Here is a 144179-nt window from a genome sequence, read left to right on the forward strand (position 1 = left end):
CAAATTTGGACAGTGTTAGTTAGTCCACTGAGTGGTCTTTTCAAACTCCCTGTTGTCCCTCACTGGACCTCAAGGATTTCAACTTCTTAGTGAATGCTGCATACAAACCAGCAACAGAGGTAGAGATTTAGGAAGGAATTATAACTTAACCTTTTACCAACAAAATAATTGTCAATAATATTATTATGATTGTCAGATTGATGAAAAGACACTAATTGGTTCAGCATAAGAAGTGATAGAAAAACTTTGACTTTGCTGTTCTAGATATATGAGCAGGCTATAAATATTGTTCAAGAACAGCTGCTCTTGTTAGAACAAAAATACAACAATTTATACCAATTTCATTGGTGCTCTAGGCATAGAAGGTCTATCTGACTCTGTTTTCTTGCTATATAATAATGAATACTGTAATGAGATTCCAACTAAATGTTACCTGGTTTCTGCTGCTAAAATATCATGGCACGTGCCTTGAATCAATCATCCAAAGTGCTTAGGAATGTGTGAGACTTTGCTGCACTCGCAAAAGTAAGTTGTGTGACAATTTTTGCCTGTTTTCTGGTACAGAATTCATTTAGAGACTTGTTTTCATCTTGTAGCCCCACCTGGTAGAGAGATTGTGGGACAGTAGAATTAGAGCTCTCACATCTAATTTCCAAAGTGTGTGTATATCTACCAAAAGAGCCTAATGCAATTGGCTGAATCGACTTAGTTTAGTTGACAGAAGCTGAGTGTTATGAAAGAAAGATGACTAGCTGACTGTCTTAATTGGCTGGCTGGCTGGCAATGTACCTCCCAATATAAAGAATACCTCATTGACTTAACCATTTTCCCAAATTTGACTGGAAGCTTCTAAAAGTAGAAACATTTCTTTCTCTCTTTCTTTTTAGCAATTAAAATTGTAAGGAATTCTCAAGGAAATATCATAACACCCAATTTTACACAGAATGGTTTATGACAGAATTATGATCTGGTATTTTTCAATCAGAAAATCAACTGTCCAGTGCATCAAATGTTTAAATAATTGGATCATTATATTCTGTCCTTAGAGGAAATCTTCATGGGAAGAAAAATTACAATCAGAAGTTGAAAATAGAAATGGAGCAACAGGAATAAATGGGCTAAGCCAATACAGGTTAAGAGTCATATCACAATCCACATATGGACCAAAGCATTAATATCTTCAGTCCAAGTTTGCCTGTGTTTTGAAAATGTGTTTTTTCCATAAGACTATGCAATGAACTACTTGCATAGTATTTCCCTAAACAGGGTCAATATCAATGATCAGATTTTGGGTGATAAATTATAATCCCTTTCAAGTACAGAATCTCAGATTACAGTTCCATGAAGCCTGATTGGTGCTTCAAGTATTTATAAATGCCCAAGGAATACACTTTTGTTAAAGGCATACAATTCCCACTGGTTGCTACAATTGTACAATTGGTTGTACAATTCCCACTATTTGCTAATAATAACTGTGTGAATAAACAAATTTGACCAATTTAAGTCTAAGAAACTATTTTAGTACAATTGTTTTTTACATTTTCAGAGGACACCACGTTGGTCTACCGTTCTACACAGCTAATAACAATGTTTTGTAACACATAAGTAAAGGATTAATTTCTATTCTTCAATCCTTATATATGATTCAGTTTCCTCATTCTCAGTTTTAAATATTTTCCTATTCATTTTCTTTTCTTCTTCTTATGGTTTCTCCAGAAGCTGTTTGAAGGTGAAACATCATAAGAATGCACTAATTGACATGAAAAATTACATAATGCATAGGATACAAAAGAGGAAGGAAACACACATTGTTATTATTTCCCTTCTGTGATTCCTCCTGAAAGAATGAACTACAGTTGAAGTAGGTGTTATAATTTTCATCTGGAACTTATTTTAAGTAAATTTACCATCTTGCCCATTACTAGATACATATTTTCACAAATCAGTTGCACAAGAATTTGACCACGTCTGAAGCTACAAAATCATTTGAGTGCTCTCATTTTGATTTTCTCAGAATGCCACAGACAGCTCAGTGTTTACCATTGGCTCTCTTTTAGTCTTCATGCTGCCAAGGATGTTTTTGATGTTTTACTAAAGTGTAGGATTCTTCTTATTGTTAAATCTTCATTAAGTTAGAGTCTGAGACCAAATTTCCTGACGAGCCTTCTAGGAATATGTCACAAATGACGGCAGACACAGTAATGTTCAGAGCAATATGGCAGCTGCCAGAGGGAAGCAAATAATAAGCTCTAAAAATGCCAATTTTTAGCTTAAAAATAAATATATAATTCTCACAAAGGAACTTTGCCTCACTATGAAATTTTCGGAAAATGCTGAAGAGTATGGATTCTTATGCCCTTGAAACCAACTCTGAGTAAGTCTGCTTTAGAAACAAAGATAATTTAGAAGCCTCTTTTTGTTTTTTTTTTCCTGGCCTCTCAGCTCTAATCAGACAGAAAGTTGCATATTTTGGAGAGGTAGCTTTGCTTTTGAATTAATTACCAATATCAATTCTGTAGGGAACTGACCTTTGCAAAGAAATTTTCAAACAACTCATAAAGGTGTCTCATGGTAATCCCTTGCCAGACAGAACCTTAGTAAAGTACAGGATGTTTGGAATTTTCATGTCTCACATAAAAGAATATCATAATACTATTGATGGCTCTGTCAACTGGGACTCATTAATTCTGATCACACTGTATTTTAAAATCCTTAAAGCCCAAAGTGACTACAAAAAATGTAACCAGCTTCATAGACATATCTCCCATGTTGCATAAAGTATTAAGTATTTTACCCAACTGTTTCAAATTATACACTTTTCTTATGGCCTATCATTTTAATAAATGTTTCATTTTTTGTTTTCCCAAAAACTATGCAAAATCATTTTTGTAATATGTATGTATGTGCATTTTCTTTAGACATTGTTCCTAGATCTAATTAGATTTGCTACTGGGTCTGTGACAGTCAAAAGTTAATAAACACTGCAGGACAATATTACTTATGTGCTTAGATATTATTGCTGTTTCTGCTGTTCAATTGTGTATTAGGGTTCTCCAGAGGCAGCCAATGGGATATATAGATATAGATAGATGTAGATACAGATATATCTATAGATATAGATATAGTACACAAGAGGATATTTTTTAGGTGAATTGGCTCTTTTGATTACAGAGGCTGAGAAGTCCCATGATATGTCATCTGTGAGCTGGAGACCCTGAGATGCTAGTACTATGGCTCAATCTAAGTCTAAAAAGCTCAGAACCACAGAAGTCGATGGCCATTAACTCTAGAGATTTGAAGTCCAAGGGCAGCAGAAGGAGGTCCCAAATCCAAGAGATAGAAAGAGGAAGAATTCTTGTTTCCTCTGCCTTTTTATTCTATCCAGGCCCCCAGCAGATTGGACTGTACTCGCCCACATTGACCGCAGATCTTCCCCCCTCAATCCACTGACTCACACTCATCTCCTCTGGAAACACTATCACAGACACACCCAGAAATAATGCTTTTCCCACTTTCTAGGAATTCCTTAGTCAGGTCAAATAGACACCTAAAATTAACCATCACAATATCTAATTAGATCTATTTCTCTTTTTTTGGCTTTATTTTTAGATAATAGTATAATGCAATTCCTTAAGAATGTAGTACCTGGGGTTTGATTCTCTGGCTTTGAACACTGTTTCTTAACTTACCTACTGTGCAGTTTTCAAAAGGTTACTCACATTTTTAGAACCACAGTTTTTTCACCTCTAAGTTTAGAGTATGTCTTCTCATGTGGTTATTGTAAGGATTAAATGAATTTATGTATGTAAATCGCTCAACTCAATGCCTGGCACATAGTAGAAGCTCATTTGTTGAAGGATCTAGAGATGAAATTCTTATCAATACTGAAATATATGCTAGAAATCTAAAATGGAGAACAATTAGATTGATCATAATTCTATAATGTCATTTTTCATAGGATCAGACTGCATAAAGTTATCTTTACCATTAAAGTACATTTGCTACCTACCCCACATCACCACCTTAGACATTGCCAATAGCCAGCCTTGTGCTGTTTCAGTAGTAATAAATTCAGCTGCTTCATTCTGACATCAACTTAACTTCTTTCTAGCCATCTCCCTCATGTATTCCACTGTGACTATTTTTCAGACTCACAACAAAACCAGCTTCTTGAATCTTTCTGTACTTTTATTTTTAGCTTTTTGACAGCCAATTTTGTTTCTCTTATGTTGTCCATGTGTGTATAAATCATAAGCTTACGTTGGACTTTCTAAATGCTAATACAGAAAAAAAGTATGCATATATGTATTTGCAAATGGACCCGCAAAGTTAATAAAAACTGCAATCAAGGAATATTTCACTTAAGTAATTTTTTTTTAATAGTGGACAATTCAGACAACTTCATTCATTCTTTGTTTCTGTTCTTTAAATACGATATCATCCTTTAACTTATTTTTTTACTTTTTCTCCAGTCTTATTTTGTAATGATTATTGAGTGAATGGAAATATTAATGCATGTATGAATGCGTTTCGGACATGGCATTGTCATTTGGACCTAAAAATTGATCAAGTTTTGCAGAAACCTGGTATTTCTCACGTTAAGTCATGTTCAAGAAAATATCCAAAAATATCTTAGTTTTAATACTTAAAATATACTTTGTTGAAGATTTAAATATATATAATATATTCTACTTTGAAGTATATTTAGTGTTGTACTTATAACATTGTCTTGGATTGACTCAATACAATTTTGATATAGGTAAAATGAAATCTCTCCCAACATTCTTATTGAATGAAGGGCCAAAAACTCAGATATTTTGTGAATTTCAGTAAATATGTTATCTGTCTCATGATTATTTGCTTTGATAATCTCATAACAATGTGTCATTATGTAATTTGTCAAAACTTTGAAGTATTAAAAGGGGAAGGGATTCACCAGAAACCTTATAACATTCCAATATAGTATATTGATATAAAATGGGCTGTGGAATTAATATAACTGACTGAAACATAAACAAGTTGGAAAACCATTCTGTTAAAGTGTCCACCTGAAAATGTACCTAACCTCCAGGTTGTTTAGAGGTATACATAGAAGTACCGTGTTGCGACTTCCTTGGCATTGCTGGGATGAAGAGGTGCTTGCATTACACTTCAAATACTTTTGTCTCATCTGTCCACTCCTAGAAATATGTCCTCTCTTTGCGCAAACTCTTTAAAGTCAGTTAGTATTTTGCACTTATCCTTAATCACTAATTATTGAATGCAAACTTTAACTGTATTCATGTCTGAGATTTATAGAATTATTGGAATTTTATTTTGATTGTAAAAAGCTATGAGTACATGTCTTCCTTAGTAACAATAAAGACTTTTTGAACAACTCATGTCTTTGAGTCAATTATTTGTAATGTTCTCTTAATGTTTAAATGAATAATGACATTATCTAAATATAGTAATATTTAATCATTAGGGTTATGATTTATTAGAATTTATTAGATAATATTTTAATATTAAAGATCCCTTTTTTAAAAGCTTAGTGCAAAAATACAAAGCAAAGGTATATGCAAGTATCATTATAAGTCACATATGTCATGTAAATAAAAAATTTTAAAGATCAAACCGATTATATACACTTCAAATGTCTCCTTGCATATTTCTTCACAGCCATATCATTCTCCCATGTCTTCCTACCCAGTTATGATAATGAAATGCATTAATTTTCAAATTTCTATTTAAACAACCAAAATAAAGCTTTCATGAAGTGCAAATTTTTCCTGTAAAAAGAAAGGAATATTGTGCAGCTGTAAACCTTGCATGTTGTCTTCAGTTTCCGTGTTTGTTTTTTACCATATCCTTTATAATAAATGAATGCACATATCTCTGGAGTACCTTTCAGGAACTTCAGTATTCTTTTTTGAAATTTTGGATTTGCTATCCATTTTGCTAGATAAAATGGACAAATAATAGGCTTTCATCAGTTAGAAAACAATGGAGTAAAGCTGCGAGGACATTGACATGTTGATATTGTGCCCAAATTGAGTTCAACTCAAAAATCTTACTGTACTAATTCTGAATGACTCGTGACTCTGTTTTTCATACTAGTAAAAAACAAATAAGATAGTATATTGTCTTCTACTCTAATTGGACATAGAATGGTTACTTAATTTTTCAAGTTCTGTAAGTTAAAGTAAATAAAAAACAAAACGAGTAATAGTACCTTATATTGACTCTGATATAAATATGACGTGTCTTCATGCTGACCAACCATATCTACCTTCTTACAAGACTAATCTATACATAACTTGTTATTGTTACTGCTCAATTTTTAAATTCCTAATCAAATTTAAAAAATTGTCTTGTGCAGTATGCATTTGATTTTTTTTTTCTGGAATTCAGTACTTTTTTAATTATCCAGAAGCCAATTTAATGTTAAGATATTTCCTATGAAATTGGTAATTTTTTTGGAAAATGTGTCTGAGATGGGTAAAGAGAAAAGCAGAAAAGTATTTTTATGAAGCAAAATTTTGAAGGAGTTTAAATATACGGTTCAAAGGCAAACCGTAGAGTAAAAGGTAGACAGCAATCATAATAGTGCTACTAATTTAACCAATTTTTCCTACCATTGCCACTGAAACTTAGACACATCTTATCTATTACTTTTAACCCCTCACTTGTTCTGTCCTGAGAAGAATGGTGACATTGTACTTCCTGAACAAATGAAACTCATGCAAAGCTCTTAGCCTTTGTCTTTCTGAGTTCTCCCTTCCCTACCTGGAACATTGTTCTATTTTTAAACTAATCTGGAAGTTTTTTGGTTTTAAGCAACACAATGTTAATTTGAACCAGCTAAGAAAAATGGAAGTTCAAAAAAAATGAAAGTTGAAGGATTGAACTAGATTTCAGGAATTAACAAATAATCTTGAAAAAAAAAATCTGTTTTCTCTTTCCATTGCATATCAACTTCCCCTTCTATGTCTTCTTATGTCCTTTCCATTATTTTTGACTGACATTGTCCCTGGATTTTGAAATAAGGCTCTCGGCAGTTTTTTGATGAATGTTTGTGAGCTTTGCTTTTGACATAGATTCAGTATTATCTTCAATATCAAATTTAAGATTCCTGTTAAAAAGACTCACATTAAGTTATGTTTCCACCGTGGAACCAACCATTTGTGACCTAAGAATGTGCTACAATGTTGGATCACAACTCCATCAATAGATAAACCAGTATGGCCAGGAAAGTACAATTATAAATAAATGAATAAAGCATTGGAACTCCCATGTGCGCTATATTGGTATATTGTTGGAATGAGCCCATTAAGTAGAAAGGAGAAAAGAGTGCTGAGCACTAAATCCTTTAAGATCCAGCACAGAAATCGCTTTGTTCATCAGACTTTGCAGATGGTGTTTCAAGACTGCACTAATTACTGCTTGTTTCATGTTCCCAATATAATTTTTTAATACTCATTTTATGCTATTACAGAAATTGTCATATAGCATTATATGATCTTACATACCTGTCTCCTCACAACCTGAGCTACTTTGGTTTGTATCATGTTTTATTTATCCAGAAATTACAGTAGATCTTGAATGTTTGAGCTGCTCAATATGTACTTTTGAATAAATGTATGAACAATTCTACATATTGTTTGGAATAAGTACAATGTATACACCTTCCTTTTCTTTCTTTTTTCTTCCTTCTTTCTTTTCATTATATTATCATAGGAAATGCTTTAAGCTGACTCTTTTTCGCTACCAAATGACTACAAATGCCCTCTATTATATTACTCTGCATTATTTTCTTTAAGGCACTATTCACTCCCTTAAGTTGTGTTTATTCACCTACTCATTTAATAACTGTTTCTCCCACTAAAGGAATGAATATTTTACTTGTCTTATTCATCTCTATATTCTTAAAACCCAGAGCAGTATTAGCTATGTAGCGGATGTTCTTTTTTTTTTTAAACCATTACTTAAAATTTTATTTTATTTTATTTTTTTAATTAATTTATTATTATTATACTTTAAGTTGTAGGGTACATGTGCATAACGTGCAGGTTTGTTACATATGTATACTTGTGCCATGTTGGTGTGCTGCACCCATCAACTTGTCATTTACATCAAGTATAACTCCCAATGCAATCCCTCCCCTCTCCCCCCTCCCCATGATAGGCCCCGGTGTGTGATGTTCCCCTTCCTGAGTCCAAGAGATCTCATTGTTCAGTTCCCATCTATGAGTGAGAACATGCGGTGTTTGGTTTTCTGTTCTTGTGATAGTTTGCTAAGAATGATGGTTTCCAGCTGCATCCATGTCCCTACAAAGGACACAAACTCATCCTTTTTGATGGCTGCATAGTATTCCATGGTGTATATGTGCCACATTTTCTTAATCCAATCTGTCACTGATGGACATTTGGGTTGATTCCAAGTCTTTGCTATTGTGAATAGTGCTGCAATAAACATACGTGTGCATGTGTCTTTATAGCAGCATAATTTATAATCCTTTGGGTATATACCCAGTAATGGGATGGCTGGGTCATATGGTACATCTAGTTCTAGATCCTTGAGGAATCGCCATACTGTTTTCCATAATGGTTGAACTAGTTTACAATCCCATCAACAGTGTAAAAGCGTTCCTATTTCTCCACATCCTCTCCAGCACCTGTTGTTTCCTGACTTTTTAATCATCGCCATTCTAACTGGTGTGAGATGGTATCTCATTGTGGTTTTGATTTGCATTTCTCTGATGGCCAGTGATGATGAGCATTTTTTCATGTGTCTGTTGGCTGTATGAATGTCTTCTTTTGAGCAATGTTTGATCATATCCTTTGCCCACTTTTTGATGGGGTTGCAAGAACAGAAATTATAACAAACTGTCTCTCAGACCACAGTGCAATCAAACTAGAACTCAGGACTAAGAAACTCAATCAAAACCGCTCAACTACATGGAAACTGAACAACCTGCTCCTGAATGACTACTGGGTACATAACGAAATGAAAGCAGAAATAAAGATGTTCTTTGAAACCAATGAGAACAAAGATACAACATACCAGAATCTCTGGGACACATTTAAAGCAGTGTGTAGAGGGAAATTTATAGCACTAAACGCCCACAAGAGAAAGCAGGAAAGATCTAAAATTGACACTCTAACATCGCAATTAAAAGAACTAGAGAAGCAAGAGCAAACACATTCGAAAGCTAGCAGAAGGCAAGAAATAACCAAGATCAGAGCAGAACTGAAGGAGATAGAAACACAAAAAAGCCCTCCAAAAAATCAATGAATCCAGGAGTTGGTTTTTTGAAAAGATCAACATAATTGACAGACCACTAGCAAGACTAATAAAGAAGAAAAGAGAGAAGAATCAAATCGATGCAATTAAAAATGATAAAGGGGATATCACCACCGACCCCACAGAAATACAAACTACCGTCAGAGAATACTATAAACACCTCTACGCAAATAAACAGGAAAATCTAGAAGAAATGGATAATTACCTGGAGACTTACACTCTTCCAAGACTAAACCAGGAAGAAGTTGAATCCCTGAATAGACCAATAGCAGGCTCTGAAATTGAGGCAATAATTAATAGCCTACCAACCAAAAAAAGTCCGGGACCAGATGGATTCACAGCTGAATTCTACCAGAGGCAAAAGGAGGAGTTGGTAACATTCCTTCTGAAATTATTCCAATCAATAGAAAAAGAGGGAATCCTCCCTAACTCATTTTATGAGGCCAACATTATCCTGATACCAAAGCCTGGCAGAGACACACAACAAAAAAAAGAGAATTTTAGACCAATATCCCTGATGAACATCGATGCAAAAATCCTCAATAAAATACTGGCAAACCGGATTCAGCAACACATCAAAAAGCTTATCCACCATGATCAAGTGGGCTTCATCCCTGGGATGCAAGGCTAGTTCAACATTCACAAATCAATAAACATAGTCCAGCATATAAACAGAACCAAAGACAAGAACCACATGATTATCTCAATCGATGCAGAAAAGGCTTTTGACAAAATCCAACAGCCCTTCATGCTAAAAACGCTCAATAAATTCGGTATTGATGGAACGTACCTCAAAATAATAAGAGCTATTTATGACAAACCCACAGCCAATATCATACTGAATGGGCAAAAACTGGAAACATTCCCTTTGAAAACTGGCACAAGACAGGGATGCCCTCTCTCACCACTCCTATTCAACATATTGTTGGAAATTCTGGCTAGGACAATTAGGCAAGAGAAAGAAATCAAGGGTATTCAGTTAGGAAAAGAAGAAGTCAAATTGTCCCTGTTTGCAGATGACATGATTGTATATTTAGAAAACCCCATTGTCTCAGCCCAAAATCTCCTTAAGCTGATAAGCAACTTCAGCAAAGTCTCAGGATACAAAATTAATGTGCAAAAATCACAAGCATTCTTATACACCAGTAACAGACAAACAGAGAGCCAAATCAGGAATGAACTTCCATTCACAATTGCTTCAAAGAGAATAAAATACCTAGGAATCCAACTTACAAGGGATGTAAAGGACCTCTTCAAGGAGAACTACAAACCACTGCTCAGTGAAATCAAAGAGGACACAAACAAATGGAAGAACATACCATGCTCATGGATAGGAAGAATCAATATCGTGAAAATGGCCATACTGCCCAAGGTAATTTATAGATTCAATGCCATCCCCATCAAGCTACCAATGAGTTTCTTCACAGAATTGGAAAAAACGGCTTTAAAGTTCATATGGAACCAGAAAAGAGCCCGCATCTCCAAGACAATCCTAAGTCAAAAGAACAAAGCTGGAGGCATCACGCTACCTGACTTCAAACTATACTACAAGGCTACAGTAACCAAAACAGCATGGTACTGGTACCAAAACAGAGATGTAGACCAATGGAACAGAACCGAGTCCTCAGAAATAATACCACACATCTACAGCCATCTGATCTTTGACAAACCTGAGAGAAACAAGAAATGGGGAAAGGATTCCCTATTTAATAAATGGTGCTGGGAAAATTGGCTAGCCATAAGTAGAAAGCTGAAACTGGATCCTTTCCTTACTCCTTATACGAAAATTAATTCAAGATGGATTAGAGACTTAAATGTCAGACCTAATACCATAAAAAAACCCTAGAGGAAAACCTAGGCAGTACCATTCAGGAGATAAGCATGGGCAAAGACTTCATGTCTAAAACACCAAAAGCAACAGCAGCAAAAGCCAAAATTGACAAATGGGATCTCATTAAACTAAAGAGCTTCTGCACAGCAAAAGAAACTACCATCAGAGTGAACAGGCAACCTACAGAATGGGAGAAAATTTTTGCAATCTACTCATCTGACAAAGAGCTAATATCCAGAACCTACAAAGAACTCAAACAAATTTACGGATGTTCTTTTTATAAACAACTTGATAATATATGGACAATCTATTACAAATCCTAGCCTTTAGAGATTATTGTTTTATACTGGATAAAATGACTAGTAATTAGGCACACAAAAATTACTATGAGTACTCACATCATTTTTTTAGTGGTGTAACGTGAAAAACTTTCTGCCATAGTTGACATTTGAATGAGCCTGGGAAGACGGATTGAATTTGTCTTGGTGTAACTAACAGTAAAAGGAAATCCTGATACAAACATCAACGCAAATATAGGGTCAAAGTTTGGCAGGCAAGCACAAGTATTGAAATGGTTTGACAGAGAAATAAGATGCTAGAAAGTAAGCACTAAAAAATGAAGTTAGAAATAATTGGAGGCAAGACCTTGATAAATTTAAAATTACAATCAAGGAAACTGGATTTATTTCTTAAATGCTGAAGGAGCATTGGTGATTTCTGACCGAAGAGTTCACCAGTGTTGATTTTCCTGAAGAAAGTATATGCTAACAATACATAGGGTAGTAATTAAGCTTGCTTGCTAGATGAAAGGTAATGAAAAGATGAAAGGTAAGGAAAATGTCAACTAGGAGAGCGAAAAACGGGATAAACAATGAGTATATGTATGAAAACATTGTTGAGAAAAGATACATGCAATTGGCAAGAAATTACAGAGTCAAACAAGAAGAAAGGCACTAAGGTTTTGAGCTCAGGTGATTGGACAAATGAAGGTTAATACGTGCAGTAAGAAAAAATAGAAGAGAAAATTTGAGATGGGAGATGCCCCATAGTTTGAAGCAATCCTAAGATATTTGGAGATATTAAGAAGCAGGGGCTGGAAATTCAGAATAGGAAAAAAGTAGAGGCTAAAAACAGATATGGCAGTCACACACCCAGATGTGAAAATTAAATTCTGATCTGGTGAGATGATTGAGATAGAATAGATATAGAAAGATGATAAAGCAGCCTAGAACAGATCCATGGCAAATTTCTATTTATTTAATATTCCTTATAGAGTAATAACAAGATGAATAAATATTTTTGCAAGAAATAATGTATTACAATTAGAAAATGCTTGTGTTATAGAAATAATTCAATATAACATGGTTGTAGATGTCGGACTTCACTTTTATTCCTTCTTCCAAGGCAATTTGCCTTTCTGAAAAGTTGGCAAAAAATTCTTTATTGCTGCTGATCATTTATTCAGCAGTGAAAAACAGATGGCTCTTTTGTGGCTTCTCTGCACTGGGTTTGACAATTGTTTGTCTTCCCTATGATTAAAATAACTTGCTGAGCTTATTGCTAGCCTTCCAAAGGAAGATGCTAAAAATGGATATTAGAATGTAATGCAATCCACACTTTGGGTTTTTCTTAATTTGCTATAACAACATTCATTTAATTTGTTCATTTTGCAAACAAGTAATGATTACCTATTGTGTGCTTTTCTCATTGATTGTAGTTTATTTGTTTACCAGACTAGACTCTTACCACGTGGAAGAACTATAGAGTTTATGTTGAGGGACTGAAATATTTTCGTGGAAAATGAACACTTTCTTAAATAAATAGCTGACTTTAGTTTGGGGATAATTTTTAAAATTGTTCCGAGGGGACTACAGCTGAATAATTTAGCATAAAATCATGACACTGTTGTAATATGAAAAAAGTTCGAAGAAGCTTTAGAGGAAGAAATTTATATTTCCTTCCTTATTCAAAATATCTCTACCAAAAATGTGAAAATGAGTGAACCATTACAGAAATCAATATCAAAATGTTTATGGCAGAGCATAGAGATAATACTCATCTTCATTCTTATAAAATTTTTAAAAATTTCAAAACAATTTATGCCTGTTCTTTACCATTTTCCTCCATCCTGTCTCCTGACAATGGCAAGCTTTTAATTTCTGATTTTAAGGCTTTTATTTTAAATGTGCATGTTATTGCAATAGGTTGCTTTCAGCATAATGCAGTTCATCATTATATTGTATAGAGCATTTTGAACTGTATTGTCTTAAAATGCATTCAACTAGTAAAAAAATAAAGTAAATAATATGTACAAGATACTAAGTCCACAATGAAAATAGCAATACTTGACTTCAGCCTCCACAGTCCCTACTCTCTCACAAGAGGGCAACCATATTCAAATATTTAGCTGTTATTAGTGGTATTAATCTTTATATTCATAAACAGTATGCTATGTTAGTAATTTCGTATGACAACATTTTACATTTTATGTCAGATTTCTGTATGGCAGGTAAAATTTGATTATACCAGTATTCCTTTAACTTCAACTCTCTACATATTGCCATATATGGCTATATCAGCATTTTCTTTCAATCAAAAGCTGTACTTTTTAATGCAAATTATATATTTAAACTATTTATCTCTGCATCAATATTCAAGTATATTTAGTTTTCTTTGTTATAAAACTTACTGGTTTTTCTGAAATTAATGATTGTCTCATGTTTTTAACTTGTCTGCTTTATTTTTGTATCTAATTTAATTGCTTCCCGATGCTTCATTTGACCTGATATATATCTATCAATGTCACTTTAAAGACATCTAAACATATTAGATAATAATTAAGGTCACTTTTCATGCCCCCAGAGGCCTCCTTCTTTCTGCTACACTAAGTGCTGCCTGGCTATTCTAGCCTACTACCTGCTGTCATTGTAATACTTTGCTTGCGGAACCCTCACAGTCCATCGCCTCTTTATGGTGTTAGATTTCCTGTTTCCTGGATCATACATTCCATAGCAGCTTTACGTCAAAAGAACAATGGGAAGTAAATATTGAGAATGCTTGCATTAATGTAAATGTCTTCTTTTCTATCCTTCTGCTTGACTAGTATTTGAGTGAGTATATAATTTTAAACTGGAAATTCTTTCTCATCAGAAATTTTAATCATATTGCTAATGAGAAATCTGATGTAATTTAAAATTTCTGTTCCATCATTTGTAACATAACTTTCATTCTGGTATTGTCTTTATTTCTCATGTTCTAAGACTTCATGATCAGCTGCCTTAGATTATGTTTTTTGCATCATTTCATGCATTTTGTTGGGTACACAGTAGGGTATGCCTTTCCATATGGAGACATTTTTAATGGTAAACACGTTTTGAAGTATTAAAATTAATATTTATATATTAACATTATCTTTTAAAATATTATTTTAAAACAATTCATGTGTTAACTTATGCATTATTTGTTGTTTGTTGAAATTTTTGTCATGTATTGGAATTACTGAATTTATTCTTTAATTTTTTTAGCTCTTTCTTTCCTTTATTTGATTTTTGTTTTATATTGTTATTTCTTTATACATGCTTATACATATCCTCTTATGTAATTATTGAATAATATTTTATGCAATTAAAGTTTTTGTTCCCAAGATCTCATTTGGATTAGTTGGGTTGAGTCTCTTCTCCCCTGCCACCAAACCCCACCCCAACTTTTTGATGACCGTGTTTCATGTTGTAGACTTTCTTTTCATGGCTGGTATTTGTTGGTTGTTCATTCAACATTAAGAGTAATTATGACTAATTACGATCTGAGAACTCTGCTTGTCTGAATAGGGAAAACTGACATGTGGACTACACTGTAAGAAGATGGTCACTCAATCCCTTCACTGTATTTTTTGAAGATTTTAATGAGACTCTTAATTTCCTTCAGCAAAGAGTTCTCCAATGCCCTGCCTAACAGAAACAGGCTTGGCAATGGACATTTTGAAGCAAGGAAAGGGAACGGGACAGAAATTGATCTTACTCTAGAGTGTAGACTTTCACCCTGCCCTCTGTTTTTTTAGTATGGCTCTTATCTCTCTCCCTACTCTAAGTAGATACTACTTATTTGGAGACTGTCTTAAACCTACCTGCAGATGGGCTGAAGAGCTGAGGTCAATCACTTGGGTGAGAAGCATAGGAGATAGAAATTGCAGATTCCCACTGTTCCGTATATATAGCAAGTTCTCAAGTTAGTGCCTTTATAATTCATGAGAAACTCCTCCTTCAGATATCCACATGGTTTGTTCACTCACCCCTTTCAACTACTTGTTCAAATGACAGTTTCTCAATGAGAACTTCATTTAAACTTCACATTGAAAATTGACTCTGCCTCAGGCATGACCTTCCCTATGTATAGTGTCCAACTCATTTTTCTACAGAATTACTTGTAATTTCTTGATAAATTGTTTATTGCCTCTGCCTTTATCTTTAGGAAATAATCTTGGGGCTGGACGCGATGGCTCACGCCTGTAATCCCAGCACTTTGGGAGTCGCAGGCAGGTGGATCACGAGGTCAGGATATCAAGACCTTCCTAGCTAACACGGTGAAATCCCTTCTCTACTAAAAATACAAAAAAAAAAAAAAGTTTAGCCTGGCGTGGTGACAGATGCCTATAGTCCCCGTTACTGGGGAGACTGAGGCAGGAGAATGGCGTGAACCTGGGAGGTGGTGCTTACAGTGAGCTGAGATCATGCCACTGCACTCAAGCCTGGGTGACAGAGTGAGACTCCGTCAAATCATCATCATCATCATCATCATCATCATCATCATCATCTTCATGAGCATAAGGACTGTTAAAGCCCCGGTGAACAGTGTTTCAAATATAGAAAGCAATTCACAAATAACTGTTGGATAGAAAAAGTTTGCTTTCTAAAAATAATCTTTGGAGAGTTCTACATAGATAATCACTTTGTCTGTATTGTAATAGAAATATAAATGTAATCGACTACAAAACTATACAAATTCACCAATTCAGATAGTCAAAAATATTTACTTACTGTCGGATATGTACCAAGTACTAAGTAATACAGTAGATTCACACTAATGAATAAAATATACATTTAAAAATGTAGTCTTCTACTCCTCGAGAAGAACAACTCCAAGACACATAATTGTCAGATTCACCAAAGTTGAAATGAAGGAACTGTTAAGGGCACCCAGAGAGAAAGGTTGGGTTACCCACAAAGGGAAGCCCATCAGATTAAGAGCAGATCTCTCGGCAGAAACTCTACAAGCCAGAAGAGAGTGCGGGCCAATATTCAACATTCTTAAAGAAAAGAATTTTCAACCCAAAATTTCATATCCAGTCAAACTAAGTTTCATAAGTGAAGGAGAAATAAAATCCTTTGTAGACAAGCAAATGTTTAGAGATTTTGTCACCACCAGGCCTGCCGTACAAGAGATCCTGAAGGAAGCACTAAACATGGAAAGGAACAACAGGTACCAGCCATTGCAAAAACATGTCAAAATGTAAAGTCCGTCAATGCTAGGAAAAAACTGCATCAACTAGAGAGCAAAATAACCAGCTAATATCATAATGACAGGATCAAGTTCACACATAACAATATTAACCTTAAATGTAAATGGACTAAATGAGCCAATTAGAAGACACAGACTGGCAAATTGGATAAAGAGTCAAGACCCATCATTCTGCTGTATTCAGGAGACCCATCTCACATGCAGAGATATACATAGGCTCAAAATAAAGGGATGGAGAAAGATCTACCAAGCAAACAGAAAACAAACAAACAAAAAAATCAGGGGTTGCAAACCTGATGAAACAGACTTTAAACCATCAAAGATCAAAAGACACAAAGAAGGCCATTACATAATCATAAAGAGATCAATTCTTCAGGAAGAACTAACTATCCTAAATATATATGCACCCAATACAGGAGCACCCACATTCACAAAGCAAGTCCTGAGAGACTTACAAAGAGACTTAAACTCTCATACAATAATAATGGGAGACTTCAACACCCCACTGTCAACATTAGACAGATCAATGAGACAGAAAGTTAGAAAGGATATCCAGGAATTGAATTCAACTCTGCACCAAGCTGACCTAATAGACATCTACAGAATTCTCCACCCCAAATCAACAGAATATACATTCTTCTCAGCACCACGTCACACTTATTCCAAAATTGACCACACACGTGGAAGTAAAGCACTCCTCAGCAAATGTAAAAGAACAGAAATTATAACAAACTGTCTCTCAGACCACAGTGCAATCAAACTAGAACTCAGGACTAAGAAACTCAATCAAAACCGCTCAACTACATGGAAACTGAACAACCTGCTCCTGAATGACTACTGGGTACATAATGAAATGAAGGTAGACATAAAGATGTTTTTTGAAATCAATGAGAACAAAGATACAACATACCAGAATCTCTGGGACACATTTAAAGCTGTGTGTAGAGGGAAATTTATAGCACTAAATGCACACAAGAGAAAGCAGGAAAGATCTAAAATTGACACCCTAACATCACAATTAAAAGAACTAGAGAAGCAAGAGCAAACACATTCAAAATCTAGCAGGAGGCAAGAAATAACTAAGATCAGAACAGAACTGAAGGAGATTGAGACACAAAAACCCTCCAAAAAATCAATGAATCCAGGAGTTGGTTTTTTGAAAAGATCAACAAAATTGATAGACCGCTAGCAAGATTAACACAGAACACAGAAGAAAAAAGAGAAGAATCAAATAGATGCAATAAAAAATGATAAAGGGGATATCACCACCAACCCCACAGAAATACAAACCACCATCAGAGAATACTATAAACAACTCTACACAAATAAACTAGAAAACCTAGAAGAAATGGATAATTTCCTGGACACTTACACTCTCCGAAGACTAAACCAGGAAGAATTTGAATCCCTGAATAGACCAATAGCAGGCTCTGAAATTGAGGCAATAATTAATAGCCTACTGACCAAAAAAAGTCCAGGACCAGATGGATTCACAGCTGAATTCTACCAGAATTACAAGGAGAAGTTGGTACCGTTTTTTCTGACACTATTCCAATTAATAGAAAAAGAGGAAATCCTCCCTAACTCATTTTATGAGGCCAACATCATCCTGATACCAAAGCCTGCCTGACAGAGATACAACAAAAACAGAGAATTTTAGACCAATATCCTTGATGAACATCAATGCAAAAATTCTCAATAAAATACTGGCAAACCAAATCCAGCAGCACATCAAAAAGCTTATCCACCATGATCAAGTGGGCTTCATCCCTGGGATGCAACACTGGTTCAACATACACAAATCAATAAACTTAATCCAGCATATAAACAGAACCAAAGACATAATTATTTGACAAAATTCAAAAGCCCTTCATGCTAAAAACTCTCAATAAATTCCATATTGATACAACATATCTCAAAATAATAAGAGCTATTTACTACAAACCCACAGCCAATATCATACTGAATGGGCAAAAACTGGAAGCAATCCCTTTGAAAACTGGCACAAGACAAGGATGCCCTCTCTCACCACTCCTATTCAACATAGGGTTGGAAGATCTGGGTAGGGCAATCAAGCAAGACAAAGAAATAAAGGGTAGTCAATTAGGAAAAGAAGAAGTCAAATTGTCCCTGTTTGCAGATGATATGATTGTATATTTAGAAAACTCCATTGTCTCAACCCAAAATCTCCTTAAGCTGATAAGCAACTCGAGCAAAGTCTCAGGATACAAAATCAGTGTGAAAAATCACAAGCATTCTTATATACCAGTAAAAGACAAACAGAGAGCCAAATCATGAATGAACTCCCATTCACTATAGCTTCAAAGAGAATAAAATACCTAGGAATCCAACTTACAAGGGATGTAAAGGACCTCTTCAAGGAGAACTGCAAACCACTGCTCAGTGAAATAAAAGAGGACACAAACAAAAGGAAGAACATACCATGCTCATGGATAGGAAGAATCAATATTGTGAAAATCGCCATCTGCCCAAGGTAATTTATAGATTCCAATGCCATCCCCATTAAGCTACCAATGACTTTCTTCACAAAATTGGAAAAAAAACTGCTTTAAGGTTCATATGGAACCAAGAAAGACCCCGTGTTGCCAAGACAATCCTAAGTCAAAAGAACGAAACTGGAGGTATCACGCTACCTGACTTCAAACTATACTACAAGGCTACAGTACTAAAGGAGCATGGTACTGATACCAAAACAGAAATATAGACCAATGGAACAGAACAGAGCCCTCAGAAATAATACCACACATTTACAGCCATCTGATCTTTGACAAACCTGACAAAAACAAGAAATGGGGAAAAGATTCCCTATTTAATAAATGATGCTGGGAAAATTGGCTAGCCATAAGTAGAAAGCTGAGACCGGATCCTTTCCTTACTCCTTATACGAAAATTAATTCAAGATGGATTAGAGACTTAAATGTAAGACCTAAAACCATAAAAACCCTAAAAGAAAACCTAGGTAATACTATTCAGGACATAGGCATTGGCAAGGACTTCATTTCTAAAACACCAAAAGCAATGGCAACTAAAGCCAAAATTGACAAATGGGATCTAATTAAACTAAAGAGCTTCTGCACAGCAAAAGAAACTACCATCAGAGTGAACAGGCAACCTACAGAATGGGAGAAACGTTTTGCAACCTACTCATCTGACAAAAGGCTAATATCCATAACCTACAAAGAACTCAATCAAATTTACAAGAAAAAAACACACAACCCCATCAAAAAGTGGGTAAAAGATATGAACAGACACTTCTCAAAGGAAGACATTCATACAGCCAACAGACACATGAAAAAATGCTCATCATCACTGGCCATCAGAGAAATGCAAATCAAAACCACATTGAGATACCATCTCACACCAGTTAGAATGGCAATCATTAAAAAATCAGGAAACAACAGGTGCTGGAGAGGATGTGGAGAAATAGGAACACTTTCACACTGTTGGTGGACTGTAAACTAGTTCAATCTTTGTGGAATACAGTGTGGCACTTCCTCAAGGATCTAGAACTAGAAATACCATTTGACCCAGCCATCCCATTACTGGGGATATACCCAAAGGATTATAAATTATGCTGCTATAAAGTCACATGCACACGTATGTTTATTGTGGCACTATTCAGAATAGCAAAGACTTGGAATCAACCCAAATGTCCATCATTGACAGACTGGATTAAGAAAATGTGGCACATATACACCATGGAATACTATGCAGCCATAAAACAGGATGAGTTTGTGTCCTTTGTAGGGACATGGATGCAGCTGGAAACCATCATTCTCAGCAAACTTTCGCAAGAACAGAAAACCAAACACTGCATGTTCTCACGCATAGGTGGGAACTGAACAATGAGATCACTTGCACACAGGAGGGAGAGCATCACACACCGGGTCCTATTTTGGGGAGGGGGTAGAGGGGAGGGATACCATTAGGAGATATACCTAATGTAAATGATGAATTAATGGGTGCAGCACACCAACATGGCACAAGTATACATATGTAACAAACCTGCACGTTGTGCACATGTACCCTAGAAATTAAAGTACAATAAAAAAGTTGTCTTCATTATTTTTGAATAATTAGCAAATAAAATATATCAAAATGTGCTACATAATTTAGATAAAAATAACAAAATGGTAAAAGTCATCAAGAAAAAGCAAAACAAAGACACTTTGTACTTGCGTTTAGGGAAGTTCTCTCTGAAAAAGAAACGCCTTCACTGTGTATTTAATGACGTTCAAAAAAATAACATACCAGGTAGAAGAAATAAAATGTGCATAGTGTTTTCGAGGATGTGGAAAAAGGTCATTGTAGCTGAAACTGAGAGAGTAATAAGGGTAGTGTCAGAATTTGAGGCTGCAGGTATGGGCAGGTAGGGCATATCCTTGAGATTCTGAAGGCTATGGTGGAAAAAGTACAGGCTTTTGTCCACATAAAATGTGAAGCTGTCTTCCCAATTCAGTAAATAGTAATTCTATTCTTTTCAGTTGCAAAGATTTTTGTGTTTTATTCACTTGTATATTCCCAGTGACAACAGGAATATACATGATATCCAATAAATGTCTGTAGCTCAAATACATGAATTTAACTTTTGTATAGCAAATTGTATTCAGATCTATTCATGTATATCTTTCTTTGAATTGGCATTATGTTTCTTCTCTTTATTCAAAGAATTTTGACAACTATCCAGTTGCTACTATTTGTTTTAACTAGCCTATTCTTTTGGAGGTGGAGGTGGGTACTGAATATAGCACTTTGGTTAAAATAGTTAAATTCACAGGCTGCTACATACAGATTTGAATTTGAAATTTATCATGTAACTTTGGACAATTTGCTTAACATTTCTGGCCTTGATTTCTTTTACCATAAAATAGAAAATTACCTTTATCATATAATTTTAGTAATAAATTCATAAAAAAGTGAAAGTTATTAACACCAAGAAAATATTCAGTAAATGGTATGCTTTTTAATTTTTATTGACAGTAGCATTATCATTATTTTTGTAATATAATTTCCTTATGATGATCAACATTAAGTTAAAACTGTATTTTTCCCAAATAATTTTCTAAATGTTAGCCATACAATTCATTTCTCTTATTTAAAAATATTTTAGAATTCTCAATAATATCTTAAATCAAGTTTACATGGAGGTTATTGCAAAAATTATAAAGAATGCACCTGGAAGCATTTAGGAATGCTCTTAAAAACCAGAGGTTATGACTGAAAAAACAAACAAAAACCTAATGTAAGACATAAAACTATTTTCATATTTGTATTTGTTTGGCTAAATAATTACAGGTAAATAATATAAATAAACATTTTTTTGTGGATATTTTCTTTTTCTTTTTGCTCTGCGGGAATATTTTCTCAAAATAACTTGATCTAAATTAATGAGGAAATTACATCGTAGCTCATCTATATCTGTTCGCCAAATTCATCCCCTTCCCTTCGTTGTCTTTTACTTTACATTACTATCAAACTTTTGTCTAAGTACAATTCAAATTGAGAAATTTAAACGTTTGTTGTGTTTGATTTCAGTCTTAACTAGCAATTGTGAATTTCATTGACACAGGCATTTTATTTGACTATAAGCTGATTGAGCTTACTTGATTATTTATAAAACCTCAAGAAACTCTCTAATCTAAACACTTATTTCATTGATAAACAGTTTTCAGAGTCCGGTTTGATTAAATATAACCTGTTTGCAGGGAATAATTTATTCACTATTTCTTACACTGGCAGAAGAGTCTTGCTAGGAGTTAAAGATACCTGTGTTGTCAACACGCTCAAAAAAATCAGATTGCACAAATGTGAATGAGAAGATTTAAAAACTTTCAAAAGAGATAGGTCTGAGTTAAAAAATTGGGGCAATTACATTTCAAAGAAACATATAGATCAAGTGTTAAAATTGCAAACTCTATTTGATAGATGTGGACTATCAATTTTTTCTTGACCTTCGATTAAGACTGAAAAGTTTATAAATATAACCGTTTTTTTGACCTAGCTGAGGGAAGTTAAGTTACCCTTGCTCCATTTCAGTTTTATTATTTATATTATGCTTTTTCCACCCACAGAGCTAATTGTGGGTTGTGATTTTTGGGTGTAGCTGTTTTCTGTTATATTGTACTCTTTGAAAGGATTGCAGTATCAGTATTTGTGGTTTGTAATAGCATTACTTCAGAAACTACTGAGAGTCCTTTAATCTCCTTTGTTTTTTTGCCATTTCTTATCCCTCACTTCTCCTCTTCCCCTTCTCATGCAGTCTCATCTCAGACTTCTCATGAGCACATCACCACTAATCCTTGGCAATTTTTCTTATCCTTTTACCCCCTTCCTCCATGGAAGAGTAGAATTTTTAATTTGTATTTTTTGTTACTTTGGAAAGCAAATATTTAATCAAGATCTATTGGTCAGAGGGCAGAAAGACTCACAAAGACTATCCTAAAACCTCTTCACAGAAGAGATAAATTTAGCAAATCAACACATTAGCCAAATGGGTTGAATTGCTCTAAAGACCACAGGGCAAAGCGGCTCGAAACCAAGAAAAACAGTAAAGACATTAATGGCAAGTAATACTTATATCAGAATTTTAAGATATATTAAATGTGTATCTTAAATTTTATTTCAAATAATATATTGAACATTAATGTCATTATTTTTGCTATTAAATTTGAGCTTTTAAAATAAAATATTGACATTTATAGCAAATTTTCTTTTGAGACAAGCTCTCACTTTGTCACCCAGGCTGGAGTACAGTGGTGCTATGCAGTGGTGTTCACTGCAGCCTTGACCTCCTGGATTCAAGCAATCCTTCGGCCTCAGCCTCAAAAGTAACTGGGACTACAGGTGCACCCACTCTGCTCGGCTAATTTTTATATTTTTAGTAAAGATGGCATTTTGCCATGTTGCCCAGACTAGTCTTGAATTCTTGAGCTGAAACAATCTGCCTGGTTTGGTTTTCCAAAGTGCACCGTGCCTGGCCCTATAACAACTTCTAAAATCTTACATATAATATATATCAATACATCAGAATTGTCATTTGCTTACACAAATACAGTCTTATTATTAGACTTAAGTATTTGTCTTACTGGTTAACAAATTATGAAGTCCTGAATAGATTTGATATTTACTTTCTGGTCAGTAACCTCACTTCAGGTATCTCCCATGAATGCAAATGTATAGATTAATTCAGGCTAAAGTGTTAAAAAATGTTTCTTTTAGAAATACTTGAATTTTTTTTTTTTTTTTTTTTTTTTTTGAGATGAAGTCTCGCTCTTGTCCCCCAGGCTGGAGCGCAATGTCGCGATCTCGGATCACTGCAACCTCCGCCTCCCAGGTTCAAGCAATTCTCTTGCCTCAGCCTCCCGAGTAGCTGCCCCCCATGCCTGGCTAATTTTTGTAATTATAGTAGAGATAGGGTTTCACCATGTTGGCCAGGCTGGTCTCGAACTTCTGACCTCAGGTGATTCATCCGCCTTGGCCTCTCAAAGTGCTGGGATTACAGGTGTAAGCCATCATGCTGGGCCAATATTTGAACTTTAATTAAGGTTATTTCTAAAGATCAAGGAGAATTGTCTGTACTAGTGTGACATTTATAAATTATATTATGTATGAATGGTCAAGAATTTTTAATAAATGAATACAACCCATTTAAAGTTGTTTCTATTAAGTTTTATTTTACAGAGATAGATGCTATTGTGCTTATACTTAAAGTTTATCTTCTGTCTTATTCACTAAGATAGATGACATTTTATCAAACGTTATTATTGCTGCTACACAAAATTATTATAATTAACGTAATTTTATTAAACACATCTTTATTCTTTTTGTAGTAACTCTCTCATAACATACCCGTAAAGTAAGAAAGCACAAGATCTTGTGATTCACTGAGTGCTAGTCAAACCAAAGATCCTCATCCTAAAAGGATAGCTTCCAAATTTGGAGCATGCATTCTTGTTTTAGTTTGCAAGTAGCTAAAATACTGCCTCTCCCACTCCTTCCAATCCATCATCCCATCAGATGATATTCCTAAATTTAAGTAAAGCTACTTCCCATTAAAGAGGCCAATGGTCTTGAACTCTTAACTTCAAGCAATCCTCCAGCTTAGGCCCTCCAAAGCACTGGGATTACAGGCATGAGCCACCACACCTACTAGCTAGACTAAGCAAGAAAAGGAGAGGGAAGATCCAAATAAACACAATCAGAAATGAAAAAGAATACATTACAATTTATGCCACAGAAATACAAAAGATCTGCAGAGACTATTATGAACAATACATGCTCACAAACTAGAAAACCTAGGGAAATAAATAAAATCCTAGAAACACAACTTCATCAGAATTAACCAGGAAGAAACAGAACTCATGAAAGATCAATAATGAGTAGTGAGACTGAATCTTCCAAAGAATTAAACTCAGGACCAGATGAATTCACAGTCAAGTTCTATCAAACATAGAAAGAATAACTAATACCATTCTCCCTTAAACTATTCCTAAAAACTAAGGAGGAGGGAATTCTTCCTAATTCATTGTATGACACTAAAAGCAGACAAGGAGACAACAGAAAAAGAAAACTACAGACAAATATCCCTGATGAACATAGGTGTAAGAATCCTCAACAAAATACTAGCAAATTGAATCCAACAACACGTCAAGAAGATAATATATTATGATCAGGTGGGATTTATCTCAGAGATGCAATGATGGTTCAATATACAGAAATCAATAAATATGATATATCACATGAAGATAATTAAAAACAAAATATATGTGATTATCTTGTTAGATACAGAATAAGCATTCAACAAAATTTACCATCCCTCAGATTGAAAATCCTCAAAAATACAGGCATAGAGTCTTTAGTTCTGTTTATGTGATGAATCACATTTATTGATTAGCTTATGTTGAATGAACCTTTTATTCCAAACAACCTTGGTGATGAAGGATTAGCTTTTTGATGTACTGCTGGATTCAATTTGCTAGTATTTTGATGAGGATTTTCATATAGATGTTCATCAAGTACGTTAGTCTTAAGTTTTCCTTTTTTGTTGTGTCTCTGCCAGATTTTGCTATCAGAATAATACTGGCCTTGTAGAATAAGTTACATAGGAGTCCCTCCTCCTGAATTCCATGGAATAGTTCAGTAGAAATGGTACTAACTCTTCTTTGTACATCTGATATAATTCAGCTCTGAATCTGTCTGTTCCCAGGTGGTTTTTTTTTTTTTTCATTAGTAGGACATTTTTTACTGATTAAATTACAGAGTTCATTACTGTTCTACTCAGGGATTCAATTTCTTCCTGCCTCAGTCCTGGGAAGGTGTATATGTTCAGGAATTTATCAACTTCTTCTAGATTTCCTACTTCATGTGCATAGAGGTGTTCATAGTTTTTTTTTTTTAATGATTATTTGCATTTCTGTAAGGTCAGTGGTAATAGCCTCTTGTTTCTAATCAAGTTTATTTAAATCTTTGAATCTTTTATAATAGTCTAGCTACTGGTTTATTTTTTATTTTTATTTATTTATTTATTTTTTTGAGATGGAGTCTCGCTCTGTCACCCAGCCTGGAGTGCAGTGGCCGGATCTCGGCTCACTGCAAGCTCCGCCTCCCGGGTTTACGCCATTCTCCTGCCTCAGCCTCCTGAGTAGCTGGGACTACAGACACTCGCCACCTCGCCTGGCTATTTTTTTTGTATTTTTTTACTAGAGACGGGGTTTCACCGGGTTAGCCAGGATGGTCTCGATCTCCTGACCTCATGATCTGCCCGTCTCGGCCTCCCAAAGTGCTGGTATTACAGGCTTGAGCCACCGCGCCCGGCCACTACTGGTTTATTTTATTTTAACAAAGCTCCTTAATTCATTGATCTTTTGAATTTTTTGTGTGTGTCTCAATCTCCTTCAGTTTAGCTCTAATTTTGGTTATTTTTTTTTATTTTTTATTTTTTGCTAGCTTTGGGTTTGTTTGCTCTTGGTTCTCTAGTTCTTTTAGTTGTTAAATTAAGATCTTTCTAACTTTTTGAGATGGTCATTTAGTGCTATAAATTTCGCTTTCAACATTGTCTTAGCTGTGTCCCACAGATTCTGGTATGTTTGTTCTCATTAGTTTCAAAGAACTTCTTGATTTCTTCCCTTAATTTCATTATTGACCCAAAATTCATCAAAGATCAGCTTATTTAATTTCCATGTAATTGTATGGTTTTGAGTGATTTTCTTAGTCTTCATTTCAAATTCGATTGTGCTGTGATCTAAGAAACTGTTATAATTTTAGTTACTTTGCATTTGCTGAAGAGTGTTTTGTATCCAATATGTGGTTGATTTTGGAGTATGTTTCATGTGTGATGAGAAGAATTTCTATTCTGTTGCATTTGTGTAGAGAGTTCTGCAGATTTTTATCAGGTCCATTTAATCTAGTGCTGAGTTCAGGTCACAAATAATTTTGTTAATTTTCTGTCTTGATGATCTGTCTGATACTGTAAGTGGGGTGTTGAAGTCACCCACTATTATTGTGTGGGAGTCAAAGTATCTGTAAACATCTCCACGAACTTGCTTTATGAATCTGGGTGCTCCTTTGTTGAGTGCATATATTTAGGATAGTTAGGTCTTCTTGTTGAATTGAACCCTTTGCCGTTATATAAAGCCCTTCCTTGTCTTTTTAAAAAATCTTTGTGAGTTTAAAGTCTATTTTTTTCTGAAATTAGGATTATAACCCCTGCTTCTTTCAGTTTTCCTTTTGCTTGGTAGATTTTTCTTCATCTCTTTATTTTAAGCCTATTGGTGTCACTGAATGTAAGATGGGTCTCTTGAAGACAGCATACCAATGGATCTTGTTCTTTATCCAGCTTTCTGCTCTGTGCCTTTTAATTGGGACATTCAGACCATTTATATTTAAGGTTAGTATTGATATGTGTGGATTTGATCCTGCCGTCATAATGTGAGCTGGTTATTCTTCAGTTATGGTTGTTTTATAGTGTCACCAGTCTGTTTTTGTAGTGGCTGGTAACAATCTTTTCTATTCATATTTATAGCATCCTCAGAAGCTCTTGCAAGGCATGTCTGGTGGCGATCAATTTCCTCAGCATTTGATTCCCTGGAAAGAATTTTATCTCTCCTTTGCTTGGTTTGACCTGATATTAAATTCTTGGTTGGAATTTATCTTCTTTAAGAATGTTGAATATTGGCCCCCAATCTCTTCTAGCTTATAGGGTTTCTGCTGAGAGGTCTACTGTTAGTCTGATGGGCTTCCCTTTAGTCTGATGGGCTTCCCTTTGTAGGTGACCTGACCTTTCTCTTGAGCTGCCTTTAGCATTTTTTCTTTCATTTGGCCTTTGAGAATCTGATGATTATATGTCTCGGGGATGACCTTCTTGTGAAGTATTTTACTGGAGTTCTCTGCATTCCCTGATTTTTAATGTTGCTCTTTCTAGCTAGATTGGGGAATTTCTCATGGATGATATTCTAAAATATGTTTTCTACATTGCTTACACTTTCCCCATCTCTTACAGGGACAGGAATTGATAACAGATTTTGCTTCTTTACATAATCCTATATTTCTCAAATGTTTTGTTCATTTATTTTTATTCTTTGTCTTAATTCTTCTATGACTGTCTTATTTCATAAAGTCAGTCTTCAAACTCTGAGATTCTTCCCTCAGCCTGGTCTACTCTGCTCTTAATAGTTGTGATTACATTATAAAATTCTTGCAATGCTTTTTCAAGTCTATCAGGTTGGCTATGTACTTTTTATACTGGCTACTTTGTCTGTCAGCTCCTGTACCATTGTATTGTGATTCTTAGCTTCCTCAGATTGGGTTGCAGCATTCTCCTGAAGCTTGATGATTGTCATTCCTGTCCCTATTGTGAATTCTATTTCTGTCATTTCAGGCGTCTCAGCCCAGTTCAGAACCCTTGCTGGAGAGGGAGTGTGGTTGTTTGGAGGAAAGAAAGCACTCTGGCTTTTTACATTGTTAAATTCCTTGCATTGTTTTTTTCTCATCTTTGTAGGCTAATGTTTCTTCCATCTAAAGTTGCTTATCTTTTTTTTTGTTTGTTTTATCCTACTTGAAAACCTTGAGGAATTGATTGTTGTATAAGATGGATTCAGCCAACTAGCTTTGTTTTTGTAAGTTGTTGGGAAGGCAATATTCAGCTCTTAACTCCTGGACTATGTGCTCTGATGCCAAGGGACTTGTATCAGGCCCCAACTTTGTTTTCTAGCACCTTGTGGTTAGGAGTCCACTGCTCTGTAGGGAGGTCAAGGTGATCCTGAAGCATCATTGTTTACATATGCCAGCAGCAGTGGCAGTGTGGTAGGGTACACACTCATCAACTGGAGCAGGGTGCTAGTAGGTGCTGGGGCTCCTGCCTTTGTGTAGGCATTCACAGTAGTGGCAGAGGCAGCATGGCCTGGGGGAATAGGGGACCCCTCCTGGAAACTAGGCATGCAGTTGTACTAGTGGTGGTGTTAGCACAAGGGCAGGGCAATCGTGAATACTGGTCTGCATGCATTCTCTGTGTACTTCAGGCAGGGGTGGTCACTTAGGGCAAAAGAGGATCTGCTGTTCATGGCAGTGCTGGCAGAAGGGCAGGGTGTTGGTGGGGATGGGCCTGACTAACTCTGTGCCTGCCAAGGCTCCAACTGCAATGGCAGTCTGGTGTGGGTAAGCGGGAATGGACTACATTCCCCCCACAGGAGTGGCAGGACAGGGTGAAAACAAGCAGCTGTACTGCTGGGACAGGCAAGGCAAAGTCACCCATACACATGTTCATAAAGGCAGACATGGCCAGGCTGGGACCCTGGAAGTGACCAGCAGACCAAGGGGTACTCAGGTTGGAAAAGTCCCATCTGATGGGTAAAGCTGTCCTGCAGAGTTCAGGTCCAACAATTTCCCTGTAACTAAAGATTCCTATGAGAGAAAGTCAAGTCTAAAATGGACTTCCCTTGCTATGCTCCACTGCAGACACTGCCATACCAAACCCTGTAGACTCTGCTTCCATTGGTGTTCTGCACCTACCACTTCTCTAAGCAACTCTTTCCACCAACTCAAGTGTCCATGGTGGTTGAGGGGTCTTATCCTTCTGGGATTCCAAAGACCCATGGCGAGAGTGGGTTGCTCCTTGTGTATTCAACCCACCCATTCCTCTGGAGTCACTGGGGGCCAGGAATGAGTCCTGGTATATGATAATCCCTGCAGGGTTACCAGCTTCATCTTCTTTCAGCCCAGCTTCTGTGTCTTCCCTCTGTCCTATGTCTGTGCCTACCCTCTGAGATCTGTTTAACAGTGTGCCAGTCATCTTGATCCCTCAGTGGGAGCTGTTTCACCTACCCGTGTCTAGTTGACCATCTTGTTCTCTCAGACATTTTTCAAAAAAAGACGTAAAAGCAGCCAAGAAACATGTGAAAAAAATGTTCAACATCACTGGTCATCAGAGAAATGCAAATTAAAACCACAATGTGATATCATCTTACACCAGTGAGAATAACTAGCCTAAAAACAGATGTTCGAAAGGATATGGAGAGAAGGGAATGCTATACACTGTAGGAATGTGAATTAGTACAGTCTTTATGGAAAACAGTATGAAGATTTTGCAAAGAACTAGAAATGGAACTGCCATTCAATCCAGAAATATCACTACTGGGTATGTAACTGAAGGGAATTAAGTTCATTTTATAAAAAAAGGACTTGTACTCATATGTTTATAACAGCACTATTCAAAATAGCAAAGATTTGGAATCAACCAAGGTGTCCATCAATGGAGGATTAGATAAAGAAAATGTGGTGTATTTTCTTTATATTGAATACACACACACACACACACACACACACACACACACCATGGAATGTTACTCAGCTGTGAAAAGAGAATGAAATTATGCCTTTTGCAGCAACATAGATGGAACTGAATGCCATTATCCTAAATGAAGTAATTAAGAACTAGAAAGTCAAATACCACATCTTCCCACTTACAAGCAAGACCTAAACAATGGGTATACATTGACATACAGAGTGGAATAACAGACACTGAAGACTACAAATATGGAGGGGTGGGAGGGGGTAAAGATTAAATATTACCTATTAGATATAGTGTTCACTATTTGGGTGATTATTAAACCAAAAGCCTAAATTTCACCACTGCACAATACAAGCATGTAAGAAGCCTGAACTTGTACTCCCTAAATATATAGAAATAGATTACAAAATAAAATTACAAACAAAATAAAATCAAAGGAGGCTAATGGAAAGATCCAGATTGACTTTACAACTTGTGTTTATCAATGCTGTGGAATGAAAGAATGCAACTGCTTTTTGAAAATGAACTTAAAACCTGCAGAGTTTTAGAAACAGATAGTTGTCAAATAGGCATCAGGAAAAAGGACTCTGAAAATGTTTTTAGTAATTTTTTTTCCAGAATAGTTACTTAGATGTTTACTTTGACCAGAGGTGCAGCTGGTCATAACAAAGGCAATTGCAGCCAAGCCTCCCAGGTTTCCTTCCTCTGTCGTCACAATTTGCACCCTGTGGAATGAAATGTCAACCCACTGAACCATGTCAGGGCAATGAGCATAATGATAGGAACTCAGTGGTATAAATGAGGTTAATAACTGGTGAGAAAGCAGAGCTTTGTTCTTAGATCCTCTGCATTTTCTTCTCTGCGCAGTGTAGCTCTTTAGAAATATTGCCTGTCCGTGGAGAGCTAATGGCTCTCGTCATAAAGCTAATACACTGTGCTTCAGTAGTCTTAGAACTCATTTCTGAAGTCACACTAATCTGCCTCTCCTCTGCTATGTTTTGTTTTTACTCCTAAAAGGTTTTCTTATTTCCCAAGACTTCAAGCTGAGTGTAAAGCTTTTCTCCTGCTTCTTATGCCATTTCTAATCAGGGGTGACACTGGTTTTCAGGGACATTTTTCTAATTTCAATTTTTAATACATAGAAAAGCATCTTGTGAAAGAAATAAAGAATATATTGAAATGTCTCAGACTAGCTTTAATACTGCTGCTTTGTGAGCCACGTTCACCCTTCCTTTTCTTTCTTCACCATTCCCTAACTCTCAGCATTGTAGGAGGAATTTTGCTGTCTGCTGCTGGTACTCCTTGCATTCTGTCTCTCTTACATGCTGTTTTGAGGACATGGAGTCTCATAATAGACTAAGAGAACCATATATATTTTTTGAGTTGCCAGGGATTACCTAAAGGCAACTGGATCCATTTGATCACACACGGCATTAATGTATCCTTTGCAATCTGTTTATGTGATTTCTTTTGTTCATATGCCCATTCTTTGAACTTTTTACTCCTGCTCCTACATCCTGAAGGTCTGCAAGCTTTTAAGGAATGAACCTAAATAAGCAATCTTGAATGGATATCAAATCACAAAGGAAAAACGTGTTAGAAAAAAAAGACACCTTCATTTCTCACATTTATCCCCTTGCCTGAAACAGTATCCTCCACGAACAGAATCCTTTGAGTTCATCTTTGATCACCCTTCCCTTTTCATGTATCTTTTCCTTTTGTGTTTTAGCTTCTTAAAATACTTGTAGTAATATTTCTTTGGTAGTTAAAGGTTATCTAGTCCAGGCACTGCTTTTACATAAAATAACTCACGTGAGGTATATAGTATCATTAGCTTTCTTTTACAAAGGAAACCGTCAAGTAATCTGCTTTAACAATTTGCACAGAGAAATAAGGTGATTTGCTCAAAGTCGCACAGCCAATAAGTGGCAGACCTTCAATGTGAATCAAGAGAATTTAGTTCTAGAAATAATATATCCCACAACAACAGCATACAGTGTGCAACGGGCTCACGTATAGCTTAAGAGAATCAGTGTATAGTCTGCTAGGTATGCTTTGAAGCATAATTCTCCCTCTTTTAATAAGATTTATGATAGTGGACATACTACTTTGCTTCTTGAGCTTCAGCATTGTTGTTGGTAAAACAAACTAATAACCTTGTTCTAATTGTGATTTTTTATGGATTAAATATTTTTAAAAATGTATAAATACTACCTGTATAATACTAACTTTCGGATGAGAAAAACAAGCCATGGAGAGATTAAAAGACAGGTATGGCCATTTATTTAAATTTATGTAAATATACATATTCATAACTATCTATATATAATATTTTACAACATATTATTGAATAATATTTTTTCTTATGGTTATAACTTCCATGACCTGGACATATGAAATTATCTTCTCCAGCTAACCCCATTTCCTACTCCTCCAACAAGATCAGCTCTTCTCCATTGATTTGAGTATCCTATCAATGGATAGGATCCATTGATTTGAGTATCCTATCACTCACAGTGTTATTTAAATTTTTGATGTATCTCATTTTATATTCCACCAACATTGTAGGAAATTTATAAATTCTTCACATTCATATAAACATTTGCCATGTTCTGCGTTTTGTTACTAGCCAGCCTAGCAATGACAATGAGGTTTTATCTCATTGTTGTCTTTATTTGCATTCTTCCAATGATCAGTGATTTTGAGTACCTTTTCATATACTTATTGGTCATTTTTATGTCTTCTTTGGATAACTATTTATTTCAGTCCTTTTCCCATTTTAAAATCATGTTATTTTTGTTTTTAAGCTGTAGGAGTCACATATATTTTGAATATTAATCCCTTATCAGATATGTAGTTTGTGAATGTTTTCTGCCATTGTGTAGTTTACCTTTTCATTCTTATTTCATTTGAAAAACAGAGGATTTTTAGTTTGATGTAGTCTCATTTGTCTAATTGTTGCTTTTTTGCTCATACCTTTGGTGTCATAGCTAAGAAATTATTGCTGAAACCAATCTTATAGAACTTTTCCTCTGTTTTCTTCTAGGAGTTTTACTATTTTAGGTTTTGTTTAAGTTTTTAATCCAACTTGAATTGATTTTTGTGTATGGTGCAATATAAGGGTCCATTTTCACCCTTTTACATGTACATATCAAGTTTTCCCAACTTGATTTTTTGAAGGGATGATCGATCTACCATTGTGTATTATTTGCCCTCTTTTCAAAATCAATTGTCTATATATGCAAAGGCTTATCTCTGGGCAGGCACCCTATGCTGTTCCATTGATCTGTACATCTGTTTTTCATGCCAGCACCATATTGTTTTAATTTCTGTAGCTTTGTAATATATTCTGAAATCCTAAAGTGTGATGCCTCTAGCTTGGTTTTTTCCTGTCAGGTTTGCTTTGCGTATTCAGAGTCTTTGGTGGATCCATATGAATTTTAACATTTTTTTCTATTTCTGTAAAAATGCCATTGGGATTTTGATAGAGATCACATTATATCTGTAGATCTCTTTGTGTAGCATGAATATTTTAACAAACCAAGTCTTCCAATCCATGAACATAGAATATTTTTCGATTTATTTTCATTTTCTTTAATTTCTTACATCAATGTTTTATAGATTTCAGTGTACATGTTTTTCACCTCCTTAATTCAGTTGAATCCTAAGCATTTTATTCTTTTTGATGCTATTGTAAATGAGATTGTTTTCTTAATTTTTTGATGGGTGGGGATGGTTTGTTGTTAATATGTAGAAATATAGAATCCTGGTAAGTAAGCGAGAACAAGGAAGTGGCCTCAGATGCAGTAGAGTAATTATTCTGAGAAATGTCTAACTACAAACGACTCATGGCACAATATCCTGTTCCCAAATACTTCAATTTGCTCATAGCCCCAGCAGCATGACCTTATCTGCGCATAGTCCCTCCAGCACCACCCTTTAAATTTTCACTCCAGTCCTTCCCTCTTGGCAGAGAGCACCTTCTCTGCTGTGCTGCCCATTGCTTCCTTGTAACGTACTGTCTCTCTAATAAACTTTCTTTCTTTAACTCATTGCTGTTTTGGTCAATTATTTTACCACTCACAACATTAGTGACAATCTGTTGCAACAAGTGACAGGAAAAATAGTTGATTTTTGTTATGTTGATTTGTATCCTTCAGCTTTACTCATTGTATTTATTAGCTCTGACAGGGTTTTATTTGCTTTTCTTGTTGTAGTTGTAGTCTATAGGGCTTTCTACATGTAAGAACATTTCATTTGGGAATAGCGTTGATTTTACCTCTTTCTTTCTGAGTTGGATGTTACTTACTTATTTATAGTCTAATTGCTCTGCCTAGGCCTTATAGTACTATGCTGAATAGAAATAGAAAGAGTGGACAGCCTTGCTTTTTTCTTCATTTTAGAGCAAAAGTATCCAGTCTTTCACCACTGAGTATGATGTTAGCTGTGAGCTTGTCATATGTGGCCTGCAAAGCATAAAAGAGGTAGATACCTTCTATGCCTCATTTATTTTGTAGAGAATTTTTATCATAAAAGAGCATTTAATTATGTTTGATGCTTTTTGTCCCTCAAAAAACAAAACAAACAAAATACAAACAATAAAAGAAAAAAAAAGAGAATTATTAAATGATCCAACAACCCCACTGTGGACATATATCCAGAAGAACTGAAATCTGGATCTCAAAGAATTATCTGACTCCCACGTTCATTATTACAAACTGTATTTACAATAGCCAAACTGTGAAAACAACTTACATTTCCATTGACAGATGAATGGAAAAGAAAATTTAGCATATGCAAAGAATGGGGTATTACTCAGCCTTAGAAAGAGAGAAATACTGCCATAGTTGACAACATAGATGAACCTGGGGATATTATTCTAAGTGAATTAAGCCAGTCACAGAATGAAAAATATCACATGATTCCACTTATATGAGGTATCAAAAATAGTCTAACTAATAGAAACACAGAGTATAATGGTGGTTACCTGGTGCTGCGAGAGGGAGGGTGAAATGGTAAGTTGCTGTTCAAGGAGTATAAAGTTTGAGTTATTCAAGATGAGTAAGTTCTAGAGATCTGCTGTAGAGCATTATGCCTACAGTCAGCAATACTGTATTTTGTAATTAAAACCTTAACAAGGGGGCCAGGAGCGGTGGCTCAGGCCTATAATCCCAGCACTTTGGGAGGCCGAGGTGGGCGGATCACGAGGTCTGGAGATCAAGACCATACTGGCTCACAGGGTGAAACCCCATCTTTACTAAAAATACAAAAAAATTAGCTGGGTGTGATGATGAGCACCTGTTGTCCCAGCTACTCGGGAGGCTGAGGCAGGAGAATGGTATGAACCTGGGAGGTAGAGCTTGCCGTGAGCCGAGATCGTGCCACTGCACTCCAGCCTGGGTGACAGAGCGAGACTCCTTCTCAAAACAAACAATCAAACAAAACCTTAACATGGATATCTCATGCTAAGTGTACTTACCACAATGAAAAAAATAATAATAAAAAATAAACTAATAAAGAATCTTGCTACTGTATGTGTCTATTCCCCTAAGGATGAGCTTCCTTTCTTTCAAGCGCAAATTTCTCAAGTTAATCTAAGCATTCAAGATTTGCTAAATATGAGAACTGTAAAGAGGTGAAGGATTTCCTAGATGATTATAAAATTTGAATAGCATTTAATGACAATGCCATTGATATCTGGTCCTGTATTGTATCATTAAAACTTCTGTCCTGGAGATGAAGACACATAGGAACCCAAAGAGAACATGGAGAAAATATCTCACTGCACTTTTCACTGTATACTGTATTGTTTCTTCCAAAGCAAAGTGTCCAGAACTGATTTCCAAGAATGCTTTGATAACAAGTTCTACGGAAATAGATTGTTTAATATGTGGTGCACTTTTCTCAAATAACTTTGAGAGATTTCTAGATATATAAACCCATTGACCAAGTTTTGAGGAAGTAACTAGTATTTTATATTCTCCTGATTGAAGAGTCACTTTATTGTTCTTTTTAAGTTTTATAATTCAACATCATCAATATGTTTCACATTGCTCGCTACTGTGCCCCGTGCACATTACATACAGAAATTAAAAAATAAAAATGTCTGTGTTCTGGATCTACTTGCTAGTTATCAGACCAATTACATATGTTCTTGCTTCTTGCTATTCTAAAGAGAATCCTTGTGTAAATACAGTCTATTTCTATTACACTTTGTGATTTACTTTCAAGGAAAATGTTTCCCTACACACAGACTTATTTTATCCTTTTCTGTGTTCCACTTGCATTTTAATCCCTAAATTACATAGTATTTGTTATATCACAATGTTACCTTGTTTTCTAGTAATCTAATTTTTAGTAACCCAGTTGATAGTATATGACAAAAGAATGGTTAGTAAGAACTCACTTGGCACTCAGCACATTATTCAGTTTTGTGGGCAATATACAGTCTGAAATAGCTCAAATGCCAACAAGGCTTACAGCCTAGCTGGGAGAGGGGCACGATGAAAATATATAAGAACATGCTAAATGTATGTTTGTATATCGAGTCAATAATTTCTGTGGGAACTTCTCCATCATTGCAGACATTATGAAGAGCAATACAATGTTGTATGGGTGTGAAAACGTTGGGATATTTAAAAACTTTTTCTTCATAAGGTGCCCATACAGTAATGGATCACCTGGAAAGAAATAAGTCAAGATCCATCATTTGATGACATTCATTATCAAACAAGAATGACAGACTGACAAACAGAAAACACTTTCTCCTGGTAAGTGAATGATAAATACAAACACAGTGCACTCTGAGAACAGAGATGATGGGAATTCAAATTCAGCCTTCCCTGCGTTAGTTGGTCAGGAAGAATATCCCTGTGAAGATAATTGCAACCCAAATGCAGAGAGGAGCTTGAGCAAAGACATGAAGTTTCAACTGCAAGAAAATTCCCATCACTGGAGTATAAAAATCAAGACTAGGCTCATAGGACATAGGCTTTGTATGTAGAACGGAGCAAGCTCTGTAATTTGGCGACACTGAATAAATGTGACGTTACTCACACAGTCTATCAGCCAGACCTTGCCCATAAGAGCAGGTCAATATGGAGACTCTTTAAATCACTGACACTCATAGACATGAATATTCCAGGTAATTTGTTTTGTGATCACTCTTACAGTCTATAGAAATAGCCCATATTTATACAACATGATATATCAGAAAATGATGTGTCTTTGCCTCCCAAGTGCATTAAAATGTGCACCTTCCTTCTTATTGCCCCTGTTGAGCATGGGAAGAATGAAAGCATATGAAGGGAATGGAAGCATGCAAGTATCTGGACCTTTTCCCTTGTGCTTTCAACAACCTGATGTACTTTCTTTTAGTGTCGAGACTGACTTTGGTGAATAAAAGAGTCTTAGAAGGAATCTCTTACATCAGAACTATAAATTAGAATAATGCTGCGGCTTCAGTCAAAGTTTAAACATTTGTTTATTGTAACAGAATTTTGAATAGATTATCTGAAACATCTTTTTTTAATATTCTGTGTTAATAATTACTAATTTGGGTAATTGCAATTTTGGAAAAGCAAAATTGCAATTTTGTGTTCAAAGTATTTTCATTTGTACTTTTCATATTTCAAATTTCTATGATTCAGTTATATTTGTAAATTATTGTCTTAATGTTGGTTGCTAAATACATATTGTTTCTCATACAAGTTTCATAATATGCATTACAATGTTATTATTACAATGTTTTTGGTGATACACATAAAGAAACAATCGTAAAATATATCAGTTTTATATGGTCAGCAGATGGCACTGTTTCTGAGCTGGTGAGTACAGCTTCCTGTTAACCTATCAAATTTGATGTTTTTGGGATTGAAATATAGCTTTTTTTTTATTTTTAGAATTCTAATACTACACCTTTCTATCGGAAAATATGTTAATGTTTTTGGAAAGTTTAAGCACAATAAATATGGGAAGTACTTTTCTCATGATTTAATGATTCTTTGTTTCTTTCAGTCTTCTTTCTCTTTCCCCCGTCTTGCAAACTTCCTTTCTTCCTTTTCCCTACTTTCCTTTATTCTTTCTCCATGTTTCATTTCTTGACTCTTCTTATATTTTTTATGCCATTCTTTTTTATTGCTATTTAAAACTATTCTAAAGAAAAAAAAAACCCTTCATTTGGAAAGTTAAAATTTAATATAAAATTCAAAGTGTTTATTGTAAAGATTAGTCTTGCAAAAGAAAGGAGTTTTGTAGAAGCTGTCAGTGAGTCTATGTATGAAAAACACTTTTATGCAGAATAATGCTTTTAAAGTTAGAATAATTGACAGATTATTGTTTGCTGATCAATTTAAATAACCCAAATTATCTAATTTTTACTGTGTAAAAAAATTGTTTTAGGCCAGATGTGGTGGCTCACGCCTGTAATCACAGCACTTTGGGAGACTGAGGTGGGTGGATCAGGAGTTCAAGACCAGCCTGGCCAACATGTTGAAACTCCGTCTGTACTACTACTACTACTACTACTACTACTACTACTAATAATAATAATAATAATAATAAATAGTCAGGTGTGGTAGCAGGCGCCTGTAATCCCAGCTATTTGGGAGGCTAAGGCAGGAGAATTGCTTGAACCTGGGAGGCGGAGGTTGCAGTGAACAGAGATCATGCCATTACACTCCAATCTGGGTGAGAGAGTGAGATTCTGTCACACACACATAAAAAGTGTGTGTGTGTGTATATCATATAAAAGTATATATATGTAGATACTTTATATATAGTACAAATGTATATATATGTAACTATATATATTATATACAGTTTTATTTTGAAATTCACATGGCAATTTTCACTGTTTCAAAATAGAAAATGCCATCCTAATGCTTTCAAGATGCTTAGACATCCCCGTATTTTCACAAGCCGTGAAGTGTATTTACAGAGTTAGTTTTGAGCTGTTTGGGAGGTATTCCTTTTTCTTGGTGTCAAATTATTTTTTTTGTATTTTTTTGTTTTACTTAAGATCCTTCAGGACTTGCTTTAAAGTAAAAACTTATTGTCCTATTGGACAATTGAGTTTTGTCATGGATATTTCATAGCTGATGACGGTATATTGGATATTGTTTGAAGCAAGAAAAATGAAGAACTATTTAATGAATAAAGGCTCTATTTGTTTTTATTCTAAAAGCTTACTGTTCTGTGTAGGGAAAGGGTCATATTTTAATTAAGGTAATTAGTAGCTATTGATTAACTTTCATTGGGATTTTGAGAGTCTGTTTAACTTTTTGTATTTGTGTGCTTCTTATTAAGAAGCTAAACTCAATGAACATGTTTTTATTTAGAATATAGCAAGTTATAAACCCTCCATCTGCTATCCATACAAACACTGTGGTCAGAGGTTCGAATCTTCCATCACTTTCAATTAAGGCATTAGTTACTGTTTGATGGAAAGAAGCAACCTGACCAATCCAAATCTTTGCTTATTGTATATTTAACATTCCTATGTGTACACCTTCTCTGAAGTGCCAAAGAGGACCCTGAGAAACATCCCTGGATATAGTTCAGGGTTGTAGGGAATCTTGTTTCTAGCATTTACAGCAATATTGAGCAAATTGCCAATACTTGGGCAGAAGAACATAGAGAAGTCCTATACAATTTAAAATATAAACTTTAAGTCAAAGCTTATTATTATTGTTTTTACTCAAATTATAAAATACAATACTTTTCTATTTTACATGTATATAATAAAGATACCTAACACTTTTTGAACAACTGTATCAAGAATCCTAAGTATGTCTGTATTCTCATTATCGTCATCCTATAGCTGAGCAAATTGAGGCTTAGGAAGATAAGACAGCTGGATATTGGTTTACTCTTTAGGGAATGAAGACACATAGAAAGTCTTTAAAAAACAACTAACCAACCAACCAACCAACCAGTAAACAAATACATCAGAGGATAGCATGATTAGAGCTAATATAGAGAGATGCCTCTGAGGGCATTGTGTAAGAATCTTGTTTGAAAGAAAGCACAGAGACTCTTGGGCAGCCCAAACAGTAGGAGGTAATTCAGATCTGTCTAGTGGCAATAGTACAGAAAACTGAGAAGAAAGTGTAGATACAAAGGACATCAAAGCTGAGCTTGACATAATTGATTTCCTTTGTGTTGAGAGCAAAAGAGGATGGAATCTACTTAACTTTAGAGTAAACTCTTTGAAGTTTTTTCCTGTTTACTCTGACGTCTACTCAAAGGGTCAGGGAACTCAATAAATATAAATATATTGAAGTGCAGCTGCTTTTAACACCTTGAAAATTTAATGTGACTTTTCCCCTTAGACAGATCTATAATTAACAAATGTGAGTTGATTAAATATGAAATGGATAACATTATTTGTTTCCTTTGTGCCTCCTGAGCGGCACAAAATCAAAATTCATGAAGGCAGGCATTAGAGAATTAAGGCACACACCTTTTTTTTTTTTTTTTTTTCTTTCTGGCTTTGAAAAATATTAGCATTTGGGATAAACAGGTAATTCATACTGTAGTACTCAAAAATTAAAATGATTTTTAAAAATAATAATACCATGAATAAAACAGAGAAAAAAAAAGAGAGAAAGCATAACATAGACGCAAACTATACATTAGTCCTAAAAATAAACCCCCCAAAATTGCATGTTATTCTCATTAACAGTGTAAACAGAGTATTGAATTGAAAATATCTTTACTATGGTCTATTACTGGTGCAAGCTCATCATTCCTTTCAGCTAGTTAGATGCTTTTGAATAATCTTCATCAGATATATCAAAAAGTTCATTCAACTGGGAAAGTATGGACAAGAAATTTGGGGAGAGAAAAAGATTTCTTCCATTGTAAGAAGTCACTTATTAAAAAAATAGATTTTTATTAGAAGATAGAATATTATTCTTATTGAAACATGTATCTTCCATAACTCCCTATAATTCTGCACATGTAAAAGAGGAGTTGTATGCAGGCTAGACAAAAGATCGTATACTGAATTCTCACTAGGTACAAAATACTTTTCTCTTCTCGGTGACCTTATTATTATCCTCACTTTACAGATGAGAAAATTGAGGCAGAAATAAATTAAATAACATGCATGAGACTTCAAATAATCTGCCTTTAGATTACTTATAATTACTTAACTGCAATTTGAATATTTCACTTGTAGTAAATACTAAATTAAAATATTAATATTTAATGTTTAATGTTTGGAATGTTTTCGGAGGAAAATATTTTTCTTATTTAAAAATTTATAATGTTTTGAAAAAATCCATATATGTTTGTACATGTAAGAGGGATTGTGGAAGAAAAAAATTGCATTATAGAAGACAATGTATTCTCTACCTACATCTGTTTTCTTGTGTATAATTTTGTTTCTTAATGATGTTGCCTGTCTATGAAAAATTAAAGTGCCAATAAATTCCCAGATGGTCACTGATATAAGTCTCTAGATATTCATTATGCTTTAAATGGTGGTAAGACAATTAGTTTTGAAAATATGAATGGCAAGTTGAAATTATATTACTACATATATTATAGATCAAGTGAGAATAACTGTCCACTGCTTTATGACTCATCTAGCTCTACTTTGGTGGATATATAAGGCTTCCATATATGCAGAGTAAATGATAATTCAAGATTTAAATTAATTTTCAAGGACTTTTCTGTGGTTGAAATATAAGAGTTTTGTTTTCTTACTTTTAAGTCAATGGAAATGAATTCTTGTACAATTATATTTTGGAATAATTTCAAATTTACACAGAGATAGCAGAAATGTTATACTTACAGAAATGTTGTATTGAAACTTCATACAACCTTTACTCAGATTCCCACTGATGATATTTTACCACATTTGCTGAATCACCTCTTTCTGGCTTACTGCACATAAATGTCAAGAACTGTGAATGGTCTGATATTTTATCCTGCTTACAAGCTAGCACGTTAGCTTGTCATAGTTGCATAGGTGCTGGCAGAATTCAAGAGACTTAGGGTCAGAGACAAATACTTTATTACTCATGACATAGCAGGCAGCATTATGGTAATGCTCCCATTGGTTTCTCTTGGTCCCAGTGATGGGGATGTTGAAAAGGCAGGTCCAGGTAGACAATTTACATCAAATGGGTCTATATCATAACTAAATAATCACAAATTTAGAAAAGCATCTAACTTATACAGATATTACAACCAAACCCATCCAACATTTATCCAAGAGGAGAAATTAAGTTTCTTATCTTAGTCATAAAACAAATCTCCTTTCTGCTGACTAAACGTTAATACTATCTCTGTATTCCAAGGCTATTTGCTATACAAAAATCCCTCCAAGAGAGTATAAGATAATGTATTTTTCAAGACATGCAGAAATGTAAAGATACATGGAGAATTGTCTCCTAACAATAAATATAAACTATCATTCTTCCCTTTTTCTAATCACTGAAAATGGCTCCAGACATCAGGTTCAATTAGTCCTTAATTAATACAACAATGCATATTTTACAAAAACAAAAATATTCTACATTACCATAGCACAACCATGAAAATCTGGAAATAAATATTAATACAGTATTCCTATGCAATGCACAAATTTCATTTACAATTCACTAACATCCAACAGTATCTCTTTCTTTCTTGTTCAAGATCAAATCCAGAATCATACATGTATGATCATATCTCTTTATTCTTCTTCGATCTAGAACATTTCTCCAGTCTTACATTGTCTGTCATGACTCTGACTCTTTGAAAGAATGTAGAACTTTCCACCTGAAGATTTTTTCTCAATCCTGTTCTGTCGAATAATTTCCTCATGTGCAAAGTCAGCTCATTACTTTTGGGGAAGAATGTTATCCAGTGATATTGAGACCTTCAGTGTGTCACATAATGGGAACAGGACATTTTCCCCTTCTCCCACTGGGTCTGTAACTCTAGTACCCTAGTTAAGTTGCAAAATTGTCTGCAAATTTTCTTTACTGAAAATGCGTAGTTTTTATTTGTGTAATTTTTAAATACCTAAAGAACAATTACTGTGAATAGGCTTCAGTACTCTTTTATCACCACGTTTTTGGCCACCAGTTTTAATAACCTTGATGCCCCCTGCTGAGTTGAAGCCCACTATAACGGTCCGTTGTTGTTGTTTTTTTTTTTTTTTTTAATTATACTTTAAATTCTAGGGTACATGTGCATAACGTGCAGGTTTGTCACATATGTATACTTGTGCCATGTTGCTGTGCTGCACCCATCAACTCGTCAGCACCCAACTACTCGTCATTTACATCAGGTATAATTCCCAATGCAATCCCTCCCCCCTCCCCCCTCCCCATAATAGGCCCCAGTGTGTGATGTTCCCCTTCCCGAGTCCAAGTGATCTCATTGTTCAGTTCCCACCTATGAGTGAGAACATGCGGTGTTTGGTTTTCTGTTCTTGTGATAGTTTGCTGAGAATGATGGTTTCCAGCTGCATCCATGTCCCTACAAAGGACACAAACTCATCCTTTTTTATGGCTGCATAGTATTCCATGGTGTATATGTGGCACATTTTCTTAATCCAGTCTGTCACTGATGGACATTTGGGTTGATTCCAAGTCTTTGCTATTGTGAATAGTGCCGCAATGAACATACGTGTGCATGTGTCTTTATAGCAGCATGATTTATAACCCTTTGGGTTTATAAATCATACTTCAAAAAGCAGGTAAGTATAGATACTATACCCAAAGGATATATCCCCAGTAATGGGATGGCTGGGTCATATGGTACATCTAGTTCTAGATCCTTGAGGAATCGCCATACTGTTTTCCATAATGGTTGAACTAGTTTACAATCCCACCAACAGTGTAAAAGTGTTCCTATTTCTCCACATCCTCTCCAGCACCTGTTGTTTCCTGACTTTTGAATGATCGCCATTCTAACTGGTGTGAGATGGTATCTCATTGTGGTTTTGATTTGCATTTCTCTGATGGCCAGTGATGATGAGCATTTTTTCATGTGTCTGTTGGCTGTATGAATGTCTTCTTTTGAGAAATGTCTGTTCATATCCTTTGCCCACTTTTTGATGAGGTTGTTTGTTTTTTTCTTGTAAATTTGTTTGAGTTCTTTGTAGGTTCTGGATATTAGCCCTTTGTCAGATGAGTTGATTGCAAAAATTTTCTCCCATTGTGTAGGTTGCCTGTTCACTCTGATGGTAGTTTCTTTTGCTGTGCAGAAGCTTTTTAGTTTAATTAGATCCCATTTGTCAATTTTGGTTTTTGCTGCCATTGCTTTTGGTGTTTTAGACATGAAGTCTTTGCCCATGCCTATGTCCTGAATGGTACTACCTAGGTTTTCCTATAGGGTTTTTATGGTATTAAGTCTAACATTTAAGTCTCTAATCTAATGGTCCGTTTTCTATGTTTCTTATTCTTCCTACTTATATTGATATTCTAACATGAAGATGATATTTTCCTTTATCCTCATACATTTATTAACCTGTTAATTTATTTATATCTGTATGGAATTGTGGATTACTATTTTATTCAATATTACATAAGCCATTACTACTGATGTATTTCTTGATGCTCAAAATCCTCTAGATTTAGCAAATAGGAGCCCCTTCAAGCTGACTTCTGTCTCTTCTTGACATGTCTTGTTACTTCTTTGAGAACTTTTAAAATTTTTGTAACAAAAATGTGTTGCAGACTCATCTTCTATTTTTTCTGCTCCAGTCTTGAAGCTAGTCATTCACTGATTTCCTGAAGGACTCTCATTTCCTTTTAATGGGTGATGGGTTTTGAGATCAAAATCTATGTGCTTGGCATCCTCATTGATACAGAGGTATCATAGAATCTGGGTCCTCTAGATAATAGAGCTAAGAAATATCTCTATCTCTATCGAATATTACTTAAATATACATGCATACCTATATTTATTTGTATGTATAAATATGTAGAGTTCTATTCAGAATATCACCATGTCCAATCTAATACCATCTCTCTCTATATATTTGTAAATTATTTCTCTAATTGTGAGAGTCCTGACTCCAATAATATAAATGTATTTATTTAGTTGCCCAATCACCGTAGGTGAACTCAATCTCCTGGTGATGCCAGCCACTTCTCTGACTGCTGGTAACACTGCCATCTCCTTGGCTCCACTCCTCCTCAGCCTCCCATCCCATCATCTATTCCTGGGCACTCACCATCTACTTGGCGTTATTGACACCTCCTCATCTATACTGCCTATTTGGTCCCTTTAAGGGAAGAGAAGTGGAAGAAAAAGCTGAAACTTTTTATTGTTTTTTTTTTAAAGTAAGCATTATTTGTTTAATATTTGACCAGATAAAGTTCTGCAGCTGGACAAATGACATTTACAGGATAGCCCAGAATCAATAACATTTTGTGGAGACGTTATTCTGCTCTACATTGCCTAGAACTGTCTCAATATGATTATATATAGATTTCAGTATTAAAGCATCAGTTTTTGAACTGTTACTGATACCCAACTCTTTTTCCCTCCCAGTTTTGTTACATTAGAGATGACATTCCAGTAAATCAATGAAATTCTGTTCAGTATTGTTTCAGTGATATGGAGTTTCTGAGAAAAAGGAGAAACCAGTTACTTATGAGAAATAGTATCTTTGAACCATGACAGGCCGTGATATACCTTCAGCAGAACTGGGACAGGGGGGTCCCAAGAGTTGCAGATAGAACTCTGAGTAATTTAGGTATTTTATACACACACATAAACACACACAAACACACATACACACACACACACACACACGTTGGAAGTATCTTAATATCTCTTCAGGAAACAAATATGACTTTCTAAATGTATGTATGCTAAAAAGAAAGATTGCATCACTTCTGAAATAAGTGTGAATCTTTTATCAAATCCAATTCAACATAAATTGAAGCTTCAAAAAGCAGGTAAGTATAGATACTATTTTTTAAAACTGTTAATAGAGCACTAGTGTAATACTTTGTGTTTTGAATAATCATTCAATGAATCTAGGAATGCTCATGTAATATTTTGAGTAAAAATATGTCAAAGTAAAATTTAAAGGCAAAAATGAAATCAAGGGAAATCGTGTTATTGGAATTACTGCCCTCAGAAAAGCTTTTGAAATAATTGTAATTAGTGAATGCAGCTGGAATGAAGTTCTGAACGTGTGTGTACAGAATATTTCTAAACCAATAAATGCTGAAGAGCATATATTGATCTTAGAGTAAGATGGCATTGACAAATATTAAGTTCTCAAAAATGTTAGCTATTACTATTTCTTGATGTGGAAATTTGGAATGTGATTTTGAGAGAAAAGGGGTTCATTTTATTTATTACTTACCAGATCTGGGCTATGCACAAATCTGACCAAGTGAATAAGAATAATCAGTCAAAACTATGTTGGAAACCAAGACCCTGGCATATACATCAAACAAAATTTTATGTGAAAAAAAATTTAGCAATCTATTACTTTAAAAAGTGAATTGGCATGCTTCTTTGAGTCTTTATTTATTTTTAATCCAAGAATGAATAGTGGTGAGGAATGATTGATAGGAGCTGAGATCTGTTATAACCAACACGTCACAGGTAGGCAGGGCCAATGCCCATGTAAAGTGACTTTCTCCACTTGCAGAAAATAAAGCTGAGACATCGTTTGGCAGGAGTCAGAAGCATGACATACAGTGGTAGCTTCACCATCAGAAACATATAGTTCTTTACTGTGTGCTTAGTCATTGAGGGTGGATATACTTTAATGTGAGAAATGATTTAGGTGACAATTTTATCAGCACCTTAAATCTCATCAGGCCATTACCGCAGGCATTTACATGAGTGATGCAAATGATCTGACTTTGTGTTGTATCCCTAAAGAGGGGTTATCTTTAATCTGCTAGTCTCTAGTCTTCTAAGTAGCAGACAAGGTGGTGTGGACATTGTCAACAGCTCAATTGTCAACTAAGCAGAGCAACCATGTACGCTTTTGGTTTTGCACAGCTGGGTGGATATCACTGGGTTTCGGCTTAGTAGAAGCATCAGTGACCCAGGCCAATGCAATTAGGGGAATCTGTGTCAGTCAAGGGATCCATTGAGTCCGCAGGTTCATTTTACATGGTAGAGTAGGGTTGGTTGTTACTTTTAAAATCATTTTGTAGATATCTTATTTTTTCTATTATTTAAGTGAACTGCCATTTAAACGGAAATAAAAAATATAAATTAAATTATATAATCATCTTAGATATTAACCCTGGAAAGCACTAAAAATAGCATAATTTATCTTACAGATCACATAATTATATGCATTTACCCTGTTTCCTAGATAAGAGGGGCATCAACATGTGAATCTGGGACTTCTCATAACTCTTTCATAAAAAATGATAATGATCTTGAAGTTTGTTATTTTCTCTTTTCTTTTCTTCTCTGAATGTTTTTGTCATGTGGCTCATTCCCACCCCCATACACTTTTTTTTTATCAGCTTTATCTGCTTTAACATTGTCCTTTTTTAAATTTATCTCATGTATACCCAAAGAAGTTCTTTTCTGTCAAGTGATTTACTTGAGAAAACGTTCCATTACCCTTATACACATGACTTAGTCCTTCTCTTATTCATGTGTGTTTTGCTTTGTTTGTGTTTCTGTTTCTTTACTTCTGGTATATGTCGCTTTTTATCAAACAGCAGGATTCAGTCTTGACAAGTAACAACCCTTCATTGATTTATTGGAATAAAGTAGAACCAAAAATTGTATCAACATCTATAGTTGATATATTTTTATTACATAAAAAAGAAAGGGTTGATAAACAAAAAAGTCTTTTGATAAAATACTGAAGAAGATTAATGCATAATAATAATTAGCTTGTCTCCCCGTATCTTTCGGTTGTGGATTAATTCCTGTATAGACAAGTATTCCAGAACATAAGAGTAAAATATGTGAGAATGTCAGTAAATATAGGTAATGTTCCCAGATAAAATATAAAATTACATTCTGAATTTTTAAAGCACAAGACCAACATTCTGCTGAATAGAAACTCGAGAATCATTGAGGCAAAGCAAGAACTAAGTTCTATCTCTAGATTCAGCAGTAATATAAAAATTCATCTGGCAGAATTGGGCTAGAATGCCAAAAAGTTCCTTCAGTCATACAGCCACCAGTGGTATCGAATCTAGTGGGGTTACTGGAGTCCAGTTGACTGTGTGACAATATGTACTGGGCAGAAACAAACTGTACTAAACTTGACTTTTTGGCCATACACTGGAATCATTGTTTTCATCAGTATCACTGTAACTTTTTATTGCTTTCCTGACAAAAACAGAGTTTCTACTTTTGTGTTGTTTGGAAAACTTGGTCTCCTAACAACACAGAATGTGGGATAAAGCAACCTAATAGTGGTTAATAAATAATAAAAAAGACTCTCATTTCACATTAATTAATTCTGTTATTTTATTATAACTCAGACGTAAGTGATAGGTTAAAATGGAGTTGAGAAATTGCTATTTGCTTATGAAGAAAATTAGTGGTCATATAAATATTAAAAAATAAGCTTTCTGATATGAACATATGCCTCCACCATAAAGCTTCTCCATTCTTTGCCTGAATATACTTGTACAAGGATTTCTATAAAATTTTCTGAGTTAAGAAAATATTTCAAATATTTCATTGGATTTTTTAATTCCAATAAATTAATGTATTTCTCAAGTGTAATTAAGCTTAGTTGTATGGTTATAATTATTCTCGTGATAGATTAGTATTTCTGTACACACATTTGTTCCCAAGTCCCGAAAGACAATAAATTGGTTTGGTTTGGAGCACTGGAAAGATTTAAAATAACATCTTTGTAATCATATAGGTTGGGTTTGTACCTTCCCTCTCTTGCTTGATAGACATCAAAAGGCTAATTATTTAACCTAATTGTCCAAATACTTTAGCATGTTTTTTATTTTATTTTTGAGACGGAGTCTCGCTCTGTCGCCCAGGCTTGAGCACAGTGGCGCGATCTCGGCTCCCTGCAAGCTCCACCTCCCGGGTTCACACCATTCTGCCTCAGCCTCTCGAGTAGCTGGGACTACAGGCACCCGCCACCATGCCCGGCTAATTTTTGGTGTTTTTAGTAGAGATGGGGTTTCACCGTGTTAGTCAGGATGATCTCGATCTCTTGACCTCGTGATCCACCCACCGGGGCCTCCCAAAGTGCTCGGATTACAGGCGTGAGCCACTGGGCCCGGCTACTTTAGCGTTTTTGAATCCCAGTTTTGCTCTTTGTTAAATTTTACAAGATTAAATGACTTAAAGTCTGTTGTATATTATGCACATCTAACATGATCAATAACTGGGAATTCTTGTAAATGTCATTACCATCGCCAGTGCTATCATAATCATCGTATATAAATATCCTTCCTAAACATTTCCTGAGAGGTTTTTGATATCTCAGTTTTAAAAAATGGTTTACAAACCTATTTCTGCTGGAATAAGTTAAATTCTAATGTTAGCACATTGTATGAATCTAAATCCATTTTGCATTGTCAAATATGTATGCAATTGATCTTCATTTCCTGACCTAAGACGCTCTGGAGTAACCACATTCATCAATAAAAAGCTCTTATGCAAGACACGAATGGTGGGTGGAAAGTCTCAAAATAGTTTGTATATTATGTTTGCATCCATCAAGATAAAAGCAGAAAACTGCAAAACACATTTTATTACCTGACAAGCACCATGAAATGTCTACCACTCCTGTATATAAAAATCATATTTTATTAACATAGGTTAACAGAAGGGAGCAAAATTTGTGGTGTAGCATGAATTTGTAAAGCATGTGGTCCCTCTTTGTGCATATGCCCATAAACTCAATTTAGGACTCATAGAGATTATGAAAAATCTATTGTATTGGCTTGTAAATGGTTTAAAGGCATTCATTAGTGCAGCAAACACTTTTGAGAATCAACTATGTATCAAGCAAATAATTAGATCACGGGTATCCATAAGAAATTATACATGTTCCGGAAAAAAAAAAAAAGAAAGAAAGAAAGAAAGAAAGAAATTATACATGTTCCATGATTTCAAAAAGTTCACAAGCTAAGAAGAAAGATGAAAATCAAAATAATACCTTGGCAGTAACTAGATCACATCCATTCCTATTTATTGCAATTTTACTCATGGGCCGAAAAAAGTGTTACATCTGTTTGTGTCTATATGTTTCTGTTGCAGGGTTGGTGGTAGAGATTAGGAGGAAGAAAAAAGAAAAACTACACAAAGTAGGGGTCACTGTAAACAATATATTCATAAATATGTATGAATAGGTGTATTTTAGAAAGAGCATTTTTTTTTTTTTTTTTTTGAGACGGAAGTCTTGCTCTGTTGCCCAGGCTGGAGTGCAGTGGCCGGATCTCAGCTCACTGCAAGCTCCGCCTCCCGGGTTTATGCCATTCTCCTGCCTCAGCCTCCCTAGTAGCTGGGACTACAGGAGCCCGCCACCTTCCCCGGCTAGTTTTTTGGTATTTTTTAGTAAAGACGGAGTTTCACCATGTTAGCCAGGATGGTCTCGATCTCCTGACCTCGTGATCCGCCCGTCTCGGCCTCCCAAAGTGCTGGGATTACAGGCTTGAGCCACCGCGCCCGGCCCACAAGAGCATTTATTTTTATATAATTCTGTAGAGGTTGAACATAGAAAATATATTAATGAATTAAAGTAAAAAAATATTCAATGCTAGCCCCAGTAAACAAACAGAGATTTATCTTTTAGTTGTGTGAAGTGATACAAGTATTTCAGAAAATTCATTCATTCAGTAATAGTTATTATGTCAAAACCATTTACTCAATACTTAATAATTTCCAGCATTGTCTAAATGCTGGAAATACAATGCTAAGCGAATATTCACACATTTGTTGATCTTGCACAGTTTACAGTCCAATGGAGGAGTCAGCTATGAATAAAATAATCTCATAAAAGCATACATATTGATGTATAATTTGAAAAGAAGTACTTTGAAGGAAGGAAGAAAGTGATATGATAGCATGTATCAGAGGAAATAAGCGGTGGGAGAAGTCAAGGAAGGTTTTTTTTTTTTTTTTTTTTTTTTGAAGAAGTGAGCATTAAATTTAGATTTTGAAAAATATAAGATTTCCCCCCGAAAAAATAATAAAGGTGGGATGAAAACATTATGTTATGGAAAATGATGTGTTTTCAAATTTAGGTGGAACATAATAGGATAATAGGTTTGAGAACTGGTACAAAGTCCAGTGTGGCTAGAGCACAGGCCATGAAAAAAAGAGACAGTTTGGCACACAAATATTAAGGTCTCATATAATACATATAATGCCAAGTGTATGTTTTTGTTTTTGTTTTTGTTTTTGTTTTGAGATGGAGTCTCGCTATGTCGCCCAGGCTGGAGTGCAGTGGCGCCATCTGGGCTCACTGCAAGCTCCGCCTCCTGGGTTCACACCATTCTCCTGCCTCAGCCTCCAGACTAGCTGGGCCTGCAGGCGAGCCCCACCACGCCTGGCTAATTTTTTTTTTTTGTATTTTTAGTACAGACAGGGTTTCACCGTGTTAGCCAGGATGGTCTGTATCTACTGACCTCGTGATCCGCCTGCCTTGGCCTCCCAAAGTGCTGGGATTATAGGCGTGAGTCACCGCACCCGGCCCAAATATATGTATTTTTAAGAGCTGTTAATAGCAAAGAACTTAATAAAGCAAATGACTTAATAAAGAAGTATATGTGCAATACAGGAGAGAATTATGACCTAGGTTATCCTGTAGTTCCTGGGGTAAATATTTCATAGTGCCATAATTCCCCGAGAAATGGAATAGTAACAACCAGACTTGGAAGGAAAGGGAGTGGTATTTTAGAATGATACTTCTGATAATAATGTAGACTGGACATGCGGAACTAGATGGGTGTGAAGGAAGGATGATACTCCCAATGATGAGACTCTGTTAGTTTTCTTTTATGTGTAACAAATCATTCCCAAATTCATTTATATTTTTCACAATTATATGTTTTAGGAATTTGGACACAGCAAGGGTAGCTCAGATCTGTTTAACAGAGTCTGGAACCTCAGATGAAATAACCTAGCCTCTCTCTTTCTCACTCTCTCTCTTTCTCTACGAACCCTCCCGCCTTCCCTCTCTGTTTTGTTCTTTCTTTTCCCCTCTCTCTCTATCCTCATAACCCTTCCTCATGTCTATGTTGGTGATCTTCTCGATAACCTCAGCTACTGGTATTTCTTACATGAATACTCAGTGCTCCAAGAGGAAGGAAGAAGAAACTGTTGGTCTTCTGAAAGACTCGAGCATATTACACTTACTCTTTTGGTCAAAGCAGTGACAGACCCACCAGAATTCAAGAATATTTGAAGTCTAGGTTGTGCCTCTGGTTTCTCACCAATCACTGAATTCTGGGATGATGAATTTGGAAAAATAAATTGGTTATAATTGTTAAATTGTAAAGTCAGTGAAGTCAGTAATCTGCGATCACCTTCAGCACAAACACAAAGTAGCTAAACTTAGTTTTACTGCATCCTGTCATTTACCCTTTGATGACTGTTCCTTTGTATTTTAAGAATCCCATAAATGAGGTAGCATCAACCAATGTCCAAGTCATTCCTCACATCTCGTTGCATAATTCACTCTCTATTGAAGCAGATTAACCTCAGCATGTAAAAAATCCCAACATCTTTTTGACACTTCAACATTTTACAAAGTATTAGTAAGCAATTTTTAAAAAATCGTATATGATATCCGAATTGTACTTGTTAAATGGCATTCTTTTCAGGAGGATCCAGGAGAAATACATAATTCCGGGTTTTGCACATTAATAAATAGATCAGTCACAAATATCTTCCTTTGCCAATACAAATAATTGTTCCCTCCAAAATAATGGAAATATACCAGACAAAACTTCCTTGATGGATTTCTCTCTATCAACATTTGGGATAATTTTAAAATTAAAAAGAGTAATGATAGTACTGGGTTGTAACACATTGAATTGAAAAATACTTTATAAGTCTAAGAGCTATAAGAATGTGGGAGGGTGGAGAGAAAACTCTTCTCAGCTTGTAAATGAAGATTATAAAAGTAAAGAGAATAATAATTTTTTTTAAATAATCATTTTGCATTTACTAGCCTAGAAATTGATTCAGACAAAAGCCCTCAGTGGATTAGAAAACTATCAATTAAATGTGTGTGTGGTACAGAATATTAATATGTTCTATAATATCATCTCATAGACCCCCTACTAGTTTCAAAAGGTAAAGAGTATTTTCACAATGAAGAAATCTAGTGCATCTCACTTTAATCAAGTGTTCAAATAGCATCACATGCTTTCAGTTTCAGCTCAAAGAGGTAAAGACCTAGAGAAAATGTTGCTTCTACCAGTAATACAATATGAAAAATAACTTGGCAAACAGCAAATTAATGACTTCTTCTGCTCTCCTCAGAGAATTGAATCCACAGGGCAAACAGCTAATCTGAATCTTAAGAGAAACAGTCACCCACAGGGAGAGACAGGACCCAGGCATTGGTCTGAAATAGAAGAACACAGTGCCTTATAGATTTGAATGAATTCTTTGAGGCCAAGTGTGGGCAAGGAAGCATGAAACCGATTATCAGTTAAATTATGTCTACTCAACATTTACATGTTGAAGTTTCAACCCACAGTACCTCAGAATGTGACCTTATTTGGAGATAGTATCTTTAAATAAGTAATCAAGCTATAATGAGGCCATTAGTGTGCCCTCATCCAATAACACTGGTGTCCTTACAAAAAGTAAAAATGTCGACACAGAGACACTGAAGAAGGGAAGATGAAAAGAAGAAACAAAGGGAGAAGGTGGCCATCCACATGCCGAGAGTAGAGAACTGGAACAAGTCTTTCCCCTCACAGTCCTCAGAAGGAACCATCCCTCTATGCACCTTGCTTTTTGACCTCTAGCCTCCAGGATGTGAGATAATACATTTCTGTTGTTTGAGCCACTCGGTCTGTGTTACTTTTTATAGTGTCCTAATATAAAGCCACTGAGGGATTAGTCACAGTGGTGTTTTCTCCATCGCACAGACTTTTCCTCAAGGAACTCCACCAGATACCCACAGGGAAAGTCAGAGAGCATCCTGAGAAAGCCCAGTGGTGGAGGTGGCTTAAGGAAGGAAATGGCAGTCACTGCCAGAATCTATCTACGCCCTTCTCCCCTGTGTCCCTTTTGAAACAAAAGACTTAATTTTTATGAGCAAGAACATCCAAACATGCAGCATCAGAGTTCTATGAGAAGTCTATTGACACTGGGGAAATGAATCAAAGCTCAACACCCAAACTCCTCACACACGCGTCTTGCTTATCATTCCTGAGTAGCAAAAACATTGATTTGTGGCTTGGAGGGAACTCACCCTCCCACGTCGCTCCAGTGAGCAAAACTCAAATAAAAATAACAGTAACATAGAGCTGGATGAATTATAAGAGCCAGGATCCCTCTGGGAGCAACACAAAAGCATGACCCAGAACCAATCAGAGAAACAAAAATCAGGCATGACTAAGTATCACTAGGGGAAATGGAGTCTCCAGTGCACCAGCCATACCATGGTAACAACAAACTTCAAACCTAACCAACTGCTGACTAGATTAACCCAAACACCCACATTAACGTTAACATTCATTAACGTAAAAAAGAAAAAGCCATGTTCTACAGCAAACTTAAAAATACATTGACATCAGTATCTATTATCTTATCCAGCATATTTTGCTTTCAACAAAAAAAAGTCAAGGCATACAAAAAAGCAAGATAAACACATCAGAAGATAAAATAATCATAAAAGACAGATTTAGAAATATACGGTTGTTAGAAATATCAGTCAGGTAATTTAAAACAACTAAAATTAATGCTAAAACTTTTAATAAATCAGGTAGATAACGTGCAAAATCAGATAAAAATGCCATCAGAGAGATGTAAATAAGAAAAAATAAGTGAAAATTCTATAAATTAAAAATATAGTCACAGAAGTAAAGAATATTTTTAAAAGGCATATCTTTGTACTTTATAGTAGAAAAAAAATGAATTTGACTTTACATCAATAGAAATTTTCCAACCTAACATTTAAACACTGAATAAGCAAAAAGAAGAACAGATCATTCAGAAACAGTGACTCAATATCAAACATCCTGAAACATATGTAATTTTGAATCCCAAAAGGAGAAGACAGAATGGGAAAAAAAAATACTTGAAAAAAATGAATGAGAATTTGTCAAAATGATTGGGACACCAAACCCCCGACTCAGAACTCTCAGAGAACATGAAGTAGGATAAGGATCAAATAACCCACAGCAAGGCATATAATATTCACACTATTGAAGCCAAAGAGAAAAAAAAATTGAAGCCAGCAGAGGGGATGATATTACCTACATCTGTTGTTAGAAACCTGAAAGCAAGAAAAAGCTACTAACATATTTAAAGTAGGAACAACAACAACAAAAAACCTGTAAACTCAGAATTCTATAGTGTACATAGCAAAATATCCTTCAAAATTGAAGGACAAATAAAGACTTTTTTCAGGCAAATAAAGACTTTTTAAGACAATTAAAACAAGGAATTTATTGTTAGCAGACATACTCAAGAAATGTTAAAGAAATTCTTCAGGGAGAAGTAATATGCTGTCGATCAAGGTTTATATACACAAAAGAACGTACAGTGTTGAAAATTGACTAAATGGAGTTAAAATATAATTAGTTATTATGTTTAATTGCTCTGAAAAGAACTGATGGCTTAGAGTAATAAAAGTAAAACTGTATTGTGTGTTCACAGCATATGTCAAAGTGAAGTATTTGACAATTATGGCACAAGAGATGAAGGGAGAAATTGGATAGATACTGTTCTAAAGTTCTTAGACCATTTTAGAAACAGTACAATATTTGAAGATGGATTCAGGCTATTTGAAGTATATACAGAAAATCTATGAAAAACATTTAGAAAGCTAATAAAATAAAGATACTGTTACAACAAGTCAAAAGAAAACATGAAATGAAATCATAAAAAATGTTAACCCAAATAAGGCAAAAAAAAAGTTTAAAAAGAAACAAAGAATAAATGATTGACATAGGTTGAATTGTATTATCAATACTTTAATAGTAAAGGAGCCACTACAGAAAAAAGTTTGACAGTTCCTCAAATAACTATCATATGATGCACAATTTTACTCCCAGGTATATACACCAGCATTTCCCAGGAAATAATTTTAGACTGAAACAAATGTGCCTGACTGTACTACAAATGTTTGATACAACCTCAATATGGGGCACAGAGGGAAAGGAACTGAGTGTAATAAAATCTGAATCCATTGTTGATGTTTGACTGTTGGCAGTTTTCAAGTCTCATCATTCTGTGTTCTTCTCTTGTCCTATCTCTCGGCTACCTGATAAGAAAGGCCACACTATTCTATCCTTGATGCCAAAGGGGAGTTAAAATCATGCAAGATCCAAACTGCAAGAATACAGAATACTCATTTTAGCCTGATCCCTCAACCACACACACACACACACACACACACACACACACACGCAAAGGCACAATTAGTTGCTGCTCCTCAATTAGCTGCTGCTCCCTTCTTTCTCAGGCAATTTTTGAACCTGTTTAAATGTCTTCTCTGCACTCTGCCGAAAGCCTCACTATGTGAATAGTAAATATCTTCAGATCCGTTTGGTGCCTGTATGGTGTCATCAGTGTCCACGTCTTGGGATGAAAAAGAGTGTGCATGCACCTTCAAAGTGTGCCTATAGTACCACCGATATATGTAGGTTTGAAAATGGTATTTTCACTGGGTTCTATAAGGATACAGACACAATAAAATGTACATAAACACTGTATTGTGAAGCATAAGCTCCCCTATTCACCACAGAGTTAGTGACTCTGAAACTAAATGTGTGGCAGGTTCAAACTAACTATACTTTAACCAAGTTTCTCAATCTCAGAGTAACAATTTACTAACAAGACTAACAAGCAGGTAAAATTTTACAAATAAACAAGTGAGCAAGTTAGAAGAAACTCTTTTGTGTAATTAGAATTGCAAATATTGGTATGTACTTATTTCAATGTGTATGTGTGTTTTTTAACAGATAGATGGTGAACTACGTATAGATACATGTATAGAGTGCATTCAATGTCTACATACTGGTTTCCTCACATTATATTTCTTAATAAAAAAACAGCATTTCTTAGAGAAGTAGCTGATCTTAGAATTTCAGCAGAGAAAATACGAGATTAGCCTGGAGCACCTTACAGTGCCAGAAACTAAAGAGGTGTTCAAAAACAAAAGAAGAGGGCAATGGCAAAGAGACACAGGAAGCAACGTGAAGGAGCTCATAATAATCAAAGCTGGAATAATCTGAGTAACAAAATCATAACAACAAAAATAATAATAGTAATAATTATAACCCAAGTATTAAAATTAATAAGTATCCACACATCCATATTGACACAAATAAATGACTGGAAAAAATAGTCAAAAGTGAGGGAAAAAGAATAATTCATTTTTACAAGACTTTTACATTATAGTGTGTGTGTGTGTGTGTGTGTGTGTGTGTGTGTGTGTGTGTACAGAGAGATAGAGAAAGACAGGACTCCTTTTGTAGGAGGTGGAACTTAACCCTCCCCTTAAGAATGGATTGGACTTAGTGACTCTCTCAAATAATAGAACACGGAGTGAGAAAAATGGTAACTTTAAAGTGGAGACAACTGGCAGGCACCACCTTAACCAAACAATGAGGATTAATATCACCAGTAATAAGTCATGATGATATCTATCATATATCCTTCACATTTACGATATTATTTCCAAAAATCAATAAACCCAGTGTGATAATGAGACAATATCAGACAAACGCCAGTTGAATGGCTTTCTAGAAGAATGTTTGATCATATTCCTTCAGAAGTGTCAAGGTCATGAAAAATAAGAAAAAGGTATAAAACTGTCATAGACAGACAGAATAAGGAGACATAATGGCTAAATGCAACATTGTATCCTGGATTGGATCTTTGAATAGAGGAAAAGGGCCTTAATGAGAAAACTGGTAAAATCAGAATAAATCAGTAATTTACTTAATAGCATTGTACTAATACTAATATATACTTTTGGCAAATATTCTATAATCATGTAAGATGTTAACAGTAAAATCAAGTTGTAACTTTTGTAATAACTCTCTGTATTCTTTTCAACTTTCTATAAATCCAAATTATTAATGCTTCAGGGCTTACCACGAAAGTTACTTCCAGAAAAACTCGTTATCAAGTTGAAAAATCGTAAGTCAAATCATTAGTTGGGTACTGTCTGTTTTCCAAAATAAAAGTGTGTTTTAAAAAGCACAAAAATGGTATAATAAGATTATATTACATTCCTGTGATTATGATATAATAACACATAGCACAACCTATACTATATTGTTACCAAAAAAAGTCTCATCTCAAATATGAGATAATAACAATAATTATCTCTAGTTATGGGGGAATAACAAAACAAATATAGACGAGATATTCCATTAAACAACTGGTGTGGGTTTAAGGGAAAAAAAGGCAATACTTTGAAATACTGAAAAATAGAGAAGGTTGGAGTGTGCATTAGTTCCCTAGTACTGTCCTATAAAATCACACATTTATTGGCTTAAAACAAAATAATTTCTCATTTCCTAGCTCTGGAGAGAGGAAGTCCAAAATCAAGATGTCATCAGATCAGTGCTCCCTTTGTACACTCCAGAGGGAAGTTCTTCCTTGCCTCCTCCATGTTCTGTTGGCACTTGGTGTTCCTTTGCTTGTGGCTGCACCCCCCTCTTTGCCTCCGTCTTCAGATGAGCTTTCACTCTGTATGTTATCTCTTCTGTCTCTCATAAGGACATTTGTCATTAGATTTAAGACCCAGCCAGATAATTCAGGATGATTTTATCTCAAATCCTTAACGTAATTACATCTGAAAAGACACATTTTTTCCTTGTTTTTTTTTTGTTGTTGTTGCTGTTTGTTTGTTTTTATTTTTTATTTATTTATTATTTTTTAAATTTATTTATTATTATTATACTTTAAGTTCTAGGGTACATGTGCATAACGTGCAGGTTTGTTACATATGTATACTTGTGCCATGTTGCTGTGCTGCACCCATCAACTCGTTATTTACATCAGGTATAACTCCCAATGCAATCCCTCCCCCCTCCCCCCTCCCCATGATAGGCCCCGGTGTGTGATGTTCCCCTTCCCGAGTCCAAGTGATCTCATTGTTCAGTTCCCACCTATGAGCGAGAACATGCGGTGTTTGGTTTTGTGTTCTTGTGATAGTTTGCTAAGAATGATGGTTTCCAGCTGCATCCATGTCCCTACAAAGGACACAAACTCATCCTTTTTGATGGCTGCATAGTATTCCATGGTGTATATGTGCCACATTAAAAAAAGTAGGGTTACATTCACGTGTTCTGGGGCATGAATATGTCTTTTCTGGGCCACTATGTAAGCCACCATAGGAGAAAACAAAGGTTACTAGATGGTAAGGAGACATGAAAGTTACATGCAGTGAGCTATGCTTGGCTGGATATGGATGGGAGAATGCTTAGGGAAATGTTAATGAAGCAGTCGTGACATCATAAAATAAAATATATTTATTATGTATTATTTATTATATCAATATTATGTTTCTTAAATATAATAATGATATTTTTATTATACAGAGAAGAGAACACTGGTTCTTAGGGGTGAAATGTAGATATAATTGAATTTGAAATAATGCCTAGAGCTTATTCTCAAATAGTAAAAATGTATTATGTGTGTATAGGTGCACAAGCATGCATGTATAAATAGAGGGATATGTAATGAGACAGAGAAAGAGAAATGAAAGAATGTGGCAAAGTATTAACAATCTAGCAAGTCTAATTTTAGACAAGTTTTTACTGCATTCTTTATATTTGATATTGATTAATCTTTCCTTAACATTATTTAGGAAAACAAAATAATGCATTAGTAATTTTCTATCTGTTTTTATATTAAAGAAAAGAGCTGTGACTCAAGATTTAGAGATAAAATATAGTTGACCTTTAACCAATGCAGTGATTAGAGGCACTGACTCCCTGCCCAGTCAAAAATCCTCATGTAACATTTTACTCCCCCTAAACTTAACTACTAATAGCTGACTGTTAACTGGAAGCACATTAATTATATATACTGTTGATTAACACATTTTTAATGTTATATGTATTATATGCTGTGTTCTTACAATCAAGTAAGCTAGAGCACTGAAATGTTATTAGGAAAATCACGAGGAAGAAAATGTGTTTATTGTTCATTAAGTGGAAATGGACCATCATAAGGATACTCATCTGCCTGGTCTTCACATTGAACAGGCTGAGGAGGAGGAGGAAGAGAAAATATTGTTCTTGCTGTCTCAGAGGTGGCAGATATGGAAGAGGTGGAAGAAGTGTAAAGGGAGTCATGAGAGGCAGGCACACTTGGTGTAACTTTGTGTAAATACTTCAGAATTTCTGTTTGACTTTTTTGCTTTTTCATTTCTCTAAAAATCTTTCTATATGGTACAAATACTCCTTTCATTGTTTGCTTTAGTTTTGGTGCCCATATCATAGAAAGGTCCATTCACTAAAGAAGTTGAAAGTGATCTTGAATAATTGAAGTCCTTCTGCCTGATTATCTCATGTTAACTTGTTTTTCACACTGCTTCTTTTGAGTCTTCTTCCTCATCGTCTATCACTTAGTGGAATTCACAGCCATTAAGTCATCTGTTAATTCCTCTGATGTGATATTTATACAGTCTTGAATTTCCTCATTATCCATACCTAAGACCCTTCGTTTCTCACCCTCTATTTTTACCATATCCACAATATATTTTATGATTGCCTTCATTGGCTTTGTCATAAATACTGTGAATAGTGCTCAACATCTGAATACAGTTTTCTCCAGTAGAAATATATTGTTTCAGACTTGATGGCTTTCTCTATAAGAATAGTGATATTTTCAATGATGTAATCCTGCTAGACTTTGATGATCTCTCCAGCAGGTTCTCTTCCATGGAGGTGACAATCTTTTCCATAGAGTACCATGTATAATAAATCTTAAAGTTCTTTATAACCCTCCAATCTAGAGGCTGAATTAGAGGTTGTGTTTGGAGGAAGGTAGACCACTTCAATGCATTCAGTGTTGAACTCATGGGGCTCTGGGTGTCTAGAGGCATTGTCCAATATCGAAAGAACATTAAAAGACACTTCCTCTGAGTTCCTGATGAGGTACTTCCTGACCTCAAGGACAAAGCATCTTTGGAATCAATCCAGAAAAATGATTTTGACTGTCCAGGCAGCTGGGGTGTATCTTTCCCTTCAGGGTTTGGGACTTAGTAGCTTTATAAATCAGGACAATCCTAGTTATAAACCTAAGTGAATTGCCACAAAACAGTACAGTTGACTCTTGAACAATATGAATATGAGGTGAGCTACATAGGTCCACCTATTCATGGATTTATTTTTCAACTAAAATATTGAAGTTATAGTATTTGTGAGATGCAAAATCTGCATGTATAGAGGACTGACTTTTCCTATACACAAGTTTTACTTGTGAGACTTGAGTATGCATGAAATTTGGTATATGCTGAGGGTTCTAGTTCCAATCCCCCACATTTCCTGAAGCACAACTGTAGAGCTAGCTATCCAGTCCTGCCTTAGATCCTGGTGCTCATTTTCATTCTTACTAATAAATTTCCATTATTACATTTTTTCTTCTAAAACAGGGTACTTTTGTCTTCAATAAAAACCTGTTCAGGCAGATATCCTTTCTCCTCAATGATTTTCATAATGATATCAGGGAACTTGTCTGCTGCCTCTTCATCAGAAGAAGCTGGTTCTCCTAATATTGTGAAATTTTCTTAAGCCAAATCTCTTTCTAAAATTATTAAACTATCCTTTGCTGGCATTAAACTCACAAGCCTTAGATCCTTCACCTTCCTTTTGCTTTAAATTGTCATGTAACTATTTCATGTCTTCTCAAATCATTTTAAATTTCATAGGTATGTATTTCTTGTAGAACTTCACTCACATAAAAGCTATATTTTCAATAGGATATTAAAAGCTATTTCACAACAAGTGGAAGGTTGTTGAATCTGCTGGTATAGCTGCAGCACGGGCTTCATAAATTGTTTTTATTTATTTACAATGGCTCTTATGCTAAATTTCTTTATCTTGAAATGATAAGTAAAAACAACTGCAGAGCTCAGCCTATGGTACATATCCAGCAATCCAGCTTACTCTTTTAATGTAATGACTTTTCTCTGCTTCTTGGGAACACTTCCAGCATCGCTAGTGTCACTTCATATAGATGTCGTGGTGTTATTCAAGGTTTGTAATATTGCTCTAAACACAATTAATGATACATAAAAATCAAGAGAAATCACTTTGTACTGCAATGTGTAATTGTCTTGACAGATGAACTGCTTACGAGAAGATGATTAGTGCCACACAGTGTTTTAAGTGGATACTCAAACCACTTGAGCTCAACACAATAGGAACAGGAGGTGGCTACAAAATTATTATAGTGATACAGTATGCACTACAGTTAATTTTATGCAGCTGTTATTTAATACTACATTTTTGTGCTTGTTTACATTTGTCTGTACTGTAGATGGCATCATGTGAGTTCTGACAATATTTGAGTGCATAAGTTTTGAAACATTTAAACTTTTTATAACAGGTTCATATTTATAGTTTATTATATAAATGATAGAATAGAACATTATCTACATATATTTTATGCATTCAAGACATATCTAAACTTTTTTTGATATTTCTAAGCTATATGGTTCATCTATGAGTTTTTTCAAATTGTTGCACATCTCCAAAAATTTTTCAATAAGAAAAAAATCTGCAAATAAGTGGACCTGCATAGTTCAATTCTGAGTTGCTCAAGGGTCAACTATACATTTCCCCCCCACCACTAAAATTTATGTAGTTAACAATCTTAGGAATTAGTCAAACTGTAAAGGCTGAAACTTTTATCCACAGAAATTAATAGTTCTTAAAATTTAATGCAAAAGATAGCATATTCACTTATTAAACAAATAATATTTGGATAATACCTATATAATTATATGAGAAGATTTACATATATAACAAACAACAGGATTTTAAAAGCAAAATGTTAAGTTTTAGGGAAAACACACAATGTTGAATATGTCAATAAATGCTTATATCATTTACTTGTGAAAATATATCAAACATTCATATATAATAATATTTTAGGATCCAACTAATTAAAAATATTTCATTTCCTAGAACAGAAAAAAATAGCTGCAGAAAACCCTGTATAGATAGTTCAATTTCATCCATTCTCTGGCACTTACAGCTGTTGTCTGCTCCGTTGAACACGAATCTACGTACATAGTGAACAGTGAGAGCATTGTCATTTATATTACTTAATTGTGTCAATTTTTCACATTCCAGGCATTTGCTGAATATTACTTCAATTAACGACTGCAGATACCCTTACATGGAAATATAAGGCAGTTATCGCCAAATAAAGTGCTGTATGGTGTGTGTGTTAAAAATGGGTATGCTTTAGAATTTCCGAACAGCTCATTTTTTATTTATGAAGGTCACCAGTGAATATAATCGATCAAAATGTGACTTGTTTTCAATAAGGGTCTTGATTGAGCAGTCAATAGCCAAGTGCATTTCAGACTGCAATTCCAAAGGTCCTTGGAAGCACTCTGTTTGGTGGTTTGAGTCAGAAGAATACAACCCTAACCACATACATTTTTTTTTAAAAGTATGCCAAGGCCTACTTTCCAAAAGAGTACATAAAATTATGAGTTTTTTTTCTTTTATTTCAAAAAGCCACTGACTATAAATAATGCCATTTTTTTCTATTAAAAAGTTTACGGTTATCCTTTTTGGTTTTCTGTAGCTTTCCATTTAGTTAAATAAAAATAAATTAATTGGAAATATTTGAGTTTATCTTACTTAACAAACATAAGTTTATCTTACTTTGGAATATGTACCAAAATTATTGTTATCTATGACTCTATGGGATCTATGTATGCATTTCAGTCATTTATGTATTCCTCTTTTGCTTATATCATTTTAATGAAACAGAGATGCACAACTAGATCCCCATTAGGGAAAGATTTTGTGCCAGCATTGCTGCGCGGGCCATCTGCTGACTTTTTGTTTGAATCTACCATCTTTTTGCGAATGGCCACAGCTGCTGTTCCACCATTTCAGTCTAAAGCAGGACAACTATGACAGATTACTTTAGTCTCAAGCTCTCAGAAGTGTTGGCTAAGAATACAATGAGGCTTCCTTTGCAGCATACCTTTTGCCTTTGCCCAGTCTAGCCCTGCCAAGCCCTCTAACTCTAAACCACATACATGTGGTGATTCCAAGAGCACTCTCAATAATCATCTTACACACTACACTGTGCTCCAGACTCTGCTTGTTAAAGAACTCAACATGCAACAAAAAGGTTAAAAAGAAAAAAAAAAAAAAAAACTAAAGTGACTGAGTCTTCATACTCATAAATCCAATTCCTACATTATATGTTTGTTTTTAAAAAAAATTAATTTGAAAATTGCCTTAACCCTTAAGTTATATTGTTTTAAACTGCTTCTTCGGTGGAGACATTTTATCCTTTCTGAATATTAAGTTCAGTGCTTCCAGATTCAGTGTAACTTTATAGTATTGTCTCAACATATCTGCGAACTAAGGACTGCTGCACAAAACCAAGGTGGAGTGATATGATCTGTACTTACCCTCCCACCTAAAAGAACCACAAAACAAAACAAGTAAAATTGGAATCAATGGTTCTCATTCACTAGACATCAAGCAGAAGCACAGTGACTTTTGAGAGATGAAAAGCAACAGAGGTTAGCCTTACCATTGCTCAAATTTACTGCTTGAGAGAGTTTTCAGGCTTTTGTGCAGGGAGAAAGAACCCATGTGGAACTAAACAGAAATGAAAAAAAAAAAAAAAAAAAGAAAGAAAGAAAGAAAAGAAAACCCCAAATCCATATGAACATCTCAGTAGATGCAGAAGCATCATTTCACAAAACCCAACATAATTTTTTAAAAAAGTTTGCAGCTAATTAGGAATACAAGATATTTTTTTTCAACCTGGTAAGATGTATCTGTTAAATATCCTTAGGTAGTACTTAATGGTGAAATTCATCATACTTAAATAAATCACACTTAATGGTGAAATTCTGAATTCCTACACAAAAACTCCCTCACAAAATCAGGAAAAATACAAAGATGTCAGCTCTGGTCACTTCTATTCAACATTATTTTGAAGGTTCTATTCAATAAAATGAAAAGAAAAAAGAATAAAACACACATAGACTGGAAAGAAGAAGTAAAACTATTATTATTTATAAGACCACATGGGCAATTGTATAGCAAGTCCACTAAGATCTATAAAAAGTTACACAAAATCATAAGTAAATTTGGCAAAGTTGGTAGAAAGTTACATCACTGTTTTGAAAATTGTGCTTCTATCTACTATCAATGAAAAAATCAGAAACTAAAACTTTAAAAATACTATTTTTAATATTATCAAGAAATATAAAAGCTGTGGGGAAAAATTTGACAAAATATGTCAGAGACCTTTATATTGAAAACTCTAAAACACTGTTAAGAGAATTTAAAGGAGACCTAAAAATATGAAAAATATAATGTGCCCCAGTGTCAGAACACTCAATAATAAAGATTTAAATTATCTCTAATTTTTTTATTCTGTGGAATCAACACAATTCCAATAAAAACTCCATTATCATTTGTACAAAGTGGCAAACTAATTCACAAGTTCATAGGACCTTTCAAAGAAACTAGAATACCCAAAACAAGTGTGAAAAAGGAAAAATAAATTTATTTATAGTCTCTGACTTTAAGACTTATTATAAACCTACTCTATTTAAGACAACATAGTATGGTATAAAAATAAGCAAATATGTAAATGGGACTGAATATCAAGCCAAAATACATGCACACTGATATGAATAACAATTTTAACACAGGTGTCTGAAATAACTGGATATACATATGCAAAAAAAAAATAATTTTTTAAAATAAAGTAATTCTAGACCATATCTCACACTATATATAAAAGCTTTACAATTTCTAGAAATAAAGTAACCTTTTTCATCTTGGAGTAATCAAATATTTCTTAGATACAACACTGGAAGTACAATTCATAAAAGAACATATTGATATACTGAACCTCATTAAAATTAAGAATTGCTCTTCCAATGTTTCTGATAAAAGAATGAAAACACAAACTACATAGTGGATTACAAAATTGCAAACTATACATTTGATAAAGATTTTTTATCTAGAATATATAAAGAACTACCAAAACCCAATAATAAGAAAGTGAAAAACACACAGTAAGAAATGGGCAGAACATTTGAACGAACACTCTAAATAGATCACCTAAGACAGAAATCTATATTCAATAAAAAAGTGACAGGAAACACTTCAGGCAAAGAAGGACAGGGAAGCAAGGACATCTGCTTGGCCAAGATCATCTGGGAGCCTAGAGAAGTTTCACAATGTGGGGAATGTGTAAGTGAGTGATCCCAAGAAGTCCACATTTCGACCATGGACTTACACAATCCTAGCCATGGAAGAGGCCTTTGATATACATGGGCTCTGAGACTAACATAAGGAGCTCCCTGGATATTGCATAACTGCATTCCTCCAGAGAGGGACCTCACACTGGGTCTCACACATCCCCCAGCATCAGGAAGCTGTAGAAAGGTGCCCTTATGAGGCCATAGACCCCATCAGACTGCATCCTGCCGTTGGGCTCAACAGCCTAGATCTATACATCGTTGGACCCCCATTGACATTCCTTACTCACAACTGGGTGCTACTGCTAGCTGCTACTGCCAGGGCCAAGGTACAAGCCACTGGCAATGATCTTGCCACCGGCAGTAGGGCCACTGTGCATTTAAAAGTGCCATGAAGAAAGGGTACCTTCTTATAGGCACCAACTGGAAGCTCCTGTTTACTGCTGCTGCCACTTACAGCTACTCCACCTTCCCCAGCATCAGGAACACAGTGTAGACACTGCCCCCCTCAAACATTCTGCTGGAGCCTGGGAATTACCCTGTTCTTGCACACAATAGCTAGAACTGAGTGGCATGCAACATGAGGGTGCCTGGGCAAAGTTCTCCCTGGCTTGACTCTACCTTCCCTGCACCTGAGTTAACTGTCCAGTGGACCAGAGACCAGCCTCACCCATTCAATTGACACATGAGCACTTCTCCTCCACCAAACTGCTGCTACTACCATACCACAGCAGGCACCACACATCCACGCATGCCACCTCTGAGCCTGGGGACTGGCCCACCCAGTTCATCACAGTCCCTGCTAGTACCAGAATGTAATGCCTAGGAGCCAGATGACTGTCCCATCACAGCTACTGCCATTGCCAACATCATGCCAGCTTCCCAGTATCCTGAGGAACTGCCTACCAACTTAGCACACTGCTGCCACTGGTAGCACCCGAACAAGGTGCCTGGGGGCCCACAATCTTATCTACCTAGACCAGCTACCATTGAAGCCAGCATATACCATCCTGGTGCCTAAGGATGGGCATGATTGACCTACTGCTGTCCCCACTGAAGCATCAGGACTGGTTCACCTGATGTGCCCATCCCTAGCGAAACTGTACCACAGCTTACACTAACGACCACACCTGAGCCCTGTGAAGAAATAACAAACATTACTGACACATTTTACAGATGAATAAATCATACAGAGTCTACACTACTGCACAAACACAGAATCAAAATGCCCTACCCAACCAATGGCATAGATACATATTTAGGAAAAATCCTTCCCCTGTGAAAACAAGTTAAAAAAAAATTGGAAGGAGTGACCCTTATGTCAGATGCACAGATAAAAACATAAGGACACAATATACATGATAGAGCAAGGCAATAGAACAGCTCTAATGGAACACAGTAATTCTTAAGTAACAGATTTGAATAAATAAATTTATATGCATTCCAGCCTGGGTGACAGAGCAAGATTCTGTGTCAAAACAAAACAAAACAAAGCAAAAAAACCCAGAAAATTTCTAAAATCCTGGAAAAAATAATTCAAAATAATAGTATTAAAGAAATTGTGTGATACACAAGAGAACTTGGAAAAAAAGCAATAGAAAGAAATTTTTAAAATCAGTGTATGAATGAGCAGTTTATCAAAAAGATTGATATCATTAAAGAACAAAATAGAGATTATAGAATTAAAATATTCATTGAATGAAAGCTTCAAATATAGACTATATCAAGCAGAATAGAAAAATGTAGAAATTAAAGACAGGTCTTTTAAAATAACTTGATTAGACAAAAATAATTTAAAAGAATAAACAAAGCCTATGTGACACATAGAACACCATAATGTGACCAAATATTATAATTGTTAGTGTGTAAGAAGGCAAAAAAAGTGAAAAGGAAAAAATATTTAACAAAATAACAGCTGAAAACTTCCCAAGCCTTACAAGAGATTAAGACATCCAGATACAGAAAACTCATCAATCCTCAAACAGATATAGTTTCAAAATGTGTTCTCCATGGCATATTATAATCAAATTGTCAAAAGTCAAAGACAAAGAGGCAGTTCTAAAAATAGTAAGAGAAAAGCATCCAGTCACTTATAAGAGAAACCCCATCAGACTAATAGCAGATTGTCAGCAGAAACCATACAGATAGGGAATGGAATGGTATATGCGAAGATCTGAGAGATAAAAAAAATCACCACCAAAGATACTAGACTCAGTGAAGTTTTTCTTCATAAATGAAGAAGAAATAAAGTCTTTCCCACACAAAAAAGAAGCTGAGGAAATTCATCACCACTAGATGAGACATGTAAGAAACTCTTAAATCCTATAACTGGAAGTAAAAAGACAATATTTATCATCATTAAATTACATGAAGGTATAAAGTCCACCTGTAGAGCAAATACCTAAATGAAGAAAAGAAAAGATAAAATGTTACCACTACAGACAACCATGAAACCCAATGATAAAGAATATGAGAGAAAGGAAGGAAATTACACAAAACAATTAGAAATCAATTTGTAAAATTACCGGAATAAGTTCTCATACATTAATAATAATGTTGAATCTTAATGTATTAAACTTTTCACTTATAAGATATACACTGGATATATGGATAAAAAATAAGTATAGCTATACTAATGTTAGATAAAAGAAACTTTAAGGTAAAAACAGTTCAAGTAAGACAAAGGAGGTAATTATATAATAATGAAGTAAGTAAATAAATTTCAGAAAAAACAGAAAGAGGATTTAACAAGTCACCCAAAACCAGAGCACCCAAAACCAGAGCACCCAGATACATAAAGAAAATATTATTAGACCTAAAGAGATAGCGAGAAAAACTTCAACAGTTGGAGAGTTCAGCCTCCTTCTTCTGCATTAGAAAGTTTATTTACACAGGAAACAAAGAAATATTAGAATTTAGCTGCACACTAGACTTCTACAGAAAATTTTATTCAGCAGCTAGAAAACATATCCTCCTCATCACTACATGGAACATTTTTTATGATGACCATATGCTAGGACAAAAAAGAAAACAATGTTTAGAAAATGAAAATCACATCGAATTTATTCTCAGATATAATAACATTAATATTCAATAACAAGAGAAACTTCAGAAACTGCATGAATACATAGAAATTATACAATATGCTTCTGAATGACCACGGAGTCAGGGAAGAAATTAAGGAAAAAAAAATTTAAGCTGAAACAAATGAAAATCAAAACACAACTTACCAAAATCTATAGGATACTGCAAAAGTGTGATAAAAAGGAAGTTTATAGCAATATACACATATTGAATAATAGAAGATTCTAAATAAACTATCTAAAATGTATCTCAAGGAACTAGAAATAAAATAAAAGAAACAATAAAGAACAGAGCAGAACTAAATAAAATTGAGACCAAAAATACAGAAGAGCAAAAAACTAAAAACTTGGTTTTATGAAAAGGTACACAAAATTGGAAAATTTTTAGCTAGACTAAAAGTAAGAGAGAAGACCCAAATAAATATAATTAGAATTAAAAGGAAACAGTACAACTGATACCCCCAGAAATACAAAATATCATCAGAGATTAATATAAACGACAATGTACTAACTAGTTAAAAAACATATAGGAAATTGATAAATTCCCTAACACATACAACCTACCAAGGTTGAATCAAGAAGAAATAGAAAACTGTAACTAAAGAAGAATTACTAATGCAACTAAATTAGTAATAAAAGTCTTAGAAGTCCAGGACAGAATGGCTTCACTACTAAGTTCTTCCAAACTTACATAGAAGAACTAAAACCAATTATCCCCAAAGTATTCCAAAAAAATGAAAAGAAAAGAATTTTCCCTAGTTCATTCTATGAGACCAGCACTACCCTTATACCAAAATCAGGCAAGAATGCAACTAAGATACAAAACTACAGGTCAATGTTTCTCATGAACATAAGACACAAAAGTTCTCAGCAAAACACTGGCAAGCTGAGTTCAGTAGTACATCAAAAAAATAATACCATGATTAAGTGTAATTTATCCCAGAGATACAAGAATTGTCCAATACACACAAATGTGACGTATCACATCTTCAGAATGAAGAACAAAAACTATCTAATCACCTCAGTAGATGGAGAAAGAAAACATTTGATAAAATTCAACACACCTTCATGATAAAAACTCTCAATAAAGAGGCATGAAGAGAATATAACTCAACTTAACAAGGCCCATATATGATAAATGTGCAGCTAACATTATAGTGAAAGGCAGAAAGCTTAATATTTTTTTTCTTTTAAGAATGGAAACAAGATAAGGGTGTCCATATTTACCATCTCTTATTCAGCATAGTATTGGAAGTCTAAGCCAGAGCAATTAGGCAAGAGAAAGAAATAAATGTCATGTAAAATATAAAAGAAAAAGTCAAGTTGTTCCCCATTGTAGAACATATAACTTTATGTCCACAAAAAACTAGACTCCACCAAAATCTCAGATCTGATAAAAAAAAAAAAGTAAAATTGCAGGATAGAAAATCAGCATACAAGAATCACTAGTGTTTCTGTACACCAATAATTAGCTACATGAAAAAGAAATTAAGACTCCAAACCCAGTTATAGCAGCTACAAAAGAAGAAAATACCTAAAAATAAATTTAACCAAGAACATGAAAGGCCTCTACAAGGAAAACCACAAAATTCTGATAAAAACAAATTAAAGAACACAAGCAAGGAGAAAAACATTCCATACTCATGGATTGAAAAAAATTCACATCATCAAAGTGACCCTACTACCCAAAGCAATCTATGGAGTAAGTGTAATCCCTATTAAAATAATAATGGCAAGTATTACAGAAATGGAAAAAAAAATCCTAAAATTCATATGAAACAGAAACAGAGCCCAAATAGCCAAAGCAATTCTGAGTTAAAAGAAGACAGGTGGAGGCATTATACTACCTGACTTCAAAATACCTTCCAAGGCTATAACAATCAAAACACCATGACGTTGAAATAAAACAGAGACACAGACGAATAGAACAGAATATGGAATTAAGAAATAAATCCACATATTTATAGCCTATTTAGTTTCAACAGTGGTGTCAAGAACATGCATTGTGAATAGAATTCCTTCTTTAATAAATGGTGTTGTGAAAATTGGATATTCACATGCAGAAAATGAAACTAGATCCCTGACTCTTGTACAAAAATTAACTCAAGATGTATTAAAGACTTAACTCCTGGAACTATAAAGCTTCTAGAAGAAAACATAGAGGAAACACCTCTGAATATTGATAGAAGTGAAGATTTTATGGCTAAGACCTCAACATCACAGGCAACGAAAGCAACAATAGACAAATAGGACTATGTTAAATTAAAAAGTTCCTTCACAGCAAAGGAAATAGTCAATAAAGTGAAACAATAACCTGTTCAATGGGAGAAAATAGTTGCCAACTATTCATCTGACAAGCAACTAATATTCAAAATATACTAGGAACTCAGATGGCTCAAGAGAAAAAAGAAAAAAAAAAAAGATCCCATTAAAAAACTGGGCAAAAGACATGAATAGACACGTTTTAAAAGAAGACATACAAATGGCCAACAGCTATATGAAAATATTATCACCATCATTAATCATTAGGACAATGCATATCAAAACCACAATGAAATATTATTTTATTCCACTTATGATGACTATGATTAAAAAGACTACAATATTAAATGCTAGCAGGGATGAAGACAAAACGGAACTCTTACACATTGTTTATGGTTATGTTAATTAGCACAGCTACTATGGAAAACAGTATGGAGATTTATCAAAAAAAAATTGGTAAAGAAATACTTCAGGGGTTTAACTGGATCACAGTTCTGCAGGCTGTAGAGGAATTACTGAAGCATCTGATTCTGGGGAGGCCTCAGGAACCTTCCAATCATGGAAGAGGGCAAAGGGGGAGCTATCACATCATGTGGTAAAAACGGGAGAACGCTAAAGAGAGAGTGGAGGGGGAGGTTCCACACACTTTTGAATGACCAGATCTCATGAGAACTCACTGTTACAAAGACACACCAAGTCGTGAGGGATCCACCCCCATGATCCAAACACCTCCAACCAGGCCCTAACTCCAGCATTGGGGATTACAATTCAACATGAGATTTGGGCAGGGACAAATAGCCAAACTATATTACTATGTTAGTTAAAATAACTCAGGCACAGAAAGACAAATAGTGTATGCTCTCACTCACACATAAAAGGTATAAACATTAATCTCACGAAGGTAAGGAGTAGAATGATAGATACCCTAGATGGGAAGGGCATGTATTGGGGTGTGGGGGAAGTAAAGAGAGATTGGTTAATGGATACAAACATTCAGTTAGAATAATTAATTTGTGATGTTGATAGCAGAGTAGGGTGTCTATAGTTAACAACAACTTATTGCATACTGTAAAATAGCTTGAAGAAAGAACTTGAAATGTTCCCAACATAGAGAAATGGTAAATACTTGAAGTAATGGTTATCCTAAATGCCCTGACTTGATGATTACACTTCCTATCATGTAACAAAATATTGCATGCACTTCATAAATAAGTACAAATATTGTGTATTATCAATACAAAAATTTTAAAAAGATTTGAAACACACTTCACCAAAGAAGACATATTTATGACGCATAAGCACATAAAAATACATTTAATATTATTTATTAGGGAATTGTAAGATAAAAATCACAATCAGATACCACCACACACCTATGAGAATGGCTGAAACCTAAAAATCTGATCATATCAGGTGGCGATGGGGATGTGGAAGAATAAGCACTCTCGTACGTAGCTAGTAGAAATATTAGAAATATAAAACATACCACCAGGTTAGAAAATAATTTATCAGTTTCTTAAAACGTTTAAGCGTATCTGTACTATACGATCCAGCCATTCTATTTTAAGCCCTTACCCAAGAAAAATAAAAGAATATTTTCATACAAAGATTTTACATAAACTTACATATAAAGTGTATTTATCATAAGCAAAATCTGAAACATATTTCATTGTCTATCAAAAGGTAGATGAATATAATGTGGTGCATTCATACAGTTGGTAAAGAAAGGAGCACAAGTGATTTGGGATACGTGATGGTTTCTTAAGAACTGTTAGAAAATGGAAACTCAAGTAGATCAGGAAGATAGTTAAAAATAATGGAACAATGCAGAAGAGACATCAGCTCACAAATTTCAACTCTACATTTCTGAGGTCTGATGTTACAATGTGTAAAATGGTTCAATTAATCAATATTATTTGTTTTTCTGTTTATTCATTCATTCATCCTTCTTTCACCCAACCATTGACTCAGTTCATTTTTTAAATAGTTTATGCTTGTATTAGTCAGAGATCTCCAGAGAACAGAAGAAACAGGATATATTATATGCTATTACATGTATTACTTCATATATTATATTACATGTACATTATATATGCATATATATTTATATACGATTATATATAAAGAGATTTATTATAAGAAATTAACTCACACGATTATGGAAGTTGAAAAGTTGCAAGATTTGCAGGGTGACGTGGCAAGCTGCAGATCCAGGCAGTAAATGATTTAGTTCCAGTCCAAGTCTGAGTGCATGAAAACCAGAAAAGCCAATTGTAGTTGATGATGTATTTCGAGTTCAAAGTTGGCAGGCTTCAGACCCAGGAAAAGCTGATGTTTCAGGTAGTCTGAAGGAAGGAAAAAAAAAAAAAATGATGTCTCAGTTCAAAGATGTCAGGGAGGAAGAATTCTCTCTTACTCAGGGCAGGGTTAGCCTTTTTGTTTTATTCTGTCCTTTACCTAGTTGAAATAAGCCTACCTACCTCCATTAGGAAGAACAAATTGTTTTACTCAGTTTATTGATTTAAATGTTAACCTCACCCAAAACCACACTCACAGACACAATCAGAATAATATTTGCCCAAATATCTAGGCACTCTGTGACCCAGTTAACTTGACAAAAGTAACAATCACAAATCCAACCCTTGTCAACTGTATGTCAGCTGTGTATGATACTCATACACATGTCTTTAAGCCATGCTTAATCTCCAGATGATGACAATAACGAGGTCTTAATTCTGACTAGCGTGTACAACTAGCCTGTGCACAACTGAAAATGTAAATTCTTTCAAGAAGAAGAGATGCTGTCCTTGAATGATGTTTTCTTTTCTTCTTGATATGTTGTACCTTAAACACTATAATATAAAAATTAACAATACTTAAACACCAATGATATATAGTTAATACATCTTGCTCTACATGATAAAGTGATGAGAGGGAATCTTATACACATACATATACACATATATGTAATATATGTTTACATCTCTCTCTGTGTGTATATATATATACACACATATGTGTAAATATATTCATAACAAAATTAGGAGAAAACACTCATGACAATTACTGGCTTCATTCTGAAACTGGCGATGTGTTTGTAACTGGTATTTATCACTACTTTCCTTCACTGTGCATTTTGTGTTCCCTTTCCTTTCAGCAAGCACTTTATCTGGTTGCAGTCTCAAACTTGATGAGGTGACCGAAACCTTCACTCTTGAAGGATCTGAGACATTAATAAACCTGCTTGAATTTGGTTGTAATTTCATGGACCTTAATCATAGGTCATAGAGGCACGAGGAGTCCCAAATGACTGGGTAGCAGTCATGATTTCCAACTTAATGGAATCATTGTTGCGTCTTCCAATGGAAGCATTTCTCCCTTTGGAACTAAGACCTCTAGGATGGCAGGGCATAAGGTCTTCAAACAGAAAGCTCAAATTTTGCTACTGTGTGATTAGAAGTAACCATAAATGGTGTCACTCCCATTTCCACCACTTGATTTCCTGGACCTGTGATTCCTAGCACCATATATTAGATGTTGATTTAGAGCATATGCAGCCTTCTGGAGAATGTTGCCTTAGCCTATTAGGCATTGCCACCTAGCTGGTGCTGTAATTGAGTCTTCAAAGGCTATTCCACCATTCTATCAAGGAAACTGCTTTAGAATGGTGGAAAACATAGTAAGAACAGTGAATGTCATGAGCATGGGACCATTGTCATCCTTCTTTTGCTGTAAAGTGAGTTCATTAATGAGAAGGGATGCTATATGGAATAACATAATGATAAATAAGGCGTTCTATGAGTCCAGAGATGGTAGTTCTGATAAAAGCATTGTGTACAGGAAAGGCACACACATATTCAGAGTAAGTATCTATTCCAGTAAAGACAAAACATTGTCCTTTCCATAATAGAAGTGGTCCAATGTCATCAACCTGCCACCAGGTAGCTGATTGATCACCCAGGGGAAAGGTGCCATGTTATGGGCTCAGTTTTGGGCTTTGCTACTGGCAGATTGGTCACTTAGCAGTGGCTGTAGCCATGTTGACCTTGGTGAGTGGAAGTCAATGTTCCTGAGACCGTGTATAACCTACAACTCTGCCACTTTGGCTGTTTTCATATGAGCCCATTGGGCAATGGCAGGGGTAGCTGCAGGAGCAGGCTGACTAGTATTCACAAAGTAGGTCACCCTATATACTGGATTATTAAAATCCTCTTCTGCTGAGGTCACCACTGTAAGCTTTAACATAAGATATACACATTTTCATGACTTTTGCCCACTCAGGAATATCTATTCATATAGGTCTTCCCCAAATTTCCTTGTGGCCAATTTTCCAATAACATACCTTGCAAGTCCCTGACTGTCCTGCAAAATCATTGGCTAGAGCCCATTAATTGGTATATAATTGCATGTCTGACTATTTCTGCACTGAAGCAAGGTGCACTCAGGTGCACTGCCTGAAGTTCTGTCTACAAGGAAGCATTTCTTTTCATTAATGTCCTTCAGGGATGCTCCAGAAAGGGGCTGTAGTGTTGCAGCTATCCCCTTTTTAATGATGCCTGTATATCATTGCAGAGTCATCTGTAAACCGGGTCTCAGTCTTATTTTTCTCAGGGAACTGATCCAGGGACTTCCCATGTAACTGTAGGTATAGCCTGAGAGAGAGAAGGCAGTGCAGCAGAAGTGGGGATCATGGACATTTGGGTCATTTCTTTATATGTTTTACTTGTGTTCTTTAGGGTTTGCTCTGGCCTGATTATATACATACCTCTTCCATTTGATGATGGAATATTGTTATGCATAGCCAGCTTTATGACTTGGAGAGTCAGATAATAACTATGAGGTTGGTTTGGCCAAAACCACAATTCCTTTTGTATTAATCTAATAGTGAATGGCAGCTCAGGTCTCATGGTAGCCTAGTGGCCCATACTTAAGGATTCAATCTCTGCTGATGCCTGGTAGCAGGCAAAGAGGTTTTTCTCAAAAAGAGAATATTCGCAGAGATGGCAGGGTTTTGCTCCAAAATCCTAAGGGCTTATACTGCAATTCACTTATAGGAGACTCCCAGAGGTTCTTTGAATTCTTCTAACATTTGAGAATTAATACAATAATATAAAATACAGAAAGAAGAAAGCAAACAATAACCCAAACACTAGTCAATGTTTCTGTATCTCTTCCAGCATTTAATCATGCATATTTTGAATTCATTACATTGCTAAATCATAGTAACGATGAATTAATGTATATTCCTTTTCATTTTTAAAAAATTATTAATGTTTAAAGTTTTAAGATTTTTTTTTTTTTTTTTTTGAGACAGGGTCTTGTTCTATCGCCCAGGCTGGAGTTTAGTGGCATGGTCATGGGTCACTGAAGCCTTGACATTCGGCGCTGAATCTCTTCTCCCACCTCAGTCTCCTCAGTAGCTGGAAATACAGGTGCACATCACCATGCCCAGAGGATTTTTGTATTTCTTGTAGAATCAGGATTCACCATGTTGCCCAGGCTGGTCTTGATTTCCTTGGCCTCTGAAAGTACTGGGATCCACCCACCTTGGCCTCCAAAAGTACTGGTATTATAGGCATAAGCCACCATGCCCAGCCAAGTTTTAATAAATATTTTAATTGTAGCATAGTTTTGCTTTTATAAATCAATTTAATATACTTATATTCATTTTTACAATCTGTGTGCTGTTGCTTTTTATTTTTTAATTGCATCACTATTAAAAAATTCAAAAATGATGATGTCACAATATCAGCAACATTTTACCTAAAAATTCATATTACCTTGTCTTATGAGTTATGTAAAAATAAAAAGCAAAGAAAGCAAACTAAAAGTCCTGAATTTCAATGATTTGGGTAAATCATGACCTCTCCAGAATTTCATAGACCTAACATTTCCTTATTGAGTTACACTTAGTTATAAGTTTTGACTTTATTATGACATGCTCCCAGTTCCTGACCTGACTTCTTTGGCTTTTGAGATGCTTGAAAGACAAGTGAGAGAATAAATAAATAAATAAATAAATAAATAAATAAATAAAGCTCAGCAAAAAAAAAAAAAAAAAAAAAAAAAACATTTAAAACCACCTCTAATGAGGAAAGTACCTGAAAGATATGAGAGTGAGTCATTGGTGAAAAGAAAGTTGAATTGTGCATTAGATGCTTATTTTAATTGCAAGAAGTTATTCAAGGGAGGCTTTTGCTGCAGATTGATTTCCATGTACCCTAAGAACAGAAGAAACATTGGTTAAGCTTAAAAATAAAATAGGGTTAGGTTAGAAGCAAAAATGTGTGATGTGACAATACCAAAACCTGTTACTGAGAATCTCCTTAGGATCAAGAATGGAAATTCTTAAGTAAGGCAGTTTAGAATTTTCTTTTGAAAAGAAATAATTAAGTGTTTTATAAATAAAGATCATGGTTGTAAACCTCTTAATACTGAGAATATTAAAAGACAAATTGGAACATTTTTTAAAAGAGTAATGTGTACACGCTTTCAAAATATTTCTCCAATGCTCGAATAGAGTTGTTCGTATCCTTATAACATGTAATCCACTGTACAGCAAGTACGCTTCAGACTATAAAGTATTAGTTTAATGTGATAAACATCTGTTTTTAAAATTTAAGTAGCCAAGGGAATATAATTCTGTGATTAATTGAAAAAAAATTTTAAAAAATGAAATCTAACTTACGGAACTTCAAAAGATCCTTTCAAATTCCCATTTCCTATCTGACTCCTGCAAATTATTTCCATATAGAACTCCCACTGACTGGAACAGGAATCCTTAGTCAAAAGAGAAATACTAGTGATAAACAGACAACTACTAGGCCCATTTATGTACCCTGAAGGAAAGTATGGTCACTTACCTTAACTTACATATATGTATAAATATTTATTCATATCTAAGTCAATACACACCAAATCTTAGATATGCATTTTTGTATATGTTTCCCCATTGCTACACCATTAGTCTGAGAAGGAAAATCACAATTAAACCAATGTGATCACATAAAGGAGTCAAAGTACAAGAAATAATATATAGGTCAAACACTAAGATTTCAAAAAGGTTTTACACTTAATTTATGAATCACAGCTTCTCAGAGGCATAGAAGCCATCAGTCTAATGGAATGCAATACACCTTCCCCCCTTAGTTTATTATATAGCAATTTAGGGGCCAATTACTTGTTGAGTGTTTCATTCTTCTGCATCATCACAAGACCCTCCCTGGGTCAAGAATATACTTTTTAAACTAATTATCCTCTTTAATTGCTAACTGACGTATTCTAAGTATTGTATTTCACTTTCCCATGAAGAAGTAACTGGTGATTACGTTGAAACACGTTCTGCTGTTGATTTTTTCTGGGGCTATTAGCTGTTTGGCAGCTTTCTCCGAATCATCACAGTAAAAGTCATCTTTCAGCTCATCTAGGGTGACGCTATGTTATTCAATGTGTCTTCCACTTCCATATGTATTCATTTCAAGGATTTTTGAAGGTTTAGTCTAACATCTCTTTTTAACTTCACTTAGACATTATGCTAGAGACCAGAGGTAACATGCATAGTGATATGTTAATTATTTGTTGTCAAAATTACATCGGCATAAAAATATTAGCTGAGTAAAAGTCTTATAATTTTGGCATGCAGCATCATACAAATATATATTCTATGCTCATAATCCTTTAAATCAAAATTTTATTTTTGAATTTTTAATAAAGCTAAAATAAATTGATATATTATTTGATGTGATGTTATTTAGCTTTCTTTTTTTTAAACTTGCATTTCAATCAGTTGCTTAAAAGGTCATGTTTAATGTCACATTAGCACTTTTGCAGAAAGATTTATTTTTGTTTAGGCTTAGTATAAAAGGATAAAAGCTTTCTGGGTGTTCATTCCAAACAGTACTTTCCAGAAGTTCCAGCCACAGTTTCAGCATGGCTCCCTTAAGGTGCCCATCTTCAGCCAAAGACACCTAACCACTATAAAACTGTATAACAAAAAGTGCAAAGTAGTATTTCTTCATTGTGTCTTTCTATTTTGCCTCTTTAAAACTTCTTACACAAGTAGGTAAAAATTAGATGTCAATGTAGATATAGGTGTCATATTTACATAGTAATTCTAAGCACAAAATGTTATTCAGATAATGTTCTCTTAAACTACATTCATGTTAGAATATTATATGAATCAATGTGCCTTTCATTTTTTTGAACATCAAAGTAACTCTAATTCCTTGCCTCATTTTTTTTCTCCCACTGGTGAATAGCTTCTCCAAGGATAATTTAAAAAAGAAAACCAAAAAAACATAATTTTCTGATGTTTTCTGATGGCTTTACTGAACCTCACTCAAACTGACTATATTGTTGGTGCAAAAGTAATTGACGTTTTTGCCATTACTGATTATATTAGGTTGGTGCAAAAGTGATTGCAGTTTTGCCATTACTTTCATATCTCTTCTGTGTTGTGCAACTGAAATCATCCACAATTTCAGTGAATCAGGCAAGCAAATGGCATGGCAAAAAATGCTATTTTTGACATCCTGGCATCACTTCTTTATCATTTATAGTACTCTAGTTTAGTGCTGGTGTGCTGCTTAACACACACTAAGTAATCTATGTAATTTAAACCCTGAAAAATAACAAACTGGCATTAGAGAATCTGTACTTCTCATTTCCTAGGCCATTGTAGTTAAGGATATATGAGGCCTAAGGAGGATTTGATACTGGTTTCAGAGAGAAAAAAGTTTCCTGTTCATTTATAAGAATTATCAGGATAAATAATCTCGCTTCCTGATTCACATTAAACCTGGAAACACATAGATCCCAAAGACACTGGTATACCTGTTGATTCCTCAAGAAGTCTTAGCTTTCTGTTTAAATAAATACAATGGAAGACATAAAGTTAAGAAAAAGTTTCATTCTTCATTCAGTGATGAGGTTCTGGATGCTCCTAGATGAATAATAAGAGCCAAAAACATCCCTTTATTTCTTAGGCCAAAAACTCTTTACCTCTATCCCAACAATGCATGAATGAAAAACTTCCATTTCTCCCAATTAAAGTATAATTCAAACATTTTATGTTTTTTTCTTGTATTTTTTACTAGTTTTTCAAGTTCGACATCTGCTATGTCTAGTTTGGTCTTATAGAGTATGTTTGTATATACTTATTTTATGAACTGATCATATACTGTTTACAAATTATTTGACACCAAATAACAAACCACATGATATTCACATTTAATATTTCACATAAATATATTAAATATAAGGAACAGGTTTTACTTATCTTTTATATCCTCTATAATACATAGAAGAGTGCTATATGTCTTGACAGGAAAAGAAAAATTGCTGAATGTCTAAGTTGATGACTGTCACTACATTTTTCATATATTAAGAGCATATTAATGAGGGATAATACATGCTGCTTTATAGTAAAAATGATGGAACCGTTAAACTAAATTGTACTTTAATTTATCATTTAATATAGGCAGAGAAAACTGTGGTGAGACGGAAGGAATTGCTGAACCTCATATACATCCTTCATCATTCAAAATATATTAATTCCTGTCATTTTAAAGGTAAAAAAAATCAATTTTAAAAACAATGAGAATTTAGAGACATAAAGGTATATTTTCTAAGTATTTTAGACGGGTACAATTGATTCTAAACTGTGAAATACAGGTTAATAGCATTTACAGATCATGTACTGCCATCCATCTCTTTCATCGTGATATTGGGCAAAATATTATTGTTACTTAGTATTCTTTCCTTGAACCAAAGTTTCATCCCAGTCCTTTCACAGCTTCTACTCCCACATTTTTATTTTGATCCATATATTCCACCTCACTGCTTTTGCCTTTGTTTTCCTAAGGAAAGCTCACATTAGAAATTATTGTTTGTATTTTCACTTAAATGATATCATAGATGGATATAATAATCATGAACTATGCTTAATTTTTCTTATGTTTGAATTTTGCCTTGATAAACTCTGAGGCTTATTTTGTCAATTATAATTGTTTTTTTTCTACTTATATCCCTAAAAATCTTGTAGTAATATTTGAAATTTATTTTCTAAGTGGGGTGTGTCTGTGTCTCTACCATCACATTGCAGAATTTCTTATCATGATGTGTTCATTAAATTTGAGGACCTTCCTCATTCATGTTCATCTGAAGCACTATCTTCAAACTTCTTTCTTCCTATATATTTCTCTCTATATATTTATCTATCTCAGTTTTCTAGCTTTCATCGCATCATTTTATTTTGGTCTCTGAAAATCTATCATCTACTTTCTTCAGAAGTGATTTGCAAATTACTTCTAAAACTGTCCTTGTTTATTTGTTGTGGTGGAGTTTCTTTTTTGTTGTTGTTTGTTTGTTTGTTTCTTTAAACTCAATTCTGTCTGTTTACTTAGGATAGTATGTCTTGGAGCTCTTTTAAGTGATATAATTTTTCTAACATTCTGGACTTTTTGTGGCTTGGAAGAGAGCTAGGTGTCCTGCTTGTTCCTCATTGTCATTTCCAATTTTTCTCTCCTCCTTCCTTCGACATCCCCACATCCTTGAAGTTTGTGTCATCAGGCTTACACCACTGACTTTACTACTTTATTACTACCTGGTATAACATTCCAGATTATCTCTCTTTTTTATTTTTTGAACACTTCAGCTTCACCGTGTCACTCTGTGTTAGTCCATTTTCACAGTGCTGTAAACAAATACCTAAGACTGGGTAATTTATAAAGAAAAGAGGTTTAATTGACTCATAGTTCTGCATGTCTGGGGAGGCCTCAGAAAACTTACAATCATGGTGGGTAGCAAAGGAGAAGCAAGCTTGGACCTTCTCACATAGTGGCAGGAGAGTATGTGCAAGAATGAGGGAGTGCCACACTTTAAAACCATCAGCTCTCTTGATAACTCACTATCACAAGAACAGTATGGGGGAAACCACCCCCATGATACAATCACCTCTCACCTGGTTCTTCCCCATCAACACGTGGGGATTACGATTCAAGATGAGATTTGGGTGAGGACACAAAGCCTAACCATATCACACACTATCCCTCTGCTCTTTTATTCCTTTCACTCTTCTTGCTGACATTTGAAATCAAATGAGAACCCTTTGTCTCCTAATTTCTTGCCCTCCTAAAGTTCTAGCATCCTTTTAGCAACAAATTTCAGCCACTTACTTTCTAGCAGGACTTTTTATCCCAAGTCCAAAATCCTCAGTTCAGTCATTTGATCCTATTAGGAGCTTATATTCGCTACTCTTATCAGTTTTAACCCATTCATCACTTCATCCATGTCCTATTTTCTTCCTCCATTTTCTTTAGATTCCTTGTCTTATAAATTTATTCAATCCTTGCTCAGACCCTTAATTTTATTATCTTTCTCTCTATCAGCAAAAACCTCAAACCTGGTTAATCTTCAACCTAAGGACACTTTATAGAGCCTGCACATGTTCAAATGTAAGTCACAGGAGAAAAATCACACAACTTTGTTGTCATGATTTATTGAAATCTTTTTTTTTTTCCACTAGACTGCAAATGGATTTACTTTTTACCTATTGGCTATATTATTGTGTTCCCAGACAAATATGCTTTCTCACTCTCCAAGGCAAGCGCTACACACTCCTTCTGTCCACAAACCTCCTATATCCCCTTGCTTACAAATTATGTCTTTGGGTCATACTTGGGAAAATGAAAGGAATAAGTTGGGGAAAACCTGATTATTCTACCACAAAACCCACCCGCCAACTTGTTTTTCTACTTACGTGCTATTCTCTCTTCTGGTGGAAAAATACTCTGGTGTCTCTCTCATATCAAGTTCTTGATGCTATCCTGGCATCTGACATTTGTTGCCTTCTAGAGCTGCTGCATCAACATTTCATCCTGCTCCTGCCTCCTGAATGTACCCCTTTTATTACTATTATTTATATTTACATTTAGACATGTCTAAATATTTTCTTATTAAAATCAATGGTCTGCTCCTGTGTCCGTTTCCTGATGGTACTCCACTTTTCACTAAGAGCAAGACCAGGCCAGGCGCGGTGGCTCACGTCTGTAATCCCAGTACTTTGGGAGGCCGAGACGGCGGAGCACGAGGTCAGCAGATCGAGACCATCCTGGCTAACATGGTGAAACCCCGTCTCTACTAAAAATAAAAAAAAAAAAAAAAAAAAAAAATTAGCCAGGCGTGGTGGTGGGCCCCTGTGGTTCCAGCTACTCGGGAGGCTGAGGCAGGAGAATCACGTGAACCCCTGTGGTGGAGGTTGCAGTGAGCTGAGATTGTGACACTGCACTCCAGCCTGGGCGACAGAGTAAGACCCCATCTCAAAAAAAAAAAAAAAAAAAAAAAAAGAGCAAGACCTTGTCCGAGTTGGCTGTTGGTGAATACCCCTGGACCTGAAATGCCTGCAACAGAATCATACTCCATTTATGTCTTTGAAAGAATAATTGCATGAATAAATGAATTGATGAATTTATGTGTAGTACCTCATATAAATACACATACAGTATTCCCAGAGAATCCCTTCAGAAAAGTTCACAAATGTCAAAAAATTATTAAATTTTATCCAAAAAAATGTATAGACAGTACAAACATATTAATTGTAATATTTTCTGTAATATAACAGCAAGGAGAGAAAGAGAAAGAAATTAAAGTGTATTTATTTAGCGCCATGAACTAAGTTCGCTCATTAATTAACAACTAGTGAAATGATTGATACTGTTTACATACCTGTGATGAGGTGGGCTCAGGTAGGTTAAGTCACTTGCCTAAAAATTCCTGAGCTTATTAATTTCTGAACTTGCTTGCAAACCCAAGTCTGGGTCATTCCGTTTGCACCACCACGTAGAAATTTATAGCTGAAACTGAGTGGTTTCTTGACGGTTGTAAGAGGAAAGAGAAAGGAAAATTTGTTCTTCTTCCTCACCTATTTATTTTATTATCTCATCTATTTTTGTTATTTCTTAGGCTTAACTTCCCAATCTTTCTTTATTTCCTTTATACTTGTGAAGATGAATACATTGTTACATCTCACTGTAATCTCTGCTAACATCTGTATTTCCTTTATAACTTAGTTGGCTTGTTTCTTTTCTCTGCTTTAGATTATAGCCACCTCCATTGCCTGAACCTTTAAAATACAAATTACAGCTTACTAAGTATGTTTCTTTTCTCTTTTAATACTCTTGTTTAAAATAGACACATTTCAGTTTACTTTTTGTATTCTTGGAGTGCCTATTTTTAAATTAAGGGGCCATCTTTTTGAAGATGAGATGGTAACTGTTCAAATAATTAATAGGAGAATGATCATTTAATATTGAGCTAATTATTAACATCACTTCACTTTAATATTCAAAATACAATTATCTTTAATGTCATTGACTATGTCAACCTCTGGAAAAATATTAAAATACCAGGAGAAAATAGAACATGTCACGGAAAATATATGATGATTAGAGTCCACCTCAAAAGGATGTTACATTTCTGTAACATTCCTGAGGTTCTCAAACACTAAGGAAATTTTTAAAAATTAAATCAATCACCATTTACTAAAGAATAACATAGAGGAATGTAGGGGTGTGTTAGAAACAATAACATGCTGAAAGTGTTAGTTTTTGAGATATGTTTTTCGGTAGATTATTGAATATCTTTTTCAATATTTTTTATACACATCTCAACTAAAAAGGGAAGTATGACTTTCTCATGTTTTCAGATATAGTTAGTACTTAAATGAAATTCCCAAGTAATTGGCTAATTTTTTTATTTTTCCACCAGATGGTTTGTGTCATGTAGATGCAAACATAAAGATTAAATATCCTATAAAACCCATGACATTCATTTAAAGTATTAAATAGTGTTTACTAGATTTTGGCAACATTTTCCTGGCTACATATTTTGTAACTGATAATTGTAAAACAAGGCAGGTATCCTGTCTTATGTTTAAACCAGGAAACCAAATAAGTGAATTTTCATCCTAAGCTACAACCTTTGTGTAAACATATAAAACCATTGTTAGAACATGAGTTCAGTGATGCATCAAGACATATAAATGGTTGTGTGTGGTGGCCCATGCCTATAATCCCAGAATTTTGGGAGGCCAAGGTGGACAGATCCCCTGAGGTCAGGTGTTTGAGACCAGCCTAGCCAAAATGGTGAAACCCCGTCTCTAGTAAAAATAAAATATTAACCGGCTGTTGTGCCACTACTTGCAGGCTGAGGCAGGAAAATCACATGAACTCAGAAGGCAGAATTTGCAGTGATCTGAGATTGTGACGCTGCACTCCAGCCTGGGTGACAGAGTGAGATTAAAAAAGAGAAAAAAAAAGCCATAATTATATTTCAATATAGACAATTAAAATAAATAAAAACTAAAATATTTCTGAAGACACAGTTCACTTTCTAGCATATATATGGCATGCATATTATATTTCTAAATCTTTTCATTTTAAATTGGACATAAATTTACTCAAGAGAAAGAATGTGGCAGACTAGTAAGTAGTATAATTTTGATGAGTACTTAAGATTATGGCCCAGTCTTGGGACACACTAAATTCATAATTTTACCTTGGGTGTAAAAGGTCATTATTTAATTTAGTATCTGGGGATGAAATTAACCAATATATTTTAATGATAATATCATTTTGTTTTGGAAATCCTAACAGCATAATATATTAATGTTTTAAATTATTCTTTGCCTTTAAAATAATGACAAGTATCATTAAATGCATAATGTATATATAATGCAGACTTAGAATTATGTAACTTAATTTTGGAGTTAAAGAGGGAACTAGAACATAATGTAGGGATATTTTACAAGATGCTCTTATTTATTATTATTATTTGCTGAAAATTAAAAGCAAAAATTTTCCCTGATATTCACAATAATTCACATAATTAGGGTTTAGCAACTTACATTTTTGATGAAAAAATCATATTATAAATAAATGATAACTATGTTTATCAAAATTTTCCCGGTTTAGAAATATTTTAGTTTGAAGTACATATCTCAGTGAAAAATCAACTAATTGAGCGAATAGTAGTCAGAGAACTCCTTCTTCTCCCCTGCTTCATCTCATACTCCTAGAATGAATTAGAATAATGAGAAATAAGATGGAACTGGGAAGGTGGGAGTGCACAAAATGTTAGTGTTTCTGTTATAGGATATTCTTACTATGACTGCCCTATAGCCATTCTATTTAGTAAGACCCTGATACTCTAAACTTTTCAGTTCCTTTTTGAGCAAGAACTTTTAGAGATGATTTTCCCTAAAGTAAAAGTAATCAACATGGTATCCTACCAAAAGCCATAAACACCCAAAGAGAGAATGTGACCAAGCCCATGGTAGTCTTCTATCCTGCGGCAAGAGCTACAAAGTCAGGAAGAGGTGATGTGGGGGAATTTATGCCATTGCCATCTTCTTTTTGTTCATGCGCTTATAACATAAAGTTTTATTTTTATGTTATTTAATTTATTGGTGATGTAGTGCTTAATTCAGTTAATTCAGTTAGTACTTAAATGAAATTCACAAGTAATTGGCTAATTTTTTGTTTTGTCAACCAGATGGTTTGTGTCATGTAGAAGCAAACGTAAAGATTAAATATCCTATAAAACCCATCAAATTCATTTAAGTATTAAATAGTGTTTACTAGATTTTGGCAACATTTTCCTGGCTACATATTTTGTGTATGTAGCTGAGGGGTGACATTGGCAAAAGGCAGATAATCACTCATTCTCCCATTGATACACTGTAAAAACAACCAGAAGCTGTCTGAACGAATACTGTAGAAACTCTAGACAACAATCAAAAGTTTGTAGTGAATAAAAAAGTAATCAATAAAAAATGACCTTCAAAACAGTTGGAAAGTTTTCTGGAGTTTTTACTCACATTTATCCTCCCCTCCTACCTTTGGGGAGCAATATTCTTGGTCTTAAAGGGTAGCAATCACTTCCGAATTTCCCTCTCTAAACCAGAAAGAGTAGAGCAGAAGTGATTTACAAATTATTATGTATGTCTCCTCTAACCTGCCTGGAGGACTTACTCATCTCTACCTTGCATAAGTAGGGATACAAATGTAAAAAGAGGCAAGCACTATTGGAGACCATTCACATGTCATTAACAGATGAATGAATAAAACAAGTGTAGTATATACATACTATGGACTGTTACTCAGCCTTAGAAAAGAAGGAAATTCTGATACTCGCTACAATGAATCTTGAAAACTCTACGCTAAGTGAAATAAGCCAGACAAGAACAGACAAAGTATTGTATGATTCCACTTATATGAAGCACCTAGAGTGGGTAAATTCATAGAGACAGAAAGCGGGAGGAAATGTCTGGAGTTGGGGGAATGGAAAATAGAAAGGTATTGTTGAATAGGCATAGAACTTTTCTTGGAATGATAAAAAGGCTTTCAAAATGGCTATCAATGATGGTTGCACAACATTACAAATACACATAATGACACTGAATTGCAAACTTAAAAATGATTAAAATTATAAATTCTGTGGTATGAATATTTTACACAATAAAGAGTAAATGAAAGAAAAATATGAGTGTGCTAGTGAAAAATAATAGTCTATCAGAAAATTGCAAAAGTTAGCTAAGAAATCACATTTCAATGATAAAGCTCCATGCTGGTCTAGAGCAAAATATTTAGTAATAACTTATTTCTTCTTAAACTTTTATAAAAGTATACTTTAAGTTCTAGGGTACATGTGCACAATGTACAGGTTTGCTACATAGGTATACATGTCCCATGTTGGTTTGCTGCACCCATCAACTCATTTACATTAGGTATTTCTCCCAATGCTATACTTCCCCCAGCCCCCACCCCCTGAAAGACCCTGGTGTGTGCTGTTCCCCACCCTATGCCCAAATGTTCTCATTGTTCAGTTCCCACCTATGAGTGAAAATGTGCAGTGTTTGGTTTTCTGCCCTTGAGATAGTTTGCTGAGAATGATGGTTTCCAGCTTCATCCATATCCCTGCAAAGGACATAAACTCATCCTATTTTATGGCTGCATAGTATTCCATGGTGTATATGTGCCACATTTTCTTAACAAGTCTATCACTGATGGACATGTGAGTTGGTTCCAAGTCTTTGCTATTGTGAATAGTGCCGCAATAAACATATGCAAGCATGTGTCTTCAGAGCAGCATGATATATAATCCTTTGGGCATACAACCAGTAATGGAATCACTGGGTCAAGGTATTTCTAGTTCTAGATCCTTGAACAATTGCCACATTGTCTTCCACAATGGTGGAACTAATTTACACTCCCACCAACAGTGTAAAAGTGTTCCTATTTCTCTACATCCTCTCCAGCATCTGTTGTTTCCTGACATTTTAATGATCGCCATTCTAACTGGTGTGAAATGGTATCCCATTGTGGTTTTGATTTGAATTTCTCTGATGACCATTGATGATGAGCATTTTTTCATGTGTCCGTTGGCTGCATAAATGTCTTCTTTTTGAGAAGTGTCTGTTCATGTCCTTTTCCCACTTTTTGATGGGGTTGTTTGTTTTTTCTTGTAAATTTGTTTAAGTTCTTTGTAGATTCTGGATATTAGCCCTTTGTCAGATGGGTATATTGCAAAAATTTTCTCCCATTCTGTAGGTTGCCTGTTCACTCTGATGGTAGTTTTTTGTTTTGTTTTGTTTTGTTTTGTTTTGTTTTTGCCATGCAGAAGCTCTTTAGTTTAATTAGATCCCATTTTTCTATGTTGGCTTTTGTTGCCATTGCTTTTGCTGTTCTAGACATGAAGTCCTTGCCCATGCTTATGTCCTGAATGGTATTGCCTAGGTTTTCTTCTAGAGTTTTTATAGTTTTTGTTCTAACATTTAAGTCTTTAATCCATCTTGAATTAATTTTTGTATAAGGTGTAAGGAAGGGATCCCGTTTCAGCTTTCTACATATGGCTAGCCAGTTTTTCCAGCACCATTTATTACATAGGGAATCCTTTCCCCACTTTTTTTTTTTTTTTTTTTTTTTTTTTTTTTTGGTCAGGTTTGTCAAAGATCAGATGGCCAGAGAGGTGTTCCCCTTACACATTTTAAACAAATTTCCCATATATTATATAAATGAATTTTGAAAGAAAACTCAGTGACACTTCTTGCATAAATGACATGTTCACTATTTCCCACTAAACTCTGAGACTGGGGGTTGTACAGCATTCAATAATAATACTAAGACAAATGCTCATTAAGAATATGTGTTTCAAATTATATCACACATTCCACATACATACAAATGAACACATATTGACAATACTTATAAAGGAATGGTTAGTCTTATTTCAAATTTAAAGATGAGTCACTAGGTCTAAAAGTTTTAAGTAGGATTTCCACATGTATTTCAACTTTATAAAATGTGCTAGGGTGTTAGCTTTGACACTAATGTGGAGATACTTAAATGTCTTCTGCGTTTATATGAACAATGTAATAGCTACAGATATCTCTTGTTGGTTACCACATAATCAAAGGTATTTTGTTATTATATATTTGACATTGTTTCATTTTTCTACAAAATGTCCCTAAACCTAAATTGATATGTTCAATACAGCAAGACAGATATATTAACATGCTTGCTGTTAAAGTCCTTGTGATTGATGACTATTTTATTAAAAGTAAAGTTTAGTCTCTATTTTAAGCATGTTTTTCTTTGCTATTGCCAACATGGTCTATTCTTCCAAAGCATATGATCTTAATGTCTTTTTTTTTTCCCACATAGATCACAAGTAATTTATAATGTATACATAATATATTTATACTACATAAACATATATGTTATATAATATGCATTTATGTAACACATTATATGTATATGATAAGTATGGTGCTATTCTAATCATAGCAATAAAATACTACTTAGGCATGAGACAAAATTTATGGAGTACTTGAAAGAGAAGTCATAAAAATTCATACAGGAAAAGAGATATGTATGTACAAAAATGAGAAAAGACCATGGAAAATAAAGTTTAAAATCCAAAGACTGCAAAATCATTGGCATACAAAGAAACAAGTGTAAATAAATCTATTGAAAAGCATCTTAAACTTAGTAAGTTTACAATAAATTATTCAGGGTTATAGTATAGCAATCTTTGTGTATGTGTGTATATATAATACACATATTAACAATTTTAAATATATCTACATATATAACTATGACAGATATATCTGAATGCATGTGTGCCTTATTTCAAAGTTACTACCATCTAGTTTGCAAGGCAGAAAGACAAATATATTTGTAGATAATTATAATAATTATAGTATCCTCTCAATAAATATGTGCTCAGAATTTATGCACAAACAAACAAAAAAATAAAACACCCAACTTCCATCAGAAAGTGTTAAAGAAAATTTCAAGGAAGGGTTAATGTTTAGGCTAAGAGTAAAGGGATGATTTTGCGATATTCAGGAAATTTAAGTAAATTATAAATGAGAGAAAGGCAAGTTAAACATTTTTAACAATGTCATGAATTAGAAAAACTACATGGCATATTCAAGAAACTAATGATAAACTCATATTACCACAGCATCAGATGCCAGGAAGTAAATATACAATTTTACTGAGGATCAAGGATGTCCTGATCTGTCATATTAAAGAAGTAAGACTTAAAATTATGGGAGCTACTGAGGGATTTAAAGAAGGTCACATTTTGGTTGTAAAGAAATAATTCTCAATTGAATAACTTCACTGGTAGCATGGCAGCATGAACAGCTTCACAGATTTGTTCCCTAGCTAAAAAGTAAAAATTACTGAAAAAAAAATTCTAACATTCACCAAAATGTTACTAAGTGCATACAGTAGATGAAGAAACATTTATTCAACAGATCTACTAAAAGCTTTATTAGAAAAATGAGTGTGAGGCCACTCTCAATTTCTCCCCATGCTACCTTCACCCTCCACCCTAGCTCAGAATTATGAAAATGCCACTCTAAATGAGAGCAGCCACTTCTTCGCCCAGCTCCCAATTGGTGTGTTATACTATCTTTCCAGGAGGGGAAAACACATAAACAAACACAACAAAACAAACAAAGCAAATAGCATATTTCATCCTGCCTTGGCTACCTGTAGCAGAGGCTAGGTTTCAGGGTGGGTGCAGCTTAGAGGTGAGTAAAAATGCTGAAAGCCAAAGACAGGGAGAAATTTTGAAGGCAGCAAGAGAAAAATGATTTTCTACTTACAAGCAAACCTAATAAGATTAACACCTGACTTCTCATCCATAATAATTGAGTTCACAAGGTAGTGGAATACAAAATTAAAAGTGCTGAAAGAAAAAAACATATATAATTATACAGGAATTCTATATTCAATAAAGTCATCTGTCAAAAATGAAGGTAAAATAAAGATATTTCCTGATAAATAATAACTGGAACAATTTGTTGCCATCAGACCCAAGTTATAGAAAACATTAAAGAAATTTCTTCAGGGTAAAAGCAAGTGAAAGCAGACAGTAATTTTAATACACTGAAAAAAGCAAGTAGCACTGCTTAAGGTAATTATCCAATTATAAAATATAGTATAATTCATTCTTTCATTTTAAATTATCTTAAAATCCATTCTACAATTACATAGATTGTTATAAGTACAATTACATGCATTGTTCAGCCTATGACTTATTGAATAAAATGTACTTGCCAGTAACAGGAAAGGAGGTGGGTGAAAGGCTGTTCTGGGGATCAGAAATTTATACAATATGATAACTTAAATGACAGAGACAAAAAATAGAAACAATTCATTAAAAAGTAAGTTAATATGATAAGAGGGAGTAAAAAATATAATAAGAGCTAGAGAGACACACTTGCTTTTATTTTTCCCCAAGCTTCATTAAAAGCATAAAATTTTATAAAGTAATAATTATAGCAATATATTATTGGGTTTGTAACATATAGGGACATAATATATATAACAATATTACCACACAAAGAGGGGAAAGAGAATAGAGTTATATAGGATTAACATTTATATATCTCACTGGAAATAGTATAAATATGAAGCAGCTTCTGAAAGGTTAAAGTGACCACTAAGAAAATAACTGAAAATACATATCATGAAAAGTCATTAAAGTTATATTTTTTAATATATAAAAAGGGGCTGGGTGTGGTGGCTCACACCAGTAATCCCAGCACTTTTGGAGGCCGAGGTGGGTGAGTCACCTGAGGTCAGGAGTTTGAGGCCAGCCTGGCCAACGTGGTGAAACCCCTCTCTACTAAAAATACAAAAATTGGCTGGGCATAGTGGTGGAAGCCTGTAATCCCAGCTACTCCAGAGGCTGAGCAGGAGGATAGCTTGAACCACGGAGGCGGAGGTTGCAGTGAGTCGAGATTGTGCCACTGCACTCCAGCCTGGGCAACAATGTATATATAGAATGAAATTCTGTCATTTGCAGCAACAGCAACTGAATGGAATTTGATGTAATGATGTTAAGTGAGAAAGGTCAGGCACAGAAAAAGAAACACCACAGGTTCTCACTCATAATTGGAAGATAACAAAATGAATTTCATAGAGGTAGAGAGTAGAATGGTGGTTACCAGAGGCTAAAAATGAAAGGGAAGAGGAAGAAGAGAAGTTGGCTAGTGGGTACAAAACTACCATTAGATAGAGAAATTATGTTCTATTACTTGATGGTACAGTAAGGGAATTATAGTTGATAATTTATTGTATATTTCAAAATAGCTGGAGAAGAAATATAATGTTTCCAACACACAGAAAAGTGTTTGAAATGATGGATATCTAAATGAGTCTAATTTGATAATTACACATTTCATACATATATTGAAATATCATATATGCCCCCAAAACATGTACAACTAAATAGATCAGTAAAAAATATAAAATACATATTTAACTCAAATAGAGCAATAACCATAAACATTAGAACTAAGACACTTACAAGAAAATGAGTTTTGTTGACCTCAGATTTAGCAATGGACTTTAGATATGACACCATAAGCATAAGCAAAAAAAGAAAACTAAATAAATAAAACTTCAAAACAGTTTAGCAGTTTATTGCTTCAACAGACACCACAAAGAAAATGAATAATTTGCAGAATTGGAGAAAACATTTGCAAATAAAATATATAAGATACTTGCATCTAAGTATATAAAAATATCTTGCAACCAAATAGTAAACGTTATATAATCCAATTAAAAATTAGCACAAAAATCTGAATAGACATTTCTTCAAAGAAGATACACAAATAGCCATCAAATACATAAAAAAAGATGCTCAATATCGTTAGTCATCAGAAAATCAAAAAACAACTATGAGAAACCATCTCGTATCCACTAGGATGAGTATAATCAAAAACAAATAATAACTAGTCTTGACAAGAATAGGGTGAAAATGGAACCCACCTACACTGCTGGTAGAAATGTAAATTTGCACAGCTACTTTGGAAAACACACTGGAAGTTTCTTAAATGTAGAGTTACTATTTGACCCACCATTTCCACTCCTAGGAATATACCCAAAATAAATAAACATATGTTCATACATAACCCTTACACAAATGCTTGTAGCAGCGTTATTCAGAAAAGCCAAAATGCAGAACCAACCCAAGTGGCCACCAACTGATAAACAGATAAACAAAACTGGCATGTCCATAAAATGGAATATTATTCCACCATAAAAATGAATAAAATACTCATACATACCCTATGGACGAACCTTGAAAATACTGTGCTAAGTTAAAGAAACCAGACGCAAAGGTCATTAATCATATAATTCCATTTATATAAAATGTCCATGCTAAACAAATCCTTAGAGACAAAAGGCACAAAATTGATTTCCTTATGCCAGGGAGTATGGCAGTGTTTGGAGATGATAGCCAAATACTAAAGATTTTCTCTTTGGATTAATGAAGATGTCCTAAAATTGATCGCTATGACTGTCATAGAACTCTGAAAATATACTTAAAACCATTAAACTGTACACCTAAAATGGGTGAATTTTGTGGTGTATAAATTATATCTCAAGAAAACTTTCACTAAAATATTAAATGAATAAAAATGAAAATAAAGAAATAAATCCGGATACCATTTGAGGCCTGATGAAACAGTAGTTCTAAATATAAAACATATATAAAAGTTCAAAGAATAGCAGTAAATAAATAAGATTTATGAACAATGAATGATAGATCATTGATGACCAAGTTAAATTCTATTATAGTTATGAATCCGTGTCATAATATATTTCCTAAAGAATCATTAGTCATCTATCTTGAACATCTCTAGTTGTAGGAAATTACAATACTAGTGTCAGCATTCACTTTTGAAAATAATGATTTTATAAAAGCCTCCATTTATGCTACATTGGTTTCATCAAAATTAAATTGGCTTCTGGTTTCATTGAAATTAAATTTGTAAAGCAGTTTTTTCCAATTCTGTGAAGAAACTCATTGGTAGCTTGATGGGGATGGCATTGAATCTATAAATAACCTTGGGCAGTATGGCCATTTTCACGATATTGATTCTTCCTATCCATGAGCATGGTATGTTCTTCCATTAGTTTGTGTCCTCTTTTATTTCACTGAGCAGTGGTTTGTAGTTCTCCTTGAAGAGGTCCTTTACATCCCTTGTAAGTGGGATTCCTAGGTATTTTATTCTCTTTGAAGCAATTGTGAATGGAAGTTCATTCATGATTTGGCTCTCTGTTTGTCTGTTACTGGTGTATAAGAATGCTTGTGATTTTTGCACATTAATTTTGTATCCTGAGACTTTGCTGAAGTTGCTTATCAGCTTAAGGAGATTTTGGGCTGAGACAATGGGGTTTTCTAAATATACAATCATGTCATCTGCAAAGAGGGACAATTTGACTTATATGGAACCAAAAAAGACCCCGCATCTCCAAGACAATCCTAAGTCAAAAGAACAAAGCTGGAGGCATCACGCTACCTGACTTCAAACTATACTACAAGGCTACAGTAACCAAAACAGCATGGCACTGGTACCAAAACAGAGATATAGACCAATGGAACAGAACAGAGTCCTCAGAAATAATACCACACATCTACAGCCATCTGATCTTTGACAAACCTGAGAGAAACAAGAAATGGGGAAAGGATTCCCTATGTAATAAATGGTGCTGGGAAAATTGGCTAGCCATAAGTAGAAAGCTGAAACTGGATCCTTTCCTTACTCCTTATACGAAAATTAATTCAAGATGGATTAGAGACTTAAATGTTAGACCTAATACCATAAAAATCCTAGAGGAAAACCTAGGTAGTACCATTCAGGACATAGGCATGGGCAAAGACTTCATGTCTAAAACACCAAAAGCAATGGCAACAAAAGCCAAAATTGACAAATGGGATCTCATTAAACTAAAGAGCTTCTGCACAGCAAAAGAAACTACCATCAGAGTGAACAGGCAACCTACAGAATGGGAGAAAATTTTTGCAATCTACTCATCTGACAAAGGGCTAATATCCAGAACCTACAAAGAACTCAAACAAATTGACAAGAAAAAACAAACAACCCCATCAAAAACTGGGCAAAGGATATGAACAGACATTTCTCAAAAGAAGACATTCATACAGCCAACAGACACATGAAAAAATGCTCGTCATCACTGGCCATCAGAGAAATGCAAATCAAAACCACAATGAGATACCATCTCACACCAGTTAGAATGCCAATCATTAAAAAGTCAGGAAACAACAGGTGCTGGAGAGGATGTGGAGAAACAGGAACACTTTTACACTGTTGGTGGGATTGTAAACTAGTTCAACCATTATGGAAAACAGTATGGCGATTCCTCAAGGATCTAGAACTAGATGTACCATATGACCCAGCCATCCCATTACTGGGGATATACCCAAAGGATTATAAATCATTCTGCTATAAAGACACATGCACACGTATGTTTATTGCAGCACTATTCACAATAGCAAAGACTTGGAATCAACCCAAATGTCCATCAGTGACAGACTGGATTAAGAAAATGTGGCACATATACACCATGGAATACCATGCAGCCATAAAAAAGGATGGGTTTGTGTCCTTTGTAGGGACATGGATGCAGCTGGAAACCATCATTCTTAGCAAACTATCACAAGAACAAAAAACCAAACACCGCATGTTCTCGCTCATAGGTGGGAACTGAACAATGAGATCACTTGGACTCGGGAAGGGGAACATCACACACAGGGGCCTATCATGGGGGGGGGGGGGGGGGGGGGGAGGGGGGAGGGATTGCATTGAGAGTTATACCTGATGTAAATGACGAGTTGATGTGTGCTGACGAGTTGATGGGTGCAGCACACCAACATGGCACAAGTATACATATGTAACAAACCTGCACATTATGCACATGTACTCTAGAACTCAAAGTATAATAATAATAAAAAAAGAAATTACATTTGTAGATCACTACTAATATTCTTCTATGCCATAACAATGCTTCTTTCTTCTGTTTTCATGCAATGCTTCTCATCCTCTGACCTTATTATTTTTTTACATGTACTTCTTATATGTCTCACATAAGTGCATAGCACCCCCATTGTGTTCCAACTGTCAATCAAATACTGTATCTTTTTCTTAATTTTTGAGCTCTTTTTCTACTACATAACCAAAGTCTATAATGGGATGTACATCTATAATATTTATTGATTAGTTCTCTTCTACAATCTTCAGTTTGTAATTTGAGACAAATAACTTAAAATTCTCATATAAAAATGAAACATTATTTACCCCTCTATTGTCTATTCAAGTTTTCTGAATAACTAAATTATAATTAATTAAGACAGGAAGTCCTTCTTGGCCGGGCGCGGTGGCTCAAGCCTGTAATCCCAGCACTTTGGGAGGCCGAGACGGGCGGATCACAAGGTCAGGAGATCGAGACCATCCTGGCTAACACAGCGAAACCCCGTCTCTACTAAAAACACAAAAAATTAGCCAGGGCGAGGTGGCGGCGCCTGTGGTCCCAGCTACTCGGGAGGCTGAGGCAGGAGAATGGCGGGAACCCGGGAGGCGGAGCTTGCAGTGAGCTGAGATCTGGCCACTGCACTCCAGAGCGAGACTCCGTCTCAAAAAAAAAAAAAAAAAAAAAAAAAAAAAAGGAAGTCCTTCTTAAGTTACAGTAGATACATCTGTAATATCACCTTCTTTTTTTTTCACTTTGATTTTCTCAAACCACTATTTGTTTTAGTATTGTTCTGAATTGAACTATTTCACTTTTCTGAATATTTTCCACAAACCCAATCATTTGTGAAGTTTATATAGTTGATACTCTTCTTTTTTCTTTTTTATTTTTTTAATTATACTTTATGTTCTAAGGTACATGTGCACAACATGCAGGTTTGTTACATATGTATACATTTGCCATGTTGGTGTGATGCACCCATTAACTTGTCATGCACATTAGGTATATCTCCTAATGCTATCCCTCCCTCCTCCAACCACCCCACAACAGGCCCTGGTGTGTGATGTTCCCCTTCCTTTGTCCAAGTGATCTCATTGTTCAATTCCTACCTACGAGTGGGAACATGTGGCGTTTGGTTTTCTGTTCTTGCGATTGTTTGCTGAGAATGATGGTTTCCAGCTTCATGCATGTCCCTACAAAGGACATGAACTCATCCTTTTTTATGACTGCATAGTATTTCATGGTGTATATGTGCCACATTTTCTTAATCCAGTCTGTCACTGATGGATATTTGGGTTGGTTCCAAGTCTTTGCTATTGTGAATAGTGCCACTATAAATATATGTGTTCATGTGTCTTTATAGCAGCATGATTTATAATCCTTTGGTTATATACTCAGTAATAGGATGGCTGGGTCAACGGGTATTTCTAGTTCTAGATCCTTGAGGAGTTGATACTCTTCTTGAAGTCTCATGGCATACTTTCATACTTGCTTTTCTTTATATGACTCTCCTTCAACTTGTTACTGTCCCTACAAAATATAAGCTTATTTGAGAGCTTTATTAATAGTTGCCTTGATCTCTTGAGACATATCCATTTAATCATCACTGTGGAAAATCTATCATTTGATTATTTATCTTGAAATTAATGAACCCAGAGGTTGTACATTATTTCTAAAAAATCTTTCTTTTCAAATACATGTGACACAAATGGTACTAATCACCCTACTCCACGGCCAATGTTAGATATGGAAACAACGATTACATGTTTCTTATGGCACTATCATGTTTTTCTTTTACATGCAGCCCAGCTTCGTACATTAAGGAATCATGCTTAGGCCCATAGGATATACTTGATGTCAATCCATATAACGGGTGTCCTTTCCAAATTGGGTGTAAAGTTTCTTAGTCCATTCCTACTAAACTTCATTCTTTCTCTCTCTCTCTTTTTGTCTGCTGGTTTCACATCCTCTAAATTTTTCTACTATTCTCATTCTTCCATCATGTTGACTATTTCTAAGTAATATCAGTTTTCCATGACTGTGATTGATAAGGGTTATTTTAATTATAACACTGAATTTATTGATCTTATGTATCAGATATTAAATGATTCACATAATTACTTGTTTTATAATATGATTGTTAAATGCATTTGTCATTATACTCCCAGGTTTATCAGGACCTGAAGACCTTCCACCAATAAAATCTTTTTGCAATTCTATCTCACTTAGAAATAAATTTTAGTGTGGGCAGAACCATGACATTACCAATCAAGACATTATTGTCATTGATAATCAGACTCAGAAAAGGGAGCAGCTGTCTTGTCACCTTTGATTCCCCAAGAGACAGTATTAGTCTTATAGAATTCATTTTTCATATACTTACAGCAACTTTTTACCAAATATTTTGAAATAGTCTTATGTGTAAAATAAAGTTAACCAAATATAAAAACTACCCTTTTTTTGTTATTTAAAACTTGATGATGACAGGTGTTATATTATCATTGCTTTATTTCCTCAAATGAGCCCAATAAAGAAGGTTTAAGTGTAATATTATAAAAATAGATTTTCCATTGTCTTACAATAAGTAAAGAAGCATACAGTGAGGCCATGTATTTTGCTAGAGCCCATAGTTCTTCTACTTAGATGTCAGTAAAGGAATTAACATTTCACCCAGTTCTATCTGCTGTTTACAAATAAAAGTTTTATGCCTTTCTAGATAGTGGAGGACAGTCTCTAGGTTGTTCAAATTCCTTCAGTTTCAAGGGTGAATGAACAGAAGTAATTCTGTACATAATATGATTAAACCTTATCCACATTTTTTCTTACATTGTATATAAGTCAAAATTTTATTTTTCAAATATGTTTACGAACCCAAGAAATGTTAAGACATTTTGCTGTTCTTCTTTTTATTCTTTTTTTTTTTTTTTTTTTTTTTTTTTGAGACGGAGTCTCAGGCTGTTGCCCAGGCTGGAGTGCAGTGGCGCGATCTCGGCTCACTGCAAGCTCCGCCTCCCGGGTTCCCGCCTTTCTCCTGCCTCAGCCTCCTGAGTAGCTGGGACTACAGGCGCCCGCCACCGCGCCCGGCTAATTTTTTGTATTTTTTTAGTAGAGACGGGGTTTCACTGTGGTCTCGATCTCCTGACCTTGTGATCCGCCCGCCTCGGCCTCCCAAAGTGCTGGGATTACAGGCTTGAGCCACCGCGCCCGGCCTCTTCTCTTTATTCTTATTAGAATTGACTAATAATTATATTCCTAATTGTCTGGCCTTTAAAAATATACTTTGCCACTCCAAGTCTTAGTGTCCTTCCTTGTCTTCAAAATGGAAATAATAATAATAATTTTTTTAAGCAGCTGTGAGGACACAATGACATAACAAATGCAAATTATTTAATAAATCTTTCATTCTAATATAAATTACCCAAAATCTATTCTAACTTTTCATTATTTATTTATTGTTCCAAAATATAAACTAATGAATTACTTCCAATAGAATATTTCTTTAGAGTTATAAATAAAAATATTAGAGAAGCAGCACAAGATCTATTTAAATCTTTAGATTATTATAAGAGGCCAGTTCCAAAATATTAGTTATTATTATATTACTGGAAAGAGCTGTATTTCCAAAACAGAGGACCCTACTTAGTAAATACAGAAATTCCAATTTCCTTTGCACTGAAGATAACAAAACAACGTGCTGCAAGGAAGCCCTAATATTTTTTTCTTTGCCCATTGAGATGATAATAAACGTTTGAATTGCTCACCTAGAAAGATTTTCTTTGAGGGGAAAGTGCTGGGGTCATTTAAAAAGTCACTTGATACTATGCTAGAGAGAGAATAGCTTTTCTCTTGGGTTGGCTATCAATAGATGAAATAGCTTTTTTCTCTTTCCTTGCCTCATCTTCACCCCCATCACTCATGCCCTTTATAATGTTAGACAAAGGCATTGCTCAACTGCATCTTGTCTGACAGTGAAGGTACATAAAATGCCCATTTTGTTTAAATGAATGGCAGTCACCTTTTTGCTATACTAACTACTACTGCACCACAGGAAACAGCATGGGCTCTCCTTGTATCTCCTCTCGTTCAGTTCATGGTGTCTTACAGGTACATAAATCACAATCCCCTTTAATCTGATGATCGTTCAACATTAAGTCTCTGTGTTGCATTCAGGTAAGTTCTTAACTTGTTTGAGACACCTGATGTTTTTAAAGTTGTATACTCCCTAGCATTGATAAACAATATGTTTTCTTAAAGAAACAAAATGGCCACTAACATAATCTGACATTCTGCAATGCCATCTTCTTTGGAAACAGTCTCAATGACTACCTAATCTGTAACCTTAAGTCATTCATTCACATAAGAATTAAAATACGTATTAATTTTTATTAAGTACTAGTCTCATGTTAAGTGCTAGTCATTGAGTAGTAAGCAAGAAACATATAACTGTGTCTTCATTGATCTATCACTGTAGTTATTCATTTTCTCTACACAATAAAATGACTTATTCATATATTTTATGTATTTTATTACATATATATTTTACATGTATTTATTATTTCTGAACCAATAGAAAAATCATCCGTTCATGTAAGTCTTTCTTCCCAGAAATTTCACACTACTACTTTATTGCTAAATGACTTATACACTCAATATGTACAAAGTGCCCCGGACTAACATTTAATATCCAAACTGATAATACAGAAACTATGTAAGAGCATAGTTAGAATGAATTAACCAATTTATTCCCTCAAGGATCGTATTGGAAACGGTGTAACTAGCAAAATCTTAAAATCGCTGACTTAAATTATTTTCCATTTGAGATTTACCAAGCAGCATGCCCTGAGATGAACATTATACTGCAAATTATTTATTTGGGAGGGAATTCGAGGAAATACCTGTAGGGGAATGTGGAAATGAGACAGGAAGAAGGCAGAAAATAAAACGTTCACTGTCCAGCAAGTTGCCACCATGAAAAAACAAACAAACAAACAACAACAACAACAACAACAACAACAAACCTTTTTCTTGCTGAGGAACTCTGGCATTCAATGTGGAACATCTGACTCAGAGTTATCACACCTAAAGGGCGAGGGAACTGAGACTATAAAGACTTCCATTTGTCCTTGGTTGAGAGCTGCTCGCCAGGGTTGCTAACTCCCTGGTACTTCTGGCTTGCTGCAATAGTTGATAGAGAGGGCTACAGAGCCTAGAGGAATTCAGGCAAATAAATATAGGTGCTACCAATTGGGTATCTGCCCAACATACACTGAAGTGGTAAGGTCATGAAACATAGATAAGATAGTTACAATGTCTAATACCAAGATGTAATGAAATCATCAGCCAGATACATAAAATGGTGGAAATGACAGCAACAAAAACTAATAAAGCTACTAATATGCATGACACATAAGTGGACTATCCTGCAAATATTCAGAAGTTATCATTATTCCTACCTTCCCTTAGTCCCCTAGACATACCAAGTATTTATTCTGTGATTCTCTGAACTCCCACAACAGTTTATTCTCCTCAACCACCATTGACCAAATTCAATTTTATTGTATTCATTTTAACTTCATATAATTGTCCACATTCTTCTGTAGAAAATAAACTCCACAAGTAAAGGGAAAGAATGAATCTTGCTTAAGGCCCTATCCAAATAATTTACAGTGCCTGCCATGTAGTAGGTTCCTTGTAAATATATGGTGAATGAATGGGTCAATAAGTGCTAAATGTATTTTGCAATGCCATTCTGAAAGACACAAAGAAAGGTCAGTGTTTTTAAAATGAAATATAATGAAATATATATTAAGAGCCTACATTAAAAATGTCTTTAAGTAATATTCATATGTTACATTAATGCAACAGAAATAGCATCGGTTTCACTGTTTCACTTGTGTATGTATGTGTGTGTGTATACACACACACACACACACACACACACACACTGTACCCACTCAGTGGAAATTATTTTGATGAAAGAATAAACTCTCAGAAAAAGCAAAGGAAATTGGCAGAGCCATTAATTAGCACTTAGCCAGACCTTGATAAAGAATGTTTAATGGTTTGGCCATCCACTGAACCAAGACAAATGACTTTAAAACATGTGGGTCAAAAAGAGTAGCATATGGAGAAAAATAAGCAGGATATTTTTAGATTTTCTTTATCTTCTCATGTCTTCCCACATCATTCTTAACATCACCACATCATCTTAAAAAGTCTAATATTATTGTTTTATGTAAATTTATATTTACATATAAGTACAGTACTAATCAAATTCCTTACACCTTAAATAAAAATATACTACTATGATAGTTCAGAATTGAGAAATTGTACTATATGGAATTACCATAGCACAAGGTCAACTTCTCAGTCTTTTGAAATCATTGACTAAAATGTAACTTTGCTAGACATTGAATGAATGACAGGTTAAATTCCTTTTGGCTCCCTCATTGGAGATGTCATCACTCACTTTTGTAGCTGCCATATATCATCGATTAGGAAGAATTAAACTCATTGCTAATTCTGGAATAACAACATCAAGAGATTAATAAAATTCTGCAAACCCACAAAGATGGTCAGAAAACCAATGATTTTCCTGAACTATTAGGGATAGACTAACTTTGAATGAATTAAATTGATGAGTATAGAGAGAAGAAGTAGGATGTTGTTCAACATCTTTAGGGTGGTTTTTCTAAAGCCTCAAGAAGAATTAACTCCTCTGTATTAAAACTAGACATTTTAGATTCTACATTTCTAAGTTAGCTGACTCATGAGCATTCTGACTTATCATGTATCAGTTATTTCAATAGCCACTCAATCAGTGCTGACAATTACAGCAGAATGAATCCTATAATTATGGATTAGTGTAGTACACTATTGCTTCAAGAGGGAAATTAAAACTTAAACTTTGCTGTAAGAAAAGATACAAAGAATAATTAAATGCTTCTCATATAACCTCTAAAAAGTTTTGCTTTCATTTGTGATTAAATGTTAGAAAATGAATGAATGGATAAAATTTAGTCTAGAGCCAGCACCACTACTATTCAAAAAGGTATGTTTATAACATATTAATACATATATTCTATTTCTGTAAATCTAATTCCATAAATTGACTAATAGTTTACAATGTTATTTTAATAGAAAATATTTATGAATAAATATGAATTTTCACATATATAAACACAAATATTTAGGAGAAAATCATGTCTGCATATGGATTCATTGGTTATGTTTTTGTTTGTTTTGTTTTGATATATGGATGTAACTTAGTATTGGTAGTGTTGATAATTCTCCATAAAAGAAAAATCTTAGTTTATTTTCCCATAGTACCAAAAAATAACTCATTTTTCCTTGAATTATAACTCATTATTTTACTTTAGAAATTGAGTATTTTCTTTACATATTGTATTCCAATTTGCTTATTTTCTAAAGTTATTAGATATTCTTGTCTCAGAGACCACTTTTTACTCCCTGATAAGAAACCAAAGATCAAGCATAATTTCAACTGGCAAGTGACACTTTCGTACTACATTCTTGCATTTTCTTCCATATGCTACTTTCCTCCAAGATTCTTGTAAAGAAATCCTAATGGAAAATAGACGAGAAATGTCAAATGGAACATCTTGATCTCATCTGGCTTTGGTGAACTTTAAAACAGCATAGGTCAAAGTATGTTTCGCTCCCACTTTAGCTTTATGCTTGATCATTTTATTCCATGTGCATATAACCTTTTACCTAACAAATGCTTGCTTAGACCCATAGGCAGCTTTTTTTGATAACAATGCATATGCTTAGTTTTTAGAAGAATTTAAATGGATAATGAGGTTACAGATTTAAGAATACTCTAATTTTAACATTTAAATAAATTGTTCATCATATGAGGAAGAATGAAAGTATAAATAGTCATTTTTGAGATACGTTTTCACAAAGTAACAGAAATTTATCAGAACTATAAAGGTATCAAAAATCATAACCATGGAAAGTTTTGATATTCTTTACCCATTCATTCATCACATTGTTATGGGACACTTACTATTTGTCACACATTATTCTAGGCTTGGGAGGTACAATGGTGAACAAGACTTTTCCTGGTAGAGTTTACAGTATTGTTGATATAAAAAAGAAGTGAGTATAATACAGTTTTAGAAAGGCCAAACATTTTATTGAACCACTGTTGAGACAGTACATGACACAAGTTAAAGCAATTGGATCTCTTTCCTGTAATATTTCTAATCGGACTTTCTTTGAGGGAAATTAGTTTTTGCTTCTTTGGTCATATAGTTTAAATATTTTCTCCAGATCTGTCAGTGGCTGTGTTCCTCACAAGAATGAATGAAAACGTCCAGAGAGACAGTTCACAAGTTTCCCAGAGTGTCTGTGATTCTTCTCTTTTTGATTTGGAAAACTTGAAATAAATCGTTCTTCACCATCAAACTTATTTATGGTTTGGGGTCAATATCTGCTAAGAATCCTGTCTACATAGTTACTCTTACAGCAGTGTCAATATTATACAATTGTATTATTTTCTTATAGAAGTGCTTATATAGACATTTTGATGGCAAACATTTGAATTGACCTATACTGGAATTTTGGCAGGTGGAGATGAGAGTAAAGGAATGTCATGAAATTGAGCTAGAGGAATTAGCAAAGGAATAAAGGACTACAGTGGATCACATATTTTCCAGTAATTCCTCTGTAGTAATTTATACATCTCCTGCTTCCATATCTCCTAAATTTTATTATTCAGCTATGGAGCATTTCTACAGTAGTATTAACAAACTACCTTGTTTCCCCTTCAAGCATGTTCTTAATGTTTTCTCCACCTCCTTGGCCCAACAACAATCTGGTCCTGCCTTGGGGATACAGTGTCCTGTAAAGCCCTTTCACTGGTATGTTAATCATTCTCTAAAGAGAAATGTAGGGAGAGACACCCTATATGATATGTACCACCATAAATCAATCAAAGTTACCATGACCAGAATACCAAGGTAATTTTAAAGGAATACTTACTTCATTTGTGCTAGGCACTGCTCTATAGTCATTTCATATATATCTCACTTAATGCTAAAGGCAGTCTTTGAGATAGACTCTAGTTTCATTTGTATTTTATAAATGATAAAAAGTGACACAGCTGGAACTACTTTTTCAAGCTATTGGCTTCTACATCAGAATCCCTGTGAATATAATTTGAAATGCTGATTTATTAGTGCTCCTCCCTGACTTGCTGTCCGAGACTTGAGGTTGTGGGATGCAAGAGTCTGAATTTTCTGCAAATTCTCCAGGTAATACTAATGCATCCTAAAGTTTGAGAACCAGTCAACCAATAAGTTCAAGAGATAGAATTTCAGCTCAGATTTTTTTTCAGGAAATCTGAAATCTGGCATTCTTAAAATTTATAATAATACAAAATAATATATTTTAACATGAATACCATGGTGTTTGGGTGATTAATGCTCAAGTAACTTACTTTAGGGAATTTGTGATTTTTTTTGATCTTTTATATGTTAAAAATAATTTAATTGCCCGAAAACATGCCTAATGAGGTATGCAATGTTTTAGAAACCTATTTTAGCTACAGAATTATTGTTAGGTTCTTTTCTATTCCATGTGTATTCTTTCTTCAGAATATTTAATAGCAAACTTTGCTAAACACAATTATTCTAATAATTAATTAAAATATTTAAAAATATTGGTTTGTGTTGAACATATTTGTTTCATGTACAGGAATCGTGTACTATTAGAATACCTACATTGTTGTATATTTTCAAGGATACTCTCAAAAATGTCTCACTTGTTTAAATAACAAATGGATTATGAATGTTCATAAGGTTACAGTGACTGTTTAATGTTCAGAAGTTGATCCAAGCTTTTGCAGTCAGATATGGTTGATGTAAAGTAATACAAATTGTATTTGCGTATATTTAATTTTTGCCCCAAAATTAATTTTTCATACATTTTCCATTTAAAAATGAGCTTATATTTAAGCATACTATCTCCCTTTTAAAAATATGTTGATAATATTTTTAAATGAACTTTTTTCTTCCTTTATGATTCATGGTCATTTTGATAATTCACCAATTACACTGGTGTCAATAATGTGACACAGCAATTTCCTGGAGTCTTTGAAGCGAACAGGACAACCTCAATGCCCCATATAATCTGTTTCTTTTACACTTTTACAAATAGAGAAATCAAAACCAATTTCTTTGTAACCGTATCTAAAATAACAGTTTAAAAGCTTAGAGCAAGGACTTCTGCAAATTACATTAATGAATCCAGCCTATAAAATTGCTTAGGTACTCTAATTTTTCCTAGCTTTTAACAATTATTATTCAATCCTTTTCTATATTTAGTTGATCAGTAGATAAAGAAGTGAAATATAAGAATAATAGGAATACATTAGCAACCTTAAAAAAGCGAGCCTTTGTTGAGAGTGTGCTTGTAGAGTATAAGTGGTTATTTATTTTTGATTCATCTCATTTATCCTTAGCATCCAATGAGAACATGCTCTTTCTCACCATTTTTCTTATGCTGAGATGAGACGATTGAAACATCACATACCAACAATTCCTCATAGGCTTAAAATCTTTTGTTTCTTATCCTCTAGTGAGTGCTGATGACAAACCATGAGAAGCTCTAGGGAAATTATTGCAGGTGGTGGCTCTGGCAAGGGAAAGGAGCATTGCTCCTAAATAGTGGACTGATCCTGATTGCATGCCTTGTATTACATGATCCCCAGTCTCAGCAGGATTTTCAAAAGAGATTATTGACTTACTGCCCCAATGTCTCAAGCCAACAACCTGTAAATCATATGACAGAGACCACGGGAAGCTTATTTCTTTGGACAGACAGAAAAAGAATTCGGATTCCCTCAAAGAAGATTAAAACTCGAATTATTGATTTTTGAGATAGCCAAAATTAATAGAAGTTTCTGAACTTCTATTCAGTCAAAACTCAAGAGTCTTCAGCTGCCTGAAAATTTTCCTACTTCTAAAATCCTAATTGTAGCACAAAACATGTTATTTTTTACTCCAAAAGGTAAACCCATATTTGTTTGTATTAACTTGCTTTTGTTCATTATGATTTACACACTATTCTTAAGGAAAACAAATTACTGATATATTCAGGGGCATTTTGCTAGAGTTTTTCTAAAATTCAAATTAGTTTCATGAAAATTTATATTGATTGGACTTAGTTTTCTAGGTGACTTCTGAGGCAATATTTTGCCATCAATAACTGAAAGAGATGTGTACATGTGGTGCTTTGTTATTGGGTAATTTAATAGCTCATTGGCTAATATTTGAATTGGATGGGATAGGTAAATACAGATAGAAATATGACAAATATTCATATACCTCATGACTACCTGTCTCTTCCAATCTGAGAGCCTGCTGCCCAAGTCCTTTTAATATTCAGTGCACGTTAATCTTTATGTTACATCAAGAATGGCCAAGTACCAATAACCTAGCGGATACTTACAAACTAGTCCCTCGCCTTGTCACAGATTGTAAAGAGAACAGTTTTGAATGCAGAAAAACATTACTGTAAATCCTTTTCCATTTCCACATGGGCAAGGACTTCATGTCTAAAACACCAAAAGCAATGGCAACAAAAAACAAAATTGACAAATGGGATCTAATTAAACCAAAGAGCTTCTGCACAGCAAAAGAAACTACCATCAGAGTGAACAAGCAACCTACAGAATGGGAGAAATGTTTTGCAATCTACTCATCTGACAAAGGGCTAATATCCAGAACCTACAAAGAACTCAAACAAATTGACAAGAAAAAAAAAAACCCATCAAAAAGTGGGCAAAGGATATGAACAGACATTTCTCAAAAGAAGACATTCATACAGCCAACAGACACATGAAAAAAATGTTCATCATCACTGGCCATCAGAGAAATGCAAATCAAAACTGCAATGAGATACCATCTCACACCAGTTAGAATGGCAATCATTAAAAAGTCAGGAAACAACAGGTGCTGGAGAGGATGTGGAGAAATAGGAACACTTTTACACTGTTGGTCAGATTGTAAACCAGTTCAACCACTGTGGAAAACAGTATGGCAATTCCTCAAGGATCTAGAACTAGAAATACCATTTGACCCAGCCATCCCATTACTGGGGATATACCCAAAGGATTATAAATCATGCTGCTATAAAGACACATGCACACGTATGTTTATTGCGGCACTATTCACAATAGCAAAGACTTGGAATCGACCCAAATGTCCATCAGTGACAGATTGGATTAAGAAAATGTGGCACATATACACCATGGAATACTATGCAGCCATAAAAAAGGATGAGTTTGTGTCCTTTGTAGGGACATGGATGCAGCTGGAAACCATCATTCTCAGCAAACTATTGCAAGAACAGAAAACCAAACACCGCATGTTCTCTTTCATAGGTGGGAATTGAACAATGAGATCACTTGGACACAGGAAGGTGCCTATTGTGGGGAGTGGGGAGGAGAGAGGGATGTCATTGGGAGTTATACCTGATGTAAATGACGAGTTGATGGGTGCTGACGAGTTGATGGGTGCAGCACAGCAACATGGCACAAGTATACATATATACAAACCTACACATTGTGCACATGTACCCTAGAACTTATATATAGAATATATATATTCTAGAATATATATATATATATAAAGTTCTAGAATTCAGAAGTAGAATCTGAAGTGAGTTTGCATGTACTTATAAAGCATTTGACTCCTTTGTGCTTCCACAATGTGCACATCCTATCTTTCTGCTACCAGATTCCTTCAGTAAAAACTTTTTCTATTTTGCCTTCCTCCTTCTTCCTCTTATGAACCATGCAGCCTGTATTCAAGTAAAGGCAAAAGTCAATTTCAGGCAAATTTGCTGTTTATGAGAACCTATAGGATTCAAAATAAATTCACAGAGTTATTGCATTAACTTGATAGCAAATACCTAGGATTTGCAATAATTGTAGAGAACACTCCTTGTTCAGAAATTTAGTTCTCATTATTTATTCTCCCAGCTGACCAACTATACTATAGGCTTGGGGACATCATGAATTTGATCACAGAAAATGTTCATTTTCCCCCTCATTTAAATTGCTGTTAGTAATGCTTCCTTTAATATTTGTCAATTACAGTCTTTGTATTAACAGGCACTCTCAGACATTATAGATCTAATTATAAATGAGATAGATTAGTTGAATAAAATATATATTGGGAGGATATAAGATAGGCAACTAACCCAGGAAGCAGGGATCCAGTATTCTTCCTCAAGAAGATGCATACATATAGACTTGAAGAACAAGCAATAATTAGCCAGAAAAATGGTGGGCATAATATGTGGGGAGAGACAGAATGTCATTCAGGCTAGGTTATGTTTTATTGTAGTAAATAGCAAATGAATATATAACCTAAAAATCTCAGTGGTTTAAAACAACAAAATTGATTTACTGCTTAACACTATATTTTCATAAGAGCATTTCCAAAGGAGTTATAGTTATGATCATCACTCAGAGACCAAAGCAGATCAAGGCTCCAGCTTGACATATTCTTCTACAATCAGAGATAACAGTGTAATTAAAACCTGGAAATGTCAGACACTAGTTTTACTAATATAGTCACTTTTATTCATATTTCATTGGCTAAAGTAAGTTACAAGGCTAAGCCTGAAATTATTGGAATATAGATGTATATATTCTTTTCCCACACAGGGACAGAACATTTGTGAAAAATAATACACACTTCTACATAGATATTTAACTGAAAAACTTTCAAGTACAAAGTTCCAGAAATAAGAACATGTGGTGGCTATTTTTCAAAGGAAGCAGCAATTAATTGATTAAAGATAATATTTTGCCTGTCACTTTAGCAAGAAATGAGACTGGAGAGATAAGCAGAAACCAGATAATAGAGGACCTTGTCACCACCTTGAATTTTATCTTAAGGAAAATGTTAAAATTGATTAGAAATCATATTATCTCATACACTTTCTTCCCGAGTCACATAATTTGAGGCTCTTACTTGAAATTATGAGACCACTACAATGACCACTTGCAAATCTTCTAATCCTTTAGCTTAGGTACAAAGAGCACGTGTGTGTGTGTGTGTGTGTGTATTATCTGAAATACAGAAAACAGTAAAATCATGTGTCCTTGAGTAAAATTAAATTTTATACTATCCGCCTTAAACATGTAGTAGTTTTTCAGTTGTCTTTTGCTTTGTTATTTCAACAAATCGTAAACAGAACAAGCTGCCTGTTCCCTAGGCTTCATTATTTTATAATGAAGGAAAAGAAAAAGTGGTTATAAACTATTGTTAACTACACAAATGCAGTTAAGTGCATGGTCTACTAGACTCATAATACCTATTGCATTCCATTTTGGAACATTTTTACCAAAGAACCCTATGTATTTTTGCAGTACTTTATAGTATCAGAGCATTTTTAAATCACAAAGCAGACTCTGTTGTTTCTATACACACAAACACTTAACATTCAAACTTTTGTTTTGATTGTTCAAAATTCTATTATTGAAACTATCAATGAACACTTTAAACTGAACTAAATGATATGTAAAATTCAATTGATTGTGAATAAAATTCATATTTTATTTTGTTTCAAAACATCAGAAAATCTGGCCACTCAAGGCTCACAATTTAGCAAGGTATTAGTTTTCTCTTGCTGAGTGTTTACTAATCTTCCGGTTGACTTGTCATTTTTGATTATATACATACATTTATATTACTTTTCTGATCTGTGTAAATGTTTCCATTTGAGATCCAGATTATTTCATCTATCTTTTTTTTTTTTTTTTTTTTCAGTAATCCTTCTGGAGTATCTTAAGGAAAATTTCAGTGAAAAATGATTCATTTCCTCAGAATGCCATTTTTTTATTGTTTGACTATTTTAATTGTTATAGGTATCCCTATTATTCAACCCAGTTTGAATTAAGTTTATCTGAATAAGAAAAATTTAGATGTACAGTCACTATCATCAAACACGTGAAAGAACATCATGTAAAATGAAGACTAGTAATAGATATTCAGAAATGAAGACACAGACTGATGGGTACAAAAACATATTGTGTAAATACAGAAAGTCATTTATGTTTCTGTTAGGCTCTGCTGCATAGTAAATCAGCCCAACATGAATAGCTTAACACAATAACCTTTTATTTAGTTACCTGTCCAGTTGGCTGGCTGCATGGTTCATTTGATCTAGGAAACAGCAAATCTCTGTTAGAACCATTCATGCAGTGTCAGTCACTAGTCTGGTGGTTAGTAGACTGTTGGCTACAGCAACAGGAATGACTTTGCTCTAGTCTCTCATCATCCAGCCAACTTCTCCACACGGTAGTCCCCAGGTTCAAATAGTAGGAAGATAGGATTTTGGAAGTTGTCTTGAGGTATTGGATTGAAACATGTACATCACCACAAAGCAATTTCCAAGATCAGCCCAGTTTCGAGGTGTAGAAAAGTAGATTAGATCCCCAATAGTAAGAAAGCTGAAAATTACTATGGTTATTTTTGTAATCTACCATGCAGCAATAAATTGTTTCTTATTTACTGGAAAAAGTGACTTTCAATAGCGGATGCAAGATCTGGGAAAATTTTTCCTCAGTTAAATTCACCTATGCATGTATGGTAAGACACTACTTCTACTCTGCTCATCAGCAAAACACTTATCACCATTTTCATAACTTTCCTAGAATTTTAGTTAACTCTCTGATGATTTTTCTCTTAAAATTCTGTAACGTTTACTGTTCCTGGTAGTATAACTATGGAGATAATATAAATATATGTGATCTATCAGCCACAATTGAGAGTGCAACCAGCTCCTTCTAACTTCTCTTCTGATTATTTTTTCTATTTAACTCAAGAGTTTTCATAACAAAGTTTTGCTGTAATGTTTTGCCACCAGTTATTTCACCCTTCCCCTGCAGTGTTTTAAATTACTTACAATTTCACAAAAAAAGACCACATAAAAGCCACATATCCTGCTTTATTTTGCTATGGACACATAAATTTCACAAAAGCTAGGTGTGTATATAGAACAGAAGCAAATGAAGCATGACGTGACATGTCTTTTTCTTTGCCCACTAATCGTTTTTAAAGGGTGTATAGCTACTGGTTACAGTCTCTGAGTAGGAACTATTTTGACAAATTTGAGAAAACATCCTATTACAAGCCACTATTTCCAAACTCTGATTTATGTCAAATTTCCAGAACATTTTAAGTTCCCTGCCTATAAGAGAAATGTTTTCTTGTAGATCCTATTTCCATAATCTCTGATTCTGACCCAACACTTTTGTTTTTTATGAATTACAATAAACTATTGGTTTGGTCCAAGATTATGATCACAAATCCATTTCCCTGCATTCCCTTTTGACAAATTTAAGATGTAAAAATTAAAAGCTTCAGCTTGGGGCAACTCTATTACTATAGGACTACATGCCCAAATCACTGCATAGTATATACACTTTGACATAACCACCCTATATTCCTGGTATTATCCAATCTATTTCCCAATGACTGCCTTCTTCCACAAGCTGTTTTTTCTACCAATAACTTCACAGTTGGTCCCAAACCCTAAGTTGATTCCTCTTCCTCTTTGTATTTCACAATGAAGTCATTTCTGAATCTTCTTATTCCAGTCCTCAAATCAGCCCCTCTATCCTGTTTGCCACTTTTTTTCTGCCCAATATCCTACCCATCTGGTTTCTAAATTTGTCTTTTGAAAAATTCCATCATGTCCAGATAAATATATCCATAATTACATTGATTTTATTGAAGCAAAATTCTGATACTTTACTCTTCTCCTTTAAAAACATGCTGATTCATTAGACAAATATAAAATATCATTGCAGTCAAAATTCAGTTTGACTTTTCTAATATTTTCCACTCTCCTGTTTACCATATGTATAGTGCATCCCCAAATTCCTTTTGTTTCCTTTTTAAATTTTCTTTCCTAGGATTTTTTTTTCACTTTTACTTTTATTATAGCCAAACCATATGCATCCTTCCAGGTCTATATCCAAATGCTATCTTCCACAGGAACTTTTTAATACATTTATCTATTTCTCTATTCAATGTACTCATCTATTTCATCTGTGCTTCACTATTATTGATCACTTTTAGTGTGGCTATAACTCATTTGTGCATATGACACATTTCCCGTGTTAGCAAACTGGTTCAAGTTTTACTTCTCCACAATAGAAAGTATGTATAATAGGCAGACAGGTATAGTATTCATTCAATGAATTAACTCATTAATTCAATGAATCAGTAATATAATTCATTAATGCAGTAAATATTCCACAAAAGTCTGCTTATCAGTCCCTGTATCCAGTTTATGCTATATTCTCTTAAAAGACAAAAAGTATATTTCATTTCATGCATTAATTATGTGTGTGATATACCCATCACATAGTATGCACTCTGCATTCTGGTTAATGATTCATTCTTATTTCTGAAAGGACTAAAATACTCCAGTTTCTCTACTGCCTTATCATAATACAGCATGATGAACAAGCTGCTGTTGTTACATTTTTCCTTGCATGAAATTGTATGAGACTAGTATGTATATCTGTACACTGAAAAATATACTTTTCTTGATATGGGATATGATTTCATTAGAATTTTGGTTGTCACACTGCATTGTTAATTTATAATCAAATTACCATCAACTAATCATCTTTATTTATATATATATATACACACACACACACATACATATGCATGTGTGTGTATACATGCACACAGATATGTGTGTATATGTTTATGTATATATATACACACACATATATGGATGTGTGCATTTGTATATAAAGAGTTGTTTAAAAAAGTGATCCCATCCTTTTTTAAAGCCTTACATTTTTCAAACTAAGATAGAGATGCAGGTATCCCAATTTTAGTTTAGGTATAGTTTTCCTTCTATCTTATTTAAAACTTTCTGATATGATATTTTTAGTTATTTGTTTCACTCTGTGTCATAATCAGATTTGAAAAGCACACCTGACCATGACTGGATGTTCTGTTCATTGTAGGACTACTAGTGTGTAAAGCAATATTGATTTTTGGGTGAAATATTTGTGAAAAAGGAACACAGAAATGCAGAAGAAAAACTACTTTTTAAATGGAATGTATTTTATACTACAACTCAGCCCTAAAAACAAGTTTATGCTTTGTAGTTGTTCATTACTTATTGCGTGAAAATGAGATAGTAGAAAATAGTTATAAAGCTATCTACTTGCTCTATCAATTACTAAAAGAGTAGTTTTAAAATCTCATGCAATGATAGTGTTTTAAAAATTTCTTTTGGTCTACCAATTAATACTTTTTTTATATATTTTGAGACTGTACATTGTATTAATAAAAATATAATAAATTATTATATCTTCCCATTGAATTAAACATTTTGTCTGTAAGTAATAAGAGATTTATTTTATACAATTAGGCACTGAGAGTAATTTTCCTTCAAAAAGATATCTTTTGGGTAGGTAATTCCATTTAATTTTATTTTCAGCTCTATTTAGGTTTGACAAATAAAAATTGTATATATTTAAGTTGTACAATGTAATGATTTGATATACATACACATTATGAAATAATTACCACAATCATGCTAATTAACATATTTATCATATAGTGACCTGTTTGTGTGTGTGTGTGTGTGTGTATGTGTGTGTGTGTGTGTGTGTAACATTTAAAATCTACTGGTAGGAAATGTCAAGAATACTACACAATATCATAAACTATAATCACCATGCTGTACATTGGATCTGCAGAATTTATTCATCCTGCATAACTGATACTTTGTACCCCTTGACCATTCTATTCTGTTTCTGAGTTTGGCTTTTTAAGATTTCATGTATTAGTGAGACTATGCAGTATTTGTCTTTCTGTGACTGGTTTATTTCATATTAACATAAGGTCGTGCGGGTTCATCCATATTCTCACAGATGACAAAATTCCCTTCTTTTTTAGGACTAAATAATATTCAATTTTTTATATAGACCTCATTTTATTTTTCCACCCATCAATTGACACTTAGGTATATTACTTGTCTTGGCTATTGCGGCACTAGGGCAGGCCTGGAGACTTCGGCTTCAGAGGCCAGGCTGGAGCCTAGAGCCATGGGTGTTGGCCTGGGGATAATCTTTAGAGGGGTTGGCCTTATGCTGGGGTAAGCGACAAAGTCAGGTGCTTATTTTACTCCCCTTTTCCAACCCAGAGGCTATCTCTCTTCATGATTGGAATGGGGTGATATAGGTAATGTGAAACTGTTTTTTCTACCCTCTTCAATATGTTTTTTTCTTTATTTCTGTACTCCACCAGGAGCTACAATCTCTTACCTGCATTCCACAACCTTTGTGAGGGTATATTAGAGTGTAGTTGGTGGTTCAAGTTGATGTTTTTGTGAAGGGACTAACATTGGAAACTCCTATTTCACCATCTTGCTGATGTCATGCCACAAATAAATACTTCTGACATACCCCTGTAGTTCCCTAATCTTCTCTTCAACCGTGTATAATCTGCTAGTTAAGTCATATGTTGGGTTTATATTTATTACAATTATAATTTTTACATTCAGAACATACATTTGCTTCTTTTTTACATCTACATGTCACCAGCTCTTATTTGACATTTTTGCTTTATCTTTGATAATGTTATGTGCATATTTTAAAATTCTGTTTTCTATAATTCCATAATCTGAATTGCAAAAGTCTGTTTATTTTCTGATTGTTAACTCTAAACTTTCTGTTTTTCTTGAAATTTTGTCTAAAACTTTGAAGCATGTTTTGAAGTAAAGTTCTGCCAGTGTTGTTTAATAAAACTTCTAAAAGTAACCTAAAGATTACCTAGACTCAAATCATTCTTTTTTTTTTTTTTTTGAGACGGAGTCTTGCTCTGTAGCCCGGGCTGGAGTGCAGTGGCCGGATCTCAGCTCACTGCAAGCTCCGCCTCCCGGGTTTACGCCATTCTCCTGCCTCAGCCTCCGGAGTAGCTGGGACTACAGGCGCCCGCCACCTCGCCCTGCTAGTTTTTTGTATTTTTAGTAGAGACGGGGTTTCACGGTGTTAGCCAGGATGGTCTCGATCTCCTGACCTCGTGATCCGCCCGTCTCGGCCTCCCAAAGTGCTGGGATTACAGGCTTGAGCCACCGCGCCCGGCCGACTCAAATCATTCTAAACTGAATTATCTGAGATTTTTAAAAATTACATGGAAAACATCAATTGAAAATGTGAATGTGATAGGGCATAGTTGTGATTATAAATTCTCAAATAGGCTTTTTCTTTGCCTTAACACAGTAATAGGTTTTAGATAGGTAATTGTATTTGTTGTATTTCTAGGAATAGTGGAGTTTGTTTCTTATACCCCCTTTGGTAAGCTATGTAATGCTATGAGGTCTCGTTATTATGTGGAGGTTCTACTAGGGTTCCTGGCCATAGTAGCTCTTAGCATTTTCTATTGCTTCCTTTGCCTGATGCAGCTTCTCAGAGCTTAGCAGAAACCCTAAGTGTTTCGTTTAGTTTTTACACTTTCTACCAGCCAAGAATAACAGATTCATTAATTCAAAATTCTTGAAAGATTATATTTACAATTGCCTAACAATGGTTATAATACCTATCTCTAAATATGCATTGACATCTCTCTATATAGACAAATCAATACAGATCAATATAGATATAGAAATATACATATATAGATATGTGTTCATAGAAGAACATATATTTTTTACACAAATGCTCATTCACTTTCAATGAAGTCTCGTTTCATTAAGCACATTGTAATTTGAAAATATCATAAATTGAAAATGCATTTAATACATCTAACTTATTGAACATCATAGCTTAGCCTATACTACCTTAAAAGTGCTCGGAACACTTTACATCTGGGCAAAATAATATTACACAGAGCCTATTTTACAATATAGTGTTGAATATCTGATGGAGTTTATTGAATACTGTACTAAAGTGAAAAACAGAATGCTTGTGCAGATATTCAAAGTATGATTTTTACTAAATTTGTGTCACTTTTGCACCATTGTAAAGTAGAAAAATTATTAACTTGAACCACTGGAATTTGTGGACCTCTGTATTCAAAACTTCATCGTCATTTTCAGTTGTTATATCTCTTCTCTGCCTTTTAATATTTTTACTAATATTATAACACCTAATATGCAGTGATATTCTAACTTAATGCTAAGTATTTAAAGTAATTATCTCATTCAATACTTAAAATACCTCCTTGAAGATATTTTATGATGTCTAATTTTATGTGAAGTAACTGAAGTTTTAACTTATATAATCTGCCAAAGTTTCCACATCATATAATTTTAAAAGCTTAAAGTTGAACTCAGCGTATTTTCCACCTCAAGTCAAATAAATAAGCATATCTGATTTTTAATAATAACATGCTATTTTGTTATAGATTAATAAGATATTTTTGAACACTGATATAAGAATTGAGGAACATGTGTCCTGCTGACAGATCCTTATGTTTTAGAATATGATTTACAATAAATCTCTCTGAACCGCAGTGGTTCTAACTGTAAATGAGGAAGCAAATGTGTGCACATTCGTTCATAGGAAAATTGGGGATTTATCTGTTAATTGGCTTTGAGATCCTAGGATTAAAGGTTTAAGTACTATCTTTATTAAAGATAAAAACTAATTAAAGTTTTAATCTCAAATAATCTTACAATTAAGGGATGTCTCTTAAATTTATGTAATGGTTACTTTAAATAAACTTGATCTTTATAGTTGTAGGTCCCTCTTCTTTTTCCTTTTCTGTGCTACGATTTTCATCCTAATTTCTGTCTTTAGTCAGTGTCAAAATCATTTTCTTATTCTTTTAGCGGAATATTACAAATATAATTTCTCATATTTAGATCAACAATGGTAGTTTAATTTCAATATGGACAACATGCCTATGTTAAAAGGATTCTTCAAGCAACATTCAGAAATCCTATTCTAATGACTAATCAAATTTTGGAGGAAAAAGAATTCCTATACTGTCAACAACATTATTTCTAAGCAGATCTAGGAAATTATCATTGGAATAATGAAACCACAATTATTAACATGGTTCTAGATATTCTCTAGTTACCCATTAAACTACTGTTTATTCCATGTGAGTTTAGGTAGTAAAACAGATTTGGTACTGGTGTTGGATTTACATGAAAAAATTAAAAATCTTTCACATATGAGGATTTTTTTTCTTCTTAAAGAAATTCAATTGGTTATGGAAAAGCACCCATGGTATAGATAGAGATTATCTTCCTTAAAGTATTGCACAGTTGCAGAATTCAAAATTAAATGACACTCCCTAATGTACTTTGATTAAATAAGGTAATTAGTAAATAGAATATCAGAGATATCATTGAAAGGGAACACCCCACTATACATACATGGATATATTTAGACCAAATGTATTGTAGCCAAAAAGGAGTGTTAAGCAATTAATTTTGTTTCCACTCTTCCAATAATAACAAAGTTCTAAAATCAAATATATATATAAATAAACATTTATGAAATACTAATTGTGAAAAGATATATATATATATATATATATCTCATAATATTGTACATATAAAAGAAACATGACACCTACTTCTATGTTCTTATAACCTAGTTTGGGGAATATAAAATAAATCTTTAAATTCTTACACTTTTTATTTAAGTAAAGATTAAAATGACATAGTTGGAGACCTGGAACTTGTGGAACAGAAATATTTTACTTTGTTATGTTCATTGTTTTCTACAGAAAAATGGAATTTAAATCTGACTTTTTATAATGGGAACAATTTGGGCTTACTACTGTTTTAGGCCTGAATTAAAAGTTCCCTCTTAGAACATAGCTTCTCCAGTGGGTTCCTAGTACTTCTGCCTGGGTGTCCTCCTATACTGTAGTCTGCTTCAATTCAGGTAAGTGCTCCTCTTTCTATGTTGGGCCCTTAACACATAGGCTTGCTGAATGTTTGGTTTTTATCAATATTTCACTTGTAGCCTTTCTCTCAATGAGCTTGTGAGCTATTTAAGCCTTGTTCCTAAAAGCCAGTGACTTCACATTCACATTCATGTTCAGAACACAGAAGTGTAAGTCTATCTAGCTAACTAATCTACCTGATTAGGTCACACAATCTAAAATTCAACATAAAGAAAAAACTGCAATATTTATTAATGTAAGTAAAATATGATATTTTAAATATTTTGTTTTTAGTATTGCTATTATCCACTGTTTTCCCCAAGGGAGAGAACTGAGACGTTGCTCTGTTCCATTCTCTCCCATATTCTTCAAATATAATTAATTAACAAGTTTTCCTGATTAAATGTTCTTTACATTTCTGAACATAGACCTGATATGGTTTGTCTGTGTTCCCAATCAAATCTTATCTTGAATTATAGTTCCCATAATCTCTGTGTGTCAAGGGAGGGACCTGGTGCGAGGTAATTGAATCATGGACCAGTTTTCCTCATGCTATTCTCGCGATAGTAAGTTCTCATGAGATCTGTTGGTTTTATAAGGGGCTTTTCCCCATTTTGCTAGGCACTTCTCCATCTTGTCATCATGTGAAGAAGGACATGTTTGCTTCCCCTTCTGCCATGACCATGATTGTTAAGTTTCCTGAGGCCTTTCCAGCCATGTGCAACTGTGAGTCAATTAAACTTCTTTTATTTATAGGTTACCCAGTCTCAGGCAGTCTTTTATAGTAGTATGAGAAAGGACTGATACAATAACCTCTACTTTATTTCCACACCCACTAACATTTCAGAACCTCCACATTTCTACCTGTGCTATTACAACTCATTGTCCTCATCTCTTTTGTTGAAGTCTTTTTTTCCAACCCAACTTACACTTCTCACAGTATGCTTGCTAATTTAATATTTCTATATAGAAATCTGTTTATATTATCCTCTGTGCAAATTCTTCAGTAACACTCTGTCACCTGTTTAAGATTTATTTTCCACTGCCCCTGGTTCACCCATGGTATTTAATTGATGGTAACACATGAGTTTCTTGATTGCATCTGTTGACTTTTTATCTATGCCTTTACTCATGGCTTTAAGCTCTCCTTTGCATAAATTTAGTATGAAATTTGACTCCTGAAAAATTCTAATTTATTTCTTAATTCTTAGTTTAAGCAGGCATTACAGTCTAAGTTCATCTCTATCTTTTTGGTTAGATTTTATTTTCTGTGGAACTCATTTGTTCTCACTTTATTTCTATGCCAAATACTTAGCAGAAGCATTTGGCAATATAGAAGTTATTTATTTTCTATATATTGAATTAATTTAATAATCAATTGATGACAACGAGTGACTATGTAGACTATTGCCTAGACTACAAGGCAGTACAGATAAAGGTTATCAATAAAAGAGTAATGTGAATTGGGGTTAAGACAAACCCCAGACACTGGAGAAGCTAAATCAATTGTAAAGCAGCTCTGAAAATGCTTCATACGTTATGCAAAGTTCTCATCAGGAAAAAAAAAAAAAACAATTTTCTGCAAGTTATGCCTAGTAGGTTAGTGTGGTATAGAATGGGGGTAGGGGGGAGTCTCACATGTGAAATCAGATAAATGTCCAGAAGAGATTGAATCCTCCTGTTCATGTTTAGCCTGACTAGCCTGAAGCTGACTGTTAAATTCTCTAGCTACAGTTGATCAAACCAAACTATTATCAAATATCCATATAAGTAGAAGAAATTGAAGGAAGACCTATCAGCGCAGGATCAAGAAAACAAAAGGTGTGTATGTGTTCTAAAAAAGAGTAAAATGTATTTAAATTTAGATTTCATACATATGCAATTTTCATTCCTGGCCTTTCCAATTGGTAAGATACTTTGTTGGGCACTGGATATTAGTTAGAAAAAGATTTTCATATTCCCTTACCTGTACACTTTCTTTCAAGTTGGAAGAGACAGTCAGTAACACATTAATATACATGGGTATAGTTTTAATTCTAAACAATGATATAATTAAAAACTGTAATATACTGCTTTCTATAATTTTCATGTGTTCCCTAAAAGTTCATCTGTTGGAAACTTAATCTTACAACAGCATTGGAAGGAAAGGGCCTAATAAGAAGTGATGAGGTCATGAGAGCAGAGTCCTCATCCCTCATAAATGAACGTGACTATTGCAGGACCTGTTTGAAAGTGGATTGTTATAAAGCTAGTTGGGCCCCTGGTGCCCTTCTCTTTCACAGGCACTTGCTTGCCCCTCCTTCCTTCTGCTCTTCTACCATGGAATGGCATGGCCTGAGGCCCTCACTGGATTCTAGTCCCTCAGTGTTGGACTTTCCTGCATACAGAACCATGAGCTAAATAAATATCTATTCATTATCAATTATCCAGCCTGAAGCATTCATTTATACTGTCAGAAAATGTACTAACACAGTATTGAGAAATAATCATAGAGGATACTTAATTAAGATGAGAAATCAAGGAAGAACTCTCTAAGAAATGTGCATTCATACTGAAGTCTAACATAAATTATCCAAACAGAAAGGGCATATTTGTGGGAGAGGGGTAATCTTCTAATGAATAGATGGGATCCTGGGATGGAAAAAAAGCTTGGAACTTCTGAGGAATGGGTGAAAATTCAGTGCAGGTGAAGTGTTGAAAGACAAGGGTGGGTGACACCAGACACGGCTAGAAGAATAGGCAGGGGTTTACTATGCATGGGCCAAGACTGTAAGCCATACCACCACTATGCCACTTTCTTATATCTACTAAAAACTGAACATCCTACACAAAAGGGATACTTATGAACCACTGGAACTTATGGAAAACACAGTAGCAAATGGGAAAATGGCCAGGGACAGAGTAATGAAGTAAGTAAATATAAACTACGGTTTCATACCATATGAGGCCAGTGTAGCCCACAAAGAGTAGACAGAGGTATCCTGTTTCTCTCAGGTCTTCTTAAGCTTTGTCTTCCAATCAGATCTTTAGAAATATGAACATGTAAATATTTGTATGTGTTCATTTCTTTGGAATGGGTTTATTTGAACTGTAGTTCTTCCTTCAAGTCTAGGCATTCAAACTACGGATTGTCTCTCATCCCAAATTGTTGTAAAACTGAGACATCTTCTCTTAACATGGGATAGTGTCTAGGCTTTGTCCACACTCCCAAAACAATCAAATTAAATCAAAATTCTTGCAGGGTATCCAGTTTATTTCTTTAATCCACAGAAGAAGAAACTAAAACCTCAAAGTAATCATATCTCCAAGCATCTTAGAAAGCAAAAATTAGGCCGGGTGAGGTGGCTCACGCCTGTAATCCCAGCACTTTGGGAGGCCGAGGCAGGTGGATCATGAGGTCAGGAGATCAAGACCTTCCTGGCTAACACGGTGAAACTCCGTATCTACTAAAAATACAAAAAAAAAAAAAAAAAAAAAAAAAAAAAAAAAAAAAAAAAAAATTAGCCGGGCGTGGTGGTGGGCACCTGTAGTCCCAGCTACTTGGGATGCTGAGGCAGGAGAATGGCGTGAAACCAGGAGGTGGAGCTTGCAGTAAGCTAAGATCGTGCCACTGAACTCCAGCCAGGGTGACAGAGCAAGACTCCATCTCAAAATAAATAAATAAATAAATAAATAAATAAATAAATAAATAAAATAAAATAAAAAGAAAGAAAGAAAGCAAAAATTAAATGAAAAACAGAGATTTCCAATTTTTACAATGAATAAAATTTTCCAGGAGCACAAGAAATAAATATAGAATGACGAGCCAAGATATACTATGATAGAATCATTAAAGTCTTAAAAGTTGTTCCTTCTCATCCAGTCATACATTATGGGAGAATAAAGTCTTATTTTATTTCAGGACATGTTGATGATTTTACATTGTCTTTGGAGAATTTCTTGGACTTTTTTTCATATATAATTTTAGCTCTTAAATCATGAATCCCTTTTGCTTCTGATAATTAGTTAAATTTATTTTTTGTTGTTGTTTTACAGGTACCTTAATGAATAGCTGCATTATTATGTAACTGAAAATTATCAAATGAGTTAAGAAGGATGATAATTTGACCCCTAATTAAGGAAAGTTTGTTGATGAACAATGAAATTTTTATTGTTAATTGCTAGAAACAGGAATATCAGAAGTTTCTTACACCTTCTTGTTTATGGATTTCTCTCCATGCAATTATAACTATTTACAGTCAAGTGCTGAACATCTCAAACTAATCATACTGTTTATTAGAGAAAGTCGTTTAGTGAGTAGATGTTAATTGTGTCCCTGAAACAAAAGACTTCACATGAAAGTATTATTCTTCTGCTGTCCTTAACCTTTGAAATATTTTTTGTCCAGGTAATCAGCATGACTCTATCCAAATAAAGGTGGTCTACTCAAGGAATTATATTCTACTGTTAAATAGAAATCCTGCATTACTTAATATGCTTTAGTTGCAGTTTAGTATTGTTCTGTTTATCACACTTATCATAACATGTTTTTTTCTTTCTTTTTTTTTTTTTTTTTTTTTTTTTTTTTTTTTTTTTTGAGACTGAGTCTCGCTATGTCGCTCAGGCTGGAGTGCAGTGGCGCGATCTCGGCTCATTGCAAGCTCCGTCTTCTGGGTTCACACCATTCTCCTGACTCAGCCTGCCAAGTAGCTGGGACTACAGGCGTCCGCCACCACGGCCGGCTGACTTTTTTTGTATTTTTAGTAGAGGCGAGGTTTCACCGTGTTAACCAGGATAGTCTCCATCTCCTGACCTCGTGATCCTCCCGCCTCGGCCTCCCAAAGTGCTGGGATTACAGGCGTGAGCCACCGCGCCCGGCGTAACATGTTTCTTAAAGTGACTTTTCAATAGATATGCAGAAAATATTTTAAATTTGGCATCCCAAACAGAAGTAATCATTAGTTCAAGCGCTACAACGATCAAATTTATAATCCTAAATTTTGTTTTGTTTTAAAGGGTAGTTGAAATAAAAACAGAAATGCACATAATAGATGATTTCCTTAAGTAAGCTATAGTAAAGTTACAGCTTACTTAAGGAAATCATCTATTATGTGCTACAGCTTACTTGAAAAAATAATCTATTATGTGCATTTGTAATGGTGCAGCAAGAGTGTTTTTAAACTCAAATTCAAAGAATGTATTCTTGACTATCTTTTAATTTCAGCCCTTTTGAATATTTGTTTTTAGAAACTGATGTAATAATATTTTAATTAAGTGCTAGTGAAATATAATTAACACACCATAGGATACTAACTATATATGATTTGCAAAAAAAAAAAAAAATACACAAAAATTAAACCTAATGTTTTCGGTTATATAGCAAACTGAGAAGACAGGGAGAGAGAGAGCAAGAGAGAGAAAGAGAGAAAAAGAGAGAGACAGATGACAGGTAATAAGAGTCAGAGAGGGAAAGAATTCTAATATTTCTCATAATACAATTGCTTCATTCAGCTACTCAATAGTTAAAAGAAAATGGTTTCTTCGTTTCCATATTTGAATCTTTATGTGTTAATGGCATTTTTGTTATGTGCTTACTCTAGTGAGGAAACCACACTGTCCCATATTTCTTGTCCACTTGAGTTGTAAGGGATCGCTTCAGTTTTTGTAATAATTATAGATAGTGTTGAACCAGTAATTTTCCCAAGTTTAGGTTTTAATACAAACTTTATTATCTGTGTATCAAAATTCTCTAGCAACACTTTTTGCTGAAGTACCAAAAATCAGTGTCAGGCTGTGATACTAGAAGTTTACTTCCCTTCAACCAAACGTTTTCATTGTCTGCTACATCAGAAAGGGTTTCATTTCTTTCTTCCTCCTTTTTGGGGTAAAATCTGTCTTTTGGTATTAATTGGAGATATTTTCAACAGGAATAACTGTATGAGTCAATATCTCTAATATGGAATAGATTTCCTGGTAGGCAGAAGTGGCTTCTCATTTCATACTACCTGACATAATTCATTAAAATTATAGGCAAATACTTTTCCATTTGCTAGTTGAGGTGGAAATAAACAGAAAAAAATATAATATCTGCATCTTTACTAGATTAAGCCAGGATATATTGTCCCTATAAATATAACTTGGTGAACATTTCTCCTCTGAGATTTAAGGCTCCAACATTCCAGAATCTTGAACTTCTGGGGCAATTAATGACATCTTCTCTAGAAGATGTAAGTATGAAAAAAATTGCACTGTGTCACCTGGACTGTGATAAATTAAATGATAATTTCTGGATGATTGCAACAGATACCAAATTGATTTTCTTAAGTATAATAACACCTCTTCTATAAGTTGTGAACTTCAACATACATATTGGCAGACATTGCTTCTGTCACACCTTTATCCTGCTCAAAGGTATTATTGATCGCCATTGCTTGTCAAGTATATTTAGAAGTACTTATTTATCAATGAAGGCACCTAGAGCAGTGTGATATTGTGAATATCAGATAACATGATTTTTTTTCTTTTCTTTTTTTCCTGAATACCTAGTTTGTGAATGTTACATAAGTCAAAAAAAAAAAAAAAGTCATTTAAAAAGACATTATACTAGTCTTTCATGAGGGATCAGCCAAGGCCAACATTAACATCGAGAGAGAGGTAGTACATTTAGAGACAACATCTTTTGATGTGCAAAGAATTACCTACTGGTTCCCCACACGGTACACGGCCATAATTCATATGGTGAATGATCAGTGCCTTTAATATCTTGTAACATAAAAATACTTAGAGTTTAAAATCTTGCTTGAAAAAATGATAACTCACGTGTTAGTGCATATGTCCCTGATAAACATATGCTTTGAGCAGATATTCAATCTCACCTGTATGCTGAGCTGATGGAAACTCTAAGGAATTTACTGGAAAGGCTTCTTTTAATGTGTCCATCACATTACATTAGAAATGTAATTTGTGTCAGAGAAATGACTTATTTTTAAATCAAACCTTGACATGAACAGTTTTTCAACTACCAAAATTAAAACATCAATTATGGTTTACACTGTAGAGGGTTTGTTATGGGACCCACTAACTTGAGCAACCATGAAGTAGAGAATAGAAGTTAAATAAAAGAATCTTAATGAACCATACTCCATAAATAAAGACAGAAATTTTATAGGTAAAGATGATATGAACCATCTTTTTATTATTATTATTATTATACTTTAAGTTCTAGGGTACATGTGGATGCAGCGTGTTTGTGTCCAATGATACAGACCAATTCAGTAGTACCTAATTGAACATCAAAAAGGAGGTTTTAATGAGATTTTGAAAAGTGTCAAGAATTTTAGGGAGGAAATCATTAAAACATGAGCATTTGGAATGGTAAAATAAATCCAAAGAAGATTGACTAGAAGGTTATGAGAAAGTCTCGAAACTAAAGCTGAATATGAGAATGGACTTGATTTCAATATGAGAAAAAGATGGATTAAAATCAAAAACATTCTGGAATCAGAGCTGATGATATCAACATAAACCAGTCTCTTACTGGTATTCTGTCACCATAAAGGAACTGACTTATGCTGAAATCATCAGCTCTCACAGATTTTCCCCCATCCTCACAATAAACTTTGAGAATGGGTGAACAGAAATGAAGATAAAGCTGATCAGATTTTAAGCTGGCAAGTTATTGTGAAGTGTAGATGTTTTACTGATCCTCAAAGAAAACAAAATGTAGATTCTACTAATTTGGAGAGAGGATTCAAATTTAGTATGTTAAATGTGAATAATTAGACTAAAACCTTTGGTGCTAAATTCACAGAAGAAATCTGTCACAAGTAAAAAATAAGAGCCTCGTGGAGTATATTTTCGCCTTTTTATCTGAGTTCGTAGCTGTATTTGTCTGAGATGACATCTCAATCAACTCTCAAGTTTTACTTTGTCAAATATGAAAACATTAGAAATCATACACCTTAATTATTCATCTCTACAAAAAGCAAATTGTAGCTGCTTTCAATCTCTTCACACATGCTTTTTGTAAAGAAGAAAAGGCCACAGTTGTGACTGTCCTCTGGGAAATATATACTAATCTTCAGGATCCTGTCTAAAATGCGATAACAGTGACTACAATCCCTGAGGTTAAGAAACTAACAAAGGACGTACTGTGTGCATATAGGTATGCATATGTGTCCTACTTAGAAAATAAAGCAGCAGGGTTAAATTTAAATGAAGGATTAGAGTGAAAAAATATTTTAGAAACTTAATCTGTGTATTTATAATGATATTTATTAATTCCAAAACGAATACAATAGTATTTATGCTTGCAGTTGTAAATGACTCTAAGTAAATGTCCCTCTATCTTGCCAAAAAAAAAAAAAAAAAATAAGAAATTGTTTTATAAAGTAAAATAAATAAGAAAATGTCAAACATTTTTTCCAGCATTTCTGCAATGCAGTACTTTGTTTCTAACAATTCAGGACAAAGATACTTGATATGAGACTGACCATATTTCTTACCAATATTCTAGACCCCTTGCTTATCAGAGAGTTTCTTTTTTGAGGCCCTTAAACACTCCTGGCTGGTATATATGTAGTATACCTATAAAATTATTGACTAGTTAGTGATGAGTTAATTAGTGTGTCAATTAGGGTTCTCCAGAAGGCATACCAAAAGTGAATTCAAAGTAAAAAGTAATTATTTTGGGAAATTCATGCAAATGATAAATATGAGAGAAGGGAGGGTAGGCATTGTGACACTGTGAAAGGAGATTAGGAAAGAAAAAGGAATGAGAAGAAAATCCTCAGACTACAATGGACTTTTGCCAAAATTTTGACCAGATCCACAAGAAGCCACAATATAAGGATCGCTGTTAGAGGAATCCTGTGTTGGGGGAATTGCCCTGGCTTTATATCTCCTCTGTGTTAGTCACTGCCTGAGAGCAGCCCAGGCAGAGCATGTTCTTGGTGTGAATGCTTAATGAGTTCTAAAAGTGAGACATCTGGAGACTGTGAGCCCATTGTGCTCCTCTAGCAGGATCACTACTGAATTATAAGGTCTGAGTGATGCACTACTACAATGACTTCTATAAAAATTTATCACAGATTTCCTCCTCTTATTTTGGTTACTTCATTTTAAAAAAATTGTTGGATTTATAGGGCCTTGGTATTGCATTTTGTCGTTTTATTTTGAGATTTTCATAAGCTGTTCCCCTGACAACCGCCAAAGGGTTTGTGGCTGAAAAAATGTTATGAACCCTTGGCCTAGAAGATACATGTAAATGGTTAGCATATTGAGTCAAATTTCACAGTGTGATATCAAGTTTTTCAAATTTTTTCTAATGTGTGACTCTTCTAAAAACTCTTTAGGTTGAATTGAATAAACTGTCTGAATTGTTTGTATTTAAGCACTTCCATGAAATTCTCTGTCTAGGTTTGCCTGTAACTGTGGCATAGATGTCTTATAAGAATGCTTTCTGCCAGGTGCAATGGCTCATGCCTGGAATCCCAGCACCTTGGGAGGCCAAGGTGGGAAGATTACTTAAGCCCAAGATTTCAAGACCAGTCTAGGCAAAATAGTAAGAGACTGTCTCTATAAAGTAACAGTAATGATAATATGAAGAGGAAGCAGACAAATAATAATAAATAAGGAAAGCTTTCTGTGAGAATTCAGGAAAATCTGTATTTAACTCCAGGCAAAATTATTTGAAATATGAGCTTTTCAAAAAACTATTTCCACTCTAACTCTTCTCTCAGCTAGCAAAAAAAAAAAAAATGGAAGGAAGGAAAAATAGGAAGGAAGGAAGGAAGGAAGGAAGGAAGGAAGGAAGGGAAGGAAGGAAGGAAGGAAGGAAGGAAAGCAGGCAGGCCTGGCCAACATGGTGAAACCCCCGTCTCTACTAAAAATACAAAAAAATTAGCCAAGCATGGTTGCAAGTGCCTGTAATTTCAACTATTCAGGATGCTGAGTCAGGAGAATTGTTTGAACCCTGGAGGCGGAGGTTTCAGTGGGCTGAGATTGCACCATTGCACTCCAGCCTGGGTGACAAGACAAGAATCAGACTCTGTTTTTTTTTCTTAAAAAAAAAAAAGAGGAAGAAAAGAAAGAAAGAAACAAAGAAAGAAAGAAAGAAAAAAGTAAAAGAGAGAAAGGAAAGAAGGAGATGAAAGAAGGAAGAAAGAGAGGAAAGAAGAAAAAAGAAAGAAAGAAAAAAGTAAAAGGGAAAGGAAGGAAGAAAGGAAGGAAGGAAGGAGATGAAAGAAGAAAGAAAGAGAAGAAATAAGAAAGAAAGAAAAAGAAAGAAAAGAGAAAGAGAAAGAGAGAAAGAGAAAGAAAAAAAAAAAAGAAAAAAAGAAAGAAAGAAAGAAAGAAAGAAAGAAAGAAAGAAAGAAAAGAAAGAAAGAAAGAAAGAAAGAAAGAAAGAAAGAAAGAAAGAAAGAAAGAAAGAAAGAAAGAAAGAAAGAAAGAAAGAAAGGAAGGAAGGAAGGAAGGAAGGAAGGAAGGAAGGAAGGAAGGAAATAGAAGTGGAAAGAAGAAACAAAAAGAAAGGGAGGAAGGAAAGAAGGAAAGAAGGAAGGAAGAAAGGGAGGAATGTAAAGAAGAAGGGAGGGAGGAAGGGAGGAAGCAAGCAAGCAAGAAAGATGTATCAACATGTTTTAAAACATTAAGAAGAAAAAAAAGTTTGAACTAAACTAGACCATTGATTGTGTGTAGACAAAAGGAATAGAAGGTTCCATTTCTGTTGCTTCTCTCTACGAACCTCCTATTAACATAGATTATTATGTATCATATATAATAGGTCATTCTATAAACCCATTTTATATATATTTGTGTTTATTTACTCAAGTTTTTTTTTTCCTGAAGTCTCAGTTAAGTTCATGTTTAATTCAATTCATGCTTCACTTAGAAAATCAAGATTACAACTTTAAACAGGAAAAATTAGAAAATCTGGTAAGTCTGAGAAAACGTTATTTCTTTCTGTGGCTAGTGGAAAATAAAGCCTTGCCAGAATAATCAACCATCGTTCTTTTGTCTATAATTTTCATTTTTTCCCTATATTTGTCCATTTCAATCCCAATAGCCTTATGTTTATATTCAAAATCATTAGTTGACATCAGGAAGTTTCTTCCTAGAGAGATCCATTCCTGTTGCTTCTCTTTACAAATTTTCTATTAACATAGACTATTGCATATCACATATAATAGGTCACTCTCTGGTGATTAATTTATGTGTCAACTTGATTGGGCCATGGAGTACTCAGATATTTTATTCATCATTATTATGGGTGTGTCTGTGAAAGTGTGTCTGAATGAGATTAACATTTGACTTGATCATTGAGTAGAGCAGATTGCCTCTCTTAATGTGGAGGGACTACATCTGATCCATTGGAGGTCTGAATAGAATAAAGGTGCTGAGTAAAAACTAATGCATTCTCTGATAAAATGTCTTCAAGTTTGGACATTGACATTCTCCTGCCTTCACAATAGAATTTACATCAGCAGTTATTCTCCTTTCAGGCCTTTGGACTAGGACCAAAATTATACTGTTGGCTTTCCTGGATCTCCAGTTTGCCAGCTGAAGATCTTGGAATTTCTCAGTGTCCATAACTTCCTGAGTCAAGTCATTATAATAAATTCCTCTCTATTTTACACACACACACACACACACACACACACACACACACACACACACATTCTGTTTCTCTGAAGAAGCGTGACTAATAGAACCTTTACTAAAACAGTGTATTTCAGTCAGTGAGTAATGATAATTGATGAAAAGTTCACCTTTTTGTACTTAATGTGCAGTTCATTAGGGGATAGATTTGATAAAAAGTTAGGAGGGCATAATAGTATCAAATGTGAGGAAAGAAGTCAGATTTCTCGTCAAATATGATTCACATATTTTGGCCTGAGGAGTGAAAAGAACTAAAAGAGTTCAAAACTTAATTTTTGTTGAAAATGGATCATTGTTTCCTGATTTACTGACCCAATTTTCCATAGATTCCAGCAACATCTATTTTGTGACTGTGGAAGAAAAAAGGCACTAGTGCTAAGAAGGTTTGTGTTAAAGATTTGATGAATGGAATACTCAAAAGCTAGCCCTGTCACAAGCAGAACAGATTTATCTATAAACTGTGATACAGGGGATTTGGGTTTTCTTAGGGAGAAATTTGTTGGTGAGTAAAAATTCTCATTTTCAATGCCTATTTATCAGCTGGTTTTTCAGAGAGAATGTACAAAATAATTCCATAAAAGTAGGAGAGTAATCATTCAATATACTATGAAGTTAAAGACTGAACTAAAGAAAGCACAAAGGTTAAACCGTAATGTTAAACTTCTGTTTGTACATTTGTTTTTGAGATCTTTGCTTTTCTCATAATGTTTAAAGGCATGTAGGAAGGAAGGGGAAGTGAATAAATAAGGTTGAGCAATTATGCTTAGCAATGTCTAGACACTTGATATTCATTAAAATAAATACTCTGACCTTGACTTTAGTCACATAATTCTGAAGGCTACCATTCTTGTTAGCCTGCACTATAATCTTAAAATAGAGTGGAGAAGTAGTCTATTTTAGTTTGGAAGAGTCCTAATGCAGGTCCATGCAAATAAAATTTCTGGTGAGATTCCTGAGGAAAAAGAGTATTACTTATGGATATAATCTTTTCATTCATTATCTACTTATTCATTTATTAGTTTTTCTTTTTTAAATCACTGTTCTAGTCCCTAAAGATATAAAGAGATGAGTATCCTGCCACTGTAGAATTTACATAGCTTAGTGAAAGAAAGACTGTAAGTAAACAGCAAAGAAGCAAAATAGTTAGAGGCATAGATATGTGCTATGAAGAAAATGCACAGGCAATAAAATAGATAATAAATTGAGGTGGAAATTACTAGTTTAGGTGGTCAATAATGGCTTTGCTTTCAAGGTAATAGCATTGCCAAAACGATACCAGGTAAAAGTGAGTAAATAAGAACAGTCTTTAGCCAGTAAATGGGAAAAAATGAGAAGGATAAAAAGTGGCCACCCATTCAAAGACAGCAATGTTGCTATAAACAGTACACTGGGTATGAGACTAGTGAGTGATCAAGTCAGAGATCTGTGAACATCAGAGAATTAAGGGTGTTGTGCTATATTATAAATATTTTGTCTCTTTTTCAAAAAACAATGGGAAGCCATTGATTAATTTTAGGCAATGTAGTAAGTAGAAAAATTAATTTTAAAAGATTAACTCTACATGGGGAATTGATTATAGAGGCAGGGGTCAGAGTGAGTTGATGAATTATGTTATTAGGTTCTTATTTTGTGTATCAAGAGGATTATCATTCGTTATATTTAACACTAAAAAGGGGTTCAATATATACTTTTTCAATGAATAAATTTGTTTATAAATAAATGAATTGACATAATAATGGATTGAGATAGAGCATTGAGTTTCCCCAGAAGCAATGCTCTAGCTACGTTTTCCTCTTATTACTTTGTCAATATCACTCAAGGGTTTTATACATACTCCACACTGAGAATTTTACACTAACTTAAAGGTAGACCCAGGAAAAGAACAGAAACAATCAGCTAACCAGGAAGTAATTCCAGTAAGTTTTATTATTACTATTGAAAAGCATTCTCTTAAAATAGCTACACAAATAATAGCATTGCCAAAACGATACCAGGTAAAAGTGAGTAAATAAGAACAGCCTTTAGCCAGTAAAAGGCACAGTCTCCACATTTCTGCTCAACTTTGATGTCAATTGTTATCTCAAGTCACAATCTGGTAGTGCCCAAATGCAATAAACCTGTGTGCATGCAGAGACATCGATAATCAGTTGGGACAAACATAAGAGAATCAGCTTTGGAAATAAAAAGCAGAAAAAGTTTGGAAACCTACTTTTCCAAAAAGCAGATTTGGAAAATAAAAGCAGAAAAAGAATGTGAGCTGAGAAGAACAGATACAATTCTGTTTGCACAAAGTGACTAAGGGTTTTGTTTCCCCAGTAAGAAAGAATAAAAGATCATTTATGTCAGAATTCCACTTCTTACATTTTATGCCAATGTGAACTATATAGAAAAATAAGTATTTTTTCTCATATCATGTTCTGTATTTGACAATTTCAACAATTTATTCTCTTGAATTTCCAAATTAAAGAACCTAAACTATGCCTTCTCTAATTTGTTTGTTCATTAAGCAAATATTTGTAGACTCCTAATAATGCCAAACAGCATTAGGACATGGGGTGAAGTAATGAATTGTTGTAGATGCTGTCTCTGCCAATAATAGAATTTACAGTCTAATGACTTATGCACTGTAACATGCAATTTCAATATAATGTGATCAATATTACAACAGAATATAAATAGTTTTGCCCTAATAGAAAAGGGTTTCACTCCAGATTTGTAAAATCAGCGTATATTCTTCCCAGCAAAACTGATATCTATGGTAAACACCAAAAGTTGAGTAGAATGTAGCCAAATGAAGATAAAGTGTTAAGGACTATTGGCATGAATTATTTGCCAGAGAACTGCACTATAAACAAATAACTTGAAGAAATTAGAAATTAAATGTCATGAATATGTGCCTGGATATGCAGTAGTATTCTGGTAGAGTGGGTTGTGTGGGTAGGGGTAAAAAAAAAATACGTGGCAATGAGAAAAGAGGTATGGACAATAGCAAGAGTCTCATTGCTCAGGTCTTGTAAGCAATATTAACATTTTTCTTTCTCTTAGTGCTTTGGAAAGTCATGTAAGGGTTTTAATAAAAAGCATCATGTGATCAAACACAATTTTTAAACAATTATTCTGGCTGTAATGTGGATAATTTATAGACTAACAGTGAAAGCAGGGACAAAGATAATAGAAATTTGGGTCCAATGATCTCTTTTTGATTATTCCAGTTGCACGTAATCCAAAAAGAGATGATACATTCAAATAAATACTGCAGCTCTCAATAAAATAAATAACTTGAATAAAGCATGTGTCTGGTGACACTTCTTTCTACGTATATGCAAATACGATGTTGGTGGAAGTTTTTTTTTTCCCCCCCCATAAATGGATAATCACTACCATCATTTCATTTTTTTTTTTTTTTTTTTTTTTTTTTACACATTTAATTTTTTTTAATTTCAACTTTTCTCTTAGATACAGGGGATACATATGCAGGTTTGTTATATGAGTACATTGCATGATGCTGAGGTTTGGGGAACAGATCCCATCACTCAGGTAGTAAGCATAGTACCTGCTAGGTAGTTTTTCAATGCACATTCCCTTTTCTTCTCTCCCTCCCCACTGTAATAGTCCACAATGTTTAATGTTTCCATCTTTAACTCCATGAGTATTCAATGTTTAGCTCCCACTTATAGGTAAGAGCAAGCACTGTTTGATTTTCGTTCCTGTATTACTTCACTTAGAATTATTGCCCCAAATTGCATCCATGTCTCCACAAAAGTCATGGTTTTATTCTCTTTATTGCTGTATAGTATTCCATGGTACATAAGTACCACATTTTCTTTATCCTGTCTACCATTGATGAGAACCTGGCTTAATTCCATGTTTTTGCTATTGTGAATAGCATTGCAATGAACACGAGTGCATGTGTGTTTTTGAGAAATGATTTATTTTCCTTTGGGTATATACCCAGTAATGGGATTACTAGAATGAATGGTAGCGCTATTTAAAGTTTATTGAGAAATTTTCAGACTGTTTTCCATAATGGATGAACTTGTTGACATTACCACAATGTATAAGCATTCCCTTTTCTCTGCAGCCTCACCAACATCTTGTTTTTCTTTGACATTTTAAAAGTCATTCTGACTGGTGTAAGGTGTATCTCATTGTGGTTTTGGTTTGCATTTCTTTGATGATTAGTAATGCTGAGAATTCTTTCATTTTTTTTTTTTTTCTTGGTCACTTGTATGTCTTCTTTTGAGAAGTGTCGGTTCGTGTCTTTTGCCATTTTTCAATCAGGCTATTTGCTTTTGTTTGCAGAAGGTTTAACTTGCCAAATTCTCTTCAAGACTAGATATTACAAATAAATAAACTGAAGGATAATTTGAATATTCAGAAACCTCCTTTTAATGTGGAATTTGTGAGACTATGATATATATCTGGTATACATAGATATTCAATTTTCAAAAAGTAGATTTCTTTTGCATTCTTTTAAACAGGTGATATTTTTTTCTTATAATATTCAGAAAGAAATTCACATTCTACCAGCATTTACCAGGAGGTAACTGAAAAAATGCATAATACATAGAAAAAAAAAGATAAAATTCATGAACTATAATCACTGCAAGACATCAAGAAGTGATTCAATGCACATTTTTAATGATGTGTGTAAAAGTCAAGGAATGTTTTATGCAGGAAACTCAAGACCTCAGAATTGGCTCAAATGGGGAGAATTATTATCTTGTCTTGCTATCCAAACAGCAGGCTCTGTAATTCTCCTGCCTTTATGCACATGCAAGATGGACTGGAAAGAATCACTGACGTTCCCACATGACATTACCTTTATCTGGCACCAGAATCTACTATTTTAGGAAACATTGCACTATGTTTTTTCTTTGAAGCACAGATCATTTCTGTTAAAACACCATCCCATAAAATAGCAATGCATTTGGAAAGCAACTTTCCTATGATGAGCCTTCATAAAAGTTATACACTGGACCCGGTATTTTCATTTCTAGGAATTTCCCTCCTAAGAGGAAGGAAAAAAATATGTTTTATCAGTATATGCAATGATGTTTGTTACATAGCAATTAACAGAATATAAGGAAAAATAAAGTAAATATTTCAAAGGAAGAAATGGTTAAATATAGTAGTATATATCTATATGATGAACTATGAAAAGGGGAGTTTGGAAAATGAAGATTTAAAATAATTTTATGAAATAAAATATTATAGTGTCAAGTGAAAAAGCAAGACAAAACATATACATATTATATATAGGACCCTATACTTATAAGTGTTTATATTATTTTAAAAGTTCTATACACCTTTACACACACACACACACTCTCTTAGATATTAGAATAACATGCATGTACACACAGATACTCGTTGAATTTGAGTACTAATCTATTAAACTCCTAATGATTTTTTTAGCTGTACAGATTAAACCAAAACTGTTCTCAGTCTGTATTACTAGTGCTTCCACACTATAGTGTAGAATGTAGTGTCTAGAAAGTTATTGTAGGCCTTTCATGCTTTACACTTTGATATTTTACATTTTGATATTTTTTCAAAAGTGTAAAATATATTTAATTATACCTTCTATGCTTAATAGGTCGATATTTATTAAAACTTTATCCTTTTCCATATTCTCTTTTCTGCTCTATGCATGCCATTATTCTCTCTTATGAATATCTTTTCTTCCTGGCTGTTTCTAACAAGTCATCTTTCTATGCCTACTATTTACTCATACTCAGCCAATACATTCACCTAAAAATCAATTTCATTAGAGTTTAGAATTATGAAGAAATTTTATCTATCCAGGTAATATAGTATCAAAATACTAGAAAGAAAGATTGTCATATTAGTTTTTTTAGTGACATATAAGTTGTATTTGGACCTAAAATATAGTACTTTTACTAAAGAAAGGTTATTTAACACCAAGGTTATGTTACTGTTTTTAAATTTTGATGTTTGAGTTCCATTGAACTAATCTGTATTGAAACAATATTATTTGAGAAGTAGATTTTTCTTTGAAACAGTTTACCAATATCTATCACATTTTAGCTGTGTCACCAAATTCTCATATGAAACAACTCAGGCAGAATATATCATTATACTCACGCCTAAAATTTATCTACACATTTATGGGTAAGATAAGTTACTTGAAAATCGTAGAACTGGAAGTAGGCTCCTAAAACCCAAAACTTTTATTTTATTTAAACTGTGGCTTAGAAAGATATTTCACTATTTATATTCTCTAATATTTTTGAATTTTTAAGACACTCTGTGAACTCTGAACCAAGTACTAATGATGTAAAATATTTAAGTTATAGGTCTTAGAATCAAGACACCATGTTAGGTTGTCAAAAACTTAGTCTCTGGGTTTTTTGTTTGTTTGGTTGGTTTTGTGTTTGTTTGTTTGTTTTTGTATTTTCATGTCAGCCTATGTCCTAATATTAATGTAAATTAAATTTACTACATTTTCAAATTGTAGGATAATTTGCATGAAAGTTGTTATCTATGGGAATATATGAAAGAGAATCTCTAAGCCTTAAAAAAACACATTTTTTCATGTTAAAGTTAGTTTCATATATGCAAACACATGTGAAGGTAGTTATACCCAGTGATAAGCATGTCCTTTACACTCTTTTCTAGAAATGAAGGGATTAGTACTAGCTTATTGTCTTTTTTTAAATATTACTTCCAAACTTTAAGAAGTAGGAACACTTCATGTCTGTTCCACCTTTGAAAGCTCATTTGCACTCTGTTCATTCATTCCTTCTGGTATCCTGATTATAAAAATTTCAAAACTTGTTAGATTGTCCCAAATATCTTGGATGTATTTTTCAATATTTGAGTTCTTTTTTTTTTTTTCCTTTTGTCCTTGTGTTTCTGTTTGGAATGTTTTTATTGGCCTATATACAAGTTCCCAGATTCTTTTCTCATTTGTATCAGGTCCTCTGATGGACCTGTCAAAGACAACCTTTATTTATGTTACCTTATTTTTATTTGTAGAAATTATTTTGATCTTCTCTCATAGTTTTCATCTCTAGGCTGATATTACCCATTTGGTTTTTCATGTTGTCTACCTTTTTCCATTACAATCTGTGTCAGAATTCCTAAGATCATCTCAGAATTGATGATTTACTGGAAGTACTCACAGGACCTAGAAAAACTCTTACATTCATGGTTACTTTTTATTATAGTGTATTAACCAGGGTTCTCCAGAGAAACAAACATACTTAATAGGATATATGTATTGTATATGTATTATATATAAATATATATAAATATAAATATATTTATTATGATATATATGATAATAAATATACATATTTATTTATGAGAAATTGGCTCATGCAATCATGCAGGTTGAGAGATCTCATAATCTGCTATCTGCAGCTGCACCAGGAAAGCTGGTGCCATAATTTTGGTCTAAATTTGAAGGCCTTGGATTTTTAGGAACCAGGAGGAATCAATAGTAAAAATCCCAGTTCAGTTCACAAGCAGAGGAAGACTAATTTCTCAGCTCAAGCAGGCAAACAGAAAACAAAAGGGGCAAATTCTTCCTTCTTCTGCCTCTTTGTTCTATTCAGACTCTCAATGAATTGGATGGTGCCCACCCACACTGGTGAGGGAAATATACCTTTTTCAGTCCACCCATACAAATGTTACTGTAATCCAGTAACATCCTTGCCTCATAGACATAGCCAGAATGTTTAATCTGTGCCCCCCATGGCACAGTCAAGTTGACACAAAACATTTTTCATCCCATACAATGAAAGAATGTAAAATAAAATTAGCAAAAGGGAAGGGCACATCAGGAAAAGTACAAAAGAAACCAGGCACAAGCTTGCAGGTGCCCTCTTCAAGTAGAGTTGCACAGACTTGCTTAATTCTTGTGTAATTATGTGTAGCAACACATAGGAAGTATTGCTAACCAGGGAGCTTACTCCTGTTTTGGCATTCAGAGTTTTTATTGCTGGTTAATCACTTGGGTATTCAGCACCTGTGTAACTGATCTCAGCTTCTCACAGTCCAAACTTCCAGAACAAAAACAGGCATTCACCATAGATTACATTGTTGGTATAAGCTGTCTTATCAAGTTGATACAGCCTGGCCCAAGACCTCAGGCATACAAGAATATTCTGATCAGAAATATATATATACACACACACACATATATATAATATATTATATATAGTGTGTGTATAATTATATATAATTATATATTATATATAATATATTTTTTATATATATAGGAATATATAATATTCCAAGTTGCACAGAACCAGGAGCCCGTTAAGAGCCAGTTCTAAAGAGAGGCCCTTTTTGAGAATCTGCAAGATTTGTGCAACCTAGGCCTCATGGGTTATTATTTTTTTTTTAACACAGGGTTTTGAACATATTTTAAATTACTTGCCTGATAATTCCAATAACGGAGTCATATTCTAGTCTGGCTCTAATGACTACTTTGTCTCTTGAAACTTTGTCTTTTTGTTCTTTGCTTTTTGGAATGCCCTGTAATTTTTTAATCCCTTTGGATATTAAGAGTTTAAAATATTGACTATCCAATGTTTTGTGGAATCAGTTTGTCCTAAAACCTCAGTTTTGTGATGGGTTCAAAAATATCACTAGTTTTTAGTTATTCCATCTTTCTCTTATTTTAAGTACAGTAAGAACAACTTCTACGATCTTTACATGCTGAAACCAAAACCAGAAGTCTATTCACTTATTTCTTAGGGAATAATTACAGTGTCAGTCCCAGAGAAACAGAAGATGGCTTACCTGTAGTTTTAGGTAGATACAAGTGGTGAAAGAAGAATTATAAATGTTGGTGAACTGAAATAAAAAGGGATATACAGCATTGAAAGTGGAATAATTCTTCTTTTTTCACTAATTATTAAAGATTGGCAGATTAAAGAAAGCCTAGTCAGAAAATTAAAATCAGGAAATAGCAACCTGTCTAATTTCAATGTCTACAACAGACAAAGGATTGTTGCAATTTAGCTACTAAGTTCTTCAAAGATCAACTGACTGCAATTATATTGTTTAGAGTATAAATGTGTGAAAGTGTATTTTTAAAAGTTAAATTTTGACCTATTATTTCTTTCACTTCTGGAAGCACTAAATGTTAACATCACTTCATTAATTCTACTTGAAAGTGTAACTTAAGACAGAAGGGAAGATTTATATATGCATCCATACCCCACTGTGTGGAGAATCAGAGGTGACAGTGTTGTGGTGTGGACTGAAAGAGGGCTCTACCATTTTTTAACGTTCTTATTGGATTAGACAGCTATTCTTTCAATTTTTCTCTGAATGTTGATGCCAGAGAGATCCACATGTGTATTGGGAAACAAATTGAGTTTTCTTGCACCTGTGATTTCCTAGTAGAGAATATGAATACCTTCAAAGCTCAAATTCCTGTGATTTAAGCATTTCTGAAAATGGCTAATGACTACATCTTCAATAAAAGAACAGTTATCTATTCACATAAAATAAAATGCTAGAATTGAAATTAATTGAGAAATGCCAAATGTATCTTTAAGATGTATCCAGATGGTTTTCGTTAAGGATTTAATTATCATATGGTTCAATGATGGATAAAGTGTATAATCACTAATGTACTCAACCTCATAAATATATTAAAACATGTAATACTGCTTCGTTAATGATTACTAATTATTTAATCTATAAAAAGGGTTATTAGAAACGTAAATGCTGCTAATAAGCAATCTAATATACACATAGGATCAAGAAAAACAAACCAGGAAATATATCTTTATTAATTTGCCAATAGCTTGATGAAGGACTAGTAAAGATAGTTATTACATATTTGATCTTTGCTTAGGATAGAGAAAGAGGATTCAAGGAGACTATAGATGACACTGATTTAGCAATATTGCTGGAGAATCAATCAGAGTAACCTTTGTTCATGTGTGTGTTTGTGTGTGCATGTATGTAGACACCACAAAGTTCTGTGGAGAATTAAATTGCTAACACATAAGGTTTATATTGCAATAAAACAAGTGATTAAAGCATACATTTTAAAGGATGTTGACAATGTGTGATTCCCTATTTAATGGTGTGTTGGAATTGGCTTTACCTGGCTCATAATACCTGATTGATACATTTTCAAGAATTTTTCAGGCAGTTGTGAAACTTATGGTACCTTGAAATTGCCCATGGTGGGGTGATTTACATCACAGAAAACAGTAACCTCTATATATAGAGACTTTTTAACTTTTATCCCCGTGTGTTGGCTTAGTAGGGCCCCATGGCAAATTCCCTTCTTTTGCCACTCTGGTTGAACAACCGGGTACCTGGTAGCTACTAATTGAGAAGGTCTCTGTGCCACTAACTAAAGGTGAAAAAAGAGCTAAGTTTTATTGGTCTTAAATAAAACTAGGAAATGTTGTTTTTCACTCTTCTTCCTATATCCTTGTTTTTAAGTCCAAATGTACCTTCCAAGTCTCTGGGCTGTATGAGGACAAAGGCTGAGCAAATAAATTATGTGTAGAATTTAGACTTTTCAAGCTCTCTTCTTTTAAACATAATTTGAATTATCCTACCAATGTACAGAATTGGTACTTTTTTAATGTCAAATAACTGAGAATTGTTATACCCATAAGTTGCAATTGTCATTATTTCAATGTAGAGTAGGTAATGTGAGGAATATTAGTTTATAAAATAAAATAAAATATGTAAGTACAATGAAGCTCATAATTCTTAAAGAACTAATTTGCACAATCTCATTAGAAATTAGACATGAATGAAACAAGCCAATCAATAGCATGCCTTTTATACTATATGGAAAGAATTCAAAATCAGTTGTCATTTTCCACATGTGAATTTCAAGTCACAAATAAAGGTAAAATAGACTGCTAAACAATAGCTAGAATTTTAAACTTTGGAAATCTTTATGTCAGAACCAACAAACTTCAGTTTTTTATATTTTTGTCTCTAACTGTAATTGTGAGTATATCTGGTATCTGCATACATTTTTATCATATTCCATGTTGTTAAACATACAAAGAAATTATTTAAATTTCTACAGAGGGTTTCTGTGTTTAGGAATTGTTTTAATTCATAGTGCCAAATGTTGCAAACCGTATATGTGGAATCTGTGGTGGCCAAGGCTTTTTACTTCTTTTGTGTGTGTGTGTCTTTGTTCACTAAGTTAGACTACAGAATGATCCATTTTTGGATCATCAGAAATGAATGTTATGTGTCAAAACTTGATTGGGTCCTGCAGTTGAAGGAAAGGAAAAAATCAGTGATAAGCTTCTAAAGTTATTACCTTAGAAAATCAATTATCTGCTATGAGGTAACAACTGTGAACAATTTTCTGGAAATATGAGAGAGAACAGTAGTAAGAAAGGATTAACGAAGCAGTTAGCACAGTATTGATTAGGCCTCCAAGTAGCAAATCTATGCCTGGATTTTGCTAAAATGTAGAAAAAGTCAACTTACCCCAATAATATTTTAATGACTATTTGATGAGAAAAATTTTGAGACATTGCATCATATTATTTAGTATAACACCACATAAGCTGACCAGAACATATATCATACATACAGGAACATATATATGTTTTGATTTTTAAATTTTTTCTAATTCTAGTAATAATTTATACTGTAATATTTGCTTAGCATAAGGAATATTATTTTATTTAATATGTCCTCATGTCCTTATTGTGAGTAAAAGTGAAAGAGGTAATGTGATGTATCTTTTGTTAATACATAGGAAAACAGCAAACAACTACGTCTCTACATACATGAAGTCTAGTGCATAGATACATTAGGTTGGTACAAACGTAATTGCAGTTCTTATGAAATTGTTGAAATTTGCCATTTGATATTAGAATACATTCTTAAATGTGGTTATGTTATACATCATTTTAATATGGTTATGTTATGTATCATTTACTGCTGTTTTGGTTACGGTA

This window comes from Macaca thibetana, chromosome 5, assembly GCF_024542745.1.
Source record: "Macaca thibetana thibetana isolate TM-01 chromosome 5, ASM2454274v1, whole genome shotgun sequence".
In the NCBI taxonomy this organism is placed as follows: Eukaryota; Metazoa; Chordata; class Mammalia; order Primates; family Cercopithecidae; genus Macaca; species Macaca thibetana.